General features: G+C 42.1%; 2 protein-coding genes across 2 annotated transcripts; both read right to left on the bottom strand.

Moving 5' to 3' along the window:
• Positions 1-62,547: 62,547 nt before the first annotated feature.
• On the bottom strand, positions 62,548-101,500 carry LOC308611600 (uncharacterized protein; the record flags this gene model as incomplete). The annotated part of the gene is made up of 3 exons (XM_081260320.1): positions 62,548-62,980; positions 100,714-101,194; positions 101,324-101,500. 3 exons carry the CDS (start codon positions 101,498-101,500, stop codon positions 62,670-62,672), a joined length of 969 nt encoding a protein of 322 aa, XP_081116446.1. The 3' UTR covers positions 62,548-62,669.
• Positions 101,501-113,298: 11,798 nt separating this feature from the next.
• On the bottom strand, positions 113,299-134,540 carry LOC308611589 (dual specificity protein kinase CLK4-like). Its single transcript, XM_081260312.1, has 13 exons — positions 134,301-134,540; positions 131,349-131,509; positions 126,203-126,515; positions 125,060-125,150; positions 124,597-124,663; positions 121,533-121,649; positions 121,274-121,440; positions 120,973-121,067; positions 120,593-120,722; positions 117,736-117,818; positions 114,868-114,947; positions 114,055-114,145; positions 113,299-113,978 (listed from the first exon to the last, which is right to left on the bottom strand). The coding sequence occupies exons 2-13, from the start codon at positions 131,507-131,509 to the stop codon at positions 113,838-113,840; spliced, it is 1,536 nt and encodes a 511-aa protein (XP_081116438.1). The 5' UTR covers positions 134,301-134,540; the 3' UTR covers positions 113,299-113,837.
• Positions 134,541-144,179: the final 9,639 nt, after the last annotated feature.

The raw sequence follows: 144,179 nt of genomic DNA, 5'->3' as shown, positions 1-144,179 counted from the left end.
TTGTTGCGCGCAGGCTTTCTCTAGTTGCGGTGAGCGGGGGCTACTCTTCATTGTAGTGCGCGGGCTTCTCATTGCTGTGGCTTCTCTTGTTGAGGAGCACGGGCTCTAGGCACAGGGTCTTTAGTAGTTGCAGCACATGGGCTCAGTAGTTGTGGCGCATGGGTTTAGTTGCTCCGCTGCATGTGTGATCTTCCCTGACCAGGGCTCGAACCCGTGTCCCCTGCATTGGCCGGCAGATTTTTAACCACTGTGCTACCAGGGAAGCCCCGGCCTCAGGTGTTTTAATCATCATTCTGGGTTGGGAACTCCTGGGTTAGGTGATATTTGCACTATTTAGCTAATGTGCACATTTCCTGAAGTGTCTGCCTCATATTTAAACAGTGGATTTTATTTCTGACTGCACATTACAATCACCAGGGGAGCTGTAAAAAAAATACTTTACCTGGGCCCCACCGCAGACCAATTAAATCAGAGTCCCTGGGGTAGGGGGGCTCCGGCACTAATATTTTTAAAAGCTCCCCTGTTGAATCTGATGTGCAGCTAGGGTTAAGATCTTCTGTGTTAAACCTTTAAAGAACACATAGAATTTACTCATCACCTGCGTTTACAGGCTGCTTTTGATTATTGTCTGTTTTTAGTCTCTCATAGAGCTAATTTGTTATTCAGGATGTGAGTTTTTCAATCTAGCCTGATCCGTGTAAACCACTTTGGGTCTGTATCTCCCTTTGATCTGCAGGCTAGACTTCCATAAAGGTGGTTGAAGATGGCTCTTGCTTTAAAAAGTTTTTTGGGGGCAGCTTCACCCATCATTGGTTGATTCATTGGGCTTATGGAAGAACTGAGCCCTTAGGTCTTTTCTGCACACACTGCTCTTGAAATGATCTCCTCTACCAGGTGTTTTTGCTGGTGATCTTCTTGATGGTTGTGACCAGGGATGCAGTGGGCCTGGGTCCTGGAGAGCTGATGGGGTGGCCGTTTAGGGCAGGTCAATAAAACAACTGTGCCTGTTCCACTGGACTTAAGCCACCCATGCTTGGTCAGCAGAGCCCAGCTGGATTTCAGCCCCACTCACTTCCTGGACCACACACCTCTGTGTGGGGCATGAACTGTTCAACCTCCCGTGGCCGGAGTGAGGCCCACATGAACCACAGGGACTGGGGTGGTGGGGAAAGAGGGGTTCCCTAAAGATAAATTGAGATGCTGTTCCCCAGAGATGGGGACATGGGTGTTGGGTAGGCAAAACAGTGTTGTCTTAGACCTGAGCAAGAGGGGCCCACAGCCTGGTCCCTGTGCTTTAGAGGGCCCTTCTTAGGTCCTGCTTCAGGGTGGGGTCCCACAGGGTGGGGGCCAAGGGACTGCACCCTACACACCTGTGCCATACCACACTGTGCCTGCTGTCACCTGCCTGGTGGCCCAAGCCCACTTTCAGGGCCCATGTATGTCTCTTCCCTGGGGCCAGCTCCTGAGGGCAGACTGCACCTCTAGTGTGTATACCCTAGGCCTGTGGGCCTGATCTAGGGGTGACAGGTGGTAGAGGGTGCAGATGGAGCTTGGACCTGTGGGCTGGGGTGTCCGCTTGCATGCATGCATGTGAGGCCCTTTTAGGAGCAGGGTGGGGCTGCGCTGAGCAGGGGTGGGCTGGGTGCTATTGTGCAGGAGTTAGGGGCTGGATTTTCCCAGGTTGCCATATTCCAGAAACTAATCCTAATGAGTCCTGAGATTTGGAAGTCAAATATGGCTTTCCAGTCAATATGAATGTGTATTTGTTAAGGCAGGAGGCTAGAACATGTCATTTGGTGGTTTGTTGGCTTGATTTATTTTTTTTTAAATATGGATCCTTTAGTATACTTTTTTTTTTAGTTTATTAATTAATTAATTTAATTCGGCTGAGTTGGGTCTTTGTTGCTGTGCGCGGGCTTTCTCTAGTTGTGGTGAGTAGGGGCTACTCTTCGTTGCGGTGTGCGGGCCTCTCACTGCAATGGCTTCTCTTGTTGCGGAGCACGGGCTTTAGGCGCGCAGGCTTCAGTAGTTGTGGCTCGTGGGATCTAGAGTGCAGGCTCAGTAGTTGTGGTGCACGGGCTTAGTTGCTCCGTGGCATGTGGGATCTTCCTGGACCAGGGCTCTAACCCATGTCCCCTGCACTGGCAGGCGGATACTTAACTACTGCACCACCAGGGAAGTCCATTGGCTCTTAGATATTTGCTTACATGAGGGGTGGCCTCCATTTGGACTCTGGATCCAGGTACTATACATGTGAGGGAAGGGCTTTGGCACAACCAACACATGGATCCAAAAGATGTCTATCCAGGAAGAACCCAAGGAAAGGCTATCTTGAACAGGAGGCCAGGGTAGAAATGAGGAATCATGCAGATGGTGGGTAAGTTCTTGGCTAATTCGAGGCAGGCTGCCATCTTCCTATTTATAAAACCTCCTGGAAGGAGCCTTGGCAACTGATCCTGCCAGAAACCTACAGTTTCCCTGGATTCTTGCTGATTTATTGGACCCCAAAGGACCATAGAGTTGGCCAAAAGTTTCCTTCCTTTCTCAACCCTCCAGCCTCACTCCCTAGTGAAATCAGCATTCACAAGAATTTAAGCCCTTGATATTCATCCCTATTGGCTGGCAGCTCTGGATTTCCTGTTGGGGAAAGATACAGCTGGATGCTGCGTCATAAGGATGGACAGAAGGGTCTCTCATCGTGAACCATGTTTTCCTACATTCGTTTTCAGCTAAGACTGAAGTCAGAACCACTTTTCTCCTTTGGGCCTCAGGTGTAGGAAACTGGAAAAAGTTCAAAGAACAGGGGTCCAGAAGGACTGTCTTGCTTTGTCTTGAAGATATGCTTCCACCAAAGAGATAGACCTGCCAAAGTTACCTTAAGTAAGACAAGCATCAGAAGAAAACTGTAGGGGGAGGTTTGACATGAACCTGGCTTTGACAGGAAGCCTCTCCCTCCTCAACCAATTAAAATGGATCTGACTATGGGCCCACGGATGGAACCTGGAGGCTGATGGTCAGTAAGGATTTCAGGGATAAATGACAGAGAGGAAAATGTACAGAACACTGAGGCAATGGGGCGGTTATCATTTATGGGTGGAACCCTCCTAGCATGTTGGAAGTGAGGCTGGATTTACAGAAGTTTTAAGAGTACATCAGTTACCTGATGCAAGATAACTGATGTTACCACCATGGTTGTTACTTAGAGGGGCCAAATCATGTCCCCTCTGACATAGTTCTGCACATAAAACCTAACATTTTTGGGGATGCTCCCCCCACCCCACCCTGGCCACCACCATCATTATGGAGGAGTTCTGTACCCAAGTTGTCTCGGTGGCCGTCCTTTCTCCATATCCGATAAACTGACTCTGGTTTCTCCAGATTTGCCAGCTCCTGGAAGTTGGGAACCTGCCACCTCTCTCTTTCTGCGCAAGCATAGAGTGACCTGCCGAGAGGGGTGGTCCCCTTGGGATGGAGGTGAAAATACTAGTGAAGGTTAAAGGTGTGGAGACAAGTCATCTGGATGAGTAGGTCTGGGTTACACTCCTGTTTCAGGCTCCTTGGGGAAGGTGCCAGAGCTGAACCAGTCAATACTAAGTGTTTCTTCTAAGAGGCTGTGTATGAGTTTCCTCCAGCTGCCATAACAAATGACCACAAACTTAGTGGCTTAAAACAGTACAAATTGAATGTCTCACAGTCTTGGAGGCCAGAAGTCAGAGATCAAGGTATTGGCAGGGACATGCTCCCTCTGAAGCCTCTGGAAGAGAGTTCTTCCTTGTCTCTTCCCACTTCTGGTGGTTCTTCAGGTTCCTTGTTTTGTGGAAGCATCACTCTAATCTTTGCCTTTGTCTCCACATGGCTGTCTTCCCTCTGTGTATCTCTTTGTGTGTCCTTTTCTCTCCTAAGGACACTCTCATTGGATTTAGGAGCTGCTCAACCCAGTATTATCTCATCTTGGCCCTTACCTGAATTACATCGGCAAAGACCCTACTTCCAAATAAGGTCATGTTCCGAGATTCCATGTGGACATGCATTTTGGGGGGGGCAGTAATCCACCCACTACATGCTGTGAAGTACCTTTAGGAAGAACTTTGCTGCATGCTCTTAGAGATGGCCTTGGTCTCAGAAATGCTTGTATCAACTCCAAGGTTGGAACAAGGGTGTGTAGGGTGGAGTGGGGTGAGATGTCAGGCAGACATTTTATTGCCTGTCAGTTTACCTGCTAGGTGTTCACCTGATATTTGTGGCGATTAATCCTTAAAACAATGGTTCCAAAAACATGGCACCAAGGCCAGCAGCATCAGCATCACCTGGGAACTAGATAGAAATGCACATTCTACTACTCAGCCCTAAAAAAGAATGAAATAATGCCATTTGCAGCAACATGGATGGGCCTAGAGATTATCACACTAAGTGACATAAGACAGAGAAAGACAAATACCATATGATACCATTTATATGTGGAATCTAAAATATGACACAAATGAACTTATCTATGAAACAGACTACAGACTACATAGAGGACAGACCTGTGGTTGCCAAGGGGAGGGGGGTGGGAGAGGGATGGATTGGGAGTTTGGGGTTAGCAGATGCAAACTATTACATATAGGATGGATAAACAACAAGGTCCTACTGTATAGCACAGGGAACTACATTCAGTATCTTGTGATAAACCAAAATGGAAAAGAATATGAAAAAGAATGTAGGGCTTCCCTGGTGGCGCAGTGGTTGAGAGTCCACCTGCCGATGCAGGGGACACGGGTTCATGCCCTGGTCTGGGAAGATCCCACATGCCGCGGAGCAGCTGGGCCCATGAGCCATGGCCGTTGAGCCTGCGTGTCCGGAGCCTGTGCTCCGCAACGGGAGAGGCCACAACAGTGAGAGGCCCACATACCGCAAAAAAAAAAAAAAAAAAAAAAAAAAAAGAATGTATATATGTATAACTGAATCACTTTGCTGTACAGTAGCAATGAACACAACATTGTAAGTCAACTATAGTTGAATAAAATACTTTAAAAAGAAGAAGAAACCACTCCTTCTTACACCTTGATCTTGGACTTCTAGACTCCACAACTGTGAAAACATAAATTTCTGTTGTTTAAGCCAAAAAAGAAAGAAATGCACATTCTTAGGCCACCTGGGATCTGGTGCATCAGAAACTATGGGGGTGGGCCCAAAAGTCCATGTTTTAACCCTCTAGGTCTTCAAGTTTGAGAAGCACTGCCTAAAACATCCTTGATCCTTTCAACAATCCTATGTGTTATCATCACCATGTGGATAATGAACCCTTAGGAAGGTAACATGTTCAAACTGACCCAAACCCAGCCTTGCAAAGCTGAAATACACACCCAAGTCATCCCAGCCCCGAAGTCCTCAGAGTTTGCACCACGTTCATCCTGCCTGTAAAGAAAATCCAGAATCTACTTTTATTTCCAGGCCCACCTAACACTCTTTTTTCCAAGGCAGTCCACCCCTTCTCCCTCTCGTGGTCATCTCTCGATCACGGGGAACCTTCCCATTCCTGTTTTCTGAGTTTTGTCTGTGAACTAGTTAAGCTTTGAAGAGGCAGTAGCAAAAGTGCCCAGTATCATTTTGAGTAGCCTTCGCAAATAAGAAAACAATGCCAACACGTCAATACAGTGTGCAAAGGGCAGTAAAATCCCACTAACTGGCTCCCTGGCTCAAGTTTTATACAATAAAATCAATGACTGAGGGGCTTCAAGATGGCGGAAGAGTAAGACGCGGATTTCACCTTCCTCTCCACAAATACATCAGATATACATCTACACGTGGAACAGCTCCTACAGAACACCTACTGAACGCTGGCAGAAGACCTCAGACCTCCCAAAAGGCAAGAAACTCCCCACGTACCTGGGTAGGGCAAAAGAAAAAAGAATAAACAGAGACAAAAGGATAGGGACGGGACCTGCACCAGTGGGAGGGAGCCGTGAAGGAGGAAGGGTTTCCACACACTAGAAGACCCTTCGCGGGCAGAGACTGCGGGTGGCGGAGGGGGGAAGCTTCGGAGCCCCGGAGGAGAGCACAGCAACAGGGGTGCGGAGGGCAAAGCGGAGAGATTCCCGCACAGAGGATCGGTGCCGACCAGCACTCACCAGCCTGAGAGGCTTGTCTGCTCAGCCACCGGGGTGGGCGGGGCTGGGAGCTGAGGCTCGGGCTTCGGTCGGAGCGCAGGGAGAGGACTGGGGTTGGCGGTGTGAACACAGCCTGAAGGGGGTTAGTGCGCCACGGCTAGCCGGGAGGGAGTCCAGGAAAAGTCTGCAGCTGCCGAAGAGGCAAGAGACTTTTTCTTCCCTCTTCGTTTCCTGGTGCGCGAGGAGAGGGGATTAAGAGCGCGGCTTAAAGGAGCTCTAGAGACGGGCGCGAGCCGCGGCTAAAAGCGCGGACCCCAGAGACGGGCATGAGACGCTAAGGCTGCTGCTGCCACCAAGAAGCCTGTGTGAGAGCATGGGTCACTCTCCACACCTCCCTTCCCGGGAGCCTGTGCAGCCCGCCACTGCCAGGGTCCCGTGATCCAGGGACAACTTACCCGGGAGAATGCACGGTGCACCTCAGGCTGATGCAACGGTGCACCTCAGGCTGATGCAACGTCATGCTGGCCTCTGCCGCCGCAGGCTCGCCCCGCACTCCGTACCCCTCCCTCCCCTCGGCTTGAGTGAGCCAGAGCGCCCGAATCAGCTGCTCCTTTAACCGCCTCCTGCCTGAGCGAAGAACAGACACCCTCAGGCGACCTACACGCAGAGGCGGGGCCAAATCCAAAGCTGAATCCCGGGAGCTGTGCGAACAAAGAACAGAAAGGAAATTTCTCCCAGCAGCCTCAGGAGCAGCGGATTAAATCTCCACAATTAACTTGATGTACCTGCATCTGTGGAACACCTGAAGAGACAGTGAATCATCCCAAATTGAGGAGGTGGACTTTGGGAGCAATATAGATTATTTTTTCCCTTTTTCTCTTTTTGTGAGTGTGTATGTGTATGATTCTATGTGTGATTTTGTCTGTATAGGTTTGCTTTAACCATTTGTCCTAGGGTTCTGTCCGTTTTTTTTTTTAAGTACTTAAAAATTTTTTTCTTAATAATTAATTTTTATTTTAATAACTTTATTTTAACTTCTTCTTTCTTTCTTTCTTTCTTTCTTTCTTTCTCCCTTTTAGTCTGAGCTGTGTGGAGGACAGGCTCTTGGTGCTGCAGCCAGGAGTCAGTGCTGTGCCACTGAGGTGGGTGAGCCAAGTTCAGGACACTGGTCAGCAAGAGACCTCCCAGCTCCACATAATATCAAATCGCGAAAATCTCCCAGACATCTCTATCTCAACACCAACACCCAGCTTCACTCAATGACCAGCAAGCTACAGTGCTGGACAACCTATGCCAAACAACTAGCAAGGCAGGAACACAACCCCATCCATTAGCACAGAGACTGCTTCAAATCATAATAAGTCCACAGACACCCCAAAACACACCACCAGACGTAGACCTGCCCACCAGAAAGACAAGATCCAGCCTCATCCACCAGAACACAGGCATTAGTCCCCTCCACGAGGAAGCCTACACAACCCACTGAACCAACTTACCCACTGGGGGCAGACACCAAAAACAGCGAGAACTACGAACCTGCAGCCTGAAAAAAGGAGACCCAAATCACAGTAAGTTAAGGAAAATGAGAAGACAGAGAAACACACAGCAGGTGAAGGAGCAAGGCAAAAACCCACCAGACCTAACAAATGAAGAGGAAATAGGCAATCTACCTGGAAAAGAATTCAGAATAATGATAGAAAAGATGATCCAAAACCTAGGAAATAGAAAGGAGAAAATACAAGAATGTTTAACAAGGACCTAGAAGAACTAAAGAGCAAACAAACAGTGATGAACAACACAATAAATGAAATTAAAAACTCTCTAGAAGGGATCAACAGCAGAGTAACTGAGGCAGAAGAACGGATTAGTAACCTGGGAGATAAAATAGTGGAAATAACTACTGCAGAAAAGAATAAAGAAAAAAGAATGAAAAGAATTGAGGACGGTCTCAGAGACCTCTGGGACACATTAAATGCACCAACATTTGAATTATAGGGGTGCCAGAAGAAGAAGGGAAAAAGAAAGGGACTGAGAAAAGAGTTGAAGAGATTATAGTTGAAAACTTCCCTAATATGGGAAAGGAAATAGTCAATCAAGTCCAGGAAGCACAGAGAGTCCCATACAGGATAAATCCAAGGAGAAACAGGCCAAGACACATATTAATCAAACTATCAAAAATTAAATACAAAGAACAAATATTAAAAGCAGCAAGGGAAAAACAACAAATAACACATAGGGGTATCCGCATAAGGTTAACAGCTGATCTTTCAGCAGAAACTCTGCAAGCCAGAAGGGTGTGGCAGGACATATTTAAAGTGATGAAGGAGAAAAACCTACAACCAAGATTACTCTACCCAGCAAGGATCTCATTCAGATTTGATGGAGAAATTAAAACCTTTGCAGACAAGGAAAAACTAAGAGAATTCAGCATCACCAAACCAGCTCTACAACAAATGATAAAGAAACTTCTCTAGGCAGGAAACAGAAGAGAAGGAAAAGACCTACAATAATAAACCCAAAACAGTTAAGAAAATGGTAATAGGAACATACATATCGATAATTACCTTAAATGTAAATGGACTAAATGCTCCCACCAAAAGACACAGATTGGCTGAATGGATACAAAAACAAGACCCATATATATGCTGTCTAAAAGAGAACTACTTCAGACCTAGGGACACATACAGACTGAAAGTGAGGGGATGGAAAAAGATATTCCATGCAAATGGAAATCAAATGAAAGCTGGAGTAGCAATTCTCATATCAGACAAAATAGACTTTAAAACAAAGACTATTACAAGATTCAAAGAAGGACAGTACATAATGATCAAGGATTCGATCCAAGAAGAAGACATAACAATTGTAAATATTTATGCACCCAACATAGGAGCACCTCAATATATAAGGCAAATATTAACAGCCATAAAAGGGGAAATTTACAGTGACACAATCATAGCAGGGGACTTTAACACCCCACTTTCACCAATGGACAGATCATCCAAAATGAAAATAAATAAGGATAGACAAGCTTTAAATGATACATTATACAAGATGGACTTAATTGATATTTATAGGACATTCCATCCAAAAACAACAGAATACACATTCTTCTCAAGTGCTCATGGAACATTCTCCAGGATAGATCATATCTTGGGTCACAAATCAAGCCTTCGTAAATTTAACAAAATTGAAATCATTTCAAGTATTGTTTCTGACCACAATGCTATGAGACGAGACATCAATTACAGGAAAAAATCTCTCAGAAACACAAACACATGGAGGCTAAACAAAACACTATGTAATAACCAAGAGATCACTGAAGATATCAAAGAGGAAATCAAAAAATACCTAGAAACAAATAACAATTAAAACAAAATGACCCAAAATCTATGGGATGCAGCAAAGGCAGTTCTAAGAGGGAAGTTTATAGCAATACAATCCTACCTTAAGAAACAAGAAACATCTCAAATAAACAACGTAACCTTACACCTAAAGCAATTAGAGAAAGAAGAACAAAAAAACCCCAAAGTTAGCAGAAGGAAATAAATCATAATGAGCAGATCAGAAATAAATGAAAAAGAAATGAAGGAAAAAATAGAAAGATGAATAAAACTAAAAGCTGGTTCTTTGAGAAGATAAGCAAAATTGATCAACTATTAGCCAGACTAATCAAGAAAAAGGGGAGAAGACTCAAATCAATAGAATTAGAAATGAAAAAGGAAAAGTAACAACTGACACTGGAGAAATACAAAGGATCATGAGAGATTACTACAAGCAACTCTAAGCCAATAAAATGGACAACCTGGAAGAAATGGACCAATTCTTAGAAATGCACAACCTTCTGAGACTGAACCAGGAAGAAATAGAAAATATGAACAGACCAATCACAAGCACTGAACTTGAAACTGTGATTAAAAATATTCCAACAAAAAAAAAAAAGCCCAGGACCAGATGGCTTCATAGGCGAATTCTATCAAACATTTAGAGAAGAGCTAACACCTATGCTTCTCAAAGTCTTCCAAAATATAGCAGAGGGAGGAACACTCGCAAATTCATTCTACGAAGCCACCATCACTCTGATACCAAAAGCAGACAAAGATGTCAGAAAGAAAGAAAACTACAGGCCAATATCACTGATGAACATAGATGCAAAAATCCTCAACAAAATACTGGAAAACAGAATCCAACAGCACATTAAAAGGATCATACACGATGATCAAGTGGTGTTTATCCCAGGAATGCAAGGATTCTTCAATATATGCAAATCAATCAACGTGATAAACCATATTAGCAAACTGAAGGAGAAAAACCATATGATCCTCTCAATAGATGCAGAGAAAGCTTTCGACAAAATTCAACACCCATTTATGGTAAAAACCCTCCAGAAAATAAGCATAGAGGGAACATTCCTCAACATAATAAAGGCCATATATGACAAACCCACAGCCAACATCGTCCTCAATGGTGAAAAACTGAAACCATTTCCACTAAGATCAGGAACAAGACAAGGTTGCCCACTGTCACCACTCCTATTCAACATAGTTTTGGAAGTTTTAGCCACAGCAATCAGAGAAGAAAAAGAAATAAAAGGAATCCAAATTGGAAAAGCAGAAGTAAAACTGTCACCGTTTGCAGATGACATGATACTATGCATAGAGAATCCTAAAGATGCTACCAGAAAACTACTAGAGCTAATCAATGAATTTGGTGAAGTAGCAGGATACAAAATTAATGCCCAGAAATCTCTTGCATTCCTATACACTAATGATGAAAAATATGAAAGTGAAATCAAGGAAACACTCCCATTTACCATTGCAACAAAAAGAATAAAATATCTAGGAATAAACCTACCTAAGGAGACAAAAGACCTGTATGCAGAAAATTATAAGACACTGATGAAAGAAATTAAAGATGATACAAATAGATGGAGAGATATACCATGTTCTAGGATTGGAAGAATCAACACTGTGAAAATGAATCTACTACCCAAAGCAATCTACAGATTCAATGCAATCCCTATCAAACTACCACTGGCATTTTTCACAGAACTAGAACAAAAAATTTCACAATTTGTATGGAAACACAAAAGACCCCGAATAGCCAAAGCAATCTTGAGAAAGAAAAATGGAGCTGGAGGAATCAGGCTCCCTGACTTCAGACTATACTACATAGCAACAGTAATCAAGACAGTATGGTACTGGCACAAAAACAGAAATATAGATAAATGGAACCGGATAGAAAGCCCAGAGAGAAACCCAACACATATGGTCACCTTATCTTTGACAAAGGAGGCAGTAATATACCGTGGAGAAAGGACAGCCTCTTCAATAAATGGTGCTGGGAAAACTGGGCAGGTACATGTAAAAGTATGAGATTAAAATACTCCCTAAGACCATACACAAAAATAAGCTCAAAATGGATTAAAGACCTAAATGTAAGGCCAGAAACTATCAAACTCTTAGAGGAAAACATAGGCAGAACACAGCAAGATCCTTTTTGACCCACCTCCTAGAGAAATGGAAATAAAAACAAAAATAAACACATCGGACCTAATGAAACTTCAAAGCTTTTGCACAGCAAAGGAAACCATAAACAAGACCAAAAGACAACCCTCAGAGTGGGAGGAAATATTTGCAAATGAAGTAACTGGCAAAGGATTAATCTCCAAAATTTACAAGCAGCTCATGCAGCTCAATAACAAAAAAACAAGCAACCCAATCCAAAAATGGGCAGAACACTTAAAGAGACATTTCTCCCAAGAAGATATACAGATTTTCAACAAACACATGAAAGAATGCTCAACATCATTAATCATTACAGAAATGCAAATCAAAACTACAATGAGATATCATCTTACACCAGTCAGAATGACCGTCATCAAAAAATCTAGAAACAATAAATGCTGGAGAGGTTGTGGAGAAAATGGAATACTCTTGCCCTGCTGGTGGGAATGTGAATTGGTACAGCCACTATGGAGAACAGTGTTCCTTCAAAAACTACAAATAGAACTATCATATGACCCAGCAATCCCACTCCTGGGCATATACCCTGAGAAAACCATAATTCAGAAAGAGTCATGTACCAAAATGTTCATTGCAGTTCTATTTACAATAGCCAGGAGATGGAAGCAACCTAAGTGTCCCTCATCAGATGAATGGATAAAGAAGATGTGGCAGATATATACAATGGAATATTACTCAGCCATAAAAAGAACGGAAATTGAGTTTTTGTAGTGAGGTGGATGGACCTAGTGTCTGTCCTACAGAGTGAAGTAAATCAGAAAGAGAAAGACAAATACCATATGCTAACACATATATATGGAATCTAACAGAAAAAAATGTCATGAAGAACCTAGGGGTAAGACGGGAATAAAGACACAGACCTACTAGAGAATGGACTTGAGGATATGGGGAGAGGGAAGTGTAAGGTGTGACAAAGTGAGAGAGTGGCATGGACATATATACACTTCCAAACGTAAAATAGATAGCCGGTGGGAAGCAGCTGCATAGCACAGGGAGATCAGCTTGGTGCTTTGTGACCACCTAGAGGGGTGGGATAGGGAGGGTGGGCGGGAGGGAGATGCAAGAGGGAAGAGATATGGGAACATATGTATATGTATAACGGATTCACTTTGTTATAAAGCAGAAACTAACACACCATTGTAAAGCCATTATACTCCAATAAAGATGTTTAAAAAAAAAAGATGAAAGACAACCCTCAGAATGGGAGAAAATATTTGCAAATGAAGCAACTGACAAAGGATTAATCTCCAAAACATGTAACTATCTCATGCAGCTCAATATCAAATAAACAAGCCAATCCAAAAATGGGCAGAAGACCTAAATAGACATTTCTCCCAAGAAGATATACAGATTGCCAACAAACACATGAAAGAATGTTCAACATCATTAATCGTTAGAGAAATGCAAATCAAAACTACAATGAGATATCATCTTACACCCTTCAGAATGGCCATCATCAGAAAATCTAGAAACAATAAATGCTGGAGAGGGTGTGGAAAAAAGGGAACCCTCTTGCACTGTTGGTGGGAATGTAAATTGATACAGCCACTATGGAGAACGGTATGGAGGTTCCTTAAAAAACTAAAAATAGAACTACCATATGACCCAGCAATCCCACTCCTGGGCATATACCCTGAGAAAACCGTAATTCAAAAAGAGTCATGTACCAAAATGTTCATTGCAGCTCTATTTACAATAGCCAGGACATGGGACTAAACTAAGTGTCCATCAACAGATGAATGGATAAGGAAGATGTGGCCCATATATACAATGGAATATTACTCAGCCATAAAAATGAATGAAACTGAGTTATTTGTAGTGAGGTGGATGGACCTAGAGACTGTCATACAGAGCGAAGTAAGTCAGAAAGAGAAACACAAATACCGAATGCTAAAACATATTTATCGAAATTAAAAAAAAAAAGAAAAGAAAAAAAAATGGTCCGAAGAACCAAGGGGCAAGATGGGAATAAAGATGCAGACCTACTAGAGTATGGACTTGAGGACACAGGGAGGGTGAAGGGTAAGCTGTGACAAAGAGAGAGTGGAATGGACATATATACACTACCAAACGTAAAACAGACAGCTAGTGGGAAGCAGCTGCATAGCAGAGGGAGATCAGCTAGGTGCCTTGTGACCACCTAGAGAGGTGGGATAGGGAGGGTGTGAGGGAGGGAGATGCAAGAGGTAAGAGATATGGGAACATATGTATATGTATAACTGATTCACTTTGTTATAAAGCAGAAACTAACACATCATTGTAAAGAAATTATACTCTAATAAAGATGTTAAAAAATATATAATAAAGATGGCTTCTCTCACACACGCACACAAAATCAATGACAGTTCTGTTTGCCTGGTAATTTTAAAGGCAAAAGACGCTGGGCATACGGGGTTGAAGGACGGAGGTTGCGTTTCACTGGTGCTCATTCTGGAAGGAAGTTAACAGAAGTGCTTAAACCTTCAACCTCCAGCGAGTTGGCCACCAGGAGGAGGAGCGCAGCTCATTAGCATAAGGCGACCCTGAAGGTTTGGCTTCCATCCTCTCCGCGACTCTGAGATCCACAAGATGGCAGCAGCCACTAAAACATTACACACCTTGTCCCTGCTGCTCTGGGAATTTCCAAATTAAAAAAATATCTGCAATCTGGAGAAGACCAAGAAAGATCCTTCATTCTGGTCCTGCCCCCATCCTTCCAGAACCGTCCACGTTAGAATCAATGTGAACACCCTGGTCATAGAGCTGTTAAGGAAAGAAACTCCTCCGATCTCTCTTGTTTAATCAACTGACTCATTTGTTTACTTATTTCCCATCCTCCCCATTTTTTATTCTAAAAAATTCAAACCTATAGACAAGCAGGAAGATTAACACCTGCTTGCTCTTCACTTGGATTGGTTGATTATTAACCTTTAACTACATTTATCTTATCTCTGTCTCTGTCTGTGCCTCTGTCTCTCTCTGTTTCTCATTCTCTGTCTCTCTCTCACTCTCTTTTTGTGGCTGAAACATTTTAAAGTCAGTTGCAGACATCCTGCTGTTTCACCTCCCAGCAATTCAACATGCGTCTCCTAAAAATGAAGACATTTTTCCACATGAGCACGACATCATTGTCACCCTCAACAAGTTTATCATGGATACATTAATATTATGTAATATACAGTCCATATTTAAATAGCCTCTGTAATCCCAGGTATGTTCTTCGCAGGGATCTTCAAACCGCATCCAGACTCCATTCAAGAACTATGCACTGCATTTAGTGGTCATATCTCTTTAGTCACACTTTTTTCTAGAGCTGTCCTCCAGAATTTTGAGTGTTTTTTTTTTTTAAACAGCCCAGTTCGTCTGCTTTGTAGAATGCCCATCACCCTGGATCAGTTTTGTTGTTTCCGTATGATTAGATTCAAGTTCAACATTTTGGCAAGAATGCAAGCTGGGTGATTTGGTGTCCTTCCTGTTGCGTCACTGCAGCTGGCACGTGTTGTCAGGTGGTCCTGTTCCTGGAGATGCTGAGCTGGAACTCCTGGCTGAGGTACCACGCCTTGGACAGGGAACCCTTCCTGTGGCTCCTGCAGCTATGAGCTGTATGCTTCCTACAGTCTCTTCTCTTCCCACAGTGGTCAGGGGGATATTCTGACGGTGTCAATCATGTCAGGACCTTCCTTTGCTCCCCTGTCCCAAGGCTTCTCATCACTCCCAGGAAATTCCAGACTCCTTGCCATGACCTTCCTAGTTCAGCACGGTCTGCCCCTGCCTACCTTCTGACCTTGTTTTGCATCACTCTCCTCCTTGCTTACTGTGCTCCAGCTGCCTGGTCATCTTTCTGCATTTTTGGAGGCACCACCCCCTCTGCACTCTTGGTTCCTTCTGCCCGAGAAGCTCTGGCAGGGCTGGATCCTTCTTATCACTCAGGTTTCAGTTCAGATATCACGTTTCCATCCCTATCTTATTTTTTCTCCTTCTTTTTGTCTATGAAGTATTGATCACCATTTGAAATTATCTATTTACCTATTCATTCGGTGACTAGTTTATTGTTTGCCCCATCCCACAGGCCCACAAGCCCCACGAAGTCCAATACCTGGGTTGTTTTGTTCACCACAGCCTCGCCAGCCCTGAATATATCTCAGCACATAGTAAGTGCTCAGTTAACATTTGTGAAAGGATGGATGGGTGAATGAATGAATGAATGAATGAATAAAGTCAACATGACACCATGTTGGGGCATTGTTTTAGATTCGGAGATGGAAAAATAAAGAAGATAAGGTTCCTGCCCACAGGTGGCTCCTGGTTTAGTGAAGACAACTTACACGTAGAGAGACAGGTGGAGTCCTATCTGCTAAGTGCCATGTGCCCTGGGTGTACGGAGGAGAGGGTGGCTGATTATCCTCTAGGCAAGGGAAGCTTTCCAAGTATGATGACTGCAGAGCTCATTGGCATGTTTGTGGCGCAGATTTTCCTCAAGAGTGCTGTGGTGGCCCCAGTGGAGCATTGTGCTGGGAGGCACAAGACCCAAAGTGCGGGTCCAGCTGTGTGACTGCAGACCAGACGCTTAACCTCCTAAATGTGAGTTCTCTCCTTTGTAACGTAAAGGGCTTAGACTTGAGAATGTGTAGATTCACTTGACTCCAATGTTATCTGAGACCGAGCTCTACTATTTGTGAGCAGCTGACCCTAAGCAGACCTCTTCCCTTTGTGTCTCACTCACCTTGGCTGTAAAATGGGTTTAATAACACCTACCCCATACAATTACTGTGAGGAGTGATGTGATGGTGAATCAAAAATAAGGGGTTGTTATGGAGAACAGTATGGAGGTTCCTCACAAAACGAACAATAGAGCTACCATATGATCCAGCAATCCCACTCTTGGGCATACATCCAGAGAAAACCATAATTCAAAAAGATACATGCACCCCAGTGTTCACTGCAGCACTATTTACCATAGCCAGGTCATGGAAGCAACCTAAATGTCCATTGACGGAGGAGTGGATAAAGAAGATGTGGTGTACATACATACAATGGAATATTACTCAGCTATAAAAAAGAAAGAAAGAATGCCATTTGCAATGACACAGATGGACCTAGAGATTGTCATACTAAGTGAAGTCAGACAGAGAAAGACAAATGATATCACTTATATGTGAAATCTAAAAAAATGGTACAAAGGAACTTATTTACAAAACAGAAATAGAGTCACAGATGTAGAAAACAAACTTCTGGTTACCAAGGGGAAAAGGGGGGGAGGGATAAATTGGGAGATTGGGGCTGACATATACAAACTACTTTATATGAAATAGATAACTAATAAGAACCCAGTGTACAGCACAGGGAACCCTACTCAATACTCTGTAATGACCTATATGGGAAAAGAATCTAAAAAAGAGTGGATATATGTATATGTATAACTGATTCACTTGGCTGTACAGCAGAAACTGACACAACATTGTAAATCAACTGTACTCCAAAAAAATTAATTTAAAAAATAAGTAAGTATGCAAACCACACACACAAAAAGAAGGGGTTGTTCTTATTCAGGGGCAGTTCTACTGAAACGAAAGAATCTCAGATTGCCTTTGTCTTCAGAACTTTCTTTCTGCAGCTGCCCCAGGAAGAAAAACTAGCATTTTAGTCCAGACTGCTTCTCTGGAAGCCTTGGCATTTTGAGCTGAAGGGTCATTAAATGACCAGATGGCAGAGAAACCTTTTAGGCTACTGTTTCCAGAAGCTCCATGGTTCAGTTAGAAACCCTGGTGCCCTGGCAGTGCCCTGCAGAAATGAAGATCAATGATGCCACGTGCCATCAATGCATCTGTGCCCGTCCTGGACACAGCTGCCCACCTGCTTTGGAGACAAAGAGCAGAAATGAGGCTTGGACCTGTCACATGTCACCATGGCAACTGCCGTGTATGTGTGTTCCCTTGCTACCCACCAACCAGCTGTGGGGCAAGAGCAGTGCCAGGGGCCTATGGAGGGGCCAATGGGGATGGCAGGGAGCTCTAAAGCAGGTGTGGGAGGGTCTGGGTGGGAAGCAGAGTGGCAACTTTTCCTTCTCTTTCTCTCTATTTTTTATTGAGATATTCACATAGTATAAAATCCATCCAATAAAATTCAATGATTTTTAGTATATTCAAAAGTGATGAAACCATCACCACTACTTAATTCCAGAACATTTTCATCACCCCAAATCGAAACCCTGTACTTATTAGCAGTCGTTCTCCATTCCCACGTACCCCTCCATGGATTTCCCTACCCAGGGCATTTCATATATGTGGAATCATGTAATATTTGCCCTTTTGTGCCTGGCCTCTCTACTTAGCAAAATGTTTCTAGATTTCATCCCTATTGCAGCATGTATCAGTACCTCGTTTCCTTTTTAATGGTTGAATAATATTCCATTGTATGAATAGACCACACTTTGTTTATCCATTTGTCCATTGATGACCATTTGGGTTGTTTCTACTTTTTGGCTCTTGTGAATAATACTGCTTTGAACACTTGTGTTCAAGTTTGTGTGTGAACATGTTTTCATTTCTCTTGGCTATACATCCAGGAGTGGAGTTGTCGGGTTCTCTTCCTTTTTTTCCTGCCACCCCACAATATTCTCATGTTTTAGCCCAGGTACATAAAGGATAAGGAGGATAAGGGGGGCATTTGGACCCTCTGACCACTGAGGGTCCTACTTAAAACATATTTTTTTTATTGGGGTATAACTGATTTACAGTGTTGTGTTAGTTTCAGGTATACAGCAAAATGAACCTGTTATACAAATACATATATCCATTCTTTTCCCACATAGGCCATTACAGAGTATTGAATAGAGTTCCCTGTGCTATACAGTAGGTCCTTATTAGTTTTCTATTTTATATATAATAGTGTGTATGTGCCAATCCCAATATTCCAATTTATCCCTCCCCACCCTTACCTCCCGGTAACTATAAGTTTATTTTCTATATCTGTAACAATATTTCAGCTTTGTAGATAAGTTCATTTGTAGCCTTTTTTAAGATTCCACATATAAGTGATATCATATATTTGTCTTTCTCTGTCTTACTTACTTCACTCAGTATGAGAATCTCTAGGTTGCAGCAAATGGGATTATTTTGTTCCTTTTCATGGCTGAGTAATATTCCATTGTATATACGTACCATATCTTCTTTATCCATTCCTCTGTTGATGGACATTTAGGTTGCTTCCATGTCCTGCCTACTATAAATAGTGCTGCAATGAATATTGGGGTGCACACATGCTTTCAAACCATGTTTTTCTGTGGATATATGCCCAGGAGTGGGATTGCTGGATCATATGGTAGCTCTATTTTCATTTTTTAAAGGAACCTCAAGACTGTTCTCCATGAGGGTCCTACTTTTATGACTAATGAGTTCTGTAGGCAGAGGAGAGCTGCACAGACAGCCAATGACCCATTTCCCATTCTGCTTTGGCTCACAGCTATATCAGCTGTATTTTCCTGCCTCCCCAAGGTTAGATTTCGGCAGGTGACTTTGATCCAGCTGGACTTCATCACGAAGCCCACTGCCAGGCCTGGCACAGTTCTCTTCTCCTCTCTCCTTCTGTGTCTGTGACTGAGCACAGAGGATCCGGGGGGATTCTGCCCTAAAAGGTGCCAGGCCGCTCCTCAGAGGGGGGCCCATATCCCTGAATGTGGACCAGGGCCCTCCCTGCCAGCCCCCAGTGCTTTGTGATGTGAACAAGGAATAAGCATTTATCACCTTAAGCCACTGAGACTTGGGGACTGTTCGTTACCCCAGGGAGTCTATCATGCCTAGTATGGATTCTTCATGTAAGAAGTGACTGTTCAATTTCTAGAACTGTCTGCAGAGCTTCTGGTCCTGCTTCCTACCTTAGCCCCCAGCTCACTCTGTGGTGGTGGCTTTTGCACAGGCCTCGTTGGATGTGATGTCGTCTGCTAAGATGACCAAGTGTCCTGGTGGTCACCTGGGACTGAGGGGTCTCCTGGGATTCGGGACTCTCAGCTTTGAAACTGATGCTCTCACCCTGTCTCTGATCTGGGACTCAGGCTGAACTCCACTAACTTTGGCCCAGCAGGAAAGAATGCCATGTCTGTTGCAGGTAAAGTTTGGGAGAGTTGAGGCATATCTAGGAGATATTTGCCAGCCCTGGACCAGGGTTTGGAATCCCACCTGCACCCTCCCAGTGGTGGAATTAGCCTTTCTCAGGCTGTGCTGGGGGTAGAGATGCGGGGCATGTGAGGTCAGCGTGTCCTCAGCTAAGGCTGACGTGTAGTGGCCCCTTAGATGTGGCAAGTGAGACTTGCTGTAAGCGGGGAGGAGGCTGATCAACATTTGGGAAATGAATCAGGAACTCTAAGAAGGGGGTGAATAGGGTAGACAGCATGTCAGCGGGAGGCATGGAGGAGGAGAGCAGGCAGGCGTGAGTGGAGGACCAGAAGCAGGTGCACGAAGAGGGAAGAGTCCAGACCTATGTCTGCAAATGTGTTCCACCTGCCACTGGGCATGCCTGTGGGACTGGGGCTGTGCTCTCCTTCAGGCTGTGTATGAAGTTTTGTTGTTGTTTTTTTGTTTGTTTGTTTGTGTTTTTGCGGTACGCGGGCCTCTCACTGTTGTGGCCTCTCCCATGGCGGAGCACAGGCTCCGGACACGCAGGCCCAGCGGCCATGGCTCACGGGCACAGCTGCTCCGTGTCACGTGGGATCTTCCCGGACCGGGGCACTAACCCGCGTCCCCTGCATCGGCAGGCAGACTCTCAACCACTGCACCACCAGGGAAGCCCTGTGTATGCAGTTTTGAGACTTCGGCCTTGTCCCTGATGTGACTTCTGGGTTCAGATTTGTTTCTAGCTCCTGAGGTCTTCCAGTGACCCCTCCCCTGCAGAATGACCCACCCTGGTTGCTTCAGCAAGTGGGATGCAGACTTGTCATCACGTGGTCAGAGCTCAGTGGAAACACACCAAGATGGCAGGCATGATCCCTGTGTGTGTAGTGTGCAGTGCAGCATCCCTGGCCTCAGCTTCCATCTGTGACCCAGGCCACCTCCTCATCAGTGCCTATCCCTGGTCATGGGGAGCCCAGAGAGTGGGTGGACTGGCCCTGGCCACAACCACCATCAGAAAACCGTCTCAAGCTTTCTTGTTCACAAGCCAATGGTACCACTGTTGGCAATGAAGGTGAGCGTCTTGTCTGGCTCTGCGTCTGGAGCCTGTGCTCCTCAACGGGAGAGGCCACAGCAGTGAGAGGCTCGCATACAGCAAAAAAAAAATAACAACAACAACAACAAAAAAAACAACTTATGCTTTTTGAAACACTCTTTTTTTTGTTCGTTTGATTTTGATTTTGGCCATGCCATGTGTCTTGTGGGGCTTGTGGGATCTTAGTTCCCCAATCAGGGATCGAACCTAGGCCCTCAGCAGTGAAAGTGTGGAGTTCTAGCCACTGGACTGCCAGGGAATTCCCAAAAGACACTGTTTTTAAGGAAATGAAAAGACAAGACAATCTTGGAGAAAATATTTGCAAAACTAATATCTGATAAGGGACTAGTATTCTGGTATTAACTTTGTGAAGAAAGACCTTGAATAAAGGACTGTAACAATTCAAAATAAGAAAGCAAATAACCCAGTTTTTTTTTTTTTTAAATGGGCAAAAGACCTGAGCAGATACTTCACCAAAGAAAACATATGGGTAGAAAGTGAGCACATGAAAAGTTGTTCAGCATTAGTAGTTACTAGGGAAATGTAAATTAAAGTCACAATCAGCTGCCACTCCAATACCCATTAAAATGGCTGACCATCCCCAGTCCCTGCCAGTCTGACCAAGGTTGGCGACGATGTGGGACTGGCACCCTCAGAAGCTTCTGCTGGGAATGCAAAGTGGAACAATCACATTGGAAAATAGTTCAGCAATTTCTTATAAAGTTAAGTACACTTATTTTACCACCCTGTGACCCCTGCTAGGTATTTACCCAAGAAGAATGAAAATATTCACCCACGCAAAAACCTGTTTGCAAATGTTTATAGCAGCTTTATTAATAAGCACCCCAAACTGGAAACAACCCAATTGTCTCTCCACTGGTGAAGGAATAAAAAATGTGGGGAATCCATACATTGGAATTCTGCTCATCAGTAAAGAGGAACAAACTGCTGATATCTGCAGTGACATGGATGCATCTCAAGTGTATGATGCTAAGTCAAAGAAGGCTACCTACGGTATGACTCCATCCCTATGGCATTCTACAGAAGGCAAATCAATAGGGAGGGCAAACTGATCAGTGGTTGCAAGGGGCTGGGTGTGGGGGGAGGGGACTGATTACAAAGGGGCATCAGGGAATTTTGGGGGTTCCGGCAATGTCTTATATCTTGATTGTGGGTGTGGTTATTGACTATGTGCATTTGCCAAAACTTATAGAACTGTGTATAAAGAAGTTTGAATTTTACTGTGCATAAAAAACCTGACAAGGGCTTCCCTGGTGGCACAGTGGTTGCGAATCCGCCTGCCAACGCAGGGGACACAGGTTCGAGCCCTGGTCTGGGAAGATCCCACATGCTGAGGAGCAGCTAAGCCCGTGGGCCACTACTACTGAGCCTGCGCTCTAGAGCCCGTGAGCCACAACTACTGAGCCCACGTGCTGCAACTACTGAAGCCCGTGTGCCTAGAGCCTGTGCTCTGCCACGAGAGAAGCCACTGCAATGAGAAGCCTACTCACCACAATGAAGAGTAGCCCCCACTTGCCGCAACTAGAGAAACCCTGCACGGAGCAACGAAAACCCAACATAACCAAAAATAAATAAATTAAAAAAAAAAAACCTAACAAGAAATTAACACTTTTCTTGAAATTGAAGTTTTGGTGGATCAAATGAATCAAATAGCTGCAGTTTCATGTGGTCTAATATGCAACATGATAAATCACATGGGGGGATATAAATAGCAAAGCTTCAGGTAACTGACATAGGGGAGAGTGTTATGTAGCCCATCGTATAAGAAGGATGACACGGGCAGAGCCATATGGCTGGAAGGGAATTCTCTGTTCATCAGAGTGACAGGGAAATGCTGTCCACGGCTCTGACTTTTCCTGAACTGAGTCTGGTCATGCAAACACATCTTCGAGTCCTTTCTCTGAAGCCAAGTCCCTCTCCTGGAGGTGGCCAGCCCTCACTGGAGCAGAGGCAGGAGTGTATTCTGGACAACACCGTTCCCTGTGGACTCTAAGCTTCACGTCTCAGTGCCCTTTTGTCTGCCAGCTGCCTCAATTGCCAGTTATCACATAGCCATTTCCTCGGAGCTGACAAGTAATAAGCCAGTAATTCTCTGTCAGGCGGAGGCTATTCTCACAGCAAACCATTGTATGGTCGTTTCAAAGGGGTAAAGCATAGGAACGATCCTTAAAGCTTCCCTGACAGGAGAGATTTAAGGACACGGAAGGGTATTCTTGGGCTGTCCCATTACTGGATGAACGTTCAATGACAGCTATTACATAGTTAGAGATAAAATCCCTAATATCTTCATGCTTTACTTGCTAGTGGATTTGATTCTTCCATGGCAAAGTCCCTATCAAGAACTGTTTCCTTTCATGAGGGTAGGCAGCTGCAGAGAGTATGCTTTGTCTTCAGAAAAATAGGTCCAGTTTTGAACTACTTTCTTCAACATAGATAAAGAAAAAAGCCCTTTTATCTCCCTTGAAGGCCTTTTCTGCTTCGAGCTCAGGTTAGCTGGATTTGCAACATTCTCTGACCCCACCAAAACCAGGCTGCTTCCCGAGGAGTCTCCATCAGAAACAATATAAGGCAAAGAACAGACACAACCCAAAAAGCTCTCCCCGTCTTAAAGGAGTCTTTCTTTCTAAAGTCATAAAAATATCTGATAGACGTGGTCTCAGGAAATAGAAATCTGTTTTGGGAGAACATCAGTTTTATCATATTTTAGGGAAAAATTGAGGAAGAGAAGGCATTTGCTCATTGCTTTTCTTCTCCATGGCTCCTGTTAATTTTTTACGAGGGACCTAGGACTTGAACTGATGTCTTATAGTTCTTTTTCCACCAACCTGGAAGTTCCTCTGAGGTTTCTTTTTCTCTGTATTCCCACTGTACAGCACAGTGTTTGAAACATAGTAGGGAAAGGGAAGGAAATTACTATTTATTGAGCATCCACTATACAGTTGGTTCTATGAGAGATGCTTTATGAGTGTGAGTTTATAGATACAAGTGTATCGGTTAGCTATTGCAGTAGTAATGCTGTATAACAAACCGTCCCAAAGCTCAATAGCTTAAGAACACCTCAATCATTTATTCTTTTTTATTTCTGTTTCAGGGATGTTATTTATTTATTTACTTTAACTTTTATTTTATATTGGAGTATACTTGATTTACTGTGTTGTGTTAGTTTCAGGTGTACAGCAAAGTGATTCATTTATACATATACATATATCCATTCTTTTTCAGATTCCTTTCCCATATAGCTTATTACAGAATATTGAGTAGAGTTCCCTGTGATACGCAGTAGTCCTTATTGATTACCTATTTTATACATAGTAGTGTGTAATACTCCCAAACTCCTAATTTATCCGTCCCTCTCACCTTTTCCCTTTGGTAACCATAAGTTTGTTTTTGAAGTCTGTGAGTCTGTTTTTGCTTTGGAAACAAGTTTGTTTGTATCATTTTTAAGATTAGATTATAAGTGATATCGGATAATATTTGTCTTTGTCTGACTTACTTCACTTAGTATGGTAATCTCTAGGTCCATTCATATTGCTGCAAATGGCATTATTTCATTCTTTTTTTATGGCTGGGTAATATTCCATTGTATATATGTACCACAACCTCTTTATCCATTCCTCTATCAATGGACATTTAGGTTGCTTCTGAGGAAGTTTACAGCAATACAATCTTACCTCAGGAAACAAGAAAAATCTCAAATAAACAACCTAAACTTACACCTAAAACAACTAGAGAGAGAAGAACAAACAAAACCCAAAGTCAATCATTTATTCGTGTTCATATTTTCTAGGGTTTTGCTGATCTCAGTTGAGTGGGGCTGGGCTTGGTTGAGTGGTTTTTCTTGTTGAAGATCTGTGAGTTAACCGGGATGGCTCTTTTCCAGGCTCTGGTCATGGGGGTGGCTCTGCTCCATGTGTCTCTCATCATCCTGGGACCAGGAGTCCAGCCAAGGCATGCTCTTCTCTTGGCTATGGCAGGGGGACAACAGGCCAAGTGGAAACATGCAGGGCCTCCATGACCTATGCTAGGAATTGGTACCCTGTCATGTTCACCTCATTCAATCTGTCAAAGCAAGTGACATGGCCGAACCAAAAGTCAAGGGGTGAATAGTCAAGAGGAGGGGGTGGTGGGTGGATAGGGGGTGTTTCAAATTCACATGTCAAAGCATGAGGGAGAAATGAAGAATGAGGCCAGTAATGTAGTCCACAGTAATGTTTAATCCGGACATCAACCCTACATGCTAGATATGGTATTATCCCCATTTTACTGATGAGAAGACTGAAGTAGAGGGAGGCCAGACCGAGGTTTCAAAGCTTGTTCTCTTTCTGCCATACCATGTTCTCTCTGCCTGGTGTTTCCTGGCGCTCCATAAACACACGTTGCATACAGGTTAATCAAAAGCCACAAGTCCAGCTGAAAGTTAAAATAGTTTAACCAAGAGCCTCTTTTCCTGAACTAAGTTCCAGTTTGTCTGCAGTTTCCCTCATGCACTTATTCTGGGTCTCTGTCATTCCCACATGGTGGTACTGTTTAACATTTAACCGGCTGGGCTGTCTTAGATGTTCGGTCATGCCCTGCTCTCTCTGGAGCAGTCAGACCAGAAGGCACACAGACCAGTGGCTCCCACTGCAGGAGGGGTCCTCTGTCCACTTTTTTTTTGTTTTGTTTTTTTGCCAAAATGACCCTGTTTGCTAGAGGACAATTTCAAGCCTGCTCTGGATGGATCTCTTAATCAAAATGGATTATGCCAACAAAAAGGATTGTATTTTTCTAGGTTAGTCCCAATCAGTTCACTGAACAAGGATAGTCAGAAGTACTCCTCTGTGTCTGTCTACACCAGCTCAGCATCTCCTGGTGGCCTCTGGTGGTGGTCTCACTGAAGGGCTTGTCAGGGTCTGAGGAGGAGATTTTGGAGAGAGGCAGAGCCAGCTGGCTGGGAAAGCATTGGTGACTCAGGAGGTGATATTCTCCTCTCTGAGTCACAGAGGAACTCCTTGAAGTACCCGCTGGGAGTCTGTGTTTTGCCAGATGCAGACATTGCGTTTTCCTGCCAGTGAAGTTGTTTCTCTGCCTACACGGGGTCATCAGCAGGCTGCTCTCAACCTAGATGCCCACAGAAAAGTGAACTGAAGCAAATGGTCCACAAGACAGCTCTTAAGGCTCACATCTCAGCTCAGCTCTGTGAGGGAGAAGCATATGGAAGTCAGGGGATGGAGGTACCTCACACGGTGCCCTGTCTGTTGGGGACTTCTTGCATGTAACACTACAGCCATTGCCAAAGTTTTGAACGATTACTTTTGATATCTTGGCTAGATCCCAGGCAAGTCATCATGTCCTACCTCTTCTGACCCTCTCCAAATCCCTGTGAATGTTGTTCCCTGTGGTGTCTCTGAGGCAGCTCAGTGGATGCCATGTTTCTTACAGGGGGAATGGTGGAGATATCATTTCACAGATGAGCAAAATGCTTGTTTCTTGGGAGAGGGATGAAATGTGATTTTGGAAAAATTTCTGAGTGAGTTTGAAAATGTTGGTGGATGAATGGGGCTATTGTAATGCCAGTCATCTTTATATACTTATTCCTCACCATTGCTTGTAATAAGCCCTCGGAAGCTGAGGATGAAATTGGTTTCTCAACGATTCCTCTTTTCACCCTGGATAGCTCCTATAGGATTATTTAGAAGTCCTCAAATCTTTGTCAGTTTTTTGGTGACATGCTTCTGGGGGAGGACAAATGTGGTCTTATTTCATTGCCAGTGCACTGCCTTCTAGGAGCTGTTTTGATGGAATGGGGGCAGGGAAGGAGGAAGGAAGGAGGGAGGGAAGAAAGGAAACAGCACTCTTTGATGTGGACCAGATACTTGTTATTACTTTTATGCCTCTGGTCCCAGTTTAATCTTCCCACAAATCTTTGGGACAGGTGCTTGGATTCCCATTTCACAGATGAGGAAACTGAGATTACATAAATGGAGCTAGACAAAACTCGGGAAAATAACAAGAGTTGGGATTCAAATCTAAGTGTCTCTGAATCCAAACCTGGTCCATGCTTGCTCCCACCTGCAGAAAACCTGTCCTCCTTACCAGTCTACCCGGGCAGCGTTTTCCTTCCTTCCATCATTGAAATAACCACAGCTTCTCCCCATCACCTCCCAGACAAATAGCTGCAACTTTCTCTCCATCTTATCTGTGCTTTTCAATATTCCACTCACCAGATTTTCCCTGGACTTAGATTTGGCCTTAAACACACGAAAAATAATGATTTCTCACTGTAGGTGGCCAAAGGCTCTTCTTAACTAGCATCTTCCCAGCCCCTCAGATGGTTCCTTTGGCTGCTTGCAGCCCTTCATTAATAAAATCTAAATGATGCAGTACAGTTCATGGGCAGAAACAGGGCCACACACAGCAATTTAACCCATAAGGTGGAGTACCTGACCTTGGAGAGCTTTCTGTCTGGGGCAGCATGAGTCCCGAAGCACAGGCCACAGGTAGACAAGCAAAAGAAAGAGGCACAAATATGGTTACTAAATAAAACCTTTACACTGTGTTCAGGTGAAGGAGTGAACCAAGTGGAGTTTATTCTGGAAATAAGGTCCCAAAGCTGGTCATTCATATAGCTCTTTGTCTCAAGGGAGTATAACAATACAAGATGGAGTCATTGCATTAGAGAGTGCAGATTAAATTCCCTTGGCAAACTGGCCGTTGACCTGGCTCATTTTTCTACATACCCCATGTCCAACATCTATCTCCACTTGTTCTCTTATTCTGGATTTTTTATAATAAGAGTACCCAGAGTTCTGATTCCTGAGCTGAATCTCAGTGACTGCCAAGGTGGCCCCAGGTATCTCAAACCCTTCTCCTGTGGGTCACCTTTATGGCTGGCACCCTGAGTTCTACTGTCCTCTGTGGGTACAAGCTCTGCCTCTTCCTCCCTCCATGCTGAGACGTCAGTGCTGTCTCTTCCTCTGTCCAGCTTTCTGTTTTTCGCATCTTCCTTCTGATACTCCATTCTTATTTCAGTAGGAGACTTGAGCTGGGGGAAGGTTAGTGTTGTTCTATAAGCCCCTGGGAGCCACTGAAGATTTGTGAGCACGAGACTGACTGTCAATGGGGACCTGGAGGTGGTGGGTGGAGTAGGGACCAAATCGGGGACATCAGTAATGATGCTATTGTAATAGTCGAGGAAAGGCTAGTGAGGGTCCTAAGCCAGGAGGCTGGTGTTGGGAATGAAAAGGAGAGCGGGAATTGTGGACAGAGTTCCCTTCCACTTGGGATTCCTAAGCCCCCCGATGGTAGAAGGGAACCCCAGCCTTTACACTAAGAATATCCAGATTTTGGCTTTTGTATAAAGCTGCCAGCTGCCATGGAAAGGATCCACAGATGAAAGTTGTATAATTCTGGGCTGTGATGTGGGTAATGAAATAGAAGAGCTAAGAAAGGGATCTCAGACAAAGGAAGGAGAGAAAATAACCATAATTATTATAAATGAAAGAAGTGATCTCAGAGTTAGATTAAGAAAATGGGACAAAAAGAGATGATGAAGACTCTTCAAAGGAGAGGACGGGAAGGCAGAGGGACTGTGTGCTTTAGTGGAGCAAAAACTCGTGCTATTCATCTGTCTGTCTCTATGGTTTAGTTGACACTGGAATTACTCTTAGGAAAGAAAATATTTTATTTAGGAAAATATCCTGCTCGGTATAGAAGATGAGATAATGAGGGCATACTTGAGTGACAGTCAAGAGACAAATTTCGCTGCATTATAAATAAGAAGCAATTTGGTGATGGGGTGGGGGCAGTGGGGGGAAAGAGGGGAGCAGAGAGAAGAGAGTAGGGGATGAAAAGAGATAGGAGAGAGTGTCAGGGCATCATGGTATGTTCTGAGGCTTTTAAGAATGGGAATGATGTTACTCAGTGAGAAATGATTTGCATTTCTGAGACATACACCCCCTTTCCCAGGAAATTTGGAAAGTCTGCTACTTCCAATGGGAGCTTTTTTTTTAATCCACAAACACCACCAATGCACTGGATCCCTCATCCAGGTTCATGCTGTGGGGTTCAGGGGGCTGCATGCAAGGGTGAGTGAGGTTATCCATCTGCTGACCTGATTCAGCTACAGGAACTTGAAGGGATTCTGGAAGGGATGCTGAGATTATAAACTTTTCAGGAACACTCAGAAATCTTGGGAGAGGAACCTGGATTTCTACAGGTCAAGGACTGAAGTTCTAACTGGTCATATGTGGCTCTTAAGGACAGGGAGACCCCAGCTGGATTACCTATCTTGGATTATCTGTTTTCTTTCGGGGTCCAGCTTGCCTGAAAATGTTACACAAGTTTGGATTGACCAATTACTTGATTCAGTGACCTCCACCCAGCTCAGGTGTGAAATTTGGGAATCTCGGAGTCAGCTAGGGAAGCGCAAAGTTTGGATCTGATCTTTGTGGGTAAGTGTGTGTCAGGAGGCTGGAACAGCAGGAGATACAACTGTCTAGTGCCCGTGTCCTGGGACTTTCTTCCAGCAACAGTCAGGACAGCTTTCTGGAGATCCGTCCATACTGCCTTGTTCCAGAATGTATAAGCTTTACCCTGAATCAGCGCTGCTCAAAATTTAATGTGCCTCTCAGAGCTACCTGGATGGCTCATTCAGATGGTTTGCTGAGTCCCATCCTCAGGGTCTGGGAATGGGGCCTGACAATATGCCTCTCACAAATTCTCAGTTGCTGCCGCTGCTGGTTTGGGAAGCATACTTGGAGAACGGCTGTTCTCAACCAGCATTTCTCAAACTTTAATGTGCATGGGAATCCTCTGGAGATCTTGTTAAAAAGCAGGTCTGTGGTGGGTCCTGATAATTTGCATATTGACAGACTCCCATGAGATGCTGATGCTCTTCAAGTAAGGACCACTCTTTGAGTAGCATTGCCCCTCGTCAAGCTGCCTTTCGCCTCTGACTGGCTGCAGGTCAAGGCTTCCTATCCATCTAGGAATAAATACCTCCACTCCCTGCCCAGTTGACTCCACCCCATGTCCCTGTTAGGAGCCTAGCTGCCCAATCAGCTGTTGGGACACCTGTTCCCATCCACAGCGCTAGAGGGACAGTTAAGCCTTGTCAGGCTCCAGTCTTGCTGGCTGCTGCACAGTTGCAGCCAGACGTCGGCTCTCTCTCGCTCCCCAGGGCCTGCTCTGCCCTCGCCAGTACTGGAGGTGTCCAGTACCAGGAACCAGCCGTTCCTTTGTCCTTGAAACCAGCCCTGCTCGGCTTCTCTCTGGCTTTCCCACTGTCCTGGTCACTCCCGAATGACTCCAGCCTCCAAAACGGGCCTGCCACAGCTGCTCTGGTGAAAGGGCGGGAGGAACAGGGAGGTGATTCAAATAAGGAGAAGCTGCAAAGATAGAAACATAGGGGAGAAGGAAAGAGGAACGGGGGTTCATGCGTGCCTCATATGAGTTTTGTTATTTGTAGGATTGGAATAACTAGGACTAATAAGCTAATAAGCACCATGATGGATTTAGGGAGGGTTTCTTGTAGGGTGAGGTCGTGGGAAGGGAAATGGTTTGGGGTTTAGGACACTCAAGTTGTAGTGCTTATTCTGATGCTAGTCAAGAGCCCCCTGGCCTCACTGTTCTCATTTATCAAAAGAGAGGGTTGTATGAAACCAAATTGGAGGCACCACATATCACAAAATGTCATTTATTATGAGGATAAATAGGGAGGCTGGGAAAGCCCTAGGCTTTGGAATCAGAAAGACCTGAATTTATTTATTTATTTATTTATTTAATTTATTTTCAATTTTTAAATTGAAGTATAGTTGATTACAATGTTGTGTTAATTTCTGCGATACAGCAAAGTGATTCAGTTATACATACATATACATTCTTTTTTTTTTAGACTCTTTTCCATTATGGTTTATCATAGGATATTGACTATAGTTCTCTGTGCTATACAGCAGGACTATGTTGTTTACCCATTCTATATATAAAAGGTCATATCTGCTAACCCCCAGCCTCCCATTGTATCCTTCCCCTAACCCACTCCTCCTTGGCAACCACCAGTCTGTTCTCTTATGGAGAAAGACCTGAATTTAAATCCCTGCTTGTCCTGCTCAATGTCTCAGAGCCACTGGACACATCTCAGTCACTCTAGGTTGCTTCTTTACCAGTGAGGATTAAATGAAATAACAAATAAAAAGAACCTAAAATAGCTGCAGGTATATAGTGGGTGAGCACTCAAGAAAAAGATGCTAATATTACGATAGTCACTAAAAACGTGAAAAACCTGTACCTTTCCACTGTGCTCCATTTTGTTAGACTGAAATGCTCAAACATGTATTACTTTTTTCCCCTGTAGAAACACTTCAATTTTGTGCTTCCCATCCTAACCCCTTAGGTAGTCTGTGTTTGCTCAACTCAGCCTCCAAGAAAATACATTCCAAAATCTTGCAACAAGAGGGTAACAACAATCAAAGCAGCGTGTTGCCCTACTTAGCATGTTTTAGGGAATTATTTAATACTGAATTGCAGGAAAACTGACTGAAACATAATCTGTGCCAACAGCTCCTGTGGGTCCTGTAACCTGAAGGAAATGTTTAAGAACAGGGCAGGTAGTACAGGACAAAATGCTTTTTTATTGTCTGTTTCTCTGAAAATGGTTTTCATGGGATGCTGAACATAGTGGGTGCTCACTCGATGGTTCTTCTTTTCCTTCTCTCTTTTTTTTTTTTTTGCAGTACGCAGGCCTCTCACTGCTGTGGCCTGTCCCATTGCCGAGCACAGGCTCCGGATGCGCAGGCCAAGCGGCCATGGCTCACGGGCCCAGCCGCTCCGCGGCATGCGGGATCCTCCTGGACCGGGGCACGAACCCGCGTCCCCTGCATCGGCAGGCAGACTCCCAACCACTGCACCACCAGGGAAGCCCTCTATGGTTCTTGATTGAAAGAAGGGTGTTCTAGAGACTTAAGTGTTCCACCTGTTCAAGATCACAGTATCTGCTGAATGTGACTGTTGCCTCCATTGGTAGCCTGACGGTTTGTTTATTTAGTTCTGATTTGGGTCCCCCAGGAAGCAGGTGTTTGGTTGCAAGCAACAGAAACTGAGTCTGGCTAATGTATGTGGCTATCTGGAGTTTACAGGTGCACAGGGAAGGCTGGAGAGTCTGGATTAGTAAACAATAAGAATCCAGGACTTACCTGACAGGCACTTCCATAGGGATGAATGAACCAAAGGTTTTGAATATTTCTTTTTTTTTTTAATTTATTTTTTGGCAGCATTGGATCTTCATTGCTGCGCGGGCTTTCTTTAGTTGCAGAGAGCAGGGGCTACTCTTCGTTGCTGTGTGCGGGCTTCTAGTAGTTGTGGCGTGTGGGCTCAGTTGCTCTGCGGCATGTGAGGTCTTCCTGGATCAGGGGTCGAACCTATGTCCCCTACACTGGCAGGTGGAGTCTTAACCACTGTGCCACCATGGAAGTCCCTGAATATTTCTTCACTAAAGGAAATAGGCCTGGCATTTCTGAAGGTGCCACTCCCTCAGGCCCAGCCTTCAAATATGATCCCCCTGCCAGGACTCTGATATGAGCAGCTGACAAAGGGACAGTGGCACATCAGAGGGCCAGCCCATATATTACCCCCATGCCCAGCAGTTACTCTGTCCTCCTATTCCTTATGAGATATAACAGACATGAGGACATTCATTCTTGTGAATCATAAGTTCAGTATGCAGCCAAGTGTGTGGTGTTGCCTTCAATATTAATCTCTGAGTACTGGTTAGTTAATTTCCTATTAACTACCCAATAGTTAATAAAACCTGGTGGTTTGGTTTTGTTGTTTTGTGCCTAATATGTTTGGGTTTTATGGATAAATGCTTACTTAGCACATTGTATCTACAAAGAACCCCTATGGGCTATAAGATAACCCCAATGGCCAAACAACTTCATCTACCGACAGAATTATTTCTGTGGTGTGCTACACTCATGTCAGAATTTGCCTAGGGAATTGTGGTCTTCCTGTGCCTTATTTCCCCAATTATATTCTGAAATGTGCATAATAGACCCTACATGGTGGGTTTGTTGTATTAAACTGTATACTATGTATATTCATCACGCCTGATGTGGTAGGAATGAATACAAAAGACAAGGATTATAACTTGTCTAGATATAGACAAGTCCTTCTATGGCTTTCTCTATCCCCATGTAATAATCAGTGACTAAGACTTTGTTGGCTTATATGACAAAGTTTTGGGCAGGAGGAAGGTGAAAGAAAGGGAGGGTGGCCATATTCCCGGCCCCTCGATCTCTCCACGGTACAGAGCTGAGTCACAGCACTTGAGTCACTGGCACCCTCATTCCCTGTCTGTGATTTTGGTTATCACAGTCCTCCTAACAATTCCCCTGCAGGCTCAGGAGTGACGTGGAATCACTGTTTTCTGTTTTTAAATATTATGAATTATTTTGTGTGAGAATTATAAAGTTGATATTCTTTTAAATAAAAGTCTAATAATTTATTTCTTTCCTTGTATCACTCTGCCTGACTCCAAGTCCCCAAAGAGAGAGAGTTAGTTTGTCTGGCCTTGATGATGGCCCCAACCCTTCAGCCAGGGGAGAGGATGTCATTCTGGTTCATGGTTCCAACAAGCAAATTAGGGCAAATTGATGTTCATAAAAGGAATCTGGGTCACAGTTGCCAGGAATACAAACAGTTGATGATGCAGTGGGTGTACAAGAATTCCAAATCTCCACTACAGGGTTTGCAGCGTTTACTCCCATAAAAATTATAAAGCCTAATAAAGAAACTACTCCAAAACAGCAGTTAAGATTTGGACAAAAAAATAGACTAAGAAATAACATAATTTAATCACTTTGTCATATATATATACATATATATATATATATATACACACACACACAAATATGTATGTATATATATATATATACACACACACATAGGTATGTATATATATATATATGTATGTATGTATGTAATCATATATATATATATATATATATATATATATATATATATATATATACATACATTCACATGTAACTAGGATTACAGTAGAATATTTTGTATTGACATGATTCGTTAAAGTTACCCATTACTAACAGACACTAATTTGTTGGCATAATTTGTTTGCAGCTCTCACCTTCCTGCCCAGCTCCCTCTCTCTCACCATCTGAGTCAGCCAGTCTGTCTGGCTTCTACCAGGTGCTGTGTGAGGTTCTAACACCAACATGGAGACCAGGTACCAGTCTTGGTGGTCCTTGTTGCCAGGGAGTCCCAAATTGAGGAAGAGAGACTGACAGGTAAGTGGGTCAGTTTCACTTGGCTGGTGACCTCAAGGACACCAGACTTTGGATTTGGGGTGCAACCTGTGCTAGGACACCAGGCACTGAGGCACTTACTGCATTCCATTCTGCAGGATTCCTAGGTCTTTTCTCATCCCAGATACTTCATTCCCTTCCTTTGTAATCCTGCATCTCCCTTGCGCAAATCCAGTGCAAACTGGCTGGGTCCAATTCAGTGCCATGAGGCCCCTGTCCGCTGGCCAGCTCCTTCCCTGGATGGAGCCAGGACTACCAGAAGCGAGGCGATGTCTTCCTCCACGCCACCCCCTCTCTCCACCTGCAAGTCTTTGTTAGAGGACTCCAGAAGGCCACATCCTCACGCCACCTTCTCCGAAAAACTCTCCCTTTCCTCGGAGGGTGGACATTGTCTCTGGTCACTAGGTACTCCTTTATGTCCATCAGTTTATCTGAGACCCACCTAGGAAGCAGCTTGGTCACTGTGCAGTGTGAAAGGGCAAACATTATCTTTGCTCCCTCTTTCTATCTGCTCTTTTTGGAGAGACGCCAACCCGAGGAATGTGAAAAGGATTTTATTTAATTTCATTTCTATTCATTTTCAAGCCTCCAAAGCAGTAGAATTGACTCCTCTGCTTTGGATTAGGCTCAGAAGGATAATATAAGTCTCACTAACTCTGAAAAATTGGGGAAGTATCTTCCAAAGCTCTGCTTTGATCTTGTCGTCTTCCTGCTCTCCCCCCTGCCCAGGGGACAATCCAAACCCTTTCTATTGGCTTTTGAAGCCCCACACAGGGAGTGGGCACCCTAGCCAGGTATGCCTCCCATGGTGCATCCTTCCTGTCCTCTGTTTGGGCGACACTGGCCTCCACTTCATCCCCCAAACACTCCTCCTCTTGCTCATTCGGGCTGTTACCCAGAATGCCTTGCCCTCTCATTCTCACCTCTTCAAATCCCACTCCGTTTTCAGGACTCTGTTTAGAGGTCACATTTTTTTTTTTTTTTTTTTGCGGTACGCGGACCTCTCACTGCTGTGGCCTCTCCCGTTGCGGAGCACAGGCTCCGGACGCGCAGGCTCAGCGGCCATCGCTCAAGGGCCCACCACTCCGCGGCATGTGGGATCTTCCCGGATGGGGCACGAACCCGTGTCCCCTGCATTGGCAGGCGGACTCTGAACCACTGCGCCACCAGGGAAGCCTCAGAGGTCATTTCTGTCGGGAAACCTTCCCAGTTGGAGCGAATCTCTCCTTCCTGTCCCCTTTCACGGTATTTGTGTGTGGCTCTCTCTTACTTTTCCCATTTTAACTTTCATTCTGGATAACCTGCCAATTTTCCTCAGTACATCCCAATTTTAATTTAGGTGACCAGACACTCAAGACAAGGAAATTCTGGGTTGGGGGGTTGCATTCAAAATCCCCCTTGGCATTACCTCCCTCATCCCGTCGATCAGGAAGTCTGCTATGTTACCTGTGAAATGTTTCTTGAGCTCCTCCCTTCCTCTCTGTTGTGATGTTCAGGGCTTAGGCCCTCATCACTGCTCCCAGAGGTCACTGCAATGGCTTTCCACCTGCGTTCCCTGCTGTGACCTGCTGGGCTCAAATCCACTGTCCTCACAGGGCTGGCAGTTGTGTGTTTCTCTCCCCTGTTAGTCCAGCAGCTTCCTCAGTAGCAACCACATCGTGGTTATGAAGACCTGGTGCCTATTAGATGCTTAATAAACACTGAGTGAATGAAGGATGAATAAGTGATGTAGTTATTGGGATTGGGGAGGGGGTGCCAACCAGCTCGGATGGGAGGATGCTACGTGATCATGGGTCCTTGACTTGCACAAACATCCTGCCTTCCCTCCCGGACCCCGTTTTACTCATCTGTAAAATGACAGTGATGATCTTGTTTCTGAGGTCCAATCATGGATCCAATTTACCCCCGATTCATTTACATCTGTCTCACAGTTAAGCAAACACCTTAAGTTAGAGTGATCTGAGGGGTACCTTGCAAGAGATCACCCTTCCCTATGAAAGAATGTTTTCCTTCTTATTTCAGCTTGTTCCTTATGTCTCTTGTGAAGTGGACATGGACTATTGCTGATGGGGCAGAATACAAGGGAAAAGCTTTCTAATCTGGTGTGTGACTCTCTCTCCCTTTCATCACCTGGCTGGGGCTCTCAGGCTCTATGATTCAGATTCAAGTTAAAGAGTGTCCGAAAAATCTGCTTAGACACAAAAATCAATCAAAGAAAGGGAGGAAAGACTGATAGCTACAAATTACATAATTCAGGTGGTGAGTACACATGGCTCCCTCCTTTAAAGACTGTGGAAGGTGGAAATCTGAAGTGTTAATTCAACAGTTGAAGGAAACGACAATAATGATTATGCCAGGAAATTTCTCCCTGTGTAATGGTTGGGAAAATGTGCTCAGATCACAGATATAAAAGTTATATACTTTAACTTTTTTATGCCTAAGACCCTTCCTGAATTCAAATATTGTGTCCTCTTGCTTCCAGAAGTATATTTAATAGTCAGTTCAGTTGGGATAATATGGTCATTGCATGAACAGGTCCTGGAAAGTTTTGATAAATTCATACCAGGTTTCTCTTGCTTACAAGAATAAAATAAGTATAATATTAATAATAATGTCTGGGACTTCTTAAATTCCTCCTATAAACATATTTCCAGTTTCCTAATGGAAAAATCTCTGCTTGAAGGCCATCAATTATTCCAAGCTCCAAAGCCATAATTTTCCTGGAAAACAGAATCCTCTTATTTGGGATCCCATTTCTTTCTGTGTTGCATCTAAATGAGACTGGGCCATCTGAGCAGTGAGTAGCACTGGGGGAGTATTGGCTGTTGGTTAAGGTGAAACCATATAAAAATTGTTAAAGTGTGTTTGGACAAAGGGAATTGAGCTATGCATTGTTCACCTAATTATATCTGCCGGGGAAGTAAAGTGAGAGCACTGCTGTTTGGAACAGAGTAACACGGCAGACCAGGGGCTGCATGAGAAACTCTTATGGAAAGAGCATGAGTGTCATATGTGGGGCTGACCCTTGAGAAGGTAGGTGGGGGTGGGAGCCTGCAGTCTATGTGTTTACTGTTTTGCAAGCTCTCTTATCTTCATTCCCTTTAGCCATTTTGTAGCTCTAGCTTCTCTGTTGCCTGTTACGGTATCTTTCTTTCATTAACCAATATCTCCCCTTACCATCTTACTAATGACTATGTCATGGAGAATGCTGAATAATCCATATGACGCCATACTATCCCTGCCCAAGTTGGAATGGGTGGAGAGGTTGAGGATCAGGGCAAATGAGTTGATGGAAGAAAGTCAATGTTTCTGATCAGGAGGGTGGATCCATGGAGTCAGAATGTTGGGGGTCGGTGTAATGGACAGTGTCAGGCATCTATCAGGAGATGGGAAGTCAGAAAATGACTGAGGTCAGGGTAGTGTCCAGGTTAGGAACATGCCTAAGCAACTGCCCCCTAGTGGTCAGGAGGTCAGGGGATAGCTAGGAGGTTAAGGATCCCCAAGTGGGCCATCCAGAGACACAGTCTTGATGAGGTAGAGTGGGGCTCACAAGTCATTCATTGTCACAATAGTGAAAGAATCAATGCTTATCAATTTTTCAATAAATTGAACTAAATTCAAGATTATGTCTCTATGAAAACTTACTGACTTATGTTCTGATGTACATTCTTGAACTGGAAAAAAATGGTCAGGGGTACAGATAACACATCAGGAGCCACAGGGACTATCTTACAACAGCCACTTCCCACAATTAAATTTCTTCTAATAGCTGCAACAATAAAATATTGGGTAGCATTTTACTTCCACAAATTTTTTTTTATGATTTCATCAAAATTTGAGGGGTGTGTTGTATATGGAAATAACAAATGTCGGGTGTGCAGCTGAAGGAAAAATGTTGAGAACTGCCAATTCAGTGTCCTGAACTGTGGCAGTGGAGGCAGACTGGGAGGCAGCAGGTGCTTCTGCTCTTGGCTTTCAGGATTTTGGAGTTCAACATTGGTTGATATCTGGGTCATAGACCAGTCAGGAGGGTCAACTACTGCACCACTGCCTTCTATTCCAGAACATACATCTCTCACCCTTGTCACTCTTTCATGTTGTAGACACACCTGGTTTCTGGGTTCTGTCATGTCTTCCTTCACTGTGGTCTGACGTTTTCTCTTCGCTGCCCCTTGTCCCTAAGCCTCCCACTTGAGGCCAAGTCTGGAGCCTGGCCATCCCTTTCTTCCAGTAGTTTCTCTCCTGGCAGCCGCTTCCAATTCCAATCCACCCTCCACTCTGCCACTCTGCTAATCTTCCTGAACTGTCTCTGGCTTCCTGATGCTTCCCTGTTGGAAAAATTCAGCAAAACACGGTGAGATGGAAAAAGCCTCCACCAGGTACATCCCTGGTTTCTCACCCCTTTGCCTTCATCTTGCTGTGTCACTGAGCAAGGTGTCTCCTGTTCTGGGACCCCAGTGTTCTCCTCCATGATATGAAGTGATGCCATTAGCAGAATGTTACGAACCTTGATTCCTCTGCTTAAAAGCTCTCCAAATCTGCCCCACTGACAATTTTAATACAATATTGCCTGCAATATTTTATACACCTTTATGTGTTCATCAGAGAAATTTTGGATACGTAGATGAGCACAGGGTAAAAAATGAAGGTCTTTGTAGTTAGAAAGGAAATGCTTGCTTTCAAACTAGGACAGGACACCATCTCTTTGTGCAAATCTCTTCCCCTCTTCGACCTTCAAATCCATTTTAGCTCTTTCGCTCTCCCCTTTGGCCTCTTGGAGGATGGTAACATTATGGGAGACTGAGTAATAAAATATGGTGGTTAGAGAAACAGGCTTTTGAATCAGAGAGGTCTGGGTGATGCCTAATTTCTTCGTGGCCTAGCTGACCCTTGGTGACAATGTTTCTAAGTGTTTTTTACTCCTTTGTAAAAGGGAGATAATAATAGTATCTTTCTCAAAGCCTGGTGAGGAATTTACCATATGGCATGGCACATAGTAAAAGCTAAATAAGTGTTAGCTCTGAATAAGCTCAAGCTTTCTCTTTATGCATCTTTTTCTAGTCTGCTTCCCAGACCTGCCACTGACCTTACAGGGATTACTATGCTGTTGGACTTTAGGTTTTTACCTAACCCTGGGTCTTTTTTCCTGGCCAGCCAAATGCAGACATCTTCAGTGGTGAACCCTGCTTCTATTTCTTTTGTCTTCTTAAGGAAACCAGACAAAATGCTCGCCCAATAATATTTTTGGAGCAATGAAATGTTAACACCAATTAGATGATGCTATGGCATTCTCCCAGCCATAACTAAAATCGTGGTGAAATTGTTCTTCCCAGGCTTTACCTCTTTGCCTGCTACTCTGCAGATACTTTATCTTGATAGACATCCTCTGACACCTGCGGAGCCCTGAGATTTGGGATTTGGTGACTCTTGAATTGGCTACCTGAAATGTCAGAGTTACCCCAGGCTCTCTCCCTTGGGGCCAGGAGATGTTTTCATCCTTCCAGCTCATGGTGATTTTGAGGCTCAGGAATGGAGATGCTGCCCTCAGAGAAGCTGGGGAGAGGTGATTTTGCAGTGTTGTCCGTGAGTTTATTTGCTGTCCATCTTTTGTCATGGCGACATGAAGGTATGATGGGCACTTTCACTGCCCTCAGCACATTGTGGGGAGATCTGTCCCCATGGGTTTTAATTTTGGAGAAAAACCTCAACATCACACGTAAGGTGGAAAAGTTTTATTTATCATACCTGCTCTGATAAACAAATTCGAACTAATGTTTGTATAGAGGGTATCTATTTGGGGACTGATACTGGAAGAAAGCATCCTCTACCCCCTCCCAGTGTGTAGAACGGACAGGGAAGAGACTGCAGCAGGAGTGGCTCGGTCTGTTTTTAACTCTGCCAGCTGAGGTTCTTACCCTAAAGGTAGGGGGTGGGCAAGGTGAGGGTTAATGTGTCAGGAATGGGAGGGGAGGTTCTGGACCTACATTCTGCAGCAGCAGCCTGAGCTCCACATTTTCTTTGCATCAGAGAAGCCTCCTCATTGGCTGTCTGCCTAACGATCAAAATCTCCCCATGGAGATTTTCTCTTCCATGTGCCCTTCATTTGGGTGTCCAGGCGGAAGTTGACCCCAGGCTCATCAGAACTGGAGCTGCCTCCGACTCCTATCTGGTTCTCCGACTGCACAGTTCCGCTCCACTCGGGAGGTTGGAGGGTGCCGTGAATTCATTCCACCTCATCAGATGCACCCTAGTTTGGGGGCCCATCCATCGCCCCACCTTGCTAGGTGGAACCCAGAGCTCTCCAAATGCCCAGATCGCAGCTGTGACTGCGTATTTTCAACACTGCTGTGTGTGTACCGAAAATCCAGGGAGGGAAGCTACGCAGAAAGCTTTGGAGAGTAACCAGAATGCACATGGAATCATTCATGTTTGAGGAGGGGATGGCGAGACTTTTGCTCAGGGTCTGAGCAGAACAGAACCAAGGGATACAAGGGATCTGGTCTCTTAGAGACCCCTCCAACTTTGTAAGGTTCTAAATCTAATTCAGAGTGAGAATGGGAAGGGGCAGGCTGACCGGGTAGAGATCTGCTCCTGTTTATTAGAAAGAACCGAAATCCAGTATCATGTATGTGGAAGGAATTGTTCTCAGATCACAGTGGTCTCGCCCCATCAGGCAGGGGAAGGGGGTGCTGGGAGACTGTGTAAGGCCTGGGGGTGCTGGGACAGGGGGGTGGCCTGGGGGTGGGCACACCAGGGCTGACTCAAGGCTGGTGTTGCGAACAGATGTGGGCTCTGAGACACTGACACTTATTCTAGACTCCTTCACTGGAAGGTCCGAGGCCACCTGCCTACCCATGTCCTTTAGGACTCAGCTCATGAGGCTGAGTTTCCAGGGAAGTTATCCGAGGTGGCTCTTGGCCACTGGTTTAACTCAACACTGCAGGGACGGCCACTATTCATCTTTATACAATGTTCTATTCATCCTTAACACCCCTCCAGTCCTCCTGGGTGCCACTTACAAGGTTTTCATGATTCTGTTAGATAAGACATTCATTTCCTTTCCTGACCCCCTCTTATTTGGATCATTGGATTTCCTTGCCCATAGAGAATTGTCTTGGGGTGAATGCTTGTGTCTGTTGCCTGAATGCACTACTGTCATAGACTTGGTGCGGGATGTGAGGGGCAGATTTATTTCCTTTGATATTTTGCATCAGCGGTACTGGCGTTATACAACAAAGGAAGTCTTAGAGAAGTGCTATCAGGGGAGCTTATACAAAGACACCCCCGGAATTCTGATATGTCCTCACTGAGTTGCAGTGCAGCAGTGAGGCACCATCACGGGTCGCCGAGGTGAAGAACATGGTGGGGGAATGTTGTTTAACCATCTCTGGGGTTAACTGGGTGTAAGGCCAGCCATGCATCACCCCAGATGCCTCTAGGACATGCTGCCACTGTATTTATCCCTCACGGTGTTCTCAGAGGCACAAGAACTCCAGTATCCAAATGAACATGAAGGTGGCCCAGGGCATAGATATTTTTGCTGTGAGAGTAGGAAGGCTTGAACTGAGGTCTCAGGTGTCTTGAGGTGTCAGTTCCTGCCTCTCAAGTGATTAAACATTACTTTTCACGGCTTGTATATTTTTGCATAATCCTCATAATATAGGGGTCGGTATAATATTCTATAATCCTTATAATGTGTGACAGGTACAATTAGCCTTACTTCCTACATTCGGAAACCAAGACTCAGAACAGAAAAGTGACTTTCTCAAGTCACAAACTTCATGCTGGCAGCGTCTTGGGCATGAGTTTCTGTTTCCTGATTCTCAGGTACATGCTGTTTTTGCTAGACTCAAAGTATTAAAGAACTGAGACTCTTTATTTGGAAGTAATGAGGGATTCCAAAAATAGCCTTAGCGGTGCTTAACAGATTGGAAAGACCAAAGGAACTGAAGCCAAAGAAGACTGAGAGAGGTGAGCTGTTTCATTGTATAAATTTTCATTAACTTAGTTAATAACAATTGATGCTGCCTTTATATGTGTCTATATATTAATTAAAAATACTTGCGATTTGATACAAGGTCAAAAATGACTCACTGAATTGTTTCTCAAATTGTGCTAACCTCAAGTAAGAATCTCATGGTGATCATGATTTTGCAAAATTGATTAGATAAAAAGAAATGTATCCAAGTGTCAAAGGCTACATTAGGAATGGTTGCTAATGAGCTCGATGTCTCAGAGCTGCCTGGCTGGGGGCACAGTAGGTGCTAAATGAATGATGATGGAAGGCTCGGTTGGTCTTCCATCCCAGGGAGCATGGTGCTTTAATGTGTGAGCTAAGATGAAATTCTAAAAATGTATCAGCCTATAAATTTAAAGGCTCATCTGGAAAAATGTCAAACTTACAAAAGGTTAAGAGAAGAGTATAGTAAATCCCTACATATCCTTCCTCAGCTTCAAGACATCAGTATCCTGTTATTTTCATTTTCTATCCCTTTAACACACACACACACACACACACACACACATACACATTCTTTTTTGGCTGGAGAGCTATACAGGAAATTCTAAGCATCGTAACACTCACCTGTGAATTTATCTGTATGTATCTTCAACAGAAAAAGACTTAAAAAATATATATATACATATATATATATATGTATATATATATATATATATATATATATAACTAGAATATCATCTTCACCAAAAATAACAATTATCCTATCATTTAACCTGTGAATATATATGTATGTATCTTCAATAGACAAAGATTTAAAAAAAATAACCACAATATCATGATCACAACAAAAATAACAATCATTCCTTAATATCATAGAATACCTCTTTCATGTTTAATGCTCCATGATTGTATCAAAATGCTCTGATTCTTTTTTTAATAAATTTATTTATTTTATTTATTTATTTTTGGCTGCGTTGGGTCTTCATTGCTGTGCATGGGTTTCTCTTTGCGGTGGCTTCTCTTGTTGCAGAGCACAGGCTCTAGGCACGTGGGCTTCAGTAGTTGTGGCACGCGGGATCAGTAGTTGTGGTGCATGGTCTTAGTTGCTCCGTGGAATGTGGGATCTTCCCGGACTAGGGCTCGAACCCGTGTCCCCTGCATTGGCAGGCAGACACCCAACCACTGCGCCACCAGAGAAGTCCAAAAATGCTTCGATTCTTTTCTTCTTTTTTTTTTTTTTTTTTTTTTTTTTTTTTTTTTTTTTTTTTTTTTTTTGTGGTACGCGGGCCTCTCACTGTTGTGGCCTCTTCCGTTGCGGAGCATGGGCTCCGGACGCACAGGCTCAGCAGCCATGGCTCACGGGCCCAGCCGCTCTGCAGCATGTGGGATCTTCCCAGATCGGGGCACGAACCCGTGTTCCCTGCATCGGCAGGCGGACTCTCAACCACTGCGCCACCAGGGAAGCCCTGCTTCGATTCTTTTTGTTCGATTATTCCAATTAGATTTCAAACAATGTCTTCACACTGCATTTCGTTGGTCCAGCTCTTATATCTCTTTCAATTTATAATAGTTTCTCCTTCTAAGAAAAAGAGTTAGGTCTAGAGGCTTGACTAGATTCAGGTACTTTAACAAAAAATACTGTGGACTTCCCTGGTGGTGCACTGGTGAAGAATCCACCTGCCAATGCACGGGACACACGTCCAATCCCTGGTCTGGGAAGATACCTCATGCTGCGGAGCAACTAAGCCTGTGTGCTCTAGAGCCCATGAGCCACAACTACTGAGCTCGCATGCCACAACTACTGAAGCCCATGCACCTAGAGCCTGTGCTCCACAACAAGAGAAGCCACCACAATGAGAAGCCCACGCACCACAATGAAGAGTAGCCCCTGCTCTCCACAACTATAGAAAGCCTGCATGTAGTAACGAAGACCCAACGCAGCCAAAAATAAATCAGTAAAATAAATAAATTTATATAAAAAATACCGCATAGGTAAAATTTTGCACTTTCTTTAACCTACAACACTTTGAAAAAATTCTGTTTCATTAGTATGCATTGATACCAGGTCCTAATTCTGGGGCAAGATTGATCATGTGAGGAATGTTTTGGGAAGATGACATGGAGACATGGTCTTTTATCATACCTGATGGGTCAGACTTGTGGAAATCACAGCCATCCAGGACATGGCTGCTGGGAAAGGGAAGTAGACTACTATCCAGTATCCACCGGACATAACTGTCATAAAGTCTCTCAGGAAGGATTTTAGGGCAGAGGAGAGGCCCTAATTCAGGGCCTATTTTCTCTTGCTTTACACACAGTTCTAAGAAGTTGCATTTTATTTTGGCAACCCACAGTAAATATGAAATGGAAAATTAAAAAGAACAGGTAGTCCAGAAACATGAAAAGAGCTGGATGACAGCTACATGATCAAGGAGAAAACAGAAGAACTAGAGAAGGCACAGAATCCAGGATAAATTGATATAGAGGCCAAGAAAGTTCGTCTTCCTTTTAGTGGGTACATCATGCTTGTCTGTTTACTTGCATTGTCTATGTTAACTGTCACACTAACCTTCTGAGGTAGGTACTATTATGTTCTGTATTTCACAGATAAAAAACATATTCAGAAATATTCCTCAAGTTACCCAACTGGGAAGAAAATCCCAAGGAGCACTGTCTCATTGCTCTGTGATCAAGTACAAGGTGTGCATAGGTATGCCTGTGACCCTGAGAGAAGAAAAATTGAGGCCCTGTCTCTCTTGGTTAAGCAGGCAAGAAACCACATGATGTGTTTTGAAATGTACTGACCTCCCCACAAAATGGGAAAAATAAAATGTCTGTAATCACTTTAAACAGCTTCAGGTTTCTGGAAAATTTATACACACTGAAGTCCAGATATAAATGTTTAGAACTTGGCACTCCAAAAATTTTTACAAATCAGAAACACAGAGATGTTATACCAGTAGTTAAATTCATGAATCAGTTTATCTTGAAGTGTTACCTGGTAACATTTCAGTGATATTGATGTTGTCAGTTTTCTCTGTCAGCCTGGACTTTTCCTGTGGTTTTCTAGAATTTTCAGTGAGGCATTTGACTGCCAGAGCTAGTAAGCTCTACTTGAGAATCTAATTTTGTCTCTTCTCCTCTGTAACCAAGATTGGATTAGTTAGGACTGAGATTCCCCATCACACCCTGTAGATGATGGTGACTATTAAAGAAACGATCTCTGCAGGGGTTTCTTCTTGCAAAAAATAACATGATGGGAGCTTTTAGTTTGCATACATAGTACATGATGTACATCTTAACCAACTCTTACTTAAGATCAGGAATCTGGGAGAGGTAAATACTTCATCAACAGAAATGATACCTTGGACGTCACCCCAGCATCATGTCAACTGTCTGGGACTCAGTCTTCTAGAGCCCAACCTGAGAGTCAGGACACAGAGAATTCAGTTTTGAGGTCATCCTCGGGCACATCCAGCACCATCTGGGGCAACTTAATGAAGGGACAAAACCCTCCGAATTCATAGTCCCTAGGCCTTCACTAAATAATTTTTGGTGTTCATAGTGATGATTCTGAATGAGCAAGCCATGTTAATAGGGAAATGATTAAGAGAAACAAAAAACCTTGGTTACTTAAAGAACTTACCTTCAGGGACTTCCCTGGTGGTCCAGTGGTTAAGACTCCACCCTTCCAATGCAGAGGGTGCGGGTTCGATCCCTGGTGGGGGAACTAAGATCCCACATACCGCGTGGTGTGGACAAAAAAACCCAAAAAAACAAAAAACCTTGCCTTCAGCTCTCTGGACAACTTAACAATCCACCAATGATTCATTTCCTGACCATCCCAGCTAACCAAAGTTTTATGCTATGGTGCTATAAAAAAAAAGGATCTTTTGTTTCACCGGCAGAGAAATTCTGAACTAGTCTCACCTGCCATGACATTTCTTCTGTACTTTTGACAATTTTCACAGCATATGGATTCTTCATTTCATTCTCAGACACATCAGTTAATTAGCTAATTTGGGTTTTGATTCACATGTATTAAACACCATCATTTTTGAGCACACAAAAACCCCCTTATGTGACATAAATGGCATTATGTCCAAAAGAATGGTGTTAGATTATCTTTTGCTTTGGAGGAAAAGACAGTAATTAATTTGATATATATTTTTTCATTTGCAGACTTTAATGCCATTTTCACCACTGAAGGAAAGGTGAATGACCGTGGCCAGTCACTGCTCCTGGTTTTTGTGACCCTGACATTGTATGAGAGGAGGTTGGGGAAATGAAATGGAATAAAAGGGCCTCAGTTGAATACATGGGTAAGTAGTGTTCTTAAGACTTCAACAAAATCTAAAAGAGTTTGCAATTCACATAGCTTTTCTGCCAAGAGGGATATTTTGAATAGTTGGCGGAATGAGGAATTAAATGTAGATTATTCTGGAAAAGACTGGAATTTAATATAACATTTGAACAGGTTAAATTTGTAACAATAAAATACCAGGGGGAGAATGAGACCACTTAATTTCCAGCACACAGAAGACACATAACGGTTCTAGAAAGGATGAACGCAGCATAGGCTGCTGTTTCAGGCTTCTGTGTTCATTTTCAAAAACAGCCTGGGAAATTCCTGCCATTCTTTGGAATTCGAGGCAGTGGCAAAGCTACGGTCAGATGTGATGGATTACGCAGCCAATTTGCTTGAAGTTTGTGGTTCACTAATCCAGCTCTTTGAATTTCAAAGAACCGAGGTGATGGCATTTGGAATGTACATCACAGAAAATTAATGGGGTTCCTTGGTCAGAAGCGAGAACTAAGACAATGTGACAGGGAAAATGGGGACTGCTCTTACTAATGGCTGGGGAGTGGGACTCCTGGTTTCCAATGGGAAAGCCTGCCTAGCCATTCAGGGCCTCTCCCCGCCCCGATCCCCCTTGTAGGCTCCGAGGGAGCCCTCTCTGTGGGTCAGCCTTGCCAAGAATGAGAAAACAAAAAGCACTACTTATTCAGGTGGTTCCCAAGAATTCAGCAGCATCAGAAGCAGTTAAAAGGTTTAGTCTAATTCACTACAGTGGAACTGACTGGTTCCTCCTGTCTCCAGTTCCACAGCCTACCACCCCGTCTGGGTCACGGTGGCAGTGCTGGTGGGAGCCCGGCCCATCAGGGTGCTGTGCTGACATTGGATGCTTCCCACGGTGGACTGGACTTTGAAGCCTGAGGAGGAGTGGCAGAAAGGAGACTGAATAACTGCCCAAGAGGCAGGCTGGGAACGTGGGCCAGGAGGGGGTCTTGGGAAAGAATCCAATGAAATTAGTGAATGGGTAGTGAATGACTTGCGCTCAGCCAAGCTGGGTGCTAGGTACTATCACAGTTCATAGGATCATTACAGCAACTGTCTGTGATAGCAATAGAAATATAGCCACTGGCGCAAAGTGGTTGCTCAACAATTTCGTTTTTTGAATAAAAGAAAAAAAAGAAAAAAAAAAAGCCCAAGAAAACCCCAAAAACCTAAACACTCCCAAAACTGTTCAGCTGGGTGATAATATTGTCCTTCCTTTTCAAATGAGAAAACTGCAATTCAGAGACTCGCTCAGATAGTAAGAGAGTTCTATTCTTTGTACTTTGTGAGCTGCAAAAATACGCTTCAAATGTTAGCTTTCATTACTGTGTCACGGAATATGCCCATTTCCTTAAAGCCTCTGCCTCTGGAAGTGCCTGAAACATCATAGCAATTCAATACCTATTTGCTGATTGAATGACTCATTGACCATTGGGCAAGAGGGGCTGATGGTATCGTAATTGGATTGTCATCTCACAGGAAAAGAGATGAGGATTTCCACACACATATACCATCCACTGTGCAGGGTGAGTTTCCAACACTGTGTAAGAAAGTGGAAGCTAGATATCTATTAAGAAAGATGAGGTGAAATTTTTCAGGATGATTTTGGAAATCCTAACTCTGGCTTAGAACCCCTTGAAAACTCCATTAGGAATCAAAATGTACTAGTATTTTTATTGGGTAACAATATAATCTGAAAGAGTGAAAAATTTTCTGTTTGACAGTGCAGGTTGGCATTCTATTTCATATTAATGGTCAAATCTAATATGGATAGTAGCTTTTGTTGCCTATATGTTTATTAACATTTGAGGGCAATTTGAACTTGATAGCATGTTTCATTGCTTCCTCAAACAGTAATTACTCTTTATTGTAAATACATTTATGATATTACACATATCTTTCAAGACATACTAAAAGTAAATTCGTTTAAAAAAATCTGAACTGCTTTGTGCATTCTTTTTTTTTTTTTTTTTTTTTTTTGCGGTACGCGGGCCTCTCACTGTTATGGTCGTTGTTGAGCACAGGCTCTGGACGTGCAGGCTCAGCAGCCATGGCTCACAGGCCCAGCCGCTCCTCGGCATGTGGGATCTTCCTGGACCGGGGCACGAACCAGCGTCCCCTGAATCGGCAGGCAGACTCTCAACCACTGCGCCACCAGGGAAGCCCCGCTTTGTGCACTCTTATTTCTAGCCTTTACTTCCACTTAAGAGGCTGATAGTCTTGGACGTAGCCGCTAAAAGTTGGTCAATAAATTGCAGCTTTTAGAATCCAGGGAGAGTAAGCTTAAAAGAGAACTCCAGGATTCTGTGTTCATTCACTCCTGGTGCCATTTTTTCTGGGAGATAACCAAGATTTTCTCTGTCCATTTTGGATTCTTATTTCCTGATTGGAGTTGGGGGTCCTCACGAGCACTGATAGGGTAGAAACTCAGCTGTAGGTAGAAAGTCTCTGTATGTTTTCAACAACAACAACAAAAAATTTAGCATGGTAAACTTCGATCAGTACAAAATATAGAGAGAATAGTTAAAACATTTTTCTTAAGTTGAAGTATCGTTGATTTACAATGTTCTGTTAATCTCTGCTATAGAGGGAATAGTTTTTTGAACCCCATACACCCTTACCCAGATCTAACAATTATCGCCATTTTGCCCATGTTGTTTTAATCTCTTTCCCCCATTTATTTTTTCTGCATTATTTTAAAACAAATCCCATATCATTTCACCTGTAAGTAGTTCAACATAAATCTCTAACTGTTAAGGACTTTAAAAAAACTGCCTTGCAATTATCACACCCAAAACAATTAACAATGGTTCCCTTCATACCATCTAATACCCATATTAACTTTTCCCTGATTGTCTTAAATATGTCCTTTGTGGTTGGTTGGTTTGAATCAGGATCAATCACTGAATGTTTTTCCTGAAGCACAGACACCTCCCTGGGGCTACCTCCGGTGTCTTTCTACGTTGGGAGACTAAAACTAAGGTAACAAAGGTAAACTTGGCATCTAAGGCATTATGGCTCTATCTGCTAGTTGCGGCCGAGTGGAGGGAGAGTTAACTAGAAAGGACTAACCTGGCCTCTTGGGCTGCGTTGGGACAGGGCACCTGAATGGACCAGTCACAATCCCCAAGGGGCAGGGTGGTCTCATTCCTAATTCTAGAAGTGGACTGTGCCAGGTCATGCCATCCTGTGGCTGCAAAGGCAGCAGTGGAATCCTCTAGAGCCTAGTGGAAAATAGCAGTCATTCCAGGAGAGTCACCGTAAGAAGACAACAAAATGTCAGGTCTTGTGGGTTGGGGAGGATGGCCCCAGGACCCCAGCCCAATTAGGAGTATTTGTTGGAAGTAGAATAGCAGGCAAAAAATGAAACAGAAGGGACTGGGTTGGAGATGGTGGGTTTATCCCGTGTTGGAGAGAAGAAAGAGTGTGACTGGTTCCACAGCTCTCCGAGGACACTAGCTATCAAGTGTGTTTGGAAACAAGACTATTTGGTTCATAGAGTAGGAGCCCAACAGTGGGATCTGGCCACTGGATGCCAGTTCGGGAAACAGGGCTTCATTTCATGTCCCACTGGGGGAAGGAGAAGTAGACAGGAGGCAGCCGTGCATACCCTGCCCATGCTGAGATTGGTCTGGGAGCATGTGTGAGCCTCAGCACAAGCAGAACAGAGCACACAGGTGGAGTTCACAGAAGGTGGCATTTGGTACAGAAATACGTTTTCCAAATGACATGTTACTAATCTGAAAGAATTAGAACTTGTCTCTTCAGATACATTAAGAGATTTTGTCCATATTACTGATAATATAAGTAACATCACTAAGTGTAGAAATAATGAAAACTGGATACAGAGTGAAGTAAGTCACAAAGAGAAAAACAAATACCATATGCTAACACATATATCTGGAATCTAAAAAAAAAAAAAAAAGGTTCTGAAGAACCTAGGGGCAGGACAGGAATAAAGACGCAGACGTAGAGAATGGACTTGAGGACACGGGGAGGGGGAAGGGTAGGCTGGGAGGAAGTGAGAGAGTGGCACGGACCTATATACACTATCAAATGTAAAATAGATAGTTAGTGGGAAGCAGCCATAGCACAGGGAGATCATCTCGGTGCTTTGTGACCACTTAGAGAGGTGGGATAGGGAGGGTGGGAGGGAGACACAAGAGGGAGGGGATATGGGGATATATGTATATGTATAGCTGATTCACTTTGTTATAAAGCAGAAACTAACACATCATTGTAAAGCAATTATACTGCAATAAAGAAAAATAGTTCTAAAGTAGCAAAGAAAAAAAACTGGCATTTGAATAGTATTTCATAGTTCTCAAAACATTTTCACAAACATTAATTCTTTCATCTTCACAAAAACCCTGTCCATTTAAAATTGGCTGATATTTACTGAGTTTTGACTATATGCCATAATCTGTGCTGGCTGATTTTTATATCTTGTGTGAGCCTCTCCACCTATCCCTTTTTTAAAAGGGATTTTGCCTCTCAAGTCCCTTACTTGTTGTATTGGATGGGGTTCATCTCAAGAATCAGAATAAATAGATAATTCATGTTCTACAGGGACTTGGCTTATGTGATTAAAGACACTGGATAGGCCATCTCAGCAAGACTGTCTCAGTCCAGTGCTAGAACTTGAAGGCCCCAGGCAAGTGGTCAGGAAGGGGAGATCACAAGCAGGCTGGAACCCCATGTGCATAAGCTAGAATCCCATAAGGATGAACTGAATTCCACATCTGTACTTATTGCCTCTGACCTTGGTGATAAGGATATCCTGCAGGAGCCAGAGCCCTTCCTCATGGAGCTGGACAAACACATCCCTGGCCCAGGAGTCAGAGACAGGGAAGGAAAATTCAGGGGGAGAAGAGAGCAATGACAAGACCAGCTGCTGCTTCACATCAAAGAGGTGAGTCAGCTGATCAGCAACAACCTCTGTGCTACAAAATAGCTGTCGCTTCCCTTCTCTCTTGCAACTCTCCCTAGAGACTTTCTTGGAGCCCATGTTAACAGGAAACACACAAGAAAAAGGAATTCTGGGAAATGTAGTTCTGAGCGGGCACAGAGCCAGCACACCTATTCTAAGATGTGCACAAGATGGGGTGGTTCAGTGTTCGAGGCAGGGAGAGGGGGTTGACCTGCAGTAGGAGGGGTTGCTCTGCAGCACTCAGAGGGGAGTTAAGGTAAACTAAACCTCAGTGACCACGTTAAACCTTCCACTACTGCAACAGGAGCTTCGTGTCGTAGGACCCGCTTTCCTGATGTATTCTGCTAAATTTTGCATGAAATGGGGCAGCGTGTCCTACACTTGAATAGTTAGCAGGGAAACATGGAGTCCTGGCCTACTCACACTAAAGGGTCTTTCATTCATCCAGCAACTATTTGTTGGCTCTGGTGGTGTTGTTCTGTTCCTTCTGCTTCTCAGGGGACCATCCAAGTTTACATGGAGGAACAGCTGAATCTTTTGGTGTCCCAGCTGTAAGCAGCTAATTGTCACCAACGCCTTACCCCACCAGGCCCGTGCCTGGCAGGCTGTTTGCCTCTACCAGATGGGCACCTGCCCTGTCATGGTATCTTCCCTCAGCCAAGCAGACACTTGGCTGTGGGAAATGTCTTCCTGAGCAGATGTGGTCTCAGGTAAAGAACATAAGAGGGCCAGCCCAGCTCTCATCCAACTTGGTGCTCAGGCGATGTGCTCTTTGGGAATCTGTCACCATGCACCCTGCAGGGTGAGGGGAAGGAACTCTGTCTCAGCTGGTGGGAAAGTATGTGAGTGGGCAGTTGCTGACATTCCCTGTCCATCTTTGCTGGGATAGGCGACCTGGAGCCACCTTTGAAATCAAGAACAGAGACTAAACGGCCTGGCGGGCGTCCAGAGGGCCCCTGAAGATGCTTGCAGGGACGCTTGAATCGCAGAGCCTATTACACGGCCCAGGAAGCACATCGGTGAGCTGGGCCTTGGGGGCCCAGGTGGCTCTGAGCACCTTGAGCAGGATTACAGGCCCTGCCAACACGCCTGGAGCTCGGAGTGCTGACATGGGTATGTTCCCTGGGAATTTCTTGCCATTTTTCATCTTTGTTCTTTGATCTTTGCTTAATGGAAAAGCAAGCTTTGCGTGCTCACTGGAGGGTCTGGTGTTCCGGGCTGGGAAGTGGAGCTCAGGCAGGCAAACCTGAAAGCAGCGCTGAACTGGTCCGGGGCTGCAAATTAGTATATTCTACTCTGCTGGCAGGCTTTATTGATTGGCCCAGGGTGGGTGATGATTTTCCAGGCATTTTACATAAATAAATCTAGATAATGGTATCTAATATCTCACTCTCTGTCCCTGTCACAGAGAAAGGTAGGGGGGAATTCTTAGAAGTTCAGACATATGCTTCAGTTGCTGACAAATAGGCTGAATCTTGGTGCCTGGGAAGAGGGAGCTCCAGACACAGGTGGGGCTCTTGGGAGGCAAAGGTGTCATCTTTTTTAAAAAAAGGCAATTTCCTCTTCTGAGAGGATTTAGTTATTCTGTGCATTACCTCTGAACTAATCAGTTGCGGCCCTGAGCACCGAGAGTTTGCATTGATCACCAGTGGGGACATTGTAGAGAATGAGTTCTTTTAGGGGACCTTGGATGGAGATGCTCTTCTAGTTCATTCCAGACAGCTCTTGTGAAGTCAAAGATGACCTGGCTTAAGGGTTTTACAGATCCTGGCCTTGTAGACCCTTTGCTGCTTCTGAGCAAGCCCACCTCTCCACCAACCAAAGACATTTCAATCCCTCAAGATCCAGTAAGTCAGATCTACTCTAAAAAGGGGTGTGTGTGTGTGTGTGTGTGTGTGTGTGTGTGTGATAATTGACCTTTCCTTTCCCTGGTGAGCAAGGAGTTTAGGACTTGGCTGTTTGGCATGGTGTTTTTAAGACCTGTGGAAGTATGCTCAAAAAGGAACACAGTGCGATGTACTCAGAGAGATGCACCTGAGTGTATTTGCCTTCTCCTGCCAGCCCTGGAGATCCTGATACGGGATGTATTTTCCAAATGTGTTTTGTGAGCCCACCCCAGCAGAGGGCTTTGGCTGAAGAGCCCTTGACTGTGGATCCGGTATGAGTTCCCTGTCTGCTGTGTGTCCTTCACTCTACTTTTCTCTGTGATTTAGACTTTATCTGCTCTTTCTGATGTTTGTCCTTTGCCCTTCCCCCATTGCTCACACTTCTAGAGGCCAGAAGTCCAAACCAAGGTGTCTTCAGGATTGCTTCCTTCAGAACCTGGGAGGGAGGGATCTGTTCCAGGTCTCTCTCCTTGGCCTGTAGGTGGCCTCCGTGTGTCTCTTCACATTATGTCTTTGTGTCCAAATTTCCTCTTGTTATAAAGACACCAGTCATATTAGGTTTATTTCAACCCTCATTTTAACAAGATGGCCTCCATAAAGATCTCATGTCCCAATAGGGTCATATTCTGAGATAATGTCAACATATGAATTTTTTTGGTGGGGGGAACACAATTCAGCCTATAACACAGACCACGATTAGCTATCATCCCCCATCCTTTAGAGAAGGGGAGTGGGGCCCCAGAGATCTTTGAGGTAGCCTGGTTAATCAGTGGGGCCCTGGGAATGGACCTCAGGTTCCTGCTACCCTTGCAGGTACCAGGCTTCATCAGAATCCAGATGTGTGAAGGAGCTCCGAGGGCCCGGAGTGAGTGTACTCCAAACGGGTGTAGAGCTGGTGTCAGTGTCCACGTGTCAAGCTCAGCTCTCAAGTTTTAAAACCTCTCTGTTTTAAGAGGACACATTACTCAGATTGAACTGAGGCTTCTCCCTTCTTTCTTGTCTGCTCCGAGGGCAATAATGGTACTGACGGTCACGGTTACAACTACCACTAACATCTACATCTGCTGAGCGCCATGTACTTCTGCAAGCCTGTTCTATGCTTTACCAATTTCCATCTTTACCACCACCCCATGAAGTAGATTCAGGTTTAGAAGCCCTTCTGAAAGCCCCTGGGGCCAGATGTATTTTAGAATTCAGAGCTCTGCAGACTTGAGAAAAGCAACTACAGTGCTTGTTTTCTGTATGACATAACAGCCCTTGTGGGTTCAGGGGCAGCATTTGAAATCAGACAGCAAAACATATAAATATTCACACAAAACTGGGTCAATGAGGATAAGCCATAACCTCTGATCCATTCAAGTCAGATTCTGCTGCTGTTGAGTTTGGAAAAACTTTCAGTTTTTTTGCGATTCTTTAATTTCAGGTGTGTGGCTAAGGGATCACGAGCCTGTTGCTATTTTGGTCCCTGTTCCCAGATGAGAAGGTGAAGTTGCCCACCTGCCTGCAGAGGTGAGCTGGCCTCAGCACTCAGCAGGAGAGGGCTGATGGCAGGGCTTTGTCTAGAAGAATCTGGGTGCCAGTTCTGGGCCCCAGTGACTCATTCTGTGCCTCCAGGGCACATTGTTCACCCTCCCCGTAGCTCAGTTCCCAGTTTTGCTCTGATATGTCCACCTTGTGGCATTGCAGTGAGAATAAAACAGACTTAAGAGGGGACAGGAAGGGGTCTGGGTTTTGTGGGGCTTGAAGCTTGCGAGACTGTGAAGGCACTCTTAAAGAAAAAGGACATAAAACAACAGACATAAAATTAGACACAGAGTAGATTTTTCTTTAGGATGAGAAATCACAACAGATTACACATTTTAAAAAGCTGCCAGATAAACTGGAGGTGGGAGTGTGTGAGGGGGAGCTCTCTGTGCTTTCTGTTCAATTTTTCTCTGGACCTAAAACCAAAAAAAAAGGTGTATTAATTAAAAAAACAAAAGCTGCCAAATAGTTCAGACATCACACAATCTAGAAAGGGAACATGATATATATATATATATATATATTTTTTTTTTTTCTTTTTGCGGTATGCGGGCCTCTCACTGTTGTGGCCTCTCCCGTTGAGGAGCACAGGCTCCGGATGCGCAGGCCCAGCGGCCATGGCTCACGGGCCCAGCCGCTCCGCGGCATATGTGATCCTCCCAGACAGGGGCACGAACCCGTATCCCCTGCATCGGCAGGCGGACTCTCAACCACTGCGCCACCAGGGAGGCCCTGATATATTTTTTAAATCAATTATCTGCCCACTCTTTATCCTACTTTTTTTCCCTACAAGTTTTGGGCTGTGGATTCTTTGATTTCCTTTTCACATGACAATGATTTTCTAATATATTTATAGAGAGCCTTTAAAAATCAAATGTAAAGATGATGCAGTCTTCCTTCTAGTGTGGTCGATCAAGCTGGCTTTTTATAACTGAAAGCTTAGAAACGTTCCTCTCGGCTTTGCAACTGTTTATTGGTAACATGGTAAATTTTTAGGATGGTTGACCAATTTGAGATACCTTTGCCAAGTTTCTTTCAAATCTGTGCCTTTCTTTAGGCAGGAGGATAGTGTCGTGTGCCCACTGCAGGTGAGTGTTCCAAGCAGCCTGGGGTGTTAAGGGATGGGGGGTCAGTTGCACACTGTCTCGTTCTCACAGTAATGGTGATGCCGTGTGCCTCCCCACTGTAGGGTCAGCCCTGCTTTGGCCTCTAGAACAATCTTTAAGTAGGAGGATTTTTAGCAGCCTCGTCTTCCTGAAGCACTGGCTCTCATTTGGGTTCTAGACTCACTCCTATTCTGCCGGCTGGGCCTCTGTTTGAATTGGGTACATAACATTGCCTAACATCCCAGCCTTCTACGAAGGCAGGCCAGTCTGGCTACTAAACCCTCCCTCTCTATAGCCTCCACCTGGACACCCTCTTTGTGAAGGGTGCTGTGAGCTGCCTGCCTGAATTTCTGAGTATGTTTCTCTCCCTCATATATGAACTCCTTGATGGCAGAGGTAGGTTTTTTGTGATTGCATGTTTGTGACCCCATCAACCAGAATAATATCTGGCATAAAATTGGTACTTGGAAAATGTAAAGGAAGGAATGAATGAATGAGAGATGGAGGGCCAGGCCTGCTTTATTGCCAAAGAGCGTTTAGGAGCTCTTAGAGCAATAGGCATAGATGCTTCTGAGCTTGACGGGGAGGATTTGAGGGCTGAGCATGGGGTATGTGGATATCCCTGTATTTCGCTAGGGCTGCTGTAACAAAGTACCACAAACTGGGTGGCTTATGGAAAAGAAATTGATTGTTTCACAGTTCTGGAAGGTAGACTGATTTACAATGTTTACAATGTTACAATGTTTACATTGATTTACAATGTTTTGTTAATTTCTCCTGTACAGCAAAGTGATTGAGTTATACATATATATACATTCTTTTTAAAAAATATTCTTTTCCATTATGGTTTATCATAGGTCATTTGGGATTAGGATCCACTCTAATTACCTCATCTTAATTTGGTTAATTCTGCAAAGACCATATTTCCAAATAAGGTCATATACTGAGTTTTACTGGGGGTTATAATTTTGATACATCATTTTTTTAAGGGGAAACAATTTAACCCATAACAAGCCCCACAAGCTCTCACATGGGTGTTTTGGACATTTCCATGACTTTCAGGGGATGAAGTGGGGAAGGGATGTTCTCAAGGACAGGATGGTAAAGATCCTGAATGGAGTTTCTCAGTATTAGCTGGAACATAGGTTAGTGCTTATTCAAAAATGAAAGAAAGACAAAGAGAGTGAAAGAATGAATGAACACATTCCACAGTGTACCATCCTATGGAGATATCTTTGTGACTTCCTCCTGGACACTCAGTGTCATGAACTTGCCTGGACAGATGGCTTCTGGATGCTTTGGATATGCTGCTGCCAGGCTGAACTCTGGATGCCTACAACTGGGAACCAGATAGACCTGTGTTCAAATCCTGGCTCCACTATTTTCCCATTGTAGGTTGTAGGCCAAGTTACCTCATCTCCAAGAATCTCCGATTTCCCATGTTGAGATGAGAATGGCGATAGTAATCTTATAGAATTGTTAGCATTAAATACGATCATATACATGACATATGTAGCTTAGAGTGGGCAGAAAGGAAATGCCTGGTAATGATGAGAAGTCTACTGTTATTGTCATATGTGGCTCTGTCTGTCTCTTCCATGGCTGCCCTCCTCTAGCTTGTTAATCTGGTTCTGGTTCCTTTCACACTGCCCCTTTCTTCTAGCTGGATTTGATCAGGCTACGCCTGGTTATTCCCAGATATAAGGTGATCAGATGCCCATTCCAAAGTTAGGCAGGAAGCCTGACTTCTGGGCCAGATCTTCAATTAAGTGCCTCTATGGGGACTTCCCCGGTGGTTCAGTGGTTAAGACTTTGCCTTCCAATGCAGGGGGTGCGGGTTTGATCCCTGGTCAGGGAGCTAAGATCCTACATGCCTCGCGGCCAAAAAATCAAAACATAAAACAGAAGCACTATTGTAATAAATTCAATAAAGACTTTAAAAATGGTTCACATCAAAAAAAAAATCTTAAAAAAAAAGTGCCTCTGTGGACTAAACTGTGCATTCTCTCTGTGCCCTGAGTGTCTTCATTTGTGAAATAAAATGTTGTTGGTCTAGTCCTCTCTATGACCCTATCAGTACCTAATTCATGTCCTTACAAATGCAGATGAGAACGGTTATTGGTATTTTTCTGCTGTAGGACAATATTTTTACTTGTTGTTGTTACTGGCATAAGCATGGTGTTAAGACCTGTGGCATGAACAGCGATATAAGAACTCTTGGATTACAGCATAACCCAGAGGAAAGGGAACGCAGTGTCTCAGACCCGACTGTGTTTCGTGCACTGTGCTCTATGCTTTGTGTACAATATCATATCACACACACACCACAGCCTCTAAGGAAGGAGCAGGGCAGGAAACTGAGGTCTATGGAAGTTACATGACTTGCTGGAGGTCTCAGTGCTGGCAGGTAGGAAGGCCAGAATTGGAACCTAGGATGCCTGACAGTCAGGGACCTCTGGAAAGGCAGCTGGACCCAGAAGAACTGAGAATAGCGAACAGCCACGTGTCCACGCCCCCCATCCTTCCCCCATCCCAGTCCCTGCACAGGCGCACAGGGGTGGGAGCTGCCTTGGACTTGAGCAGTGGTCTGTTCAAATAAGTTCTTATGAAAGCAACAGGCCTTGACTAAAGAACCAGACTCTCCGGTCGGCCAAGCTCCTCTGAATGAGAAAACAGGCTTTTAAGAGGATAATGAACTCAGCCTCTAAGGCAAGTGGGCAGGCAGCTGGTGGAAAATATTCCTGTGCAGATTTAGCCTTAGCTTCAAGACCCCTTGCAGCCTGCTTCTGCTGGCAAGGAAATGGCCTCACACTAAGGAGGAAATATCCGCCTTCCTTCAACCCTAAACCCTGGGAGTCATTCTGGACATCCAGCGAGGTTCCCAGGCCATTTTCCTTTAAGTATTTACACTAAGCAAGTGCTTTTTGCTCATGAACACTTTTTCTCTCAAAAGGATCTTAAAATGGGACTCAACTCCTTTTCAGCCGAAGTTCAGTTAAGAAAATAAAGGCCAACTATTTCCATATTGCAAAGTGAGATGGTAGTGGACTGACAAAGGATGTGGTAGGAAACTAACTGGTTTTGGAGCCTTAAACCCACACCCACTGGAGAGCATCAAAAGGGGCATAAAGTCAGGACATGAGAAGTTGGAAAGGTGGGAAGGGAGGTGATTGGAAATTGGAGCATTTTTTGGAAAGAGCTGGGCAGTGACTTTTATCCTTGATGGCAGAGGGTCAGGGGATACTTTCTGATCCCAAATCTATTGAGAGGGATGCTAGTGGGAATTCTCAAAGATCTCAGCATGCATCCCCTGGTTCTTGAAAACTACAGTGGACTGACATCTATCTCAAATTTGGGAATCTACAGAGCGAAAGGCTGTGGCTGGAGCTGTCAGCAGGTGGCTCAGTGAACAGAAGGCTGCTTTGGGGAAGTGATTCTACTCCCACTGACTGAGGGCAAATACGAGTTATTTCCTGTGTGGATCAGGGAGAGAGAGAAAAAATTGATAAGGGGCAGTCACCCAGAGGAGTGAGAAGAAAATGCTGAAGCTGTACCATGGTATGCCCAGGAGTCGAGGGAGAAATTGTAAGTGATCAGCCAGAAGAGATACATTTGTCTACATCAAGGGCACTGTAGCAACTCTAAACAAGACCCTTCTAATAATAATTCATACATGTATAGATCTTACTAAGGGCCGAGTGTTCTTATCACTAATTTAGTCCTCAATAACTCTACGAAGCCTATACTATTTACATCTTTATTTTCCAGATGAAGAAACTGAAGCACAGAGAGGTCAAGTGACTTGCCCAAGGTCACCCAGGTAAAAGTGGCAGAGCTGGGATTCAAATCCAGGCAGTCTAGCTCAAGAGTTTACACTTTTAATCAATACACTGACGCTGAATCTTCTAGTAGCAATGAAGCCATTACATAGTTCTGTTGGAGGAAAATGTTCAGTTTCTCTGCCAGAACTCCATGACGGAAGCTGGGATCCTGGGTGAGCTCATCCTGCTGCCCTCTACTCCCCAAGTCCCCGACTCGCCCTTCACTTGGCAACACCTCCCACCTTCTCTCAACATGTTTCCCTAAAGGGCTGCGCTGGGGACGCTGTCATCTCTCCTCTTGACCCCCAGCCTCTGGGGCCTGCGGAACTCAGCACAATCTCCAGATGCTTCCTTGTGGCCCCTGCACCTACACAAGTCCAGTCTCAGTAAGAGCCCCTGGGAATTCTAGCACCTAACAGAGAAGCTACGGGTTCAAGTGTAATGCTCTTTGGTGCTAAAGTCAGGGGAGACTCGTAGCACTTTTCTATCAACTTTATCTCCTCTTCCATTGGCTCTGAGCCCTCAGTAGCCTGAGGCAGGAGACAGCTCTGATGTAGGGGGAAAATGCTGTACCTGGAGTGGGATGATCTGGGAGGGTCCTGAGTACCTGGTACTCAGATGCAGGCAGATATGTCTCCCTGCACCCGCCCCCCGCCCCATGCCATGTGATGTCTGCTGGAGGTCCTCGGATAAGAGAAGTCCTTAATGAAAGTGTTTTTCAGACGACATAAAAATCTAAAAAAATGCATATATATAGTATATACATAAAAATGTGTAAACATCTGCCTTCGTATAAAGATTTATATTTATTTGTATACATGTCTATGTGTATATATATATTTATGTGTGTATATACATTCATATAACTTTCTATATCTATCTTTATAGCTATCTTTTTTCTCTCTCCCTTCACCCCCCCCCCCATTTGCAAGATGAAACAGAGAATTTAAAGTCACGGGTGGTCCCTGAAGTTGTAATGCAACCTCTTAGGAATGTGTGAGAAAACTGAGACTCAGAGATGCTAAGTGATTTACCCAACATCACACAGCCAGGCACTAGCAAGGCTGGCACTGGTCCAGGTGTCCTGTCTCCTCCCAGTGCGCTGCTCCTCCCCCCTCGCCAGCTGCTTCTGTTTCCCAAGCGCTGAGTATGTTCTTGGCAAGGTACTAGGCACTTCGCCAGTGCTGCCTCAGCCAGCCTCTGTTATTTTTTTTATTCCTCTTTTTATAAATTTAAAAAATTTTATGTTGGAGTATAGTTGATCTACAATGTTGTGTTAGTTTCAGGTGTACAACAAAGAGGTTCAGTTATACATATATATGTATCTACTCTTTTTCAAATTCTTTTCCCATTTCAGTTATTACAGAATACTCAGCAGAGTTCCCTGTGCTATACAGTAGGTCCTTGTTGGTTACCTATTTTAAATATAGCAGTGTGTGCATGTCAATCTTACACTCCCAATCTCTCCCTTCCCCCCCACTCTTCCACCCTGGTAACCATAAGTTGGTGCTCTAAGTCTGTGAGTCTGTTTCTGTTTTGTAAATAAGTTCATTTGTATCATTTTTTTTAGATTCCGCATATAAGCGATATCATATGATATTTGTCTTTTCCGTCTGACTTACTTCACTTAGTACGATAATCTCCAGGTCCATGCATGTTGCTGCACATGACATTATTTCATTCTTTTCAATGAGTCAGCCTCTGTGTTAAGAGGAGGATACCGAAGGGCACAATGGTTAAGGAACCTAGAAATACAATGGTCTGTGATAGAGCTTCCAGGTCTTTCTAATTCTAAAGCCTGAGTGCTTCACAGGACACACAGGCCTCCACCTCGTGTGCCAGCTCCAGTTGACTGGACGTGGCTGCATGGAGTGCTTGGGGGCTGGGATCTTTCGAATGTGGCCTTTAGTCTCTGGGACCCTGGTCTGTATCCTGTTCACCCCACTCCTTGCAGGGAGCCATTTGGAATTCTCAGCTGAAAGGCTGCTTTTCCGAGCCCTTGCTGCTTGGTGGGCTCTGAACTCCAACTTTACTCCTTTGAAGCCCTTAAGATGCCTACATTTTGTTCAGCCTTTCCCCTACCAGTCACTGCACTGGAATTGGCAAATGCTGCAGTGGGAGAAGGGCTCTCAAATGATGGCTCACCCTGCACTTCTCTTCACTGTGGGCTCTTGGTCCCTCAAGTCCCTGCTTCCTTGGCAGCTCTGTGATGCCTTCAAACAGGTATTTTAAATATCTTCTATTCCTCCAGTTGTTTTAGTAGGAAGGTCATTCTGCCACATGCTAATCCACTTTTACCAGAACTCCCCTACATTAAGATGTGGAGAAACCAAACCTGGAATTTTGATGCTAATTGAGTCATTTGAGAAATTGGCCTCCTCCCAGTGACTCTTCCCTGAACTAGGCTGTACCTCTGAAACCTCTCTTTCAGCTAAGTTACACTGGCACTTCCGTGGTGGAGCTCGGGACAGCTAGCATTCTCTTTACATGAAAGACAATGGACACAATTTCTCTGGTGTCGGGGCCTCTAGCCAGCAAAGTTGGGTGAGTGTTACAATGCAGTCTCCAGGCAGAGCTGGCCATCTCAGAGAGTAATTGCTTCCCCTTCTATCACGAAGCTTTACATCCCTGGTTCACAGCCAGGTGCCCAATGGCCACAGCGATGCTCACATGAAGCCTGTTAAGTCCACTTGGGCACAGTTGACCAGGCAGGAGTGTGAGCAGATCTGAGGTTGGTAAATATCTGCCCCCATCATTCCCCATCACTGTCACCCTGTGAAATCTTCTGAGAAACATACCATGCAAGAGGGGCTGCTGCTAGCTGTGGGCTGTGCTTCTGTTTCTCAAACAGTTGGCTCTAAAAGGTCAGAGTAAGTAATGTTGTATAAAAGGAATGAAATGGTGACAAAAATGGACCCGTTTGCAAAGTGCTTGTACAGTATTTATGGCCCAGATACATCATTTAATGCTGTATTTGGAGAATGATTGATGCTTTAGTGACCCCCAATGCTTTGCTTTGCAGGAGATGGTGACACATAGCGAGGGCACACCCTTGTATTTGGGAGGGGCAGGATAGCCTTCTCCTCTGGGTGGCCAAGGGCAAAAGCCTCCTGGACTGTAGCCCTCACTTGTTTTTCTTGTGAATTTGCATCTTTGTATTTTTGCAGCTTCCTTTCCTTTCCTTCCGGCCCATGAGACATCCTTAGCGCAGCCACTAAAGCAGAAAATCGGAGGAAGACAGATGTTGTCCGGGTGTGGTGAGGCTTTCTGGGCGTGGTGAGGCTTGACGGGGCACAGATCACAGCTATGTCAATGACAAACAGGAGAAAGACCATTGTCATTGTAAAGTCAGACCTCGCTGGGTCGAAGACCAGCTCTGTGACTTTCTTGTCCTTGGCCTGTCACTTAACCTTAACAATTTATATTTGTTAATCTTGATATTAGAACATTTAAACATATCAAACTACATAAAAATATGACAAACAATATAAAATAAAAAGAAATTTGTTGACAACTTATTTCCAAAACATCACTATTTCTTAGATTGCAGTTAAGCAAGAAGACAGCTTCCACAGCTCTTCAGAAAACATGTAGTGTTCTTAGTGGAGTGTTATCAACAAAAATCAGCACAGTTCCACACAATAATGTCTTCAATTTATTATCTTTTCCACGGTGCAAGTCTTTCACAAACCATAAATCCTTTGCAGTTATTGAGTCTATAAACAAGTGCCTGAATTCCCACATCCCCCCAATTTAGTATATGCTTGTGAATGTTTTAAGTCTCTCCTTCATCGTCTGTTAAAGGAGGCCAATCGTGCTGACGCAGCAGCTTTGCTTTGAGAAGGAAATGAGAGACTGTCCATGAAGAGTGACACATCCACATTCCAGCTTCTCAATTTCTCCAGCTTCCAATCATCACCAGCCTTTTACCACATGGCATCTTAGCCAACCCTGCCTTGCTTACGCCCTGCATCTTGTCACCACCAGAAAAAGCACCTCATCAGAAATCTTAGTTCTGAACGTCCCAGTCTCCAGCCCTTCCACTTGCTCAGGACCCTGTCCTTCCACTGAATCCGGACCTCCTGTCCACGTGGTCCCTGTCCTGGAGGAGGGCAACAAAGTGGACTTCCTACTCCCATGCCTGTCTCCCTACCCTCTTCTCCCCAAAGCAGATAGAGTGATGTCCTCAAAATTTTAAAACCCATCATGTTCTTCCTCTGCTTAAAGCCTTTCAGTGACTTCCTAAGTGGTACCCAATCAACCAAACAGCTAACCCGTAAATGCTGATGAGCACCTACTTTGCGCCAGCTGCCATGTTGCGTGATCTCAGTGCAAAGGATACGTGCAGAGCCTGCTGTCAGCTCCTCCTTGTACCATGATGGAAAATTGCCCACTATGTGTCTGGAACTATCTTGTTGCATCTTTACCATGAAGCAGATCGTTGTCTTCATTTCTCAGGGGATGGAACTGATCCTCAGAGAGGTTAAAGGACTTGCCCAAGATCACACAGCTGGTGTGTGATCACACCAGGAGCTCCCAGCCTGCCTGTTTCTGCCATGCTGTCTTGCTTGGGTAGCTCTAGGGCCATGGCTTAGCCCCATCACTTACTCATGAAGCCACCACCATTAACCATAATAAACCCTGTGGTGTAACACAGGGCATTAAGACCTTGAAGTCACCCCACCTCCAACACAACCCCTTTGTAGAAAATCTTAGACTATTTCCCAGGCAAAAATCTATATTCTGTGTTCTCTCATTGTCTTGTCTCTTGCCAGTACCCTTACTCCAGACTTTTGGTCTTATGGTCTCTTGCTTCTCACTGTCACCAACAATTCTGCATCCAACCATCCTGTGACATAGATGAGATCTGATTATCATCACCATTTTGGATGAAGAAGACAATCAGGCTCAGAGAGTTTAATTTACTTGCTGGTGCCCAGCTAGTGAACAAGACTTTGAGTAGAACAAGGCTTTGATCTCAGAACTTCTGCTCAAAGGATTCCATCCCATTATTCCTTGTGGCCATGTCACTGTCATTTCTGCCGGTGGAATTCTGCAGCAGGAAGGGCCCATAGGCTTCATCTAGTGTGTGCTGATGCTGGTTGATTTCAGCAGTTTCTTGCACCTCTGTGTTGGGAAAGACTCTGAGGCTGCATTTAGACTCACCCAGAATGAGTGTCCTGGTTAATTAGGCATGTCTGCTAAGTGTGGGGTCATGTACTGGCTGTTCCCAAAATTCTATATCATCTCTCATGTAACATAATGTGGCGGCATCTAGCACAGCGTCTGGGATGAAGTTGAAGCTCAGAAAATGTAGAATATTAGTTGATATACAGGGTTGTTTCCAGGGAAAAGAGTAGTGGAAAATACTCATTCCTTTAAAATACCAGCCTCTGCTCTCTCTTGTGTTAGATGGGGTTCAGAAAATAGAAACACTGGACTAGGGGGTCAAGCACAGTAGGTGAGGTGGTGTAATGCAAAGAATTGGGACTTTGGGGCTGGCATCCCTGGGTTTGAAGTCCCTCTCTGTCATGTGGTAGCTGTGTGACCTTCAGCAAGTCACTCAAATATTATAAACTTCAGTTGTGGAGGCGGTAATGGTACTTATCAAATAAGGTTGTTGAGTGGATTAAATGAGATGATGTATATAAAAGTGACACATACAAAGTGTCCCATAGCCATATGGATATACAGAAAGTGTTCCTGACATATAGGAAGTGTTCCACAGTTGTGAACTAGTAATAGTATGGAGCATGAAATTCATAGCACAGTTCCTGGCACACAAAAGGCACTTGGAAAATTTTTTCTTTCCTCCTGCTGCAAGGAACCAGGCAGAATGTTCTTCCTCTTTTGCCCCAGATCCTCCATCTGCAAAACAGAATCTGCTTCCTTCATGTTCAGGTCTTGGAGTGCCATGGAGATGTCTGTAAAGCTTACAGTCACCCAGATGACAAAAGCAAAGAAAAGATCTGGTCTCTTCTCAAATCATGACCTGCTTCTTCCATTGGAAAGATGCTTACACATGGCCCCTGTCGGGAGGGGCAGTGAGAGGCTGCATCCTGGGCTCTGGGGTTATTCACAACAGTTGCAGAAGGACCACCAGCATCCACTTTCAGAGTACTCTGCCGATGCTAAGCACCTCTTGGTCCTGCCCTGCATTCTCGCCTTTTGCTGATCAACTTGCAGTCAACTCAGGAATGTGCTCTGAGCAGAAGAGAAAGTCTAGGCGAGGTGGATGGGGCATTAAGTAAGACGGTTAATTTGCTGGATGCAGAGTCTTTCAGGAAGTGTCTGGAGAGTTTGAAAAATTTTAGACCGATGGACTAAAATAGATACCTAAAAGACTGCTTAGCACTGAAGACAGTGCTAAACTAGCCTTCCCCATTTGAAGCAAAAGCTAGCCTTCCCCACTTGAAGGAGCTCATAATTATTTCCCTGGATTGTTCTAGATTTCTGTGTTTGGGGCTCTTATTTGGAACTAAAGTTGTTTTGAGAAGTTTGGGACTTAGTGGTGAAAAGCACAGGTTTACCCACCCATTCAGACGTGGGTTCAAATCATGACGCTGTTACTGTCTTGCCTCAGAGCAATTAATTTACTCTTCTCTCTTCTACCCTGTAAAGTGGGATCATGACACTTCCTTAGAGCTTATTTGTGAGAAGAAAATAAAATAAATGAATGAATGGAAAGCATGTATCACAGAGCACAACCCGGAGTAGGTGATGGAGCCTGTCAGTGACATTACTGACTGACCAGATTTTCGGGGTAGAGGGGGAAGAACTCTTGTTTAGGACTCAGAACATTCAGTTCTTCTGCAGGCTGAACAAGCTCAGAAGTCCCCAACCTCCCCAAACCCTGTGGAGATAATAATATCACTTTGCCTACCTTACCAAGTTGTGAAAATCAACAAAGTAATGGATGAGAAAGGCATGGTTAACTGTAAAGCATTATCCAAGTGGAAGGTGACTTTTTGGGGGGGTTTAGTGAGGTACAATTCACATGCAATAAAGTCCATGCTTTTAAACTGTACAGTTAGATAAGTTATGATAAATGCCTTCAGTGGGGTAGCCATGACCATTGTCAAGGTATAGAACCGTTCCATCACTCCAGAAAAATTCCCTCTTACTCCTTTGCAGTAAATCCCCTTCCCCAATACCCAACCCTTGGCAACTACTGAGCGGCTTTCTGTCCCTGCAGTTTTGTCTCTTGTAGAATGTTATATAAATGGAATCACATGGTGTATAGTCTTCTGTCTGGCTTCTTTTATTTAGCATAATGATTTTGAGATTCACCCACATGCTTGTGTGTACAGGTAGTCTCTTCTTTTTATTATTGAATGATATGGCATTGTATGGTGCTAGAAACGGAACTGTGTCCTCCCTAAATTCATACGTTGAAGGTCTAAGCCCCACAGTATGATAGAAGGTGGAGATGGAGTCACTGGGACATAATTAGGTTTACTTGAGACCATGGGGGTAGAGCTCTCATGATGGGATTAGTGCCTTTATAAGAAGGGACACCAGAGAGCTCTCTCTCTCCATGTGGACATGGTGAGAAGGTGGCCATCTGCCAGGCAGGAAGAAAGCTCTCACCAGGACCCAACCATGCTGACACCCTGCTCTCAAACTCCTAGCCTCCTGAACTGTGAGAAAATAAATTTCCATCTTTTAAGCCACGCAGTCTGTGAATTGAGTTATGGGAGCCCGAGCTGATGAAGACATATGGATAGAATTTTTTAAAAAAGAAGTTATGGAATATTTCAAATATTTACATTTCTCATATTAATTCCTTTAACACATACCAAAACATTTGATTATAAATATACTGTTCACAAGATCATCACAAGATTAAACATTATGAATTCAGAGCTCTGAATTTGTAAGACATAAAATTTCAAGTGCTGCCATTGCCTTGACATCTCTGAGCCTCACAGGGCCCCAGATACCTCACCAGATGTGCCCCTCACACAGTGGGAAAAGGGTCCTCACCCAGCTAATTCCCCTACCAGTGGCATCAGCTTTGCCGCACAGGGTCCTTACTTCCCTACCAACCCAAGGAGTTATTCAGCAAACCAACACATCCTCCCACTGGAACCAGCGGTCACATCACTATCTTGTCACTACAAAGCCTGCCTCTCACAGCTCCTGGTTGTTCACTCTGTTCCTGAGTGCAGTCCCCATGTGGTCCTGCAAGGTGCTGTTTCCTCTGCCCCCTGGGCTGTGAGTATATGTAATTAATAAACTTCTGCCAGTCTCATCGGTCCAGTGTAGGGCGTTGTACTGGGTTGGCCAAAAAGTTCGTTCAGTAACAACTTATGGAAAACCCGAACAAACTTTTTGACCAAACCAATATATTTATTTAGGGCTGGGGATCCCTCCTTCACTAATGAGGTGAATGGGAGGTGATCAAAACAAGCACATAGTAGATTTTGTGGTTTGGTAACAGGATTTGAAGGTTAACATCCTCACTGGGCATCTTTCTTCAATCCTTTACTGTGGTTCAGTGAGGCTGTGCTGGGCCCCACTTGCAGAAAAGGTTAAAAGGCTTAATGTGTGGCCTTATGAATAGGGACTCTCCAAAATATACAAAAAGTTCATGCAGCTCAATATCAAAAAACAAACCATGCAATCAAAAAATGGGCGGAAGACCTTAATAGACATTCCTCCAAAGAAGACATACAGATGGCCGGTAGGCACGTGAAAAGCTGCTCAACATCACTAATCATTAGAGAAATGCAAATCAAAACTACAATGAAGTATCACCTCACACCGGTCAGAATGGCCATCATCAAAAATCTACAAACAATACATGCTGGAGAGGGTTTGGAGAAAAGGGACCCTCCTACACTGTTGGTGGGAATGTAAATTGGTACAACCATTCTGGAGAACAGTATAGAGGTTCCTTAAATAACTAAATATAGAACTACCATATGATCCAGCAATCCCACTCCTGGGCATATGCCCTGAAAAAACCATAATTCAAAAAGATACAAGCACCCCAACATTCACTGCAGCACTATTTACAATAGCCAAGACATCGAAACAAGCTAAAGGCCCATCGACAGAGAAAGGAATAAAGAAGATGTGGTACATATACACAATGGAATTTTATTCAGCCACAAAAAAAAGAATGAAATAATGCCATCTGCAGTAACATGGATGGACCTAGAGATTATCATACTAAGTGAAGTAAGTCAGACAGAGAAAAACAAATATTATATGATAGCACTCATATGTGGAGTCTAATTTAAAAATGATACAAATGAGTTTATTTACAAAACAGAAACCAACTCACAGATCTTGAAATCAAACTTATGGTTACCAAAGGGGAAGCATGGGGGGGAGGGATAAATTAGGAGACTGGGATTAACATATACACAATACTACATATAAAATAGATAACTAACTAATAAGGACCTACTGTATAGCACAGGGAACTCTACTCAATATTCTGTAATAACCTATATGGGAAAAGAATCTGAAAAATAATGGATCTATATAGGTATATAACTGATTCACTTTGCTATACATCTGAAACTAACACAACATTGTTAGTCAACTATACTCCAATAAAAATGTTTTTTAAATTGTTTCCTGCTGTAACAAGGCTTTATATCCCTTTAGAACAAATCTCTCCAACTCCTAATAAATATCTCAGAACCTAAGTGGGGAAAATGGCGGAAGAGTAAGACGCGGAGATCACCTTCCTCCCCACAGATATAACAGAAATACAGCTACACGTGGAACAACTCCTACAGAACACCTACTGAACGCTGGCAGAAGACCCCAGACCTCCCAAAAGGCAAGAAACTCCCCACGTACCTGGGTATGGCAAAGCGGAGAGATTCCCGCACAGAGGATCAGTGCCGACCGGCACTCACCAGCCCGAGAGGCTTGTTTGCTCGCCCGCCGGGGCGGGCGGCGCTGGAAGCTGAGGCTCGGGCTTCGGTCAGAGCGCAGGGAGAGGACTGGGGCTGGCAGCGAGAACTCAGCCTGAAGGGGGCTAATGCACCACAGCTAGCCGGGAGGGAGTCCGGGGAAACTCTGGAGCTGCCGAAGAGGCAAGAGACTTTTTCTCCCCTCTTGGTTTCCTGGTGCGCGAGGAGAGGGATTAAGAGCGCTGCTTAAAGGAGCTCCACAGACGGGCGCGAGTCGCGGCTGAAAGCGCGGAGCCCAGAGACGGGCGTGGGACGCTGGGGCTCCTGCTGCCGCCGCCAAGAGGCCTGTGTGCGAGCGCAGGTCACTGTCCACACTGCCCTTCCGGGGGCCTGTGCAGCCCGTCACTGCCGGGGTCCCGGGATCCCGGGACAGCTTCCCTGGGAGAACGCACGGCACGCCTCGGGCTGGTGCAACGTCACGCCGGCCTCTGCCGCTGCAGGCTCGCCCCGCACTCTGTGCCCCTCCCTCCCCCCTGGCCTGAGTGAGCCACAGTCCCCGAAGTGGCTTCTCCTTTAACCCTGTCCTGTCTGAGCGAAGAACAGACGCCCTCTGGCGACCTACACGCAGAGGCGGGACCAAATCCAAAGCTGAGACCCGGGAGCTGTGAGAACAAAGAAGAGAAAGGGAAATCTCTCCCAGCAGCCTCAGAAGCAGTGGGTTAAAGCTCCACAATCAACTACATGTACCCTGCATCTGTGGAATACATGAATAGACAACAAATCATCTCAACTTGAGGAGCCAGGAGTCAGTGCTGTGCCTCTGAGGTGGGAGAGCCAACTTCAGGACACTGGTCCACAAGAGACCTCCCAGCTCCACATAATATCAAACGGCGAAAATCTTCCAGAGATCTCCATCTCAACACCAGCACTCAGCTTCACTCAACGACCAACAAGCTACAGTGCTGGGCACCCTATGCCAAACAACTAGCAAGACAGAAACACAACGCCAACCATTAGCAGAGAGGTGGCCTAAAATCATAAAAAGTCCGCAGACACCCCAAAACACACCACCAGACGTGGACCTGCCCACCAGAAAGACAAGATCCAGCCTCATCCACCAGAACACAGGCACTAGTCCCCACCACCAAGAAGCCTACACAACCCACTAAACCAACCTTAGCCACTGGGGACAGACACCAAAAACAACGGGAACTACGAACCTGCAGCCTGCAAAAAGGAGACCCCAAACACAGTAACATAAGCAAAATGAGAAGACAGAAAAACACAACAGCAGGAGAAGGAGCAAGATAAAAACCCACCAGACCTAACAAATGAAGAGGTAATAGGCAGTCTACCTGAAAAAGAATTCAGAATAATGATGGTAAAGATGATCCAAGATTCTATTTCCCATATCCAAAATCTTGGAAATAGAATAGACAAAATGCAAGGAACAGTTAACAAGGACCTAGAAGAACTAAAGATGAATCAAGCATCGATTAAAAACACAATAAATGAAATAAAAAATACTCTAGATGGGATCAATAGCAGAATAACTGAGGCAGAAGAACGGATAAGTGAGGTGGAAGATAAAATAGTGGAAATAACTGATGCAGAGCAAAATAAAGAAAAAAGAATGAAAAGAACAGAGGACAGTCTCAGAGACCTCTGGGACAACATTAAACACACCAACATTCGAATTATAGGGGTTCCAGAAGAAGAAGAGAAAAAGAAAGGGACTGAGAAAATATTTGAAGAGATTATAGTTGAAAACTTCCCTAATATGGGAAAGGAAATAGTTAATCAAGTCCAGGAGGCACAGAGAGTCCCATACAGAATAAATCCAAGGAGAAATACGCCAAGACACATATTTATCACACTGTCAAAAGTTAAACACAAAGAAATCATATTAAAAGCAGAGACAAAAACAACAAATAACACACAAGGGAATCTCCATCAGGATAACAGCTGTTCTCTCAGCAGAAACTCTACAAGCCAGAAGGGAGTGGCAGGACATAATTAAAGTGATGAAGGAGAAAAACCTGCAACCAAGATTACTCTACCCAACAAGGATCTCATTCAGATTTGATGGAGAAATTAAAACGTTTACAGACAAGCAAAAGCTGCGAGAGTTCAGCACCACCAAACCAGCTTTACAACAAATGCTAAAGGAACTTCTCTAGGCAAGAAACACAACAGAAGAAAAAGACCTACAATAACGAACCCAAAACAATTAAGAAAATGGGAATAGGAACATACATATCGATAATTACCTTAAATGTAAATGGACTAAATGTTCCCACCAAAAGACACAGATTGGCTGAATGGATACAAAAACAAGACCCATATATATACTGTCTACAAGAGACCCACTTCAGACCTAGAGACACATACAGACTGAAAGTAAGGGGATGGAAAAAGATATTCCATGAAATGGAAACCAAAAGAAAGCTGGAGTAGCAATTCTCATATCAGACAAAATAGACTTTAAAATAAAGACTACTAGAAGAGAGAAAGAACGACACTACATAATGATCAAGGGATCAATCCCAGAAGAAGACATAACAATTGTAAATATTTATGCACCCAACATAGGAGCACCTCAATACATAAGGCAAATACTAACAGCCATAAAAGGAGAAATCAACAGTAACACAATCGTAATAGGGGACTTTAACACCCCACTTTCACCAATGGACAGATCATCCAAAATGAAAATAAATAAGGAAACACAAGCTTTAAATGATACATTAAACAAGATGGACTTAATTGATATTTATAGGACATTCCATCCAAAAACAACAGAATACACATTCTTCTCAAGTGCTCATGGAACATTCTCCAGGATAGATCATATCTTGGGTCACAAATCAAGCCTTGGTAAATTTAAGAAAATTGAAATTGTATCAAGTATCTTTTCTGAACACAATGCTATGAGACTAGATATCAATTACAGGAAAAGAGCTGTAAAAAATACAAACACATGGAGGCTAAACAATACACTACTTAATAACAAAGTGATCACTGAAGAAATCAAAGAGGAAATTAAAAAATACCTAGAAATAAATGACAATGGAGACACGACGACCCAAAACCTATGGGATGCAGTAAAAGCAGTTCTAAGAGGGAAGTTTATAGCAATACAATCCTACCTTAAGAAACAGGAAACATCGCGAATAAACAACCTAACCTTGCACCTAAAGCAATTAGAGAAAGAAGAACAAAAACATCCCAAAGTTAGCAGAAGGAAAGAAATCATAAAAATCAGATCAGAAATAAATGAAAAAGAAATGAAGGAAACGATAGCAAAGATCAATAAAACTAAAAGCTGGTTCTTTGAGAAGATAAACAAAATTGACAAACCATTAGCCAGACTCATCAAGAAAAAAAGGGAGAAGACTCAAATCAATAGAATTAGAAATGAAAAAGGAGAAGTAACAACTGACACTAAAGAAATACAAAAGATCATGAGAGATTCCTACAAGCAACTCTATGCCAATAAAATGGACAACCTGGAAGAAATGGACAAATTCTTAGAAATGCACAACCTGCCAAGACTGAATCAGGAAGAAATAGAAAATATGAACAGACCAATCACAAGCACTGAAATTGAAACTGTGATTAAAAATCTTCCAGCAAACAAAAGCCCAAGACCAGATGGCTTCACAGCTGAATTCTATCAAGCATTTAGAGAAGAGCTAACACCTATCCTTCTCAAACTCTTCCAAAATATAGCAGAGGGAGGAACACTCCCAAACTCATTCTACGAGGCCACCATCACCCTGATACCAAAACCAGACAAGGATGTCACAAAGAAAGAAAACTACAGGCCAATATCACTGATGAACACAGATGCAAAAATGCTCAACAAAATACTAGCAAACAGATTCCAACAGCACATTAAAAGGATCACACACCATGATCAAGTGGGGTTTATTCCAGGAATGCAAGGATTCTTCAATATACGCAAATCAATCAACGTGATACACCATATTAACAAATTGAAGGAGAAAAACTATATGATCATCTCAATAGATGCAGAGAAAGCTTTTGACAAAATTCAACACCCATTTATGATAACAGCCCTGCAGAAAGTAGGCATAGAGGGAATTTTCCTCAACATAATAAAGGCCATATATGACAAACCGACAGCCAGCATCGTCCTCAATGGTGAAAAACTGAAACCATTTCCACTAAGATCAGGAACAAGACAAGGTTGCCCACTCTCACCACTCTTATTCAACATAATTTTGGAAGTTTTAGCCACAACAATCAGAGAAGAAAAGGAAATAAAAGGAATCCAAATCGGAAAAGAAGTAAAGCTGTCACTGTTTGCAGATGACATGATACTATACATAGAGAATCCTAAAGATGCTACCAGAAAACTACTAGAGCTAATCAATGAATTTGGTAAAGTAGCAGGATACAAAATTAATGCACAGAAATCTCTGGCATTCCTATATACTAATGATGAAAAATCTGAAAGTGAAATCAAGGAAACACTCCCATTTACCGTTGCAACAAAAAGAATAAAATATCTAGGAATAAACCTACCTAAGGAGACAAAAGACCTGTATGCAGAAAATTATAAGACACTGATGAAAGAAATTAAAGATGATACAAATAGATGGAGAGATGTACCATGTTCTTGGATTGGAAGAATCAATATTGTGAAATTGACTCTTCTACCCAAAGCAATCTACAGATTCAATGCAATCCCCATCAAACTACCAGTGGTATTTTTCACAGAACTAGAACAAAAAGTTTCACAATTTGTATGGAAACACAAAAGACCCTGAATAGCCATAGCAACCTTGAGAACGAAAAATGGAGCCAGAGGAATCAGGCTCCCTGACTTCAGACTATACTACAAAGCTACAGTAATCAAGACAGTATGGTACTGGCACAAAAACAGAAAGAGAGATCAATGGAACAGGATAGAAAGCCCAGAGAGAAACCCACGGACATACGGTCACCTTATCTTTGATAAAGGAGGCAGGAATGTACAGTGGAGAAAGGACAGTCTCTTCAATAAGTGGTGCTGGGAAAACTGGACAGGGACATGTAAAAGTATGAGATTAGATCACTCCCTAACACCATACACAAAAATAAGCTCAAAATGGATTAAAGACCTAAATGTAAGGCCAGACACTATCAAACTCTTAGAGGAAAACATAGGCAGAACACTCTATGACATAAATCACAGCAAGATCCTTTTTGACCCACCTCCTAGAGTAATGGAAATAAAGACAAAAATAAACACATGGGACCTAATGAAACCTCAAAGCTTTTGCACAGCAAAGGAAACCATAAACAAGACCAAAAGTCAACTCTCAGAATGGGAGAAAATATTTGCAAATGAAGCAACAGACAAAGGATTAATCTCCAAAATTTATAAGCAGCTCATGCAGCTCAATAACAAAAAAACAAACCCAATCCAAAAATGGGCAGAAGACGTAAATAGGCATTTCTCCAAAGAAGATATACAGACTGCCAACAAACACATGAAAGAATGCTCAACATCATTAATTATTAGAGAACTGCAAATCAAAACTACAATGAGATATCATCTTACACCAGTCAGAATGGCCATCATCAAAACATCTAGAAACAATAAATGCTGGAGAGGGTGTGGAGAAGAGGGAACACTCTTGCACTGCTGGTGGGAATGTGAATTGGTACAGCCACTATGGAGAACGGTATGGAGGTTCCTTAAAAAACTAAAAATAGAACTACCATATGACCCAGCAATCCCACTACTAGGCATATACCCTGAGAAAACCACAATTCAAAAAGAGACATATACCAAAATGTTCATTGCAGCTCTATTCACAATAGCCTGGAGCTGAAAACAACCTAAGTGTCCATCATCGGATGAATGGATAAAGAAGATGTGGCACATATATACAATGGAATATTACTCAGCCGTAAAAAGAAACGAAACTGAGCTATTTGTAATGAGGTGGATAGACATAGAGTCTGTCATACAGAGTGAACTAAGTCAGAAAGAGAAAGACAAATACCGTATGCTAACACATATATATGGAATTTAAAAAAAAATTGTCATGAAGAACCTAGGGGTAAAACGGGAATAAAGACACAGACCTACTTGAGAATGGACTTGAGGATATGGGGAGGGCAAAGGGTAAGCTGTGACAAAGCGAAAGAGAGGCATGGACATATATACAGTACGAAACGTAAGGTAGATAGATAGTGGGAAGCAGCCGCAGAGCACAGGGAGATCAGCTCGGTGCTTTGTGACCGCCTGGAGGGGTGGGATGGGGAGGGTGGGAGGGAGGGAGATGCATGAGGGAAGGGATGTGGGAACAGATGTATATGTATGACTGATTCACTTTGTTATAAAGCAGAAACTAATAAAAAAATAAAAATAAAAAAAGAAATAATTACAGTTATGTGAATAGAGAGTGAATAATAACCCTAGCTGCCTGCAGAGAAGACCTACAGCCAGTGACACCCTCGTAGCAACAAGCACATTCAGCACCTAGATCTTGGTTTCTAAATATCATTCTCCAATAAAAAGAACCATGACTCCTTGGAGAAATGACTGATTCTAGACACAGGGCAGGAAAAATACAAGATAAGCCTAGAGTATCTTGCAGTGCCAGAAAATAAGGAAGTGCTTTAAAAAGGGGGGGCGGTACATCAAAGGAACAAAACCAAAGCAAAAGAGTTCAGAATGGTCAAAGCTGGAGCAACTTAGGAAACAAAATAAATGATGTAGTATTGAATTATAATCCAATGAATAAATTAAATATCCATGAGCACATACTGATATAAATGATTAGATAAATAAATAAATAAATAGGGAAAAGAGACAAATCTTCCTTACAGAAGAATTCCAAGTAATATATGTAGATACTTCCCTCTCCAGGAGGTGGAGTTAAATTCCCCTCTCCTTGAGTATGGCCTGGACTTAGTGACCTACTTCCAAAATGTAGAGTAGGGAAAGGAAAACAGTAACTTTATAATGGAGAAATCTAGCAGATACCACTTTAATCAAGTGATCAAGGTTAATGTCACCAGTGATAGGTCATGTTGACATCATAGACCACTGACATGATGTCATGATAGTGTCAATCCACCTGAATGGTATTCTTCCCAAACACTAGTAACCCAGTCTAATCATGAGAAACATCAGACTAGCCCAAATTCAGCAACATTCTACACAATACCTGACCAATATGTCTTAAAATTGTCAGTCATAAAACACAAGGAAAGACTGAGGAGGAGACATGACCTCTAAATACAATGTGGTCTCCTGGGCGGGATCCTGGAATAGGAAAAGGACATTAGAAGAAAAACTGGTGAGAAGATCTAAATAAAGTCTGTAGTTCACATTAAAAAATGGATAGCAGAATTACAAAGTCATTTACCACTGATTAAGATATAACTTTATTATTTTGTATAACAGATTATTCTTTTTTAAAAAATTAAGGTCAAACTCACATAGCATAAAATTAACCATTTTAAAGTGAACAATTCAGTGGCCTTTAGGGGATTCATAATGTTGGGCAACCACCCCTTTTATGTAGTTCCCTCTATCTAGTTCCAACACATTACCTTTACTCCAAGAGGAAATCCTGTACCCATCAAGCAATAGCTTCCCTTTCCTCCCTCCGCCCAGCCACCAATCTGCTTTCTGTCTCTATGGATTAACCTATTTTGGATATTTCATATAAATAGAATCACACAGTATGTGACCTTTTGTGTCTGGTTTCTTTCACTTAGCAAAATGTTTTTGAGATTCATTCACTTTGTATCATGTATCAGTATTTCATTCTTTTTTACGGCTTAATAGTACTACACTGTATGTACATACCACAATTTGTTTATCCATATATTCCTTGATGAACATGTGGGCTGTTTCCACCGTCTGGCTATTGTGAATAGTGCTGCTATGAACATAAGTGGATGTGCATGCATTGTTTTAATACCTGTTTTCAATTCTTTTGGGTATATACCTAGGAGTGGAATTGTTGGGTCATATGATAATTCCATATTGAACATTTTGAAGACCCACCAAAATTTTCCACAGTGGCTGAACCATTTTACATCCCCACCAGCAGTGTATGAGGGTTCCAATTTCTCTCCATCCTCACCAACAGATCCTATTGGATGTGAAGCTGTATCTCATTATGGGTTTGACTTGCACTTCCCTAATGACGAATGATGCTGAGCACATTTTCATGTACTTGTTGACCATCTGTATATCTTGTTTGAAGAAATGTCTGTTCAAGCCCCTTGTCTATTGTTAAATTGGATTGTTTGTCTATTTGTTGATGAGCTCTAAGAGTTCTTTATATATCTGGATACTACATCCTCATCAGGTATATGATTTGCAAATATTTTCTCATATAATAGATCCATTCTTGATCAGAATTCTAACCACCTCCAATTGACACACAATATGAGAGTGTGAAAATCATCTTGAAAACTGGAGGTGACAGGAGTGTCCATGGCTTCATGCTCGTCTTCACACTAGTCTTCTTTTTTTCACGTTAACCTTTATTGAAATCTTGCTAGATGAACAGTGGGTTATTGTTACTCATGAATTTGACCTGGTTCTTTTTAGTTAATAGTAATTATATTCATTTTCCATTGTTGCATAACAGATTTCCACCAAATCAGCAGTTTAAAACAACATAAATTTACTATCTTACAGTATTTGTGATCAGAAGTCTAGACACAGATGAACTTGGTTCTCTGCTCAGGCTCTCATGAGGCTAAAGTCAATGTGTCATCTGAGGGTTTCTAGAGCTCTGGGTCCTCTTTCAAACCCATGTGATTCCTGTGGTCTGAGGCTCCCATTCTCTTTCTAACTGCTGGCCAGAGGCCATTCACAGTTCCTTGCCATGTGGTCCCCTCCACACACCCTCTCATGCTTCAAGGAAGGGTCCAGTCTTTTTTAAGGACTCACCTAATTAAGTCAGGCCCACCAAGGATAACCTTTTTAACGTAACTCAATCATAGGTTGAGTAACTCAATCATATCATCATAATCACAGGTTCTGCCTACACTCATGGGGAGGGAGTTATACAAAGTGTGTACAGCAAGGGGTGGTAATCTTGGGAGCGATCTTAGAATTCCACCTGCCAGAGTATTGTATCACAGTTAATTTTTTACTTTTGACAAACATACTATGGTTATGTACATATGTACATAATATGTTTCTATACAACTAAAATTATTCCAAAAAATTTAAAAGCCTACATCATGGATTTCAACTTTCAGGCAAGATGGAGTAGCAATGACTAGATTTACATAGGTACATAGATACAATGTGTTTCTATAAATCTAAAGTTATTACCCCAAATTTAAAAGGTCACATTATGGTTTTCTACTTTCAGGCAAGAGGGAGTAGTAATGACTAGATTTACTCTCCTGCTCAAACAATATCAAAAACCCAAACAAAAATAGAAAGCCCACAAATAAGATATATGAAGCAATGGTTTTGAAGATACAGGGATCAAGCAAGGAAAGAGACTGATCCTCAGAGACACAGAAAACGACTACTCTGGCTTCCTGCCTGGGGACAGTTTCCAGGATGTGGCACAGGGAGAGGAAATACATGTGGAAACTGGCAACTGTGAGTGCAGGGATGCCAAGGTAGTTAGAGTTTGCAGAGCAGAGGACCTGGTAGGTGAGAGCTGCACACAGAGAACCATGGGGACCTTCAAGGGTCCTCGTGGGGTATTCCACAGAGGGTTGATCAGCACGTGTGTGAAGAAACAACCTGAAGCCAGGGAAAGGATTAGAGGGAACAGTGCCCAGCTCTCACACAGGGATGGGAAGAGCATCTGTTCAGACACTGAGTAGGGTACCAAGAAGGGTCCTGCCTCAGTGGTAGGGAATAATCAACCCTACATTAAATATAGCTCTGATTCCACCTAATGGATCTAAAAACAAGATCCAAAAGGATCAAACTCTTACAAGTAACATCTACGACATAACAAAGCTCATGAATATTGATAGAAATATAAAAATATCCAGCACCCAAAGAGGTAAAATTCATAAATGTCTGGCATATAATCAGAAATTACCAGCAGGAAAATAGACCCCATAATGAGCAGAAAAATCAATTAACTGAAAATGACCTACAACTGCCAAAGGTGTTAGAATTAGCACATGAGGACCATAAAATAAGAAATATAACTGCATAGTGTATGCTCAAAAGGTTAAGTAGAGAGATCAAAGATATTAAATGACCTGAACTGAAATTCTAGAGATGAAAGCTATCATGTCTGAGATGGAAAATAGGGTAGAAAGGATTAATGGAAGATTAAACATTGCAGAGGAAAAGATTAGTAAACAGCAATAGAAACTCTCCAAAATGAACACAGAGGGAAATTATTATTTTAAAAAGAAAGCATGTCAGTGAACTTTGGGATTCAAGTGGCCTAATACGTGTGTAATTGCAGTCCCAAGGGAGAGGAGAAAAAGAGCAGAACAGAAAAAAATATTTGAAGAAGAAATGGCCAAGAAGTTTTTCAAATTTTGATGAAAACTATAAACTCACAGATTCAAGACTCTTAATGAAACTTAAGCAAAATAAACATGAAGAAAACTACACCAAGCCATATCATAATTGAATTGCTTAAAACCAGGGATAAAGAGAAAATCTTAAAAGCGGCCAAAGAAAAAAGACATTATATGAACAAATGAAACTCGCATATACTGCTGATGGGAATGTAAAATGGTACAATGTTTTTGAACAATGGTTTGGCAGTTTCTTAAAAAGTTAATCACACATCTATCAGATAGTCAACCATTCCATTCCAAAGTATTATACCCAAGAGAAATGAAAGTATATTCCATACAAAAACTTGTACATGAATGTTCATGGATGTTTATTTGTAACAGCCTCAAACTGGAAATAACAAAAATATCCATTAACAGCTGAATGGATAAACAAATTGTGGTATAGCCATATAATAATAGTAATGAAAAAGAATGAACTAACAATGTATGCAAAAGAATCAAAGAAACTCTCAATAATTATACGGAGTGAAGGAAACCAGGCTCCCCCCCCCCCAAAGAATACATACTGTGTGATTCCATTCCTTCAAAAGTCTTAAAAAGATGAAAGCTAATTAATTGTGTAGGAATCAGCAATACTTGCATGGCAGGTGGGAAAGAATGGAAGGGAGAGAATTCAAGGAGGGAAGAGGAAAGTTTTGAGGGTCATGGACATGTTCATCTATGGGCATTTCACAGGTGTACACATATGTCAAAATGTAGCAAATTACACATTTCAAATACGTGGAGTTCAGTGAACTTCAAGTATAATCCAACAAAAGCCAAAGGACAAGGGCACCCAGGTCCTGGCTCCCACAGGCTTGGCCGGCTGGTGGGGCAGGCATCCTGGGCTCAGGAAGCATCAGTTCACCACTCTGAGCCACAGCTTCCCCCTCGGTGTCAGGTAAACGTCACAGCTGAGCCAGGTGAAGACAACCAGTGAGACCAGCTAGCCCAAACCAGGCATTTGGCAGGAGCTCAGAAACTTTTCTCTTAGGAATGTGGGTTTAATCAGTGACTCCCATTGGCATGCTGAGTGACTCTCTTCTAAACCACATCGGCAAACATTTCCTTAAAGGTCCCTGTTCAGTCCCAAAATACAGAAGTGTGTTTTGAAAGATTTGGTCTGCAAGCAAAATGCAAGTCTTCAGTAATCGTTAATTCATGTTCCCATTCATTATTTTTGAAGGACACACACATGACTTCCCATCAGAACCCGCTTTCTAAGGTTCATCACACTGGCCTGACAGAAAGAAATCCCATCAACAGCCATGGGAGGGGAATGAACAGTTTCCATCATGGCTTCTTCTTTTTTTTTAAAAGCCATACAGAGCGCCTTGGGGGATCTTAGTTCCTCAACCAGGGATTGAACCTGGGCCCTCAGCAGAGAGAGTGTAGAGGCCTAACCACTGGACTGCCAGGGAATTCCCTCCAGCATGGCTTCTGACATGTTGAGGAGAGCCCTCAGGCTGCTCCCATGTGTGGCCTCCAAGCCTCCACCATGCCACAGCCCAGCTGCCATGTCAGGCCTGCTTGAATCCCCACACTGGGCTCCTCCTGTTCCTGCTGACCCCTGCCCTCTTCATCCTGCCCACAGTGAATGTCTGGAGTTTCCCTGATGTGTCAAGTCCGATTAGATGGTGGTATGGGCTGAATCGTGTCCCCCGCCAAAATTCATGCGTTGTAGTCCTAACCCCTGATCCTTCAGAATGTGGCTGTATTTGGGATAGGGTTTTTAAAGAAGTAATTAAGTTAAACTGAGGTAACTAGGGTGGGCCCTAATCCAATATGACTGCTGTCCTCTTTTTTTTCTTTTCTTTTTTTTTGCGGTATGTGGGCCTCTCACTGTTGTGGCTTCTCCCGTTGTGGAGCACAGGCTCCAGACGCACAGGCCCAGCGGCCATGGCTCACGGGCCCAGCCGTTCCGCGGCATGTGGGATCCTCTAGACCGGGGCACGAACCCACATCCCCTGCATCGGCAGGCAGACTCTCAACCAGCGCGCCACCAGGGAAGCCCCTGGTGTCCTCTTAAAAAGAGGAGATTCAGACGCAGATACACACAGAAGGAAGACCATGTGAGGACACCGGGAGAAGATGGCCATCTGCAAGCCGAGGAGAGAGGCCTCAGGAGGAACCAACCTGCTGACACCTAGATTTTGGACTTCTAGCCTTTAGAATTACGAGAAAAGAAACATCTGTTGTTTAAGCCACCCTGACTGTGGTACTTTGTTCGGGCAGCACCAGCACACTGACACAGATGGGGTCCCTCAGATACCCCGACCCCAGCCCCATGCCTCCTTCAGATTCCCCACCACCCCCAAGTGAACTGAAGTGAGAGAAGGCTGAATGGACCTGGGGCCTTGATGCCAGGCAGACGGAGAAGTTTTCAACTTACCGGCCCACAGGTGATGAGAGGCTCTGAGGGTTGATGGGGTGAGGAGAGGGAGACACCTCTGAGAATATTTAGGGAGATGAGTGAGAAGAATGCGCAGTGGCCATACCTGCCTACGGCTTGGACTCAGAGAGGCAGCGCTAACTGAACAAAAGCCCAGGAAGAGATCATCAGCAGAACCAGGACCAGTTGGGCTGAGTTATCCTATGGTGCTTCTTCCAGCTCAACTCATTCAAGGCTACATCTAAGGTGTGAGCTTCATCACAGGAGCTGGAAGGAGGAGGAGGAACTGTCCCCAGGAAGGACCTGGCACTGATGTTAGCAGTCCCAGCAGCCCTGAAGCTAGGATTAGCCAAGTGGGGAGTGGTTAAGGAGGGAACTCCCGGCCCCTCACTCTCCGGGGAAGTCCTGGGAAGGGGCCTTACTGTTCCATCCTCACAGAAAAGCAGTGAAGCAGACACCATCACCCTTTTTCCAGAGGAGGAAGTTGAGGCTTGGAAAGCCAACTGATTTGTCCCAGGACATGGTGGCCAGTTTAGAGGCAGCTCCAGGCTCAAACCCAGGTCTCCCAGCTCTGGAGCAACAGCATGAGCTGTGCCAGGCCCAGTCAGGGCGTCTTCAAGGTGGGACAACTTCTGTGGGGAGGAAAGAGGTCAGGCTGGTTTCACCCTTCCCGCTTCCTTCCCAGCTCCTGTGTGCACATAAGTGTGTATATGTGCATGCACACGCTCATACACACCCCCACACACGCACACACTTATATTCATATACACACTTAGACACATATGTGCACTCACATGTATATACACACTCACATACAGGCAGCATGCTCACATGTGTGGATACTTGCTCTCACACGCATACACACCCAAACACATGCACACCCTTGTGCTCTCCCAGCCCTCACACTGGTTCATCCTCACACACACATACTCTAATCCCATTGCCATGTGAACTTGTCCTTTGTTCGTCTGAACCACAAGATGGGTCTGAAAACAAGATGCTGTAGGTGATAACAGCCCATACATCACGCAAAAAGGCACAGTTAAATAAATGGACAGACCTTGGTTTTTGTGTGATGATCTCCTTGGAGGCCCAAGGTAAGTAGATTTTATTTAAATTGTCTTCTGAAAACACCAGAATTCTTTCTAACTACTTTATGATTTGTTTCACAACATAAAGTTGGAAGGAAATTCTGTTTTAAAACTTCATATTACCCATTGGAAGGCACTTTCCCCACCCAAGGTTTTGTGGCTACATCAGAAAAATAAAGGTTTTCTCATTTACCAATATGAATCGAAGCAGATGTGTGTGAGGCCTCTGATTCATTAGCTTAATCGTGAGCATTTGGGAGTATTTGTGCCATATTGTATAACCACAAAAACAGACTAACATTAATTAAAGCAAATTTATTGGCTGTTTGAAAATCCATATAATAATTTTTGTGAATAATTAGATTTTTATTTTGGTCAAAACTGCAATTTTTTATTTAAGTGGAAAATCTCATTCTGCTCAAATGAGAGACTGAAAAAACGTGGCTATGTAGCTAAGGCAGTCTTTGGCTTTCTTCAACAACCAAGTCACATTTCTCCATCATTGACTCAGAGACTGGACATATGTTAATACCTTTTTCGCTTCTGTATGGCCTTAACAGGATGGCAGAACCGCAGTGGTAAAAAGATCTTAAGATCATCCTTGTAACCACAGGACCTCCTGTCCAATTAACAAACAGAGACATTCCTTCTGGATTCAGTCAAAGAAGAATTCCAACAAGAACGATTTTCAGGATGTGTTTGATCCACTGAGATCTTCGCACATATCAACTTGTTTAATCCCCACAGAACCCTTATAAGGCAAGTACTATAATCCCCATTTAACAGATGAGCAAACTGAGGTTTGGAAAAACAGCCATTTACCTGAAGCTACACAGCTGAGAAATGACAGAGCTGGGATGTGAACCCAGTTCTGCTTAAAGCTAAAGTCTTCCCCATCACCCTCCATATCGGACAACTGTGGAGGATGTCCACACTGGCAGAAAAAGCTGCCACTGCTCCAAGCTAAAGTATTGTTTCCATGGGGGGCTGCTGTGAGGCTGCAGAAAGGGCTCAGAGCTAGGAGTCAGGTCACCCAGGCTCGGGCGCACGCTGCCAACAGGGGCTGGTCACTGTCACTTCTGGGAGGGTGAAGCCTATCTCTCAGGGGTTGGGATGGGGCTGTTAAGAAACACCACAAGGAAGAATACGTGACCCTTCTGTCCAGGGCGGGCACTCGGGAGGCCCTCAACTGTTTCCCCTGTAGTCTCCAGGAGTACAGTGACATGCCTTTCTTTAAAACTATATCTGCAGTGAATTCCCTCATGGTCTGGTGGTTAGGACTCCACACTTTCACTGCCAAGCACCTGGATTCAATTCCTGGTCAGGAAATTAAGATCCCACATGCCATGCAGTGCAAAAAATAATAATAATACATAAAATAGGGGAGACATAATATTTTTAAAAAAACTGTATCTGCAAACTTATGTTTTCTCCCAGTGGTTGGTGCTTAGTGCTGAAATATGTTTCCAGACATGATGAAGGGATGTTTTCTAAGTGTCTGTGTCAATAATTAAAGATTAATCCTGATCCTACACATGGAGAAAATCGATTGGGGAGGAGCTGGAGGTCGTGTGTAGCCTACAGAGAAGTTTACCGAACAGAGTTATATTTGCTCAAGGAATTAGAAGTCGCAGAGCACACCAAGTGCAGTGCCCAGTACTGCAAAACACTACTCACGGAGGGTTCTGCACCAAACCAACAAATGAGCCTAATTCTGAGATGAACTTTTCAGAGTTCTTCCAAATCTTATTTTAAGACTTCTTTATCATTTGTTTTTGCTTTTTGCTTTTGCTTTCAAAAACAGCAAGAGACCCAACTGAAATGAAAGTTCAACCAAAAGACAGATTGCATCCACTTTTCCCATCATAAAACTTGAAGCATGATTTCACAGTGGTGCAACAGTTTTGGAGTTCCACAGGAGGATGAACATGTATGTCATGGACAAACTTGGATGGTCCAAAATCAAGATAAAAAACAAAGCCCTAAAAATGATCCTCTTTAGGCAGGTACTCTACATCATAAAAAATAACAGAAGTAAGAAACCATCAGCTGTACTGTGCCAACGAAGATGTGGAGAGCCCTAGATGCCGTGTTGATAGAGGGATGCAGATTCCACGGATGGAATCCTATGTGGTCATGAAACATGACCATAAAGACTGTGCAGCACCTGGAAAAATGTTTTTGATAAAAGGTTGGAATATACAGAAGCAAGGTGTAAATAGTGTTTGCATTTAGGTACACATAAATCTGTCCATCCATATAAGAATTGGAAGGGATCATGCAAAAGGTTAAATGTCTTGCTTTAGGGTGGTGGGATTATCAATAATATTAATCATGTTAAATCGACATACATCTTGGTTATTTAAATGTTTAAAAGGGAGGAAGGGGAAGGGTTGCCAAGCAGGTGTGCTATTTCCCAACATTGGGTCTAACATCCAAAAGGAGGTGGCCACAGCACAGGAGCAGTGGGAGCTGGGGAGCTGGTGAGCAAAGAGCAAAGGGTTTGAAAGAACTCTGTCTCCCACCAACACCTAACAATGCCTAGTGGGGGGAAGGGGTCAGAATAATTAAGGGAAAAGGGGGAAATGTGTAGAAATCTGTGGTGAAGGAGAGGGTTCCCTGAAGGTGTAGGATTACACCAAAGGCCTTTGGGACCCTGACACTGAAGAACAGCAGGATATAGTGCTCAGGGCTCACCCTGGGCTGTACAAGCTACTCTGTCCAGCCCTCCCTTCTCTTTCTGAATCACCATGGCCCCTCCCCACAGACTGAGCACTGCTCTCAGCCCTGCCTCATGCATAGAGAACTGAGGCTCTGGACCAGCCTGGGCCACACAGCCAGCAGGTGGTGGTGGCTGCTACAGACTGAATCATTGAGCCCCCCTCCCCCCTGTAATGGGATTAGGTGATGGGGGCTTTGAGAGGTGATTAGGACATGAGAGTAGAGCCCTCATAAATGGGATTAGTGTTCTTATAAAAGAGACCCCAGAGAGCTCCCTCAACCCTTCTGACTGCCATGAGAGGACACGGGGAGAAGACCGCCTATGAACCAGGAAGCGGATCTACACCAGGCTCCAAATCTGCTGGCGCCTTGGTCTTGGACTTCGTAGCCTCCACAACTGTGAGAAATAAATATCTGTTGTTTAAGCCACCCAGTCTGTGGTATTTTGTAACAGCAGCTTGAACAGACTAAAGACAGTGGCCTTCTGATTCCTTGTCCAGAGCGCTTCCTCTTCAAACTCAGGCCCCTCAAGGCCACCATGACACACAGCACCAGGCAAAGCTGGGCAACCTCCTGGCCTCACTGCTCCTGGTCACTGGGACTCAGGGCACCCCAACAGATTCCTCCACCAGTCCGGAGAGGAGCCTCCTTTCTCATGAGTACACTCCTATGGGGAGAACACTCCCTGGGAAGGAGATGAAAATGGGCTGAAGGGGGACTTCCCTCGTGGTCCAGTGGTTAAGACTTCGCCTTCCAATGCAGGGGGTATGGGTTCTATCCCTGGTGGGGGAACTAAGATACCACATGCCCCACAGCCAAAAAACCAAAACATAAAGTAGAAGCAATATTGTAACAAATTCAATAAAGACTTAAAAAAGAAAAGAAAAGAAAGTGGGCCGAGGAAGGTGGGCCCCAGGAGCAGGTGGCCCTGACTGCCCTCGGCTGGACATGAAACTCATATAAAGGGTGGAGAGAACACACCCGTCCTTATCACTCCTCCTTCCAAGGCCTCCTGCTGACCTGAGGGAGCTCAGGCCTGGCCTGTGTGCCTGGAACAGGTCATGGCCTCCCTCTGAGTGACATTTCTCCCTTGTAAAACAATGACAATAACCTCTGTCTTCCACAATTCATCATGCTGTTGTGGGAAAGTTTTAAGATTTTAAGTTATCCTATAACTTGTTAAGCTCACATCTTGTGATTGCATTATATTCAGAGAGAAATACAGATTTTGATCCTACAGATAAACCCAAATTTATCAATATACATAAACACCTGCAGAACAAACACCTACCAACCTACTGCCTAGCCCATTAGATCAAAAATCCTTTAGCTGGATTTCAAGCCATTGAGGAAGAATTTCTCCAGAACGTGGCTCCAGCTTGTTGCCCAAGCCTCTCTCTTGTTATTCCTTGGATGGTCATCTACTTGGTTTTACCAGCCCCCTATCTTCTTCCCCTTCTAATAACAACACTCCAAATTGTCCTTTGGGGACCATCCTCCACTCCTGGTCCTTTCAGCTCCAGTGGGGTACACACAGATGTGCACAGTTGCACACAACCCCCACACCACACACACACACAGGTCAGAGATGCTGCCTGGCTCATCTCAGTGACTGGTGCGGGTAATCCATATTGACCATTGGAGTGAATCAGTGGGACTATTGGGAAAGAGAAACTCTAATGCTGAGGATATGGACCTGGAGCTGCTGACAGTTGCCCTGCCACTTCATGGGAAAGAGTGAGGGCATCCTTGACAAATATGGAGCCAACACAAGGAAACACAAAATCAAGGCACCTCTAGCTGTACCTGAGCAGACATTTCCCTGGACATTTCAGTTAAATTACCTTTTTAATTAAGCCAGTCTGAGCTGGGGTCCTGTCACGTTGCTATTTGAAAGTATAAGGATCCAATGGCAACTAGAAAGGTGGAATCTAATGAGATGATGCTCAATGAAGGTAAAAGAGACACCCTGCTCTGGGGACCATAATTCTTCCATGACCTCTGGAAGGGGATTTGGAGGCCACAGTGAGATATGGCTATTGAAAAAGCCAAGGGGGCCTATGGCTGGTATTGGGGTGAGGAGGGGGAGAAGAGCTGCCTAGGCACACCTGATGGGTATAGGGCACCACACACGTTTTCAGGTACACTGATCTCCTTGGTCCTCGGAGTGGCTGGGCCAGTTCCCTCCAGCCCGAGCAGCCTCTTCCACTTACTGCAGGGTGATGTGCAGGTGTCCTCATTTTTTGTGTATGCCACGATGTGGAAAGAGCTGGAAAGCAGGACCCTACAGTGCCATCACCAGTGAGGAGGCCACTCCAGTCAGTCATTTTGGGATCAGAACAGCATGCACTTAAGCGCTAAAGTCCACAAACTACAAGGCATGGGACTGAGCCAGAGAGAACCCCAAATGCATCAACCTTGCCTTTGACTACTATGGCTAGATGCAGGGCTGGAGAGCAGGACCCTGAGAGAAACAGAAATTTTGCAGCTGGAGAGTGTTCCCAAAGTGTGGAGCAGTGAGGGGGGCATGGTCATGAAAACTGAAGCAGGACAATGGATGACTTCCCCCTCCCTCCACCCCTGCCCTGTCCTCCTCTAGGGTAACATTCTAGGGCACCTATCTGACACTGTTGGTTGCTCCCCAATAGCCATTCCTACGCTCCCTTCCTCACAAAGCTACAATTTTGTTCCACTGGCAACATGCCCAGACTCAGAGGATTCACCAAGCTTGGCCAAAGTCTCCTGTGGCAACCCCATCACCCCTGACAGGATGATGGTGATCACTGGCCCTGGTTCTGGCTGGTGGCTATAAAGGAAAGTTCCCTAACTCAAATAAAAAAGAAAGCCTCTCGAGAAGATAGCTTTTTCCTGCCCTCTTCCCTTCTACCTTGGCTATTCTTGTGTGAAGACATGTGCTTGGAGCTGCAGCAGCCATCTTGTGACCATGAGGAAAGACCAAGAGAATGGCAGCATTGTGTCTGTGTTGAGGCGTCAGGAGGACCTAGATCCGTGTGCGGCGCCCTTCGACCAGCCTGAGCCCAGGCTCAGTGCCCCCAGGCCGCTCCCGGGGCTCACGATACACCAGAAATACATCTACAAGTGGAACAACTCCTACAGAACACCTACTGAACGCTGGCAGAAGACCTCAGACCTCCCAAAAGGCAAGAAACTCCCCACGTACCTGGGTAGGCAAAAGAAAAAAGAATAAACAGAGACAAAAGAATAGGGATGGGACCTGCACCAGTGGGAGGGAGCTGTGAAGGAGGAAAAGTTTCCACACACTAGGAAGCCCCTTCGCAGGCGGAGACTGCGGGTGGCGGAGGGGGGAAGCTTCGGGGCCGTGGAGGAGAGCAGAGCACCAGGGGTGCGGAGGGCAAAGCGGAGAGATTCCCGCACAGAGGATCAGTGCCGATCGGCACTCACCAGCCCGAGAGGCTTGTCTGCTCACCCGCCGGGGCGGGCGGGGCTGGGAGCTGAGGCTCTGGCTTTGGTCGGAGCGCAAGGAGAGGGCTGGGGTTGGTGGCGTGAACACAGCCTGCAGGGGGTTAGTGCACCACGGCTAGCCGGGAGGGAGTCCAGGAAAAGTCTGCAGCTGCCGAAGAGGCAAGAGACTTTTTCTTCCCTCTTTGTTTCCTGGTGCGCGAGGAGACGGGATTAAAAGTGCTGCTTAAAGGAGCTCCATAGACGGGCGCGAGTCACGGCTAACAGCGCAGACCACAGAGGTGGGCATGAGATGTTAAGGCCGCTGCTGCCGCCACCAAGAAGCCTGTGAGCGAGCACAGGGCACTATCCACACCTCCCCTCCTGGGAGCCTAGGCAGCCTGCCACTGCCAGGGTGCCGGGATCCAGGGATAACTTACCCGGGAGAACGCACGGCGCGCCTCAGGCTGGTGCAACGTCCCGCTGGCCTCTGCCACCGCAGGCTCCCTCCGCATCTGCACCCCTCCCTTCCCCGGCCTGAGTGAACCAGAGCCCCCCAAGCAGCTGCTCCTTTAACCCCATCCTGTCTGAGCAAAGAACATACGCCCTCCGGCGACCTACACACAGAAGCGGGGCCAAATCCAAAGCTGAGCCCTGGGAGCTGTGAGAACAAAGAAGACAAAGGGAAATCTCTCCCAGCAGCCTCAGGAGAAGCGGATTAAAACTCCACAATCAACTTGATGTACCCTGCATCTGTGGAATACATGAAGAGACAATGAATCATCCCAAATTGAGGAGGTGGACTTTGAGAGCAAGATTTATTATTTTTTCCCCTTTTCCTCTTTTTGTGAGTGTGTATGTGTATGCTTCTGTGCGAGATTTTGTCTGTAGAGCTTTGCTTTCACTATTTGTCCTAGGGTTCTATCCGTCCTTTTTTTTTACTTAAAAAATTTCTTTTTCTTAATAATTATTCTTATTTTAATAACTCTATTTTATTTTATCTTATTTTGTTTTATGCTATCCTTTCTTTCTTTCTTCCTTCCACTTTTCTTTCTTCCTTTCTTTCTTCCTTCCTTCTCTTCCTTCCTTCCTTCCTTCCTTCCTTCCTTCCTTCCTTCCTTTCTTTTCTTTCTACTTTTTCTCCCTTTTATTCTGAGCCATGTGGATGAAAGGCTCTTGGTTCGGCAGCCAGGAGTCAGTGCTGTGCCTCTGAGGTGGTACAGCCAACTTTACGACACTGGTCCACAAGAGACTTCCCAGCTCCACATAATATCAAACGGCGAAAATATCCCAGAGATCTCCATCTCAACACCAGCACCCAGCTTCACTCAACGGCCAGCAAGCTACAGTGCTGGACACCCTATGCCAAACAACTAGAAAGACAGGAACACAACCCACCCATTAGCAGAGAGGCTGCCTAAAATCATAATAAGTCCACAGACAACCCAAAACACACCACCAGATGTGGACCTGCCCACCAAAAAGACAAGATCCAGCCTTATCCACAAGAACACAGGCACTAGTCCCCTCCACCAGGAAGCTTACACAACTCACTGAACCAACTTTAGCCACTGGGGACAGACACCAAAAAAACGGAAAGTACGAACCTGCAGCCTGAAAAAAGGAGGCCCCAAACACAGTAAGATAAGCAAACTGAGAAGACAGAAAACACACAGCAGTTGAAGGAGCAAGACAAAAACCCACCAGACCTAACGAATGAAGAGGAAATAGGCAGTCTACCTGAAAAATAATTCAGAATAATGATAGTAAATATGATCCAAAATCTTTGAAACAGAATAGAGAAAATGCAAGAAGCATTTAACAAGGACCTAGAAGAACTAAAGATGAAACAAGCAATGATGAACAATAAAATAAATGAAATTAAAAAACTCTAGATGGGATCAAGAGTGGAATAACTGAGGCAGAAGAATGGATAAGTGACCTCGAAGATAAAATAGTGGAAATAACTACTGCAGAGCAGAACAAAGAAAAAAGAATGAAAAGAACTGAGGACAGTCTCAGAGACTTCTGGGACAACATTAAAGGCACCAACATCCGAATTTTAGGGGTTCCAGAAGAAGAAGAGAAAAAGAAAGGGACTGAGAAAATATTTGAAGAGATTATAGTTGAAAACTTCCCTAATATGGGGAAGGAAATAGTTAATCAAGTCCAGGAAGCACAGAGAGTCCCATACAGGATAAATCCAAGGAGAAACATGCCAAGACATATATTAATCAAACTGTCAAAAATTACATGCAAAGAAAACATATTAAAAGCAGCAAGGGAAAAACAAATAACACACAAGGGAATCCCCATTAAGTTAACAGCTGATCTTTCAGCAGAAACTCTGCAAGCCAGACGGGACTGGCAGGACATATTTAAAGTGATGAAGGAGAAAAAAGTGCAACCAAGATTACTCTACCCAGCAAGGATCTCATTCAGATTTGATGGAGAAATTAAAACCTTTACAGACAAGCAAAAGCTGAGAGACTTCAGCACCACCAAGCCAGCTTTACAACAAATGCTAAAGGATCTTCTCTAGGCAAGAAACACAAGAGAAGGAAAAGACCTATAATAACAAACCCAAAACAATTAAGAAAATGGGAATAGGAACATACATATTGATAATTACCTTAAATGTAAATGGATTAAATGCTCCCACCAAAAGACACAGACTGGCTGAATGGATACAAAAACAAGACCCATATATATGCTGTCTACAAGAGACCCACTTCAGACCCAGAGACACATACAGACTGAAAGTGAGAGAATGGAAAAAGATACTCCATGCAAATGGAAACCAACAGAAAGCTGGAGTAGCAATTCTCATATCAGACAAGATAGACTTTAAAATAAAGACTATTAGAAGAGACAAAGAAGGACACTACATAATGATCAAGGGATCGATCCAAGAAGAAGATATAACAATTGTAAATATTTATGCACCCAACATAGGAGCACCTCAATACATAAGGCAAATACTAACAGCCATAAAGGGGGAAGTCAACAGTAACACATTCATAGTAGGGGACTTTAACACCCCACTTTCACCAATGGACAGATCATCCAAAATGAAAATAAATAAGGAAACACAAGCTTTAAATGATACATTAAACAAGGTGGACTTAATTGATATTTATAGGACATTCCATCCAAAAACAACAGAATATACATTTTTCTCAAGTGCTCATGGAACACTCTGCAGGATAGATCATATCTTGGGTCACAAATCAAGCCTTGGTAAATTTAAGAAAATTGAAATTGTATCAAGTATCTTTTCTGACCACAATGCTATAAGACTAGATATCAATTACAGGAAAAGATCTGTAAAAAATACAAACACATGGAGGCTAAACAATACACTACTTAATAACAAAGTGATCACTGAAGAAGTCAAAGAGGAAATCAAAAAATACCTAGAAACAAATGACAATGGAGACACGACAACCCAAAACTTATGGGATGCAGCAAAAGCAGTTCTAAGAGGGAAGTTTATAGCAATACAATCCTACCTTAAGAAACAGGAAACAGGGCTTCCCTGGTGGTGCAGTGGTTGAGAGTCCGCCTGCCGGTGCAGGGGACACGGGTTCGAGCTCTGGTCTGGGAGGATCCCACATGCCGCGGAGCTGCCGGGCCCGTGAGCCTGCGTGTCCGGAGCCTGTGCTCCGCAACGGGAGAGGCCACAACAGTGGGAGGCCTGCGTACCACAAAAAAAAAAAAGAAAAAAAAGAAACAGGAAACATCTTGAATAAACCTAAAGCACCTAAAGCAATTAGAGAAAGAAGAACAAAAAAACCCCAAAGTTAGCAGAAGGAAAGAAATCATAAAGATCAGATCAGAAATAAATGAAAAAGAAATGAAGGAAACGATAGCAAAGATCAACCAAACTAAAAGCTGGTTCTTTGAGAAGATAAACAAAATTGACAAACCATTAGCCAGACTCATCAAGAAAAAAAGGGAGAGGACTCAAATCAATAGAATTAGAAATGAAAAGGAGAAGTAACAACTGACAGTGCAGAAATACAAAAGATCATGAGAGATTACTACAAGCAACTCTATGCCAATAAAATGGACAACCTGGAAGAAATGGAAAAATTCTTAGAAATGAACAATGTGCTAAGACTGAATCAGGAAGAAATAGAAAATATGAACAGACCAATCACAAGCACAGAGATGGAAACTGTGATTAAAATCTTTCAACGAACAAAAGCCCAGGACCAGATGGCTTCACAGGGGAATTCTATCAAACATTTAGAGAAGAGGTAACACTGATCCTTCTCAAACTCTTTCAAAATATAGCAGAGGGAGGAACACTCCCAAACTCATTCTACGAGGCCACCATCACCCTGATACCAAAACCAGACAAGGATGTCACAAAGAAAGAAAGTTACAGGCCAATATCACTGATGAACATAGATGCAAAAATCCTCCACAAAATACTAGCAAACAGAATCCAACAGCACATTAAAAGGATCATACACCATGATCAAGTGGGGTTTATTCCAGGAATGCAAGGATTCTTCAATATATGCAAATCAATCAACATGATAAACCATATTTACAAATTGAAGGAGAAAAACCATATGATCATCTCAATAGATGCAGAGAAAGCTTTCGACAAAACTCAACACCTATTTATGATAAAAACCCTGCAGAAAGTAGGCATAGAGGGAATTGTCCTCAATATAATAAAGGGCATATATGACAAATCCACAGCCAACATCGTCCTCAATGGTGAAAAACTGAAAGCATTTCCACTAAGATCAGGAACAAGACAAGGTTGCCCACACTCACCGCTCTTATTCAACATAGTTTTGGAAGTTTTAGCCACAGCAATCAGAGAAGAAAAGGAAATAAAAGGAATCCAAATCAGAAAAGAAGAAGTAAAACTGTCACTGTTTGCAGATGACATGATACTATACATAGAGAATCCTAAAGATGCTACCAGAAAACTACTAGAGCTGATCAATGAACTTGGTAAAGTAGCAGGATACAAAATTAATGCACAGAAATCTCTGGCATTCCTGTACACTAATGATGAAAAATCTGAAAGTGAAATCAAGAAAACACTCCCATTTACCACTGCAACAAAAAGAATAAAATATCTAGGAATAAACCTACCTAAGGAGACAAAAGACCTGTAAGCAGAAAATTATAAGACACTGATGAAAGAAATTAAAGATGATACAGATAGATGGAGAGATATACCATGTTCTTGGATTGGAAGAATCAACACTGTGAAAATGACTCTTCTACCCAAAGCAATCTACAGATTCAATGCAATCCCCATCAAACTACCACTGGCATTTTTCACAGAACTAGAACAAAAAATTTCACAATTTGTATGGAAACACAAAAGACCCCGAATAGCCAAAGCAATCTTGAGAAAGGAAAAGGAACTGGAGGAATCAGGCTCCCTGACTTCAGACTATACTACAAAACTACAGTAATCAAGACAGTATGGTACTGGCACAAAAACAGAAATATAGATCAATGGAACAGGATAGAAAGCCCAGAGATAAACCCACGCACATATGGTCACCTTATCTTTGATAAAGGAGGCAGGAATGTACAGTGGAGAAAGGACAGCCTCTTCAATAATTGGTGCTGGGAAAACTGGACAGGTACATGTAAAAGTATGAGATTAGATCACTCCCTAACACCATACAGTAAAATAAGCTCAAAATGGATTAAAGAGCTAAATGTAAGGCCAGACACTATCAAACTCTTAGAGGAAAACATAGGCAGAACACTCTATGACATAAATCAGAGCAAGATCCTTTTTGACCCACCTCCTAGAGAAAGGGATATAAAAACAAAGATAAACAAATGGTACCTAATGAAACTTCAAAGCTTTTGCACAGCAAAGGAAACCATAAATAAGACCAAAAGACAACCCTCAGAATGGGAGAAAATATTTGCAAATGAAGCAACAGACAAAGGATTAATCTCCAATATTTACAAGCATCTCATGCAGCTCAATAACAAAAAAACAAACAACACAATCCAAAAATGGGCAGAAGACCTAAATAGACATTTCTCAAAAGAAGATATACAGACTGCCAACAAACACATGAAAGAATGCTCAACATCATTAATCATTAGAGAAATGCAAATCAAAATTACAATGAGATATCATCTCACACCAGTCAGAATGGCCATCATCAAAACATCTAGAAACAATAAATGCTGGAGAGGGTGTGGAGAAGAGGGAACACTCTTGCACAGCTGGTGGGAATGTGAATTGGTACAGCCACTATGGAGAACAGTATGGAGGTTCCTTAAAAAACTAAAAATAGAACTACCATATGACCCAGCAATCCCACTCCTGGGCATATACCCTGAGAAAACCATAATTCAAAAAGACTCATGTACCAAAATGTTCACTGAAGCTCTATTTACAATAGCCAGGAGATGGAAGCAACCTAAGTGTCCATCATCGGATGAGTGGATAAAGAAGTTGTGGCACATATATACAATGGAATATTACTCAGCCATAAAAAGAAGCGAAATTGAGCTATTTGTTGTGAGGTGGATGGACCTAGAGTCTGTCATACAGAGTGAAGTAAGTCAGAAAGAGAAAGACAAATACCGTATGCTAACACATATATAATGGAATATATGAAAAAAAATGTCATGAAGTACCTAGGGGTAAGACGGGAATAAAGACACAGACCTACTAGAGAATGGACTTGAGGATATGGGGGGTGGAAGGGTAAGCTGTGACAAAGTGAGAGAGTGGCATGGACATATATACACTACCAAATGTAAAATAGATAGCTAGAGGGAAGCAGCCGCATGGCACAGGGAGATCAGCTCGGTGCTTTGTGACAACCTGGATGGGTGGGATAGGGAGGTTGGGAGGGAGGGAGATGCAAGAGGGAGGAGATATGGGAACATATGTATATGTATAACTGATTCACTTTGTTATAAAGCAGAAACTAACACACCATTGTAAAGCAATTATACTCCAATAAAGATGTTAAAAAAATAAATTAAATGTAAAGTTGTGAGAGGAAAAAAAACAATAAAAAAAATAAAAATAAATTGACAGGGAAAAGAAAACAAAACAAAACCAAAAAAAAAGAGAATGGCAGAGAATGAACTGGCACCCAGTCATGGCCAAGTCATTGAACTAACACAGGATCTGCAGGCTGACTTCCAGGATTCTCAGGTTATGCAAGATAATTCAATGACTGTACTGTTTAAGGAATCACACTTGGGGATTTTGGTACTGACCATCAAAAGACTTACTGACCAACACTTTCCTCTACATTATCTTATTTGCTCATCAGTACACAGGTAGTTGCGACCATCGTATTAGGGAAGAGGAAGCTGGAGCTCAGGAAATTGAAGAGGTTAGATGCCAGGTCTAGTAAATAGTGGGACTGAAACCCCATTTATCATCTACCCCTCTCTGCCTGCTGGTATAAATTCATTCAGCTTTCAGATCCCTGAACTTCAGGAGCGATGTGGCAAATCTTCAAAGCTAATGTGTAAAAGTCCAATTCAACAATTCCAAAATATATCTGTGAAAGGAATGTCCCAACAGTTGGCTCATTCTAAACATGCTGCTATTATTATAAAGCTTTCCTAAACTTCTGCAAAAAAAAACAAGAAAAAAAAAATGAGTGGAGAGATAAAGTGAGCATGCCAGGAAGTAACCATAAACTTCTTTGGTTTGGGAGCCAGGAAATGTCAAGGAAACAAATGTAGCTATGATTTACACTCCATCTCCAGTTGTGCCATGGGATTCAAAAATTGGCATTTTTATTAAAGCATACACCTTAGAGCAGTCCTGATAAGTGAAAAGCTGCCACAGAGGCCAAAAAAAGCTACATTTGATTCTGGGTTTTATGGTAACTTAACCAATATATATAGTTGATGGTAGGGAAGGAAAGGGCTTGAATTTTACCCTGAGTCTCTGGGTTTTTCTTGTTTTCAAACTGATTGGTCTGGAGAATGGAAGACTAACAGCCAACAATAAATCCATTGTAAGCTGAAAATAGTTTCCTCTGAATACAACTAAATATTTCTTTAATTCTTGCATTAAAATTTTTGCTGTAGTATAGCAGCTATTTCATTTACTCTAAAATTTAAGCTTTTGTAATACTGTAACTATAGGTATAACTAATGGGGGGGTTGATTACCGAGGCAAGCTCTTTAAAGCACTTTAAAAGCATAATATCATATGCTTGTTTTGCATTTATATTTTTGGGTCATACTGAAGATACTATTGTTAATGACTCCTGCTCAAAAATCTTGCTTTTATTTTCTGAAAACCATTCTTTATTTTGTACCATGGGAAGGGTCTTTAATAATGATGAGTTATCATGAATATCCCTTTTTTGTAGCTTCTATATCTACATTATCAGGCACATCAGCCAGTCCCAAAGAAGTTATTTCACAGTTCTGTTCCCAAGGGAACAAAGACAGTGGGTCCCATATTAACAGTGGCTTCTGTTGGCTTATTGTTTCCTTATTTTTTTCTGACATTAAAGTTGTGTATGGTTGGTAAGAATTTCTATTCTCTGAAAACAAGCTTGTTGGTAAAAGGACAAGCTGCAGGCATCCTCACATACACAACTACTGCAGCACAGGCTGAAAGGATGCTTCACTGAGAACAAATTAGAACTGAAAAACATGTTCAAGTACAAAGGTTCTTTCTTTAAGAGATTTTCAGTTCATTATTTATTTGTCCTTCATGTCGAAGAGTTTTTCTAAATTATCTTCACATCTATTTAAACCCAATTACCAACTCCCACTATGCACCTCCCATGAGTCCCCTCATCTCAGCCAGGGACTCTCAGGGTCACTGGCCAGGCCACGTACATTTCCCATCCAGTGACATTTGTAAGAAGAATGGCTAGGAGCAGGAACAGACTGGTGCCCTGGGAAAGAGATGACTTTTCAGAGGGACACTCAAACAGCCAGAAGCTGAACTCCAACTGCATTCATAGTGTGGCATCTCAGATGCTCCAAGTAGAGACTCCTCAACACCAAATTTGGTTAGCTAGTAGCACGAAGTGTTAAGATGTGTCCTATGCTAATGGTATAGCCTGCAGAATGGTATAGCAAATTTCAAGTGGAAATCCCAGGATTTCAAATTTTTCCTTCCCCTTACTAATGAAGAGGAAAGAAGTGCGGGGGTGGACGGGGGGAGGGTGGTATGGAGAGAGAGAGAGAGAGAGAGAGAGAGAGAGAGAGAGAGAGAAACAGAGAGGGAGAGAGAGGGGGAATACTCTGCCCAGTAACTCCTTGGAAGCAGGATGAAGCCTCCTATGATCTGCATAGTTCAGGACTTGAAAATCTCAGCAGTGGCTGCTTTCCCAGGACTCCCCTCCCTATTAGAATGGACACAATTTGAAAGTTCCTTCTAAAAGGTTTTACTGGGATTTCTGATTTACTCAATCAAAGCTTGCAGTTTATTTTTTGTTAAGTAAAAGGGGCCCCCCATTCGAAAGAACAGCCACAGTTATAGCACTAACAGGGAGAAATTTTACTGGCCCTCCATAAATCAATTCAACATCCTTGTCTCTAAGGATTTGCCAAAAGGTAATGGGCTGCAATTATGAAAACATCACCAGGAGTTGCCAGCAGGGCTCCAGAGAGATTTCTAAAGTCTGCAGGCACTTTCAAGAGGAACATAGGAAATCATTTCATGAAGCAGCAATTTTGCCCAAAACCAAGTTAGAAGAGATGTAATACTGGCTTAAATTAAAGTGACTAAGAAATAGGTACGGTGAACACAAAGGCATGGTACAGTCTTCTCCCATTCACCTTAAAGAATCCAAATTAACTCAAAAATGGATACACAGCTACATTAATAAAGATCACAGCTGGGCACAGTTCAGGGGAAATGGTAGTAACAGCCCTGCCCATCCTCTCCTCTACCTTGAAACACTGTGGTGCTATTCATACTACAGTTGAGGATGCCCCTTTGGGGAGTATGCTTGCGACCTTGGGGTAGCTGCCTTTCCTAGGAAGAAGAGGATGGCTCAGGCAAGGGAGGCCAGCACAAACAGGGGCACTCTGGCCAGTCTACCACCACTGTTCTATGGGGAGGTGCCCTGCTGGAGGTTTTGATCAGCATGATGGGTGAGAGATTTGAAGTCCCAAATGTGGCTCCTGCTTTGAAGACACATAGCAGCAACCTTAACAGAAGTGTCCGAGAGTCTCATATGATGCTTCCAGCAAGGAAATTCATCATCTGCTGTGTCCACAATGCCAAGGTGGCATCGCCTAGGTGGCGTCGACCGAATCCAGAGTCTGTATTTTTTGGCCTGGACTGTTTTTTATTCCCCTCACCCTGCCAAGCTGATGTTGGCACCCCCTCAGGTCTGGGTTGCCCTGGGTGAGCGCTGAGCCCAAGCAACCCCAGGCACAGCACAGCATCTCCAAGATGGAGCTGTTCTGAAACATTTTCCTGAGGGGCCGTAGGGTGGACAGGGCAGGTTGGATTGACCATGTGCCTCCAAGGGCCCCGGCCAGGTTCTGACTGAGGTTTCCTGCCACCAGGAAACCTCCGGTCTGCTGGGGGCCCCACACCTCTGCAGGTATATCAGCGTTGGGCACAGTAGCTGCTACCAGTGACAGAAGTCACCACACACTTCCCGCAAGAGCTTCTTCATTATCCCGGCACAGGTAGGAAGGCAGGTCATTAATGCAGGCGGGAAGCCACCGGTCCGAGCGCACACACCCGTGAAGACTCGCCCCCAGATCTGTTATTTCAAAGCCCGCAGTCTTTCCTCTTCCTCCCCCTGCTCGTCCCCGAAACAGCCCTTCTAGGTTGTTTTTCACGCAGGCCGACCCTGAGGCTGGAGCGGGAACAGCAGGACCCCTCGGCCGCCAGCATCCCAGCCTCCCTCCCCACCCCACCCCACCCCCGACCCCGCGCAGGCTGCTCGGACGGACTCGGGCGCTCACGGCTGGCGGGCGACCGCTCCTCACCGCGACGGCTCCCAGCGCTAGGACACTCCCAGCCCCGGGCTCGGCGATTTACCTCGCGCAGCAGGTGCTCCAGTTGCGGCTCGGCCCAGGCGACCAGGGTGTCCGGCGACCCCGCGCGCCACAGCAGCTCCCGCTCTTCCTCGAGCGCCGCCACCCGGCCCTGCAGCGCGGCAGCCTGGACGCCCAGCAGCAGGCAGGCGACCGCCGAGCCGGCGGAGAGCAGCAGGCACAGCGCGCTCACCGCCCAGGTCCCGGCTGCTGTCGCGGGGAGCCGCGCACCGCTGCCGCCCGTCCGGCAGCCCTTCCGCGCGTCGCCGCCGGCGCCCTGGCCTGGACTCATGGTGTGCTCGTCGCGGGTGGACTCTCAGAGAGGACGGTGCACAGAGCCGGGGTCGCTGGCTGAGCGTGCTGGAGAGCCCGAGGCACGAGGTCGGCCCGGCACGGGGCTTGGCCTCCGGGCAGTAGCAGACCGCGGCGCACGCCCCCTTCCCTGCCGCCAGCTCCTCCACAGCGGCCACTTTGGGCAGTTTCCTCTATGCAAATACACCCTGCCAGAAAAGGAGCCGGGACCCACCCAGGGGAGGAGCGGCCAGGCCGGCACTGCGCGGCGAGGGGGCGGGGGCGGAAACGGAGCTGGCTCCTCGGAGCCCCACAGCGCGTACCTGGCTGACCCCGCGCACAGCACGCACCTCCGCCCTCACCTGGACGCCGGGCTGCACCCACTCCCGCGCATGCACCTCTGCGACTCCGCAGCCCGAGTTCCAGCTGCGATCCCAAGAGGTCTGTGGTGCACCCAGAGACTCAGAGCGCCTTCTGCAGCCTACCCCTGGCTGCGGCATCATTCATTTGTTGGGAAAATTCCCCTCGACTTGTGAATTAACCTGACACTTTGAAGTGTCAGAAGTTTTGAAGTACGAAACTTCAAACCCTGTGGAAAACTTAGTGAATCCTTTCTAGATGGTGCCCTAGCGCCGCTTGGTGGTGGAAAGCGACCTCTTGTGCATTCATATTTACAGGTGCAGTCAGGGTCGGGATTGAGCCTAGTGGAAGGATGCCTCTTAGAATATTTAATACTCTCACCATTTATTATGTGCCAGACATGCGGTGCTGGAAACAAATTGTAAGACCTTGTTCCTGACCTAGAGAAGTCTTTCATTTGAGAAAATATAGGCTTTAACAAATGCAAAAGATAGGGGAAAAGAACTCCAACTTTTGATGAGCGGATGGCTTAATTCTGTAGTGGAAACACAACTTGGCCAAAAATAATCATCTAGTATGCACCACATTTAACCTATACTGCGATTCTGATGCAAATGTACACCCCAGGGGTAAAGTAGGAAAGCCTGAATGAGAATCAAATGGCCGGAACAGTCTTTTTCAAGAAAGGGGGGCAAGGCTGGAAGTCAAGCACATTCCCTGCTGGCTCAGATTCCTACCAGGCATATTGTATCCTAAAATGGGTCCCACATAACTCTCCCACTAACTCCAGTAATAATCAAATAAAAACAACAGACTTGCTTGGACCTTTGTAATTTGGGCAAATCCACAGCCGTTTTTGAAAAAAAGACCTGTTATATCTTCCCACTCTCTGGGTATCTTTGGATTTATTAGCGTCTTTGGATAGATTACTTATCACTTAACGCTGTTGAGGACCTTCAGCAGACATATTCCTCCTTAACTCCTTAATTTGGAGGGGAAAGTTACCTCCAAGATTGGAATAAAACAAATGGTTGGCATCTCACCTCTGCAACTTTGTAGCTGTGACCTTAGGTAACTTGGGGTCACAGTTAAGTGGTTATACAGAGATAGATCTTGATAAGATCTAGCGTATGCCCAATAAATTGTCTGAAAAGTACTTGCTCAGCAAACTAGATTGTCTTCTTTGAAAAGAGGCCAACACCATGTTACAAGTTGGCACATCATTCTTGCTACAAACACATAGGCAGATTGCCCATCACCTGCATGTATTGTTCACCATATTCCAGAAGCTTCTGTGTATTAAACAAGCCAAGCTCATTGGTCTCTTTGGCCTCTGCCCTTGCCTACAGCCTCACTATCTGGAATATCCTGCTCTCAGATCCTTGAGCAAGCTCCTCCTTCAGGTCAAGGTCCTCAGGTCCTTAGACCTCACTATCTCCAAAAGACCTACCCAGACTGTCCAATCTAAGGAGGCTTCACTCGCAGTCCTCAGAAGGATTACTCAGGAAGATCATTTATCACTGTTTGAAGTTACCTTTTTATTAACAAGACAAAGTTATCCATTTGTCTTGTTCACCCCTGTTTTCTCAAAGAGCAGTACAGGATCTGGCAAATATTTGTCAAGTGAATTAAGGAAAGGCAAAAATATGTTTACTGTCTACAGCTTAATTTAAAAGACAAGGCAGAAAATACTCTATTTTGTAAGCTGGGGTCCTGGAAGGAACAGATGGCATCCTCAGACTGAAGACAGTCTGATTGTAGAGACTGTCTACATGGTGGGGCAGATAAAGGGAAGCCAACAGGGGATGTTGAAGAAGCACTCTGGAGTATAAACAGTGGGAGGCCATTATCATCTCTAGCTACAGGGGGAGAAGAAGGAACTGTGTGGGAACCCTGTGAATGCTCAGAGCTAAACAAAGGTCAGCTCAACAGGAGCCGTGGCCTTTGGTCAAGGGATACCACCTCTGCAAAACTATGGCTTGGAAGGTAAGGAGCTGGGGGATAATCTCTCTCTCCTCTTACTCTCTGATCTGCTGGGCCTCCCACTGACCAAACCTACAGGGCAAGGGAGCCCAGATGATGCAATGCAAAGAGGTCAGCCTCCTAAGGGCAGAGAGCTGAGTCAGAGTGGTGGAGAGCAGATCTGGGGGCTGGGCAGGAATCCACTGCATTCCCTAACATGCATATAGATTACCAAGGTCAATCTAGCTACTGCTGCCTCTGAAATGGCTAACCTGTCAGCGATAGGCACTAGTCCTCAGGGAGACCAACTGGCTACTTGGTGGCAAATCAACTACTTTGGACTCCCTTCATCCCAGGAGGGCCAGCAATTTGTCCCTCACAGGGGTGGATAGCTATACTAGGTATGGGCTTGTCTTCCCTGTTTGCAGAGCCTCAGGCAGCACCACTATCCATACAGATTCCCCATTCCACAGGTGTGGAGTCCTATATAACAGAGCATCTGACCAGGGAACCCACTTTACAGCAGAGGAAGAGGGGGAGTGAGCCCATGACCATGGAATCCACTGGTTGTATTACATCCTGCACCAGCCAGAAGCAGCCAGCCTCACAGAACACTGGAACTGCCTTTTGAAGGCACAGGTGAAGCACCAACTCAGAGTATTCAGAGACAATATGCTAAAAGACTGCAGTGCCATCTTTCAGGATGTGGAATACGCATTAAATGAGGGACCTCGGGCTTCCCTCATGGCGCAGTGGTTGAGAGTCTGCCTGCCGATGCAGGGGACATGGGTTCGTGCCCCGCTCTGGGAAGATCCCACATGCCGCAGAGTGGCTGGGCCCCTGAGCAATGGCTGCTGAGCCTGCGCGTCCGGAGCCTGTGCTCCGCAATGGGAGAGGCCAAAGCAGTGAGAGACCCGCGTACCGCAAAAAAAGAAAAAAAAGAGGGACCTCTACATGACACTTTTTTTCCAATAATGCATGGGTCCAGGAACCAATGGGTAGAAGCAAGAGTAGCTCCACTCACCATCACGTCCCGTGACTCACTGGGGGATTTTGTGCTTGCTGTCCTCACAAAGCTGGGCCCTGCAGGATTGGAGGTCCTACTTCTCAAGAGTGTTACACTTGCAAGGGCACAGAGCAGGGATCCATTCAACTACAAGCTTTGGTTGCCCCCCAGGGCACTTTGAACTCTGTGTCCAGGGACCTGAAGTCTAAGAGTCACCATTTTGGCAGGAGTACCTGACCCTCAACAGTAGGGAGAGGAGGCTGCTTCTATACAGTGGGGACAGGGAGGAATATGCCAGGCACCTTCTGGCACTCCTTTGCCCATCCTAACTGTAAATAGCAAGTGCTGCAACCCAGCCTGATGTTTCTCAAGGGCTCAGACTCTTCAGAATAAAAGGGCATTATAAAATATTTTATTCAAAAGGATTACTTGGGTCAGATAGGGTTGATAACCACTGTATAAGATTATAAATAATGTTGATAATGAAGAGGTTCAGATATATTCAAAGTGCTCTGTTTAAGAAGGCAGGGGGTACTTAAACATTTTTTAAAAATTTCCAACAAAAATGGTTCAAATTAAGCTTTAAGTCTTAAAAGGATAAGTTTCAATTACATGAGGAAATTGTTACTTAGAAAAGGCAGTATGATATTGTGGAAAAAGCATCAGGTATTGATGTATAATGCCTAGATTCCAGTTCTGGTTCCACTAATAGCTCACAGCTACTTACTATTTCAGACCCCCAGTTTTCTAGTTTGCAAAATGGATATACCAACAGGGACTAGACTTACTCTATCTGAAACTAGAAAACTAAACAAACTATATGAAACGGCAGTTTTCAAAATACTGGACATCAGGCAATGAGGGACAGTGACCCTTGGGAGATGGTGGAAAAATGAAGTGAGCCCAAGGATTGTCCCACCTTACTCTATGGAGAGATGTTTTCAGGCCACAGTGCAGGAAGGGGGACACAGGCAGAGCCACCCTAAGGTGAAGGAGCTGCAAGTCCAAAGAAGCTGAGGCAGTTAGAATTTGCAGGGTAGAGGACTGGAGAGCAGAGCTGCACACAGAAAGAGAACTCTCCGCCTGAGATCATCACATTTGTGAGGAAACTACTGGGGCCAGGACAGAACCACTCAAAAGGATTAGACTCTAATTAGAGAGGAAGCAATCCCCACAGCCCACAGGCCAGGGAGAGCTCTTCTTCCCACCAGCCAGCATGGAAAACCTTATAATTCAGAGGGCATTGGGTAGAGTACTCAAAAGATTTTGCATCAATAGTGGGCATAAACTAGCCCTAGACTAAATGCTGCTCTGGTCCTGCCTAATAAAGCTTAAACCCCAAACCTGAAAAGATCAAAATGATTCAAGTAATTTAATCATGTTCCATAATGAAGCTCAAGTGCATATAAAAATACCCAATAACCAACAAGGTAAAACAAAAAGCTAAAATTACCAGGCACACAAAACAGCAAGAAAATATGACCCATGATAGGAGAAAAAGCAATCAATCAAAACCACCTCAGAAATCAAAGAGATGATAGCATTAGCAGACAAGGATATTAAAGGTTATACCTGTATTCTATATGTTCAAGGAACTAAGAGGAGAGACTGAACATGTTAAGTAGAGACAAAAGATTTTTGTTAAAAGATCTAATCTAGAGGCTAAAATGACAATGTTGAGATGAAAATTAAACTCTATGGGATTAAAGGTAGGTTAGACACAGCAGGAGATTAACAAAGTTGCAGTAGATGGGACTTCCCTGGTGGCTCAGTGACTAAGAATCCACCTGCCAATGCAGGGGACACAGGTTCAAGCCCTAGTCCGGGAAGATCCCACATGCCATGGAGCAACTAAACCCATCCATCACAACTACTGAGCCTGTGCTCTAGAGCCCGTGAGCCACAACTACTGAAGCTCGTGCACCTAGAGCCCATGCTCTGCAACAAGAGAAGCCACCTCAATGAGAAGCCCGCACACTGCAACGAAGAGTAACCCCCGCTCATGGCAAATAGAGAAAGCCCGTGCACAGCAATGGAGATCCAACACAGCCAAATAAATAAATAAATAATTTTTTAAAAAAGGAAAATATAGCAGTAGAAACTATCTAAAATGAAACAGAAGGAAAAAGCTTGAAAAAAAAGAAAAAAAAGAACATGTATTATCTCTTTAAAAGACAATAGATGGCTTAAGGCAAAAATAACAATGTATTGCAAGATTTTAACATATGGCTAAGTAAAATGTATGGCAAAATGGTATAAAGCCCAGGAGGGGAAAATGGTAGTTTACTGTTACAAGATTCTTTTACTGTATGTGACATAGTATAATGTCAATTACAAGCATACTGTGATAAGGATGAATACTACAAACTCTAAAGCACATGCTAAACACACACACACACACACACACACACACAAACACATACACAGGGTTTAGCTAATAAACCAGCTAATAAAGTAGAATTATGAAAAATACTCAGTTCAAAATAAAGCAGAAAAAGGAAAATGGGAAGAAATGGGAAAAATAAAAAAATAGGAAGATGGTAATCTAAACCCCAAAATATGAAAAATCCCATTAAATATAAATGGTCTAGACACAACTAACAGGCAAAGATTGTGGCACATATATACAATGGAATATTACTTAGCCATAAAAAGAAACGAAATTGAGTTATTTGTAGTGAGGTGGATGGACCTAGAGTCTGTCATACAGAGTGAAGTAAGTCAGAAGGAGAAAACAAATACCATATGCTAACACATATACATGGAATCTAAAAAAAAATAAAAAATGGCCATGAAGAACCTGTGGGCAAGATGGGAATAAAGATGCAGATCTACTAGAGAATGGACTTGAGGATATGGGGAGGGGGAAGGGTAAGCTGGGACAGAGTGAGAGAGTGGCAGGGACATATATACACTACAAAATGTAAAATTGATAGCTAGTGGGAAGCAGCCACATAGCACAGGGAGATCAGATCAGTGCTTTGTGACCACCTAGAGGGGTGGGATAGGGAGGTTGGGAGGGAGGGAGACGCAAGAGGGAAGAGATATGGGGATGTATGTATATGTATAACTGATTCACTTTGTTATACAGCAGAAACTAACACACCATTGTAAATCAATTATACTCCAATAAAGATGTTTTTTAAAAAAAGATTGTCAGATTAGATAAAAATGCAAGACCCAAATATATACTTCCTACATAAAACACTTCATAGATAAATAAATAAGTAAATGGATGGAAAAAAGATGTACCATGGTAACATACAAATGGAAATAGTATCTATTTGTGCTCATTTCATATGGTTCCTACAGGACTAAAACCAAAAGGATAGGAAAATCATTTATAGACTATAGAATACTGTATAAATCAAGAATATAGGGTATAAATCAAGAAATGGTGAAAATAACAGCTACTTTATATAAATTACCTTATTTAATCCTCACAACCACTCTTGGGAAGTTAGGTATTAGTATTTCAACTCATAGATGAGACTACAGAGAATACCTAATTTGTCTACCTATACAGGGAATCCCAGGGTCTAAATTCAATCTAACTCTGCAGGCAAGCATTGTCACACAAGTCATACTGTTCTCATGGGTGCAATTATTGTGAGGACACACAACATAACTTAAATGTTCCTAAAAATAATTTGAAAAAATATTTAAAAAATAATAGCAAGATCTTTAAAAATTAAACTCCTCTATTAATGACATACTCTAATCATTTAGGCCTGTTATTATCCATCATTCTCAAAACTGTACCTACCCATGTTGCCTTTAGTTAAGAGTAAATCCAGCAGCGTTTAAAAGCACTGGGTTTTTTTTAAAAAGGTATCTAAATTGGAAGGGAAGAGGGAAAACTGTCATTATATGCAGATGACAATGATACTCTATATAGAAAACCATAAAGACTCCACACAAATGCTATTAGAACTGATAAATGAATTCAGCAAGATAGCAGGATATAAGATTAACATACAGAAACCTGTTGCACTTCTTTACAGTAATAATGACATATCAGAAAGAGTAAGTAAAAAACCAATTCATTTTATAATCACATCAAAAACAAAAAACAAAAAACCTAGGAATAAACCTGACCAAGGAGGTGAAAAACGTATTTGCTGAGAACAGTGAAACATTGATAAAAGAAACTGAAGATGACTCAAAGAAATGGAAAGATATCCCATGTTCTCAAAGTGGAAGAATTAATATTGTTAAAATGTCCATACTACCCAAACCAATCTACAGATTTAATGCGAGCCCTATCAAATTACCCATGACATTTTTCACAGAATTAGAATAAATAATCCTACAATTTATACAGAACCACAAAAGACCCAGATTTGCCAAAGCAATCCTGAGGAAAAAGAACAAAGCTGGAGGCATAACCCTCCCAGAATTCAGACAATACTACAAAAGCTACAGTAATCCAAACAGTGTGGTATGGGCACAAAAAAAGACATGGATCAATGGAACAGAATACAGAGCCCAGAAATAAACCCACCCACTTATGGTCAATTAATCTTCGACAAAGGAGGCAAGAATATACAATGGAGAAAAGGCAGTCTCTTCAGCAAGTGGTGTTGGGAAAGCTGGACAGTCAGCTGCATGTAAATCAATGAAGTTAGAACACTCCCTCACACTATACAAAAAAATAAACTCAAAATAGCTTAAAGACTTAAATATAAGACATGACACCATAAAACTCCTACAAGAGAACATAGGCAAAACATTCTCTGACATAAATCATAGCAATGTTTTCTTAGGACAGCCTCCCAAGGCAAAAGAAATAAAAGCAAAAATAAACAAATGGGACCTAATCAAGCATATAAGCTTTTGCACAGCAAAGGAAACCATAAACAAAACAAAAATACAACCTATGGACTAGGAGAAAATATTTGCAAATGATGTGACCAACAAGGGCTTAATTTTCAAAATATACAAACAGCTCGTACAACTCAATAACAAAAAACCCAACTACCCAATCAAAAATGGACCTAAATAGACATTTCTCCAAAGAAGACATCCAAATGGCCAACAGGCACTCAAAAAGATGCTCAGCATTGCTAATTATTAGAGAAACGCAAATCAAAACTACTGAGGTATCACCTCCACCAGTCAGAATTGCCATCATCAAAAAGTTTACAAAAAATAAATGCTGGAGAGGGTGTGGAGAAAAGGGAACCCTCCTACACTGTTGGTGGGAACATAATTTGGTGCAACCACTATGGAAATCAGCATGGAGGTTTCTCAAAAAACTAAAATAGAACTACCATATGATCCAGCAATCCCACTCCTGGGCATATACCAGAAAAGATGAAAATGAATTCTAATTTGAAAGGATACATGCACCCCAATGTTCATAGCATCACTATTTACAATAGCCAAGACATGGAAGCAACCAAAGTGTCCATCGACAGATGAGTGGATACACACAGACACACACACACACACACACACACACACGAATATTACTCAGCCATGAAAAAGGAATGAAAAATGACATTTGCAGCAACATGGACGGACCTAGAGGTTATCATACTAAGTGAATAAGTCAAAGAAAAATATCATGATATCACTTATATGTGGAATCTAAAAAGATGATACAAATGAACTTATGTACAAAACAGAAATAGACTCACAGACATAGAAAATAAATGGTTACCAAAGGGGAAGTGGGGTAGGGATAAATTAGGAGTTTGGGATTAACAGATACACACTACTATATATAAAATAAATGGCAAAGACCTACTGTATAGCACTGCGAACTATATTCAATATCTTGTAGTAACCTATAATGGAAAAGAATCTGAAAAGGAATATATATATATATATACACACATATATATGTATATATATTACTGAATCACTTTGCTGTATACTTGAAACTAATACTTCAATAGAAATAAAATTCAAAGCTCATGATAAAAAAAAGGAGCACTGTTTTTTTTAAGTTAAAAAAACCTTAATTTTCATTTATATTTGTAATGGGAAACATTTTAAGTCACTGGGAGGAGGGGGTGCATGGGAACTCCTCCAAATCTACAATTAATCTTTAATCTCATTACATGTAACTGCTGTTGATAGTATCTAAAGAACTAGACCTATGAGGTGTCTGCTCCTTTGGGATATTTAGGATTTAGGATTAAATATCCCAAAGGGACAACAACAAATTGTCCCTTTACAATTAAATCTATGCTAAAGTCTTTTAATTATATATAACTTCTCCCCAGAATTGCAACATTTAAAAACAAACTAAAACCAGGAAAGGAGTGAATATAAGAAAATATATCTGAATAGTTGACCATTCTTGATTGGTTAAAAAAAGAAAAATTCTTTGAAAATTCTTTGAAAATTCTATTCCCCCTTCCAGTTTCAGTGAAATGTCACAATAAAAACTGCTATGATAGGGAGTCAAAACTAGAATTCTTGGGCTTCCCTGGTGGTGCAGTGGTTGAGAGTCCGCCTGTCGATGCAGGGGACGCGGGTTTGTGCCCCAGTCCGGGAAGATGCCACATGCCGTGGAGTGGCTAGTCCCGTGAGCCATGGCCACTGAGCCTGTGCGTCCGGAGCCTGTGCTCTGCAACGGGAGAGGCCACAACAGTGAGAGGCCCGCGTACCGCAAAAAAAAAAGAAAAAAACAGTAGAATTCTTGATAGTTTTGTAATTCCTGGTGCCCTAAAGAGGAACAACCAACATTACTGGGAAAATTTAAAAAACATGAAGTCACCTGGGTTAAAGTATTTATAGAAAGCAAAGTAACTGCTATTTACTAGGGGTTAAAGCATTTATAGAAAACAAAGTACATAACTGCTATTTACTACTGGATCTACTAAAAGCCAGGTAATCTGCTAGATTAAAAAAAATTTAAATTTTTGGCTGTGTTGGGTCTTTGTTGCTGAGTGCGGGCTTTCTCTAGTTGTGGTGCACGGGCTTCTCACTGTTGTGGCTTCTCTTATTGCAGAGCACGGGCTCTAGGTGCATGGGCTTCAGTATTTGCAGTGCGTGGGCTTAGTAGTTGTGGCGCACGGGCTTAGTTGCTCCGTGGCATGTGGGATTTTCCCGGACCAGGGATTGAAACTGTGTCCCCTGCATTGGCTATTAGATAACAGATATTATCCCTCAGTAATTCCAAGTAAGGAAGTACAGTTACTTTAAAGTAACTTACTCCTCCAAACACAGAGAAGACCTAGGACTAAAGTTGAAACCATGCTAGTAAGAAGTCTGAGCTCTTTTAATTCATTCAACTGCTACCCCAAAGAATTAACAGACAGGTAAGAAATGAACAAAAAGGGTCGGGATGCTTCTTTATATTTCAATTTCAATCTACAGGCTTGACTAGATCCAAATTCAATGTTTTTGTTTTAAAGGCAGTGATACCCCACAGGTGCTGTGTATTTCCTATTGCATCACCTCAGACGCATATCAACACATCTATCTGGTTGCCAACCTGAGGTTCAGCCTGATCCCTTCATTTTAAAGTTCTCCATCAGTTTTCCCCTCATGGTTTTAGCATCCACTGATGATTGGTGCCCAAATATAGTATTTCATAAGGAGTAGCAACACAGTGTATTTCTAACATCCCTTCTGTATTTATCAGAAGGAATACTATAAAAAAAACTTCACTAACTATCAGTTTACAGGATAAGTGGGGACTAGAGGAAAGGACACCACTCCAATGAAATATTGAATCTGGGAAATTCTCTAAAGACAAATGACCAAGTTTCAATTAGCAAAGAAATAAAAAGGCACATAGTGATTAAGAGATCTGAGACAAATTAGCTATGTGTGGACCCTGACTCGGTACTGATTCAAACTAACTTAAAATAACTCTTTAGACAATCATGAAACTTTATAGACCCTACCAGATAAGGAATTATTTTGTTAGGTGTGATACTCACATTAGAAACTCATGGTAAAAGATATACAGTACAGAAATATGGATGAAATGGTATCTGACATTTGTACTTAAATGCAACAGGAAAATAAGTTGGGGAACTGATGAAACAAAATTTGCAAAATGCTTTTGATTTTTTAAGCTGGGCTATATATATTTAGAGGTTCATTATTCAACTTTTGCATGTTATTTTAAAAAATCACTAACATAAAACTGTCCGCAAAGGCTAGACTGGCCAAGGAGTTGTAAAGCCAACCTGACTTAAAACTTTACCTTCCCTCTATGAAAATATGGAAAAAATAAAACCAATTAACCAACTAATTTGATCAACTCTTTTAAGAATTAAAATTGTTTCTACCTATTTATTTGCAAACGTGCAATCTACTAAGCCAACAATTACTGACGCTATTAATACTGTTAATGACTCATGAATTCTTCTGTTCTATTTGAAAAGGTTGCCTTTTTTTGTTGTTGGCTGCTTGGCATGTGGGATCTTAGTTCCCTGACCAGTGATTGAACCAGTGCCCCCTGCAGTGGAAGCAGAGTCCTAACCACTGGACCACTAGGGAATTCCCTGAAAATGCAGCTTGTTAAACGAAGTACTAGATGTTCAAATTTACAAATTTTTTAAAAATTATGTTAACCAATCAGGGTCTGGAAACTTCTGCAGTTTTCTTCCCAAGTGTTCTCCGATCAAATCATCTTTTTTTTGTTTTCCAGTAAACAGTAACATAAATACAAATTGTTTAATAATAACCATAAAGTCTCATAGGCTGAGGTTTAAGTATTTATACTTCATATGGTAAGGAGACAGATATTGGACAATTTCTAGACTCCTGAAGATTTGGCATTAAAAACAAAAACCTCAGTCATCAGAATTCCTATTTCTACGTTTGTGACTAACTACATAAATAACCATTGGAAAACAGGACTTCCCAAGCTAACTTTCCAGTTAGACTTTAATCTTAAACGAAGTGTGTATGTGGTTTTATTAATCTATTACGATGCACAAGTTGGATGTCTTTCCCTGAATGCTACTTACCACCACTGACATCAACCAATGAAACAGAACACAATACTTACAATTTAATGAAATTCCAACAGCAAACAGTTCCTATGGGTTTTGGTTTCTAATACCTGCCTACCTAAAGTTAATAATACTTATTACCTGTTCAACAATTACAGAAAAATCTTTTAAAGTTAAGGAAAGTTTGAGGTAAATAAAGAATATTCATTTAAGAATGAAGTAGTCAAGATTTCCTTTTACTCAAAAAAAACAAAAAACAAAACACAAAAATCACTTCCAAGAGTCAACCTCCATGTACAAAAAGGCAAGATCAATCACTGGACACAAAGGATATTCCAAAGGTCTTTAAAAATGGTAATTAATCTCAAAAAAGGAAAATTAATTTTAGCTTTTATATTTCATTCATTATCAAGACCATATTTGCTTAACAAGATAATTATGCAATTGATACAAAACATACAGCATTTACACTTAACTGTACAAAATAATTTAAGGTTTATAAAAATATTAGAATGTTTAGAGTTGACTGACACAGTCTTAAATAATCTCTTCTAGAGAAGTATAGTAAGACCACTGATTTCCATTTTATTTCTTTTTTAATAAGTCAAAGAAAGGATGCTGCAATGCTTCATCCAAGGTAAGTCTTTTCACTGGATCATATTCTAACATTCTTTGAGTCAGGTCAAACAGTTTCTCATGTTCTTCATCATGACAGAGCATAAATTCCTGAGGGGAAAAATGACTTTGTTTAAGAAAGACAATAAAAAATAGTTAAAACAGGTTTTTTTTTTGTTTGTTTTACCTTTAATGGTTTGCAGTGTCTCATAACATATCTACCAGCAGAACTATGTTCCTCCCAATCTAGCTGATTATGATGAAAATACTTCTGTTTCCTATAGGAAAGAGAAGTCTGGATTAAATTTTAAGAAAAAAAGAAACCCCAAACCCACATTCTTACCTTGCCCCAAACAGGGGATTGGGGGAAAAGATGGAACCATAGACATCTCTCTATATATACATAAACATACAATTTCTAAAAATCTCAGCAATAATTATATCGGATACCTTATATGGTATTTTTCCTAATCTTGTACCCTCTGAAGTTTTAGTATCCCACCTAAGTTGTACCATATGTGAAACAATGCCAGCTTCAAAAACAGAGGTTCCTAGATCCATTCCTGTAAATTCTGATTTCACTAGATCTGGAATGGGGCTAGAAATCATTAACAATTCCCTGGATGACTTCTGCGGTGAAGCTATGTTTTGAAACCACTTATAGTATTCTTGTCCAAAGACGTACATGTGGTTTGCAACAGTCTGGAATTCAAATTTAGATAGGACTCCAAAATCAAGCTCTTTTTACTACTCTATGTATTATTTTTAAATCAACCTAGGAAAACATTTATGCAAAGGTTAACCTGAGTATAAAAACACCACTTTATTTACTGGATCACAAAGTAAATATTACATTACTTTTCAAAAACTTGACTTCATGAAAAAAAATTCAAAATCTACAGTCTTTGGAATAAGCAATAACAACAAAGATGGGTTTTCTATAGTTTGAATATAGGCCACTGCATGTACCCAATAAGGACTTTAATCTTAAAAAGCATACCTTGTTTTCTGAATCATGTGTGTTGGTATGGGTCCTAATATACGTTCCATCATTGCCAGGTGTTCTTTACTATGATTAGTCTAAAAAAATAGGAAAAAGAAACTTAGCACTTTCCATTTCCCTACACGCACATAAAAGGAAAACACAAGAAAACAGTGTGTCCGGGACTTCCCTGGTGGTCCAGTGGTAGAGAATACACCTTCCAATGCGGGGGACGTGGGTTCGCTCCCTGGTCGGGCAACTAAGCCTGCCCACCACAACAAGAGAGCCCGCGAGCCACAAACTACAGAGCCCACACACTCTGGAACCCGCACACCACAAGTGGAGAGAGAAAACCCACGTACCGCAACAAGAGAGAAGCCCACGTGCTGGCATGAAGACCTAATGCAACCCCCCAAAAAAAGTAAATAAATAAATGTTAAGAAAAAAAAAAAGAAAATAGTGTTTCCATAAAAGGACTAGATTAGACAGCTATACAATTTATATTACACTCTACTTCAAAGATGGAATAAAACTGAATGAGCTACACTGATTGTCTGATTTCTGAAATGAATTGGTAAGGTTTGTATAGCTGATTGAGGAACAACTTTTTAAGTATATTTTACTGAAGTACAGTTGATTTACAATGTTCGAATAATTTGTTTAATGTAAAACAGAACAGTTTTTCCTTATTTGTATTACTTGCACTGTTTAACTGAGGGATGACTGGGAAGATTACCAAAAACCTGGCTACTCATTTTATCGGTTGCTTAACTAACCTCCATTACCCAATGGACAGCAACTTTGTAACACTAATCCTAGACAATAAAAATACAGTCCCAATAATTCTTACAACAACCTTGAGCTAGGAATGTGGGAACATAACTTTCAAAGAGGTTAAGATACTAGCTCAAGCTCATATAGCTCATCAATGAGGAAACCTGAGCTGTGAACCCAAGTCAAAACTCATATTCTTAAATTACACAGTAACAGAGCTTTGGCTAAAGTAGAATAAATTGTTAAACTAAATGGTACACTCCTAAGCAGAGGCTGGAAAGCTTCTTCTATAAAGGACCAGATAGTAAATATTTTAGGCTTGGATGGTCACAGATGGTCTCCACCACATATTCTTTTTCATTTTTTAAAGCAGGCATCAGATAGGATATAGTTTGCCAATCCTTGCTCTGAAGAGCAGAGTCTATGTGCAATGCTTTTTAAATCCATTAACTACTGTGCCTAGCACACTGCTTTCAACATGTTCTTAAGTCATGACAGGAATAAATAATACAAGCTCCATTATCTTCAAAAAGTTCCTTAGTTGAAGACTATTTTGGAGGGTGGAATTAAAATATAAACCACATCTCAAACCAGAGTTAATAATCGACGCTTAAGATCTCAGAATGATTTACAATCATAAAACCATCTGAAGGATTTTATATGTGTCAGAATGAAGAAAGCATGCACTGTGCTCAACTTTTTCCTTGACCCTATAGCTTACTACCACAAAACCAGACACCACCCCCTAGAAATGTCCGACAGCTATGTTCTAGATATCAAACTTGTCTACAAACTCAGAGTACTTTTAACAGATCTCTACGGAGTAGACAGAAGTTTGGTGAGGTGCCCCATAGCAGTGAACACATATATTCTGCAACAGCCACCTAAGTGACTTATAATTCATCACAGCTTCCTCCCTCCTCATCCTGCATTGCCATAACCTCATAGCAACCTTGACAGTATTAGCCAGGAACTTCCTAACCACCCTCACCCCATCCAACAACACACCTTGATCAAATCACAACCCTCTTAAAGTTCTCCAATGGTTACACCACTTGAAGCTTTCAAGACTTTTAGTTTTCCGACATAAGCAAAATTATGAGGAAAACAAGTAGAGACCTAAATAACATTTTCTCCTTTTTGTCCTGCCAAGTAAGCCAATAACTATTATCATTTCATAGAAAGAACATTTTAATACCAAAAAAAAACAGGAGAGATAATTTCTAAATGAAAGCCAGAACGGCAACCCTACAAAATCATTTTCATTTTAGACCAGTCTACATTTGGAAACCACTGACTCCTAGGATAAAACAAATACCTTTCTATGGCAAACAAGTCCACTATGAATCAGTACTTGCCTACTGACACCATTTTCCTATTTATCCAAGACACTCCGGCAGCACTATTCATCCTTCCTCAACTAGAGTAGCTTCCTTTATGCCTCTTGCATTTATGAATACCATTTCTTCCTGATATGGCCATCACACACTCTAGTTTTCTGACAAACTCTTACTCTTCCTTATAGCTTGGATTAAACTCCCTATTCCTCAGTGATGCCTTCTCGAAGGAAACTTAACCGTTCACCTTTTCTGGGTTCCCTTCTACATTGTTCCATTATAGCAAGTATCATATTGTACTGTACGTTTTCCCATGTCTATCCTGTGTATGTCTTCCTTGAGGAGAGAGATGCTGTCTTTTCATTTTTATACACACAGTGCTTAGAAATGTGCCTAGGGTGTCATACATGCTTAATACAACTTACTGTTTCTGAATTCTTTTAATAAAAGTGCAACATAACCAGAGCTGAATTAAAACTGACCATAGTAACACTAATGTAAATTTATGAAGGAGCATCACAATAAAATGGATCATATGAAGTCAATATGGACCATGTGTTTAAAAGCTCCACATGCAGAATGAATTATGACCATTCACTGAGAGTATTTCATTCAACTATGGTTTTAGAGAAGGATGACTATTTTGCACATGGACGTTTACATCTTAAGAATAATGACACTATGGCAACTTTCCAATATGGAAACAAAAACTTTAACATGCCTTTAACATTAAAGCTCATTATGAATCAGTAAGTAACATTTACTAAATACATACCTGAAAGACTGTGAAACCAAGGTAATATTCAATAAGAATGCAACCTATGCTCCAAACATCACATGGCTGAGACCAACCTAAAGCTATTTAAAAACAAAACCAAACATTTTATTATGCAACAATTTTTAATTGCCAATACACAATATCTTTTCCTATGTGGGTGCTCTCTTTATATAGCCCATTTAGGAGAATATGATAGTAAATTCAGGGTTTACATTTTTAGTTTTATACCAAACATTATTCAGTATGCTTTCAGAGTCCTCCATATCCTTGTATCAACTTACAGTATTTTAACCTGGGGGAGGAGGCATTTTATGTAAAGTAAAAGGGGTTAGCAAATATTCCATAGTCTCTGAATTGCTTGTGCAATGAGGAGCACTGTTATACCCACTTAACGGTTGTTCTATGAAATTTTACAGTTTATTAGTGCAAACATAGGTCAATAATTATCCTCAGAGTGTAATTACTAACCCCTTATCAATTACCATCAGCTTGATATCTGAGTTTATTTCTTCCATTAAAAGAAATAGTACTGTCACATAAATTATGTAAGAATTATAATGGATATTATAAGCCGTGTCACCCATAAGCAGAATTATACAGATATTTAAAGTTCACATAGAGAGGTATCTATATATGTACTTTCAGGTTGTCTATACATGATCATATATTTTCTCCTTCAGAATTCTCAATAGTAACATTATTCAGAAAAGAAAAAAACACCTAGCCTTAAGTCTCTATCTATTTAGAAAGGAAAAGAGTAAACCTAAACCATACAGATGTTTTAACCTTTTATAGATTAAGTTTTTAATAAAAAATAATGTACAAATAAAACCTACTTTAAAAGACATTTCAGTTACTTTCAGTAACATTACTGAATTTAAAGACAAAGGAAGAAACAATATATTCAAGGAACCTGACTATGATTTAGCCATTTTTGTTAACCCTCATGGTACTTATCACTTGAACAAAAGGATAATGGAGCATGGTTTCTACTTACAGTAACACATACAAAATCTGCAAATGATAGAGCTTGGATCTAAGATGAAAGTTTTCTTTTCCAGCCACTCCTGTCTCCCAGTCCAGCTTTCTCCCAAGTGACTGTAAACTACCTCATTCTCTTATGGCTCAGCTCTCATACTCTTCGGAATTTCACATCATTCACTTTTACCAACTTCTGTTTACTACCAACACCCAAGACATGAGACCAACTGCCCTCCTCAGTGGTGGCACCGGACAACATCTTCCTCTTCAACCTAATTCTGCCTTAATCCTCAGGAGTAACACTTCACAAACACACAAAGAACCCTTCTAATCTTCCCATCTGTTCATTTCTTTTCCTAAAGACCAATAACCCCAATTTCAGATTTATATCAACTATCCCCAGCCTGGTCACACATGGGACTGTATTATTACTAAGAATCACTGTACCTTACGCAATCTAGGAGGAGGCCATTAACTAACTGTAAGATACACCACTGTTTTATGAACCAATAACAAAGAAAAAATGCTGTTTTGTCTTATGTTTCCTCACATGTTAAAACGTGGAGAAAAATCTTCTTCTTAAAATTGATAAAACACAGCAAGTTATCTCTTTTTAAGCTCTGAAAATACCTATCTGTCCACAATCTCCTCCCACACTCTTTTCTTTTACCTTCATTGCAGGCTTCAGTCCTCAACCATGAATACACTTTCTAAACTACTGCAACATAGCAGCTTCTTTCAGACCATACTAAGCAGAAATCCTAGTAACATCAATCTCAAAGATGAGCTCCAAACCTGTGCTATCCTATGTGGTAGCCACTAGCCACATGTGGTTATTTAAATCTAAAAGTTTAATTAATTTAAAATTCAGTTCCTCAGTCACACTGGCTATACTGAAAGTACACAGTAGTCTACGTGTGGCTACTAATGGCTACCATGTTGGATAGTGCAGATATACAACATTTCTATCATCATGGAAAGTTCTACTAGCCAGCACTACAAACTATTCTTAATTTCCTGTCCCTTTTACTAATTCTTTACTCTAGGTAAACATCATTAGTTTGCTTTCACACTCATATTCTCAACTACCAAGTCCTCTTAGACAAAAGGTAAAAAGTGGAAAAGACTGATTCCACGAAGATGTTTTACTATCCAACCTCGGTTGAAACTTATTTTTGGCAAAGTAATATGCTTATACCATTTAACTATCTCCCAGTATCACCTGATCTGAATTTTTCCCACTGTCTCCAAGCCCTCAAATCCATCCCTGACTTCCTTGCTCTATCAACATGACTCGGTCTCGAACTTTTAAATTTTGAGGCATAAGATGTGCTCTCCCTCACTGAGTTCCCTTTTATTAATATTTAAAAACCCTGCACCTTAACTAGTTTTCCTTTCCATGCTTTCCCATGTCAAAGATGATCAAAGAAGCTCTCCTCTTAGACTAGCCCCTCTTTCTTCTCCTCTTAACCTCCATCCACCCTACATCTAGACGTCTGCCAGCCAAATCTTTAGCATTTTCACCAGCACCATGCTTTGTGATGAGACGAAAAGAGGTGCCCACATCGCTTCAAAATCACACTGCTGTCATGGACTTAGCCAATACAGCTTGTTCTCTTATGATCTTGTAAGACTGACTTGTTCAAAAAGAACCACCACCTGGAATATCTTTACAGATGATATCACATTTTTCCCACTCAGGAAAAATATTTATAGCAATGTCCAGACAGCTTTTATGAAAACAGAAAACATTTTCTGTACACTGCTAAGAAAATTACAGCTATCCCCCAACTACCTGCCCCCCAATAAAAGCTATAGAGAACAAAAAATCTCTTTTTCAATTAAAATATCAGGAAGTCTGGTATCTACTAACCCAAAATGACCTCTGGAGTTCTGTAATGCCGTGTAGATACCAAAGTGCTATGATGTTCATCATCGTATGTTGCACTTCCTAAGTCAACAATTTTGATATCTGTGTTTTTCAGTGTGCGTTCATCACGTTTCTAGAGATACAGTTAAGTAAACACAAAGATCAATAAAGATATGAAATATTTTATAGCACTATCCAAAAGGCTTGCACATGAATTCTCTTTTTGATTTTCAAAATAACCCCATGAGAAAGGCAAAGGATTACCCTTTTTGGGTTAAACGTCAGGATATAATAAGCCTCAAAGGTAAAATTCCTCATCCAAGGATCACCAAGCTAAATTAATTTTAAAGACAACTACCAAAATTAAAACAAGTGTAACTTACCATTTTTGAATTATACTTGACTACATAGTCAGACTCCACAAATAAAATATTTTCAGGCTTCAGATCTGTATGGGTTAATTTATTATGATGCAAAACTACAAAAGAACAAAAAGACATTATTAGTTTCACTTACAAATTTAATCTGTACCGGGGGAAAGGAGAATTAGTAGTAGAGGTAGGGATCAAAAGTGGTTTCATCTTTACTTGCAACGTGCATTTTTAGTGACAATGGTTTGATATGTTGCTTGTCCAATAAAACCTTTAATTTACTGGTATTTAAAAATTTAGCAAGTATACTTACAATTTATTGACTGACAGATCTGATATGCCATTTGCCTGATATGGTCAATTTGAAATGGCAGAAAGCTATTTTCTTTAATGAAATCATAGGTACTAAGTCCCAGGAGTTCGAACACAATACAAATATGACCATGATGATCAAACCATTCTAGCATCTGGACATATCGGCTGAAACAGATCAGAATAAAAATAATTCAGTTCACAGAATTCTGATTATTTCATGTAACATAATGGATCACAGTTCCAAGTTTCTTACTTACAAGACATTATTGGGATCAGTACTATTTAAATGCTCCAGTACTTCGATTTCTGAATGAGCTGCTTCACGATATTGTCCCACATTTTTTATGATTTTCATTGCTACATGTATGCCACCCCTTAAAAACAAAATGAAAATGGTAAATGTACAGAAAGGCATTGAAGACATGTATCCTCTAAAGCAGCTGTCACCAACCATTTTGGCACCAGGGACCGGTTTCATGGAAGACAATTTTTCCATGGTTGAGGGGAGGGTGTGATGGTTCAGGTGGTAATGCAAGCTATGGTGAGCAGCAGATGAAGTTTCACTCGCTCGCCCACTGCTCACCTCCTGCTGTTAGGCCCAGTTCCTACCAGTCCACGGCCCAGGGGTTGGGGACCCCTGCTCTAAAGCATCATCTTGTTAAGTACCAATCACTCTATGCTATTTTCCTAAAATAATCTTTCAGGGTATATTATAGCAGATCTATAAACATTTTTTCAAAACATTTTGACAAAATTTACATTATACAGAGTGATGATTTCTCTTAATACTTATGAACGTTAATGTTTGTTTCCAAAAGTTTAAATTTACCTAGATTTTATAAGTAGTTTTTTTTAAAAAAGGATAAAAATATAAACCTTGAACGTACTACTGCTGAAAACATTCACTCATTCGCCAGGCTAGACCGAATGTGCCAGATGTTGCATTGGAATCACTGTTAAAAAGAGCTTGTCCCATGTACCTCACAGTCTAATGGAAAAGACAGACACTTGAACAACTTATCATTAGGTTAGAAGTGCCTGGTATAAGGAATAGAGAGAAGAAAGAACCTAACCATCAGAGTTAGGGGAGCTCAGACTTCTTCAGAGAAGAAAGACAACTATCAGTTTATTAGATAATTCTGGCAAAGGAGACACCAGCAATAAGTCATCAAGCCAAAAAAATGTTTAGTGCATTCACGGATGCGAATAGGTATAAATAGCAACAATGTAGGGCAGCGTGTTTTAGACCGGGGCATCTGTAGTACTTCCTAAAAAGTACAGAGGGAATTCCCTGGTGGTCCAGTGGCTTAAGACATGAGCTTTCACTGCCGTGGGCCCAGGTTCAATCCCTGGTCAAGGAGCTGAGATCCCGCAAGCCATGTGGTGCGGCCAAAAAAAAAAAGCCGTAAATGATTTTGAGGAAAAGGATTTCCAAATCTTCAGCTTCCTTCTGTCCTCTTTTCTAAACCTGATCTTCTTGAATCCAAGCCAGCAGTCAACCCTGCATTTTTCACTATGGCCTTCCCACATTACAAAAGAGAACCCCATGCATGTGAAATTAATATGGCAAGGTTTGTGCCCCAGGCTGTTTATAAAAAAGAAAAAAAAAATTCTTTGAGGCAAAAATTTTTCTAGTGGCTGGATAGCAAACCTATTCCGAACTCATTTCTTTTGACAAGGTCCCAATGAAGTTGTGGGCTGATATATAATCATCAAAATAAATTTTTAATGATTTATCTCCCTATGATGTATAGCATATATCTCAAGACTTAAAAGAATTACTATAAAACTGCTGTGACAAAACTTCTTCTAGTCTCATCTATTTCATCATATGGACAAGTTTTCTCACTGCTAATAAGCTATAAAAATGAACAGTGCTAATAGCTATAAAAATGAAAAATGGATAATGGTGTTAGCTAATGCTACTATAGTAATCATATTGCAGTATATAAATGTTCAAACCAACGTTATACACCTTAAAATTATAAGCTTTCATATTACTTGTCAATTAAAAAAAAAAGAAAAATGGAAACTTAATGTTAAAACAGTAAGATTTATCTATGGACACATGAACTCATTTTTTAAAGGCCCCAACCATCTCAATAAAAGATATATTTTCAATTACATTGTATGTTTTAGGTCTAATAAGTACCAAAATTTGTAACAGATTTGTACTTGATCAATTGAATACTATTCATTGGAATATCTCAAATACTCAAGTCTTGGAACCTCAAGAAATTTTTAAAAGACCTAAATGGGACAACTAGTGAAATGTGAATCAGGTTGTAGATAAGCTGGCAAAACTTGAAAATACATATAACATGTAAATATAGAGAATGATTAAACACTGTAAAATGTTAACATTTGTGGAATCTGGGTGAAGAATAGATGGGAATTCTTAGCAACTTTCCTAAGTCAAAGTATTTCAAAATATCTTAAAATTTTACTTTATGTTCACATTTTTGTCATAGAGAGGAAAGGGTGATAATAAAAGACACTTAGGATAATATTCTTTATGAAAAGTGAAGTAAAAGTTAAGTTCAAGATAAAGCATTTCTAAGTATTCAAGAAAAGTTTGTTCATGGATGACAGGAGGTATCAAGCTGTTGTATTTAGATTCCCCCAAACATATTTAGAAAGAGAGATACGTTTTTTTTTAAAAAATCACCATTTACAATAAGCTGGAAATTACATCCTCAACTATTTTATGATGAAAAGTATAGATGTCAATTTAGAAATGTGCAGTTTCCACTAAACTGTTTTAAGACGTTCACTTACAAAAAAGTTTGCAACCACAGAATAGAGATCCTAGAGGAAAACATGAAAATGAAGCAGAGAGGGTCAAATAACAAAAAGTTTAGTATAACTCATTAAAGAATCTGGACTTTATTCTGTAGGCTTCAAGTAATATAATTTATTTATAGTTTGAGAAGCTAACCCTAATGTGCAAATATTATCCTTTGGAAATAAAAGTTTTTGAACCAAGAAGATTAGACATGCTAATTTATTGTCTCTGCAATTCAAAAGTAGGGTAAAGCACTCCAAATCTCTTATAGAAAGCTAAGGACCTAAGTTCTGGGAAAGTCTTCACTTGAACACTGACATTAATTTCAATGAACTCCATCTGATAAAAATTTTCAGCATTCTTGGTCAAAATCCATACTTATGGTAAATAAATCATACACAGTTCAAGAACTTTTGAATACTTATACCTCCCAGGAAAACACAATAGCTACCACTTAAATTCCATTTCATCTAAATTATGGATCCTTCTCCACCAAAAATATCAGAATGTTCAAAAAAGAAAAACAACAAACTTACATGCCATGATCAATGCACTCTACAACTCTGCCAAAGGTCCCTTCTCCCAAAGCATTCACGATTTCATCTAAAGTGAGGGGGGAGAAAGAAGTGTAAGTACATGAGTACAAATTATCAGTTATTCAAATAATGAATGCTTAAGTGTGGAATTTTTTCAAATGCTCTCTATTAAAGCATAATTAAGGTTCCAGCACTCAAATTATTTTATTTTCAGCTGCTACAAAAATAATTTAGATAGAGCTATCTTTCTTGCTCTAATCTCAAATTCCACTGATTATTTTGGAACTTTAGAGTAGAAATATTTAAACTCTATAGAAAAGAAGAAATACAAAAGAACAACAAACAAACCCACAAAAAAACCCAAAAAAGCAATGAAGAGTTCTTTAGCCTCCCACTGACAAACTATTCTTAAAAAGATTATTCTGTCTGCAAAGTTTAAAAAGTGTTGAAAAATATTCTATACATCTTGCTTTTAGAACGTCTCCACTTTGACAGATAAGGTGACCCTCTTCATCATCTTCTATACTCCTGGATCTTTTCCTTTGGTGACTCTTCTGGAACGGCAAGTGGGCAGCACCAAGATCGTCCAGCCAATCAATATAGCAGAGTGAATTCAGGGCAGAATACGCAATTCATTCAGCGGGGAGATATTCAGGCATTCAGATAAGAACCAGGCCACGAACAGTTGGCAGGAGCAATTTCAAATTCAGTCCCCAGAAATTCACAGGACACAGTTTATGTTACAGAAGAAAAACATGGCAAGATTTTCAGATAAGTTACTTAAAGTGGCAATAGAAAAAACAACACAATTGTCTCTAAAATACTGACTTAATTGAAGTCTGAAATTTAAAGAATGCAATGTCATGATCTATTAATCTCGTTATAAAATAGCCTATGCTGTGAGTTGAGATGTCTAGTTTGTCAGGAAAATGTTTTAAAATGTCAAGATTAGTACAAATTGATACTTAGCAATATTTTTAAACATACTTATTAAAATAAAAGGGGAAAATAAAGGCTAATGTCAATGTTTGATCTAATCAATGATAGTTCTAGTGAAGAAAACTTGGGGAGGAAAATAATAATTCATAGTTTACTGCAAACAAGTGAAGATTCATGAGTGTAAAAAAAAAAGGGCAGGCTTTCTGGACAATAATTTCCCCTTCAGCACCCACTTTCAGAACTCCAATGGAACTAATTGCAGATTGTGCTATACACAGGGTAAGTATCCGCCAGTGCAACTTTCTACATTTGTCTCCAAGTACTGGAAAAGGGGTTTCTTTTAAAGTAAAAAATGTTTAAGATGAAAGAAAAGATGGGTGCTTCATCTTTTCATATGATTATGTTATAAAAGATAAAAATATTTTTAACATTAAAATCAAGAACCTCATGATCTGGTCTGCAGAAAATGAGTAAATGTGGGCAAATGAGGACTAACTAATAAATGCAGATAAGTTGTAAGAATTTGGAAGTTTCCTTTAAGGATTCAAGTAATATAAACACAATTATATTCATATAGTATTATAAACTTTTTCAAACTTATTGGCTCAGTAAGAGCTTTTACACACAAATAAGTATCCACCCAAAATAAAAACAAAATCAATCATACCGAAAGTGACTGATTACTTGAACAGTGTCTATTACACTTCCTTTTAGGACTGCTTCTCCAGCTTCGGACTGAAGATTTACTGCAGTGGATTCGATAACTGCTTTCAACATCTCTGTGATAACGTCTAGGAACATATCTTTTGCAGTAGTCATTTCTGTATTCATCAATGTTAGGAACATATCTTTTGCAGTAGTCATTTCTGTATTCATCAATGTTAGGAACATATCTTTTGCAGTAGTCATTTCTGTATTCAGCAATGTATCTCCGGTCCCGATAATATCTCTCATTCAAGAACCTTGCTTCTAAATAATGACTGCAAACACATTAAAGGATTTAAAATTACTCTCTTCATTCTAGAATGCTTTAACGTTTAACCACATTTTAACGTGGTTAAAATAAAACATTCTCTCAAGAATTCCTGGTTTCAACAGCTAACTCAATAAAAGAAAAAAATACAAATTGATGAATTAGAATTTATACTTAACTCACAAAACTTAAATAATTTTACTTTAACCAACAAGCAAATGGGTACATATATCTCTATTAATATATACTGCTATGAAGGAACAAACCTTGGGTCAAATCATTCAACATATTCAGTGTTTACTTGATTAAGTGTCCCTTTACCTTCTGGTGAAAGTTAAGACCAAAAATTCACAAAACTGCTCTTCTGAAATTCATCAATCTTATGATATATGCATCTGTAACTAAGCTCTCTTCCTTTTTGCAGAGCCACACACAACATGAGGCAGGCAAAACAGGATTCCTTTCCTTCTTAATGTAAGTTAGGTATCTCTGGCACACAGAGTTCTTTCACAAAAGGTGTATTAGAGCTAAAAGGAATCTTAAATATATTTCAGGCCTTTCATTTTACAGATGACTACACTGAGATCCCTAGAAGGAAAACGATTTGCCATGGTTGTAGAACACATTCTAAATCCTATTGTATGTGCCAGTATTATTATACACACCACCTATTCCATCTCCTCTCCTCTATTTCGAGCTTCCTGTATCTTTCTGAGAAATAGTCAACACAGTTTTTGAAGGCTGCTTCATGTGCCAAAAATATCCAAAATATATCCCCCTCAAATGAGAAAAGGTTCTTGTAATTGCTTGCTTAGGATTTCTCAACCCCCTACTTCCCTTTGCATTTTGAATTTCCTGTCACTCCTGCTTGTGAAATAAACAAGAATTCAGGGAAAACAGCATCATCTGGTGCCATAGTGCTTAACTTCTTTTTTTATTTTTTATTTTTTTTGCGGCACGCAGGCCTCTCACTGTTGTGGCCTCTCCCGTTGTGGAGCACAGGCTCCGGATGCGCAGGCCCAGCATCCATGGCTCATGGGCCTAGCCGCTCCGTGGCATGTGGGATCCTCCCGGACCGGGACACGAACCTGTGTCCCCTGCATCAGCAGGCGGACTGTCAACCACTGCACCACCAGGTAAGCCCCATAGTGCTTAACTGCTGAATCTACAGATCCCTTTGAAAATCTAATTGAGAGGTATGGACTCTCTCCCCTAAGAAACGCACAAATGCGTAAACAAAACTTGGCAAGGAATTTCAGAGATCATGGACCTCAGGAAGTCAATGGATTCCAGTTAAGCAGCCTTGATTTGATGGAAAGAAAAAGACAGAGTCAACTGACCCAGTTTCCCGTCCCCCTCTCTACCTGGGATGAGTATCCTTTTCAACAGTGTGAAGCTTCAAGAGGGATGCACGTGGAGCACTGAGGGAGAGAGGGGACACCTGCCCAGTCAGACACACCAGCTAAAATAATCCTGACAAGCAATGGAGTGACAGATGTTAACTAGACTGCCCTCACTAACCTCGTTCTTTTTCCCAGAATATGTTGTCATTCTTTTTTCTCAGGAGGCTGGTTTATGCAAAAATAAAGGAGAAGCATCTCTAAAACTGCTACTCAACAGGGCTGGCATCAAATCCGGGCTGGGGAGATGCAGAAACCCCCTTTCCCCAGTGTCAGCCTTAAGTTCTAGCCATTGGAGAAACAACTCAGGATATTAGGGTCTAAATCTGGGTCTAAGTCAGGGATCTGATCAGTTGCTTGGAACCGTTAAGGGAGAGATCTACAATACGTCAAACTAGAAATTACCATACTCTAAAGGGCATCTGTTTAATTCTGTAAGGCATCCTTCCCATAAAAGTCTAAAATGTATCGGAAAACTCTAACACTAATAATCCTTAGCTGGACTAGTGCATGAAATTAGAGCTGCTGATAATCCATAAATAATCTATAGAATAACAAACATGGAGTGAAGTAATACTATGAGGATAAACTAAAAAGATGAGGACCTCTTCAGCCTACAACAACCGAGGCTTAGAGATTATATAAACAAAGTCTACAGAATTATAAAGGCTATATGGACAGAGTGAACAGGATGAACAGACTGATTGAATTTCTAAAAATAGTCACTGAATGTCCAGTGAATATTTCACTGTAGTTCTTTAAAACAGCCAAGACTAATGAGGCTATGGGCATTCGTTTTTATTTCCACACAGGTCCTGTGGAAGATAAAAAATATATGAGGCAAAATCCCTGCCAACAAATAACTGTTCAATTTGAGATTACTCACACAAAAATAAAACAAAACTCAACCATGCAGGAAATGCCAAAAGCCTGGATATGAGTGCTTAGGAGAAAAAACTCATAATGCTTAAAATGGTCAGGGAAGATTTCATGAAAAAGAAGGGAAGAGTTGCATCTTATAGGGACATCAGGATTTGGATAAAGTAGGAAGTAGAAGAAGTGCCAGGAAAGAAAAATGGCATATTACCATCTTACATTTATAGAGTACTTTTAGCCAGAATGGTTTAGAGACGAGATTGTCTACATGTTACTTAGGAAATAGTAAGTAGACAATTTCAGCAAGAGCAATTTTCACATAGGGGAACATAGGCAAATAAATAAGCTGGGAACAGATCATCCAAAATCTTGCATGCCAGGCTAAAGGGCTTAAAACAGTGTTTCTCAAAGGGTGGTCTGTTTATTAACAATATCGAAATACTGAATTTTTAAAAATGAAGATCCCTGGACCCCAGGTCAGACTCACTGAATAATCTGGTAATATGCATTTTAAACATACCTCCAAAGTGATTCTATTCACACTAAAGTTTGAGAATCACTGGTTTAAGGCTTGATACTCTATGTTACAACAAGACATTTAAGGATATAAAATGTGTTCACAGTGTTCACAGCCACATCAGTCTTCCTGTGTAGAATTAATTGATTAAGCTTGTAGGAAGGGAGCAATTCACAGGCTACTTACAAATCAGAAAGAAAAGACACTCTGAAATATATAGGAAAAAAGGTAAGATAATTGATATACAATAAAAGCGCTGATAAATCATAAGAAAAATATGCTTTAATAGAAAAAATAGGCTAAGAATACAAAAATAATGTTCACAATCAACTAGACTTCAATTAAAAAATATTCAAGTGTTCAATAAGCACATGACAGAGGACAAATTCAGCAGAAATTTAAACATTCAAATGAAAAGAAAACACTATTCTTGGCATTTCAAAATAGACAAGACTGGTGACAGCATGTCGTAGGGAGTGTAACTTGGTACAAACTTTCTAGAAAAATATGTGGAAAAATATGTGAATATGTAGCAAGAGCCTTATAAGAGTTCACACCCTTTCACTTGAAACTGTCCCTTCTTAGAACCTATTTTCAGGAAATATTCAGAGGCAAAGATTTGTATACAAAGATATTTTTCAGAAGAAATAACTTTACATCCAAATGGGGGACTAGCATCCTACCAAGAGTACCTTCTTTATATGCTTCTGTATTTTTCATTTTTTTTCCTATAATTTTACAAAAAAACACTCTTATAAAGTTTTGAATCTTGAAAATGACTATTAGATTACTCCAGATTATGGAGAGCAATTACCACCAGACATCTCTGGTGCCAATATCAAAGAAGAAACTATTGGCCTATTGGTTATTGCACTGACTCAGTATCATCTTTATGTGGTTAATTATGAATATGAATAACTGTTCATCATTCATATCACCTCCTTTCGACACATACAATGCATAATAAATCCATGAATGGTTAGTACTATATGTTAAGCCTTACAGAGTATTTTGTAGTTATCTTAATATAGGGTACAGATATTCTTGTATAATACATTAGTTAGCTCAGGTCATTGAAATCCTGGCATAGATTCTCCCTCTTCCCTCCATATGATAGTGTGTGAAGAATGATTAGTCTGCACTGATTAACAACAAGCTCACTGTTCTACAGAACAAGTCTGTTTTGGCATGGAGAAGGAAAAAAATTGCATACTGTTTTTTAAAGTAACCCCAGTTGGCTAATTTAGAAAGCAATCTGGCAAACAGTCCCAGTGGAACATCTGCACAAAACAAGGAGAAAACATAGAACCAACAAAAACAAATGAGAAAGGGAAATTAATGGAGGACAGAATGAAAGAAACTCTATTCACCTAGGCTTTGTTTAATCATTTAGGAACTTGAAAAATTCCTTCAATTCTATATAAACGTAGTACCTCCAAATTTTACACTGGTAAGAATACAACAGAACAGGACACATGCCATTGGAAATTTTTATTGAGGCCCTTCTTACAACAGCCAAGCTTCTAAAAATCCCAAACATATCCACTGGCCTTATCTATAAATATAACCTGTAGAATACAGTATAAGCAACTAATCCCCAACACACTTTAACATTCTCACACACCACATGCTATTTTTCTCATCTGGATGAACTCTTCCCCACCCTTCATTAGCTCTCATTTGTGGAACCCTAAATAAGTGCCCCAATGTACAGCTCTCCCTACTACATACAAGTTAAAGGCACTCACTGGTCCTTTAATCACTTACTTAACTTTCGTGTGTCTCATTTCCCACAACTATATTACTGGCAGCTGGGACTCCATCAACTGTCTCCTACAGCTCCCAAATGGACACAGATATGTGAGAGCAGGAACTCTGTTCTATTCACAGCAGTGTCTAGCATATAATAGGCACTCAGTAAATATTTTCTGAATGAGTATTTGTTGACTGATTTATAAAACAATCTGACAGATGAAAGTTATATAAGCTAATGACAAGTCATTAAAACTATTAGTGTTAAAATGGTACTAGTTCAAGCGTAATTTACCAATAAGATTCTTTAAGCTGGTGATGTGGTTTACAATGTCTGTTCTCTTGTGTACTACTGTGGGATCTCCTCTTCCGTTTGTGACTTCCACTGTAGCTTTCATGTCCCAGGCTTTCTCTGTTATCCCAGTCAGGGCAGTGAGTTGTTTTGGAATGACTCATCTGTTAATGGAAATGAAAAGTGAGTTGTGGAATTTACAGATGGTTATATTTAGCAAATAAAATATTTCACATTAATATTAATTAAATAGAAAAACCCCAGCACATGGGGTCCTACAGTTTCTAAAATCTTCGTAGGTAATGGTTCCCAAGGCATGAAGGCACTATCCCACTGGTATGTCAGATGATTCTAAGTGGCATACACACCTAGCACTAAATGATAACATTGTGAGACCTTAATGCATTTTCTTTCCATTCTTCTGGATAAATTCTCAGCTTGGTGCATATCTTCAACTAACACTTGCTAACTGCCATTTTTAAAAAAAGAGTCAGGATTCAGGCTTACAGCCTTCAGTAGACAATATCTAGCTAGAAATTAATAACTTTTTTGGTTTTATTTTTATCATTACCTTCTTTCTATGGTAAATTATTACTAATCTCTTAAGTTATTGATATAATCAAATTATTAAGTTATTGATGTTAACTTTAAATGTGAACTAATTTAAAACAAATATCACAAGTGTCATGCAGCTTTGTTGAAATACTGTGATACAAATAACTGAAGTCAGAGAAACACTTAGGGATAGAATATAGGAGATGAATGTTTATTTTCAGATCATCCTGCAACCATTCTTAAAATTAAACATATTTGTTATAGATCTGGGGTGACTAAAGAAATGAACCTATAAGGATGAATATGGTCACACTGAAATCAGATAATTGTGACAATTCCTTGACTCCATCTACATCCTCACAGGTTCCATTCAGGATCAGGATCTGTGTTCTAACAATGCCATCCCTATCTGCCTCTTCCCATCTTAATTCTTTCACAAAGCAGTTAAGTTTTTAACAGTGATGTCCAAACTGTTGAAGAGGGTGAGGTTCACAACTCAGCAAGGAGCAGAAAACAGGTAAAATGGAGCAAAACCAACTTAGTTAACCTCCTTCAGTTAGCCCAAATGACTCAGTAACAAGCAAACAAATTCAAGTAAAAAATTTAAAAGATTTCAAATGAATTAAAAGACTTTAAAATGAGGCATCTCCTGGGAGGTATTCCCTAAGAAAATGTAGGTATCATGCCATCAGGGACCGAAGCCACCAAATATTTAGATCTTTTAACTCACTTCTCTTGTTGATTCTTAGGTCCAACAAAAATCCTAAAACTCTAGTCAGGGTTCTCACTGGAAATTGATAAGTGAGCATTCTGATTTACATAGTCATTTGAATATGGGAAACTGAAATAAATGACATTACAAATTAACCTGAGCCAAAAGACCATCAGAAAAGCCATCAAAAAAATTATATTTCTAGTGGAATTCTTCTAACCCTTCAATTACCCAAATTATATTTTAACCACATAGGAACTCTTTAAAATTGTTTAGTTAAGCATTCTTAAATCATAGCAAGCAAAATTACAACATCTGATGACTGAGGTTTATTACTATGATTATTATAATGCATTTTTTGCAAAACACGTGTGTCTGCTTCAGTTTTGTTTTTTTCCTTCTACTATCAGTAGGCCATAACTAGCTCACCAAGGCAGAATTCTTAAATAACCACAGTTATCAATATGCAAATATTAAAATAAGCATCTTGGGAGAGCCAAAGGTTTTTATTTCTCTAGCCAAGTTCATTACTTTAAATTTAATTCAGCTGATAGGAAGCCGTCCCCCCCCCACCACCACTACTGTTCAGAAATATTTTCTCAGGAGGCCAAGAGAAGAATCCCAGATCCAGGTTATACAGATTAGGTTCCTTCGCATACAAAAAAAAGAAAAACTATCTAGAATTATCACACTATTTCTTATTAACAAAGAATCCTACATGTTAGAATCATCGGACATCCTTCAATAAAAACCTCAGATACAACAAACATCAGATGTTTATATCCATCTTAGAAACCTGATTCTCTACTGCCCTTTAACACCCTATATTACCCGACAATTTGATGTTATCTATATAAAAATATCTATATAGGTTAAAGTTATGATTAGATGGCTCCAAGAGTACTGTATGTAATGGATAACAAGAAGCCTGTGGGTGTATGTATGGAGCACAATCATACAAAGATAGCTATAAAATAAGACCAGGTGGTTGACGTGGTCAGTTTGGAGCACTGTTTCCTAAGAATAGTATAAGCGTTTCATGGTTACTTAAGTAATCAAGGACAGGGTGATCCAAAAGTATCAGAAATGCACATCTGATGCAACAATACTATGCTCCACTTTAGGAAAAAAACAGTTCGCACAAAGGATGAGCCTCTCCGTATTTACCTCTCACAAGCACGAGCTAAATTCCACCACCTGGACTCGCAAACTAGCAGTTCCTCGGACGCCCAGTCCCCACCCCTCGCCTCTCTGCCAGGGCACCTGGCCAGGGCCTTTGGCGCACTCAGAGGCAGAAGTCTGACCTCGGAAAATCCCAGAATGCTACAAACGGCCGAGGCCAGGGACCCAGAGTAAGGCTTGATCTAGGACAACACTTGCCCCAGGAGGCTCTCGCAGGGTCTCACTCTGATCGGCGGGACGGGTCACGGGCCTAAGGAGCCGTGATATGAGTGGCCTGGCCTCTCTGAGACGAGTCAGCGGCAGAGCCGAGGCCTTTCCGCCCTAGGATTTTAAATCTACCATGACACCGGGGCAACTATAGGTTTCAAATGCCACGAGCAGAGCTGTGTCCCGAAGAAACCCCGGTCGCCGAGGCCCCGAATCCCGTCGTTTTTCTGACACCTGGCTTTCGAGACCTAAAAGACTGGGAAACCGCCCAGCCCAGAACACCCTATCCGAAACCTTACCTCCTCAAAAGCAAAAGGCCCTTTGGCCAATAACTGTCACCAAACCGCCGTCTTCAATCCCTGTCGCTGCGACAAACACCCTACAAAATGACAGCAAAACCATCTCCCCAAAACCCCACCGTCGGCCTCTAGCGCCACTTATATAGGACGAAGGCGCCTATGTAACAGAGCTCCCGCGCTCCCGCCCCTCCCCTAAGGGGCGGGGCCCAGTGTGACGTCAGGGCCGCGCCCGGCCCTCCACCACGCAGTCCCGGCCCTGAGATGTGCAGTGGTTGAGGCGACTCCTTAGATTGTTTTCATTGCGGGAGAACCTGGGTGAAGTCAGGAGGAGACGACTTAAGCCTGTGGCACGTGTCTGCTGCTACTCGAGGAGTTATGCTGAATGCAGCACCTCTTAGCCGAGCCAACCTTGGCTCCGTTTCCTGCTCTCCCACCCCAGTGGGCCGCAGCACGGCTGAACTGTCAGGCAGAGCCACCGTGCAATAGACAAACCCCAAACCGTCTCGGTGCTAGGCCCAGGCTGGTGCTGGGGTTAGCTCAGTGAACGCGATTGTGTAGTCCAGCCCGCTTGGAACGTCCTGTCTAAAAATGGATTCTGATAAATAAGATGTCTTAGGAAACAAGCTCAGAGATGCTTATCTTTTTGAGGCCTGTGTTCCTGATAAGAACAAAAAAAATAAGTTTCAGTTGAGACTCCTTACAAAATTTTTCCTGTTGTGATCTCTGCCTCCTGGGCAGATTCGGTAGCTGGAAGTTTCCCTAACAAACTTTCCCCCATTATTTATTCCTGTGAGTCAGTTTTATTTAACCAATGCAGAGTAATGTCTGAGAGCTAGTGAGCCCCGTTAAGGGGCTTGCTTACCTCAAATAAGGTATTTCGCAGTTCTAAAGATCCCCAGACAGTTTCCCGTTGTGAGCGTGTAGAGTGAGGAGAAGAGGGCCAAAACCTGAGCCCTGGGGAGCACTTAAGGGACAGAGGAAAAGAGCCTGAGAAGGAATGATCAGAAGGAGAGGAGAACCAAGAGTTTGGTGTCAGAGTAAGTGAGAGAAGGGTTTAAATGAGGGAAAGGCTGACAGTGACAAATGCTGGGAAGGAGTCAGGTAGGGTTGGTCCTGAAAAGTGTCAAGGGGATTTTGTGTTCTGACAAACATTCGATGGATAAAAGAGAAAGTCAGAAATCAGATTTGGGAGGGCACGGTTGGACTCTTGCAGGCATAAATCCAATAACATGTGGGTTTGTACCTTGTACCTTGTTAGGTGAAAGGAGGGCCCTGTCATTTCATGATCTAATATTGTAGAAAACTTGTGCCATCTACTTTGGATAAATTGAATTGTTATGGAGATTGTACCCCATGTTAAGAAGTGAAGAAGTGAAGTTGAAAAGATAATTGGAAAATTGGAAGTGAAAATTCTTTATGCTGTAGAATGAAACAGACGTTATTCTCCTCACCTGGAATAGCCACCATTTATGCATCTACAATTGTAAATCTTACCCATCCTTTGAGGTCTATCTCTAACATGCTATCTCTGACTACATGAGTTCCCACCCATCTCCCTGCTCTTGACTACTCTGGTTAGAGATGAGGTCCTTAATCAGTTGGCCAAGGCACACTGGTGTGCCTGGAACCACCAAAATATGATGACCAATTTTGCCCACAGTGTGAAATGTATTGGTTCTACAATTGATTACACCTACTATTTCAGGGACATCTATCAGTTGGAATGTTTATCTGAGTAGACTGGGCCATCTTGCGAGGTAAAGTGGGACTCAGCTTGAGGCATATAGAGGCATAAATTAAGCTGGCAGCAAAGAAATGTTCCCCTTTTTTTCCTGGCACATGAAGGATCTTTGTCTTGTGAGGCTAAAAGAGAATGTGGTCAGGACAGTGCACAGTTTTGCTCAAACAACAATATAAAGTTAAAAGACAGCCAAGTGGAAAGGCCCCCTACAGAGGGATTTATAGACATCACAAAACAATGTTACCCAGTAGTGGAGTCTGCTTTGTAGTTGCTGCTATCTTATTTTAGTGTCATTTTGAATATTTAAGTTTGTCTGCCACTTAAATATTAAGGTCTAATATTTGAAAGTGTGTCATGATCAGGAGGAGGTCGACATGTATGGTGCTCCTATTTACTCTCTGTGGCTTATGTGCTTTGACTGGAGACAAGGACCTGATTTATATTATCTTTGGTATCTCAGTGGCTACAACCCAGTACATATTTGTAGGTTGTTTATGGAAGCTGCTTTTGGTTGTTTTGCTCAGTTGGGTTAAGTTGGATTAAATCAAAGGTTGAAATTTACTCCCAGAATCCCTGGGCCAGTTGGCTTAATAATCTTACCTGGCACCTTAACCCTTTCTATTAAGTCAGTTACCTGGAAAATGAATACCTTGTGTCAGAGGACTTAATAAAAAGTCTGTCTAATTTCTCAGAATCTACTACTAACACCAGAAAATCTGTCCAATCTGGTAACTTTGTCTCAACACAAGAACAAGTATGTCTAAGAAATCCTTAAGTTAAACCATATATAAAGAAAATCTTAGCTTTGAAGAGCAACCAGAGGAATATTCTTATCATATATTCTAGCACAGACATTCTACAAGTTTAACTTCAGATATAGGAAACAGTCATCTCTGAAAGCAGAGTTCCAGAGTAAAAGTCTAAATTGTTGTGTAAATTACGTTTAACAAAAGATTTTCAGCTATATGGAGAAATCTTTACAAAGCTATAAACCTTTATGAGTTTATAATTTCTAAGTTGCTATTACTGATAATTACCAATCTGTATTTAATTAGATTTTTTTGTGTTTTTAGCTATCAATTAAATACTCATTATGTGCTAACTACTTTGTATACATGATCTCTTTTAATAATCTAAACAACACTGTAAAGTGATCATTGGTTACTTGCTTGCAGTCAAGTTATCAAGTACCAGAACCGAGATTCAATCTCAGGACTTACTTGCTCCAAAGCTCTTGTGTTTAACCCGTTCTACTGGCTGCTTCAACTCATACAGCAAAGTACAAAGCAACTTACTTTACTTAGTCATTAGGGAAACCAGGCTGAGTTCATCTTTCAGCAAGATCAAAGGAGTTCGTCTTAAAAAAAGCACTTTTCAAGGTGATATATCATCAAGGGCTCCTCATGATGAAACAATGACTCAGTTTATCTCCAGCACATCAAGGTCATCAAAGGTCCCAGGGTGCCTTATTCACTGTTCAACAGCAAGTCACAAAGGGTCTCCCGTGCATCCCATGCTGCCTAAGATGGATAACATCCCAGGTTTCTCCAATATTTCCTGAGACTGGTTGTGAGGAGATTCATACAGCACACCATGAAGCAGGATCCAATCATCAAACAGTGCCAGAAACATTCCCTGATACACAGTGCACTTTGCAGTGTATCAAAGGTGAGGAGTGGAGGGGTGCCAGGAGTGATTTAATTCAGAGGTTCTTTTGGGAATAGGATAAGCTGATCTTTCCAATCTCCTTGTCAATTTTCACTACCTCTAATGAAAGGGCTTTGGAACTAGGTTAATAAATTAGTTTCTCAACACCTGCTACCAGTAGTCTCAACTATCAACCATCCAGTGAAACCACTGAAGGGAAAATATATTTGCCTAAGTAAATTCCTAAGTTCTAAATTTCCTATGAATATTGTAGAATCCTACATAAGCATATGAAAACATGTAATATATATTTGTCTCCAAATCTTCTGGGGTTACCTTTTATTTTAATGTATAAATATCAAGTTCCTATTTCATATAATTGTAGGAAGTACAGTATCCTTCAGAGTATTCTGATGATTTCTATAGAGGTGTTAACTTCTCTGGTGGCTTCCTGTCACCTCTCACTCTAAATTCCCATTCCTGGCTCTATCCCTCAATTCCCTTATACCATCTCATCTGCAGTTGCTGTCTTTGCTTCAGAACATTTTGTACCAAGTATTGACACAGACTTCTCCTTGATTCTCCAAAGACTAGGTACCTTTTATGAGGAATAGGCTTAAAATTTTGAGAATACCAGAGGGTGGGTACAGCACAGAAACAAAAAGAACTGAAATTTTGTATCAGAATTCACAATTCTGAAGGTCCCAATCATTTCTTATCACACATAATTTCTTACTGGCTTTCATCTCCTTAGGACTCAACTAGGGGAATGGATATAAGTAAAATGGATATATACTACACATTAGTTAAAAGCAATGAACAATTTTGCTAAATTTATGCTAAATTGACATATAGCAATATAAATAGACCTAAAAAGTTAATGCTGAATGAAGAAGAAAATGTGATTTATAAAACAATATCATTTAGGCAGATATTTAAAAACTGCAACTACACCACATGTTTTCGAGGATACGTATATATTTAAATAAAGGTTAGAGAGTGAATTGGAAAGACAATATATTAAATTCACTAGAGATGTGCTTCTCAGAGTTCTGAACTTTAGCCTAGAGACCATTTAGGCTATGCACTCAGTTTACTTTGTAGCTTTGTTGCCCTGGGTCTAATTTTCAACACAGTCTTCCCTGTGGCTACAGGAGACAGCTGAGTCAATAGTGTGCCTTAAGTTGACAGCTGGCTGACCTGATCTTCTCAGTTTCCATTTTCAGAGCTTTTAAAACAACTGACCAAAGGCAGACAACTCAATAACTCTTACAACTGCAATTGTCCCCATACTATTTAAGTGCCTCCAGCTATTGCATAAGCTGATGTTTCACCTCCATCTGAACCTCATCCCAGTTCACCACCAGTGAGAGTTTTTTCCTGGACCCAAAGGGCTATGTTCTTTATTCTGTTTCACCACCTTCTCTCTTAGAAGCAACAATAAGGGACATCCTTGCCTTATTCCTGTTTGTAAAGGGAATGCTTCTAAAGTTTTAGTTAAGTTTCATGTTGTAACTTTTCTTCTCAATGTATTGTGGAAATAGGTCCATACCAATTAATACTTATATATAACCAATCCTCATTATTGGTGGATTCAGCGACTCATTAAAATTTATTTGTAACCCCCCAAATCAATACTCATAGTGCCTTCATGCTTATTCATGGGCATGAGCAGAGCAGCAAAAAATTTCTCAATGTGTACATTCCCAGCTGAAGTCAAGCAAGGCAATGCTCTGCCTTCTTTTCCAGTTCTCATACTGAAAAGAAGTGCCTTTTTCGCAGTCTATTTAATAGTACATTTTTGTGCTTTTTCTTGGTGACTTCCCTGTTTAAAATGGCCCCTAAGTGTAGTGCTGAAGTGCTATGTAGTGTTTCTAAAAGCAAGAAAGTTATCATGCACCTTATGGAGAAAATATGAATGTTAGATAAGCTTCTTTCAGACATGAGTAAGAGTGCTTTTGGTCATGAGGTGAATGTTAATGAATCAACGAGGTTTATTAGGTAAGGTTTGTTTGTTTTGTTTTTTTTTTTTGCGGTACGCCAGCCTCTCACTGTTGTGGCCTCTCCTGTTGCGGAGCACAGGCTCCGGACGCGCAGACCCAGCGGCCACGGCTCACGGGTCCAGCCGCTCCGCAGCATGTGGGATCCTCCTGGACCAGGGCATGAACCTGTGTCCCCAGCATCGGCAGGCGGACTCTCAACCACTGCGCCACCAGGGAAGCCCTAGATGAGGTATTTGTAAACAGAAAACCACATTTCAAAAATTATGGGCTGATTGGATGATGAAAGTATTGTGAACCAGAGGCTCACAGAAACCCAACCTTATTTCTCCTAGGAGTGATGAGTAACTAGTCACCAATTCAGTGTTTTCAGCAACGTTATAAAACCTAATTCCTGCAAATAACAAGAATCAACTACATATATTAAAATAAAAGAAACATTACATGGGACATACTTCTACTACAAAATAATTTATTATTTATCTGAAACAAACTCTACATATCTAAATTACATCTCTTTAATTATGTTTCCCTGATGGTTTGGATCTCAACAGTTCCTTGTTTTGTAGAATTTGCTTAGACATTTAATGCAGTTATAATCTGTGTTCTATTTAAATTGTACATAAACTTTCATTTTTTTAAAGTTTTTTTAATGTGGACTATTTTTTAAGTCTTTATTGAATTTGTTACAATACTGCTTCTGTTTTTGTTTTTTTTGGCTGCAAGGCATGTGGGATCATAGCTCCCCAACCAAGGATTGAACTTGCATCCCCTGAATTGCAAGGGGAAGTCTTAACCACTGGACGGCCAGGGAAGTCCCTTATTTCATTCTTTTGTCCACTACTATTCTTTAGTGAAAAAAGACTCTCATAATCAGCATTATGACCCACTATACTGAACATGTGTTGGCATAAAATTGGTAACTGAGAATTGACCTTCCAATTTGATTTGTTGAAGTGCATAATACTATCTTTCCATTCTTCAGTATTACTTAGCATCTCTTCATCAAACTCTAGGTAAAAAAAAAAATAAAGTTTTTCAAGTAATAAAATCCATTTCAAAAGATAGTCCTGGCAATTTCATAAAAATTACCTACGTCAAATGAGAAATTCTTTTCCATTTTAATGAGGTCCCTCTTAAAAAGTGTCTTGACACTTAACTTTCTAACACCATACACAAAAGTAAGCTCAAAATGGATTAAAGAGCTAAATGTAAGGCCAGAAACTATCAAACTCTTAGAGGAAAACATAGGCAGAACACTCTAAGACATAAATCACAGCAAGATCCTTTCTGACCCACCTCCTAGAGAAATGGAAATGAAAACAAAAATAAACAAATGGAACTTCAAAGCTTTTGCACAGCAAAGGAAACCATAAACTAGACCAAAAGACAACCCTCAGAAAGGGAGAAAATATTTGCAAATGAAGCAACTGACAAAGGATTAATCTCCAAAATTTATAAGCAGCTCATGCAGCTCAATAACAGAAAAAACAAACAACCCAATCCAAAAATGGGCAGAAGACCTAAATAGACATTTATCCAAAGAAGATATACAGATTGCCAACAAACACATGAAAGAATGCTCAACATCATTAATCATTAGAGAAATGCAAGTCAAAACTACAATGAGATGTTATCTCACACCAGTCAGAATGGCCATCATCAAAACATCTAGAAACAATAAATGCTGGAGAGGGTGTGGAGAAGAGGGAACACTCTTGCACTGATGGTGGGAATGTGAATTGGTACAGCCACTATGGAGAACAGTATGGAGGTTCCTTAAAAAACTACAAATAGAACTACCATATGACCCAGCAATCCCACTACTGGGCATATATCCTGAGAAAACCATAATTCAAAAAGAGTCATGCACCAAAATGTTCATTGCAGCTCTATTTACAGTAGCCCAGAGATGGAAACAACCTAAGTGTCCATCATCCAATGAATGGATAAAGAAGATGTGGCACATATATACAATGGAATATTACTCAGCCATAAAAAGAAACGAAATTGAGCTATTTGTAATAAGGTGGATAGACCTAGAGTCTGTCATGCAGAGTGAAGTAAGTCAGAAAGAGAAAGACAAATACCGTATGCTAACACATATACATGGAATTTAAGAAAAAAAATGTCATGAAGAACCTAGGGGTAAGACAGGAATAAAGACACAGACCTACTTGAGAATTGACTTGAGGATATGGGGAGGTGGACGTGTAAGCTGGGACAAAGCGAGAGAGTGGCATGGACATATATACACTACCAAACGTAAGGTAGATAGCTAGTGGGAAGCAGCCACATAGCACAGGGAGATCAGCTCTGTGCTTTGTGACCGCCTGGAGGGGTGGGATAGGGAGGGTGTGAGGGAGGTAGATGCAAGAGGGAAGCGATATGGGAACATATGTATATGTATAACGGATTCACTTTGTTATAAAGCAGAAACTAATGCACCAGTGTGAAGCAATTATACTCCAATAAAGTTGTAAAAAAAAAAAAAGAATTCCTGAGTCCAACGTATGACTAATTTGTTTATTGATAATTTTCACTTGAGGTAATCAGTTAGATATCCTATCTTCACTAGGTGACTAGACTCTGCAGGAAACTTCTGCCTGAGCTCTCCTGAAACCAAGTTTCAGCGCATGTACATCAGCACAAATAACAGCAGTTTCATTCAGAGATGATGAATCATGTCTTCAGGCAAATAAGGACATTGTGAAGCTTGTTCCTGGATGTTCCTTTGAATTATCTTGCTCCTGTTGTGTTATATTATTTGCCTTTATTAAAAGCGTTATATGATTATGTTCAAAAAAGTAGAAATAAATATATTTTAAAAATAAAAGTAAAAAATAAAATTAAAAGATAAAAAAAATTTTAAAAGTAAAAATTTCCCTGGTGCCTCCGCTATTATTGTCCTTGCACCCACAGAGAGCTACAGTCAACCCCTGACTCCCCAGGAGGCCCTGCAAGACCTCTAGGTAGGTCTCTGGACCTGCTTTGTCGGACCCACCTCTGCGTGTGTTCCTCTCACCAGCTTCTGCTCCTGAAGCTGGCCTGGAGCATATGTGCTAGTGTAAGCCATCTGGGGTGCAGGCTTCCATGGGCATGGCACAAACCACTGGGACCTGCATGGCCAAAGGAGGCTTTGGAGGGGGATGGCTCACAGCCCACTGGGGCCTGCATGGCCAAAGAAGGCTTTGTTGGGGGCAGCACGCAGGCCACCAGGACCTGTGCTGCCTGGCGGAGGCTTTGACTGGGGTGGGGGTGGGGTGTTCCTGGTATTTGTTTTGGATATATCTCATATCTTTTTTGGTGCCTCGGTCCTCTTTTACTTTCTTCTTTTGTGTTAAACAGATATTTTAAAGTGAGGAATAAAATATACATTTTAAGTTAAAAAACAATTTCAGATTAATGTTAACTTAATTCCAATATTACACAGAAACTGTTCAAATATGTTTCTCTTACTACCCCCTCCTTTGTGCTATTTTACTGTAAAGTATATCTTTAACATTATGAGCCCAACAATGTTTTATAATTGTTTCAGGATACGTGCTGCTGAAGTGAGCACTATAATTATTGTTTTATGCAGTTGTTTTTAAAATTATTTGAGGAGAAAAGGGTATGCATCATATCAATAGAATAAAGGATAAAAACCACTTAATCATTTCAGTAGACACAGGCATTTGACAAAATTCAATGTGATAAAAGCACTCAAGAATCTATGAATACGGCTTCCATTGTGGTGCAGTGGTTAAAAATCTGCCTGCCAATGCAGGAGACATGGGTTCCAGTCCTGGTCCAGGAAGATCCCACATGCTGTGGAGCAACTAAGCCCATGCACCGTAACTATTGAGCCAGCGCTCTAGAGCCCGTGAGCCACAACTACTGAAGGTCATGTGCCTAGAGCCCATGCTCCACAACAAGAGAAGCCACCGCAATGCGAAGCCTGCACACCACAACGAAGAGTAGCCCCCACTCGCCACAACTAGAGAAAGCCCGTGAGCAGCAATGAAGAACAAATGCAGCCATAAATAAATAAATAAATAAATAAATAGAAGGAAACTACGAATACAGGGAAGCATCCTCAGCCTGATAAAGAGCACCTATGAAAATTCATGTTTAACATGATCCTGAATGGTAAATGACTGGATGATTTCTACCTAATGTCAGGAACAAGACAAGGATGTCTGTGCACATCATTTTCCTTCAACATTGTACTGAATGTTCTAGTCAGGGCAATTTAGACAGGGAAAAGTTATCAAAGGCATCTGTATTGAATAACAAGAAGTAGAACTATATCCATTCACAGATGACATGAAATTATGTACAGAAAATCTCAAGGAATCCAATAAAGCATTATTAAAACTAATAAATGAGTCCAGCAAGGTCATAGGATACAAGATCAATAAATAAAAATCAATTGTATTTCTATGCACTTTAAATGAATAATCTAACAATGAAAATAAGAAAACAATTCAATTTATGATAACACTGAAA

The sequence above is a fragment of the Mesoplodon bidens genome (assembly GCF_964165515.1).
Source record: "Mesoplodon bidens genome assembly, contig: HAP1_SCAFFOLD_129, whole genome shotgun sequence".
Classification (NCBI taxonomy): domain Eukaryota; kingdom Metazoa; phylum Chordata; class Mammalia; order Artiodactyla; family Ziphiidae; genus Mesoplodon; species Mesoplodon bidens.
This window is presented reverse-complemented; position numbering and strand designations above follow the sequence as displayed.

What these genes read in the sequence shown, in the direction of transcription:
- LOC308611589 (XM_081260312.1), bottom strand. Translation starts at nt 131,509, where the DNA reads ATGAGTCATTCCAAAACAACTCACTGCCCTGACTGGGATAACAGAGAA. An exon ending in ACTGATCCCAATAATGTCTT is followed by an intron (nt 121,441 to 121,532) that starts GTAAGTAAGAAA and finishes GATCTGTTTCAG; the next exon opens with CCGATATGTCCAGATGCTAG. An exon ending in CACATGATTCAGAAAACAAG is followed by an intron (nt 114,146 to 114,867) that starts GTATGCTTTTTA and finishes TCTTTCCTATAG; the next exon opens with GAAACAGAAGTATTTTCATC.